The following is a 144,179-nucleotide window of genomic DNA, read 5'->3' as shown; positions in this document are numbered from 1 at the left end:
GCAAAATATTCAATGTTTTAGAGATGCATTTTGCACTGTTAGATCTTTCAAATCTATGGCTAGTGTTTTATTGCAATGTGTTAAGAAGGAACTACGATTAGAGTTGCGATCAAGTGATTTCCTTTGTTTCGCTTGGTCACAAGGTTAAGAGGTGAGCCTCGAGTCATAGCAGCAACAATGCAAGTGCAGTTAGGATCTCAATTTCGTAAGGTCACGACAATCAGTGGGAAATTTTGAAGATAAGTTGTGAAGTAGTGATAGATAGTTGGTCATGGTTTTGTAAGTAATAACTATTAATAAAGAAAGGTGGTGGCTAGGTTGCAATCACGGGTGGTCAGACATGAAACATAAGGTTGAATGTTGACAAAGTGGAAAAATGGTAAAATATGATTGATCCACGTGGCAAGGCCTAAAGGTTGACTCCGAATTGACTAATTACATAGCTGATTTGGCATAATTATGATAGAGGAAACAACTTTTTGATGATAAGATCCAATCTTTTTGATCTCCTACAACCACATTCATCATTCCCCAGATTTGATAAATGCAAAAGAACACTCCATCGCTACTTGTTGATCCATCTACTCAGTCAGAAGTAGGGATTACTTTAAGAAACCCCTCCCAAAAAAAAACATAAAATGCTGGCGAATCCAACATTTTGTGGGTAGGAAAATTTTAATGTCAAGCATGATTTTTTTGTTCCATATAGGGAAATAAAATATTATATGTTTGCAATTTTTGTCGTGCCCTAGCAAAAATCATTTAAAATGTGGTAAATTAATATTTTTTTTGACCGATGGATAAATAAATGATGGCTATTTTTTCCCTTGCCAAAAATGAATTAATAATGTCAGAGGCGAATTACTTGTTTTGTAAAAAAATGAATAATAATGGTCTTGGCTAATCTTTAGTGGTAAACTAAAAAATTGTTTAATCTGAAAGCAAAATTTGCACATGTATTGGCTAGTGACTGTATTGACTGCTGAGTAGTCACTTCAAGTATCAACTCGTGTACTGTCTTAGGTGTTTTATTAATAATGTTGTAGAATCATTATGTCAGTGTCACTATTACCAAGTTGGCTACCATCACTTTTGTATTGTTAATAGTAAATACAATAGTTTTATTGACCATTGATTACTTGGAAATCAACGATAGAAAATGCATCTCGAGGCCACTCACTTGAAAAGACCTGCAGTCGCACATAATTCTTTAGAATGGAGACACATGGAAAGGTTTGCATGCAAATCATTACTCAATGTTAGGCACTATCAGCTATTTGACATTAATGCCAGTAAATTTCGGCATTTCACACACTTAAAATTAATAGGAATACAAAAAATCAAGATATGAAAGATTGTGAATGCCAAAGAATTAAATGCAACTGCCATAATGGAATTGGAAATGCCATTACATAGCCTCTTCAATTCTTTTTTCATTATCATTTCTCATATTCTTTAGACTTCAATCTAAATTCGGTTTGCAGTTGCATTTGCAGAGTTTCTTGAATCTTAGTCATGGATATGCCAATTTGCTTTAAATGCACTACAATGGCTCTACAAAAGCCCTTTCTGGGCAGGATTCCTGATGATTTCCTTGCTATGGTTTGCAAAGTAGATGCCCAAAGTCCTTTTATCCACCATGCTATATTCATGGTACTTGGCCATGAATTCTTGTGAAACCATAAGAGGTACTGTGTTTCCATGGATATTACCTCTCATTTCCTCACATCTCTTCTCGACCTTGGAGGTAGTCAAATAAACAAGCTGATGCTTCTATGTAATGGTTTTTAAGAAAACATTTTTAGAAGATGATATCAAAATTCTTGTATTGGCCGAGCAGATACTGGGGCCAGGCATTGGCATCCCTTTTGCAGATGTAGCAGACAAGTGCTAGGAGGAAGGCATAAGGTGCATTATACATAAGCATCATTTCTTGCTTGGCATGAACGAATGACAATTGACTGGCCATTGGAAGTAGGTGTAGCTCGAAAGGGATTTCTTGCAGAAATGGTTGTTGTTGGACGACGTCTGCGAGATCGACTTGACATGGCTAGAAAAGTTTAGCGACATCATCTTCTCCAACAGATTCCTTGTGGATGGACTTGAAGATGTTTCTGATTAAAGGCTTCAAATGCTCAGCCCCTCAGCTCGCTCATGCTTCCAGCCTCCTTGGTTCCCTGGTTCCCTATTCCCTTAGCCCTATTTTTGAACATTGTGACTTGTTTCCTTACCTATTGCCCTTAGGGAAAAATAATTTTTTAAAGATATCTATATTTTTAATTTTTTCTTTGGATCGGGCCTTGCCCTTTTTTGTAAATTACAAAATAGTAAAACCAGGCTGATTTAATTAGCTATTTTGAATATCTATGCTGTGAAATAAGAATCAGTACTATGTACATTATACAGTCTAAAATATTATAAATGAAAACAATAGTTTTTTACTTCTCAAATCAATGTTCTTGTTAGTCTACGACTTTATAAGTTTGTTTTTGGCACATTGATTCTCAATGCACTGTTGAAATGTTACTGTTAGTTTGCGACTTTGTTAAAAATAGTTAACTGTTAATAATTAACTATTTTTGTTTAATCTGATTGGTTAAAAGAAATGGAGCTTCAAGAAAAATTAAAGATTAATAGATTATAACCTTAACAAAGTTAAATATAATTTTGATAATTTGTGTCAAATTTTTATTTCACACCTATCTTGTCACCTATTGCTAACCTTTTTTTTATAAACAATTATCACAATTTTCAATATATGTTAAATTCTAATAATTTATAGATATTTTAACTATATTATATTATTATTTCATGATATCTTGCACCGATTTTATTTTATAAAATTTAATATATCTTCATTGAATTTTTCATATCATCTAAATCTTTACAATAAAAAGCTTATAGTTATGATAGAAAAGAAAATCAATTCTCTAATAGAAAAGAAAATCCTGTATTTATATATTAAAACTATTATAATTATTTTTTTTATCAATAATATGTTCTACCCGAAATCTTGACCGTTGCATAAAAGAAGGATCGACGGTCCAAGATGAATTTTGGGCCGATTTGGGGAATACTTTCCCATGTTCCTAGATTCATCTAGAATCTTGACATGTGTCTGGTCATTGCCAATTGGAAGACTCGGTTAATATTTTTATTTTTTTAATGTAAGTGCATTGGTTTATATTTCATATTGTAATAATGTATTTTTTTATAAATTATAATATGTTTTTTTTGTAATTCAATCAAAAATAATATTACTTATATTATATAATCATTTAAGATTTATTATTATTATAAAAATATTATTATTTTAATTTATAATTATTTATAATATAATATAATTATAACCATATGATATATATGTACTATTATAATACATTTATGAATTTAATTTAAATTTAAATTAACATCATTATAAAAAAAAAATTATATTACATTTTTATCAATTGAAATATTTTAATCAATAATTAAATTAACCCAAAATCGGGACACGTGTACTACAAGATTCTACTTGAAAATTGAAATCCTGACCGTTGACTAAAAGAAAGATCAACGGCCCAAGATGAATTTCAAGCTGACTTGGGGAATGCTTTCTCATGTGCCTAGATTCATCCGAAATCCTGACACGTGTTCGGTCATTGCCAATTGGAAGACTCGATTAATATTTTTATTTTTTTAATTTAAGTGCATTAATTTATATTTCATATTATAATAATGTATTTTTTTATAAATTATCATATGTTTTTTTTGTCATTCAATTAAAAATAATATTACTTATTTTATATAATCATTTAAGATTTATTATTATTATTATAAAAATATTATTATTTTTATTTATAATTATTTATTATATAATAGAACATATAATATAATTATTTATAATATAATATAATTATAACCATATGATATATGTACTATTATAATATATTTATGAATAAAATTTAAATTTAAATTAGCATGATTACAAAAAAAAAAATTATATTACATTTTTATCAATTGAAATATTTTAATCAATAATTAAATTAACCCAAAATCGGGACACGTGTACTACAAGATTCTACACAAAAATTGAGATCTCGATCGTTGACTAAAAGAAAGATCAATGGCCCAAGATGAATTTTGGGCTGATTTTGGGAATGCTTTTTCATATGCCTAGATTCATCCGAAATCCTGACACGTGTCCAATCATTGCCAATCAGAAGACTCAATTAATATTATTCATAATAATTATGTTTATAAACAATTATCACAATTATCAATATATGTTAATAATTTATAGATAATTAAACTATATTACATTTTTATTTTGAAACTAAATAATAAATATGAATAAAAATATAACATTTGTAAATTTTATTTAAATTAAACCATTGTTATTATAATTTATTAATAATTATTAGTACTTGCCGGTAGGTACTAGGCTTAGGGCTAAGAGCTAAATATTTCATTTTCAATGTGATTCATTAACGTTAATTTTTATTTTTTTAATGTAAGTACATTGGTTTAATATTTTATATTGTAACAAGTGGCCACATAGTGGCTAAGTACTCGCCTATTAGCATTAGTATTATAGTTAAACTATATATATATATATATATATATATATATATATATATATATATATATATATATATATATATATATATAATGGTATTTGTGAAAGTCAAGTATAAGTTATATAATTTATTTTAAAATTTTAAAATATTTTTATATTAGAAATAAATAGACTTATTGTAATATCATTCAATTGTGTATAATATCATTTTCTAAAATATTTTCTTTTTTCTTTTTATTATTTTATTATTAAAATTATATACTACTAAATTGAATGATTATAGTTAGAACCTAATAAAAATAATATTTAATATCAATCCTTATAATAAATTAGAAGTCCAATTAATAAAAATCACAAATAAAATTAAATAATAAATAATGCACAAAATTAGCTTTTTATATCCAAAACAATAATTTGATAAATAAATCAATAAAATATAATAAATATTAAAAAATATAATAGTTATAGATATAATATTCTTCACATCTAAAAATACAATTTAATAAATTAATTTTAAATAAACATTCACTATTTGATTATAATAGTTTGCATAAACCTTGATGCTTTCTAGCATTAATTCTTTATATTTTATAAAGTTTAATATATCTTCATTGAATATCAATAGTTAAATTAACCCAAAATTGGGACACGTGTGCTACAAGATTCTACCTAAAAATTAAAATCCTGACAATTGACTAAAAGAAAGATCGTCGGCCCGAGATGAATTTCAAGCTTATTTGGAGAATGCTCTCTGGAGTGCCTAGATTCATCCAGAATTATGACATGTGTCCTCAACAAGTGTCACGATGTCACGATTGATGGACATGTGATGATATCACTCCACAAATTCATTCGAAAATCATATCGAATCATCGATAATTAAGTTCTATTTTTATTAACTTATTTATTTAAAATGAACAAATTTATTCAAATGTATATCAATGTAATAATTTTTTTTTACATTTTATTATTATTATTGTTATGTACATTACTAAATTATTGAATCTTGACTCTTTATGTCGTTTACATGTACATTGTACATACTATTAATAAAGTACCTAAAACCATTAATTACTTAATACTTTCTTTTTAAATATTAACCCTACCCTGTATGTTCATTATTTTTTAGAGTCCAATACATCAATAGGATTTTTTAATTTCAAATTTTCTCAGATTGGCAAAATTCTATTTTGTGTTGTGAAGACTGAAAGTGTGAAACTTGAGTATCAGACGACAACACCAATTATCCAATCTCAATTTTGGGTATTTAATTTAAAAAAAAACTTCTTTCATTGCAATTTGCAACAATAGAAATCTTGATTTTAATTGTCTTAGGTTTACACTTTACAATTATTTTAAATAGGGCCCAAAGAAGAATTTTGTGTAATAACCAGTAGCAGGCATGGGCAAAACAAAGTCAAAAACCTCCCGTATGAGTGCAAGCATAAAAGAAAAGAAACATATTATAGAACTCAAGCAAATGCTACAAACCCTAAGTTTCACTGATGAATGTCATGATATTTTTTATACTGTTATCCATGAGATTTAGGAATCATGGGAATTGGACATTCATTGTTTAAGGTGGAAAGATCCACAGAAGGGGATAATTTATTACAAATATAACAACAGTATTGGTGCACATACAAATAAACTAGCTACTCTAGTTACTGGATTAGCAAACCTCATTGTACCTGAAGTATTCCCTTGCCTTAAAATTTTAATGCTATGTGCTTATAATTATGATGAAAATAGAAAGGCAATTGTAAACCAAAACACTCAGAAGGAAATTTTATCCATAACTGAGAGTGAATTTTTCACTCTGTTAGACCTAGGGCTAGGGTTTAAACTAGAAAGCTCTAACGAGTGAATTGACTTGGATAAACTAGCACAGGCTTATGAAAAATTAGAAAGAGTTTTTCAAGATTAATTTATTAAGGGTTTAATAAACTTAGAGTCCTCTAGTTCTACTAGTGTTACACTGGACATAGAACATAAGCCTCCTTATCAGTACGATATTTTTGTGCCATGGGTTCAGAATACAATTTCTTTGTTATCATTTTGTTTGGGATTGGATAGTAACAAGGAAGTGGGGGTTAGTGTTCTTTAAATGATTTATAATATCCATTGTCAAGGTGAGTTAGTTAAGCAGGTAGATGAAAGATATAATTTTGTTTAGCACATTGTTGAATCTATGCAACAACAATTACTAATGATTAAACAAAGTACAACTGTAGGCAAGACCAAAATATTTAGGTTCACAAGTTACTTGTGCTACCTTCTTTTAGCATTGCCCAATATTTGAGACAAAGAACAACAAGCTTGATATTGAGGTCTATAAGTTTGATGAGAGAACCCCAAAGAAATCAAAGACTCCAAGTCCAATATATTAGTGGACACATAAGATGAGGATGAATGCTGCAAATAAAAAATACAACCATTTTGTAGACTTCTTCTTGGTACCTATTTACCAAAAAATCATAGGCACTTCGATACCTAGATTGCCTGTGTCTTGTAAAGATTGCATTCAACTAGGAAGTCAGATTCAATTGGCTAACTAGTTCTTCATGGAAGAGTACATTGTCTTAAGTTTTTACAATTCAGCGGTTGAACCCTGCAAACTTCCAATGCATGTTATAGAAAGAGTTTTTGCACTGGAATATGTACGGCAAAGGGAGAGTGCATATGAACTTTTTAGTGGACAACAAAAGAAAATGATGTTTCCTTCCTTGCCTTTTGTAATTGGAGGCCTCACATTTGAGAGAAATGCTTTCAAACTGGCAAATGAATTAATTGGTAACTTTTTTTGGCTTTGATTTTGTTAGTCACTAGAATTATGATCCACTAAACATAATAAAAATGAGACTTATTGCTAATGGGAACTCTGTGAGCAAATATCAACATCAGGAGATGCTATTGATAGAAAAGTTTAAAAATAAAGATTCATGGGATGAGGTTAAGAAAGAGATGGAGAAACATGCAATAGAGAATAATATTTCAATGCAAGAATTGTCATCCCAAATTACGACATTGCACAGTTCAGAGCCACATACTTAAATTTCTACAAGAAAGCATCTCAACCTTCTAAGAGGTCTATGCCTAAAGAAATTAAAGAGGCATGCGCAGCTGAAATGTGGTGTCAAACCAAGATGACTAATTTTTGGAAAATAAGGAAAAATGTGGGTGAACCAATGACATCAGCTGATTTTGATGAAATTGAGGAGAATGAAATTTTCAACAATTATTGGAATAAAGAGCATCCAACTATACTATATGATTTTGGCAGTGACAGTGATAATGAAAGGTAGAAGGACCTCTAGTCTGATATTGACATTCAAGGTATTCAGGATTCTATGTCTACCAGGGGCAGAGATATTGTTACACTTCAAATGAGTGATTCTGTTAAACAAACGTATAGTAGAGGGGAAACTATGATACAAAAAAAGGGTTATGCAGGTATAGGGCCCATTGGTGCAAGTGGTGAAGGGATTTGGAATCCAGTTCTAGTACCAGACCCACCCAAAAGAGGATGTAAACCAATCACTAGATTCTCTGAGAATGAAAATGATTCATCTAGAAAGGGAAAAAAATATTATGCCTCTACTTCTGAAGGTCATCCCAAAACATTATTTGTTAAATCTTTGAATCTAGTTGTAGTTGATCCCACTGGCACTGGCACTAGCACTAGCATGGATGAACCTTGTGCAAAAAAGAAAAAAGTAATGACAATTACACCACCAGTAATGTCAGAGGTTACTTCACCAATGTATGCACCAATAGCTTCTATACAAAACCCAGAAAACAATCCTAAAATGCTAGGATTTGGAATGGGCCATCTTTAGTTTTTTTGGCAATCCTCAAAGTACAATTGTAGGTGGAGTAAGTTTGACTAGAGTTGGAGGAGCACACAAGGATACAACTGATAATTCACCTTTCAAACACTCAATTGTGTCAGCAAACCTAGATTTTAGTTTGAATGAGTTTACATCAAAGTTTGAATAGACAAGTGAAAGAAATAGGCAAATTATGAAGATTTTGAAAAGTGATGCAGTTGTTGAATGTTAGGCATCTACTAATAGAATATTTCCAACATATGATCCAAAAAATGAAATGATGAACTTCATGGCCATTATGCCCCTGGGTAGAGATAATAATCCACCACAAAATGTAATAAATCCTAACGATATACAAGTTAATAGTCTTCAAATAGATTTATAAAAAGTGAAAAATATTGACAAAATCAATATATCAAAAGAGAGAAACAAAATGGTCTACTCTACACTTCTGAAAGTAGAGAGGGAAAACAAAAGGCTTACAAAGCAAATAGAAAAGTTACAGGCAGACCTTGATAATGTGAAGGCGAAGGAGAAAGTAGCAGACAATAGGTTCAAAGAATTGCAAAATAGGATAAAGAAATCTTCTCCTATAGAGGTAATTGTCTAGAAAAAAAGATGAATGAACAAGTGCAAAAATTCACTAAAGAATTGGATGAGTGTCAAAAAAGACTTCAACATGAACAAGCCTCTACTACACAGTTGTTCAAATCTGTAGAGAGTAGTGCACAGGTCAATAATAAATTGAAAACTAACCTAGACTATGCTGTCAAGGAAAATAATATTTTGAAGACTGAATTGGAAAATGAAAAGAAACATTCGGTGTCTAGGGAAAATATGGTTTTTAATTTGCAATAGGAATTGAGGAATGAGAAGAAAAAAGAGGAGTCTAGTGCAAAAACAATAAACAATTTGAATAAGAAATTGGAGAATATGAAACAAAAAGAGGAGTCAACTGCAAAAACTATCAGTAATTTGGAGAAGGAATTAGAGAATGCGAAGAAAATAGAGTCTAATGCTACTGCAAGCACTAACACAATCCACCACATGAGGAGGGAATTGGAGAATGCAAAGAAAAAAGAGGAGTTAGCTACAAAGAAAATCTTTGATTTGAGAAAGGAATTGGAGAATACGAAGAAAGAGGAGTTTACTGAATCTACTTGACCCCATGATTTGAAGAAGGAATTGGACAATGTGAAGAAAAAGGAAGAGTCCACTATAAAGACAATCCATCATTTGAAAAAGGAACTCAAGGATGACAAGAAAAAAGAGGTAACTACTGCAAAGACAATCCAAGACTTGAAGAAGAAATTGGAGGATGAGAGGAAGAGAGCAACTAATTGGCAAGGGCAACTAGAAGAAATACAGAAAAAGACTAAAAAAGAGATGTCTCAAATGAAGAAAAAGATGGAGAATGTAATGGCAAAAAATAGAGCAACCTCTTCCAAAGACCATCATGTGAAGGATACTATAATAAACATGGTACAAGAAAATTGGCACAAAATAATGAAGAATAATGATAGTTTGTTTGAATGGCTTGATTTAAATAGCAATATCAAACTTGTCTATGAAAATGTAAAAAGTGATATTTTTGGTAAAAGAAAAATCTTCACCAACTCCTTAAAAAATCTTTCTAACCAAATTTTGAATAAAGTAAAGATATCTAGTGATAGGGATTTGGTAAACAATGGAATAAAAAACCACTTGGATGCCTCTGTAATGACCATTGAAGTCAGTCACCATTGTCAACAAGTAATAGAAATAGGTGAAGCTCTCAAATCTGCTTCCAAAGAAATGAAGAAGATGAATAACATCATACTGAACTTGCTGATTGCTGGATTACCAAATCCAGCTTACTCAGATGACAGATTCATTAGAAAAGAAAATTACATGAAAAGGTTGCAGGACAACATGAATAATGATTTAGGCAACTTGCCTGAGGAAACCACTCCAGAAAGAATTGCAAGTTGCATCAAACAACTATCAACAATGAATGAAGTTGTAGATAAATTCTTGGATTCATGTAAAAATATCTCTCAGAAGTATTTATTGTTGATGAGGTTACAACTATTTAGCTACAACCTCAAAAAAATGGAGCTTCCAAATGATGTAGAATGGAGTGCCCTAAAAAAATTCTTAGAAGCTGGGTCATCTTCTCAAACTAAAGTTGTTACTGTTGCTATCATTGGCGATCATGACTCATAGTTGATAGCACTAAGAAGTAACAACCTAGTAAGTGATAGTGCTATAATCATTTTATTACTTGTTGCTCTTTAATTTCAAATTTTGGATTTAATTTCAACTTTTTTTAATTTTAATTGTTACAGCCTACAGGAATCAAGAGCCAGCATATGAGGATAGTTGGGCAGCTAGGAACTGGCATACAATTACTACATAGAGCAAATGGAAACTTTTTTTCCTAGTCCTACTACTTGAAAAAATTGTACAATTGGCAATGTGGAAAATTAGCAATGTGATTGTATAGTACCAAAGTAACAAGAATTGGAATCATATTAGAATCGGAAAGCTCGAACCAAATCATGAATCAAATTGTCAAATCATGTGAATCGTCGTGATTCTTGGAACTATATTGTATACACATAATGTATTATGTAATAATAATCTAATTATATATACAATTACAAACCAACCTATAGCTATTGTTGCTCCCTTATATATGCAAAAAGGAATTCAAGGTCATTTGAATTTGACATTGAGTCATTTGCAAAAGGTTGTAATTGTTTGTAATTGACAATTGTTAAATGTATTATGTTGTAGTCTAATTTATAATTAGAAATTATAATATAATTTATTTTTAAAATAGAGCTTATTCTATTAAATGCATTATGTTAAAATTTCTTAAAGAAACTAGAATTAATGAAAATCTCAACATGCTAAAAAAATACAATCAATGAAAATCTCAACATGTAAGTTTGTAACATCAACATGTTCAAAAAATTAATTATTTAAGCATCTATAAAGGACAGTGAATGAACGCTATAAATTAACTTCTACAAACATGTTACATAATTAATTAGTAGGTAGACTCTTAGATTAGAGATACTAGCCTACTAATTGACTCACACAGAAGTTAGAACTTAAGGTTGAGACGCTGCTATAGTTGCCATTCTGCCTGGACCAGCTTAACATCACTATCATCAGAGTCCTTCTCATTTATTGCATAAAATATTTCATTATCCATTCTATTTTTTTTAGATTCACTATCAGTGTCAGACTCACTATGCATGCTAAAATCAATATCATCTTCATTGCTTACAATATCAGGATATGAACCACTACCACTGCCACTGCCACTACCACTGCCACTTGGGTTTGAAATGTTGGCAATCCCTCTTCTTTGACATTGGTTTCTCCAAATGTTGACAGCCCTATCATAAGGAAAATTTTCTAACTCATACCTAGAATTATAGAGCCTTAGACAATTATCCAAATTTTTATCTAATTTGTTTCTAACCTTTGACTTCAGGATGCCCAAAGTACTAAAAACTTTCTCATCCTCCAGTGAACCCAATATCATTTTGAAACATAAATTGGTAAGCTTGAAATATTTTGGTATTTCCTCTCTCAACTGATTGCTCTCACAAAAGTTTTTCCAAAGCTTTATTACCACTCCCTCTTCATTTGGGTTCTCGATAAGAGCATATTGTTCCCTCATTATGTGTGCAAAAGAATATGATTGATCTCTCAATTGGGAATCATCTAAAATTTTAGTTATAGTGACTCCATTGATTACTTTAGGTTTGCAAAAAATCTGAATCAAAGTTGTCATCCTTCTTTGAAAATCAGTTAGATAGTTTAGAGGCCAATATTGTGGAAAAACAATTAACATTGCTTCGAGCAGTTCCTTTGGAGGGAAACTGAATCTGATTTTTGATGAAAGATTGTAGCAAACTCACTTGATAGAGTCAAGCACAGATTCTTTGATCTTCTTGAAGTCTTCACTTATAACACATGAAAGTACCTTCTCTGGTACTAATTCAACTTCATTTCCTGCTTCGTTGGGGTTGGAGTCAGGGTTGACGTGGCCATAGTACTGCATTGGTATGTCAACTCCACATATCCTAGCATATACCTCATCAATTGCACCAATATGTAAAAAGTTCTTAGGATTGTTCAAATCTGAGATTTCTAACCACTTTGCAAACTTTGTTTTATCTAATGGTATTAATCGGTACAGAGTATCCAAGCTACTACATGTCATTTTATGCAACTTATTATATTTTGCAATGTACATAGCTCTTTGTTGAACCTTTTTTATAATATTTTTCATATCCTGTAGCATGGGGAGAATAGTTGCTAAAGTTAAGAGTACCTTAGCATTAGTTAGGCTTGAATAAAGTCGAGGGAGTCTGTCTCGCACAGAGTGGATTAGTCCAAGCAATGACAGGGATTTAGACATTACTCGATGCACTAGTGCATCCAAAGAGATCCATCTAGTATCATTGTCTTTAAGAAGCTTCTTCCCATCAGTAAGTCCTTTAGAAAAGTGTTGAAATTCCCAAACCCATTTTGGACTTTGACAGAAGTATTGGTAAATCTTTTTTATTAGAGATTTCACTTTACTTACACAATCAAAATTGCTGACAATTCCAAAATCTAGATTCATTCGATGGGCCATGCAATGAATGGGAATAGCGTAGGGTGCCAAATCATTCGTCCATCTGCTCCAACACACACCAACTTTTTGGCAATCTCCATGCTATCCAAACCTCCAGATTCAATTAGAGTAGTCTTTAATAATTCATATAAACTTTCAGCTATCACACTATGATTCAATTTAGCAATAGATAGTAGAAATGGTTGATGACAAAGATTGTTTATAGTATAAACATGCATGCACACCTGGGAAGTATTATCAATTGTTTTAAATTTATCTAGAGACAATGCAATGAAATTAGAGTCTTTAATTTTGTCCTTCATATCTTCTTTTTCAACCTGTGCAAGACATCTAGCCCATTCCCACCTGCTGTTTCCTGACCAATGATTGTTTGGATAGTTTTGAGTTTTCAAAAAGTGTAATAAGGTAGGAATTGAAGAGTAGTCCATCATAGGATGTCCTCTTTTCAATATATAAAACACCTCACTTAACTAAACTACTTTTCCCATATTTTGTACTTCTGTTACTTTCCCAATGAAATCTTCAATGGAACCTTTTACTACAGAATGCTTCTCCCATAATTGCTAATGTAACTCATATATTTTGGCATTCTTGATATGTAGATAGTTCACCTTTGTTTTCCAAGTTAGCATATATTTTTCAACTCCATCTATAGTTTCCTTCTTATAAACTTTACCGACATGCTTTTCTATGGTATCAATTTTAAGCTGTAACTTCTTCTCCTTCTTTGTTATCTCTGTGCAAATCTTACATCTAAATTCTATAGGAGGCTCACCATCAATTGGATTGGGCACTGGTTCAATGAACCAGTACTTTTCCACCCATTCTAACTAAAAATTTCTTTTGAACAAATCCTAGTGAGATCAATCTTTCGTCGATTCCAATTTTCTTTTCCCCTTTTGTGCATGAACACGATTTATGGAATTAGTTTTGGTTTTCTCACCCGACTGGTCTGAGACCAACTCTAACTCTATAATCTCAATTTGTGTCTCCTTTCTCAGGGGAAGTGCCTCCAAATCTTGTTCAAGTTCATCCTCAACTGAGATATTAGGTTCACCAACTTGAACTTCAATATGGTTTGAGGGTCCAACTTGTGATGAATCTCCTTTTTCAATAACCACTAGAGATCTAACTTGTGAATCTTGTAGGTTGCCAACATTTCCACCACCAAAATATGCCACTATGGTTCTGCATTTTGGTAATGGTGGCCTCTCTTGGCTTTCAAGGATCCTACTGGAACCCCTGCTATCCCTCTTATTGGACATGGCAAACCGATAAAGGCTGTAAAAAAATATCAACTTAGTTGTTGAACAAAAGACTCAACTACTTAGACTACATATAATAACAATAATATGATTCATTCTCAAAAAAAGGGTACTTCTCCTATGGTACTATAGTCTATGGTACTACCCAATATAATTTGCAAACCTCTAGCCTATCCTAGCATGTGAGATCATAGATGTCCAGTCACCAGCGGACATTGGATAGTAAAACTAAAAAAATAACCAGTACCATTGTACCAGTGGTCTAGTACCACTGTTCACATAAAAAATAAATTAAAAATTCCTTGCCTTTTACAAAAACTAGGGTCCATGAGTCAATGGAAATTGCACTCAGCACTCTGAAAGTTTAGCAGCAATAAGAAATGCCAGTCTCCAAACATGAAAATTGCAAATTATGTAGAATAATAATATCTTATATTCTAATCTAGGTTGATGAATTAGGTAGGATTAACAAGTAAGAATGTCAAATGTAGATGAAATGCACCTTCCAATGCAAGCCCACAGTAGGAAATAGTTGGCTAAATGGGGTGGTGATAGACACATATCAGTAAAATGGTAGGTGACACCCAACCCAAGGGAAAATTATTTGGTTGTAGTAATGGTGAAAGAATGTGGGCCAATAAGAAATAACATGCAAAGGCTGGTGATATGCTTAAAGTAAATGTATCCAAAATTTATATTGCATTGGCGATTGGACCGATATTTTTGACCAATCATGTGATAACTAATGGGTGACTACCTCAGGCATTGGACCCAAATCTGATAAATATTCAGTGATGTATTTGACCTACGTTGCATGTGCTATTCACCAAATGATGATTGACTCATCAGATGGGATCACCAAAAGGTGAATATTCACCACTAAAGTAATCATTGGTCAAAAGTTAATGGTCACCATTCCTAACCTCTCAAATCTTCATTTGGTAGACAAGTAAATTTCTAGCATCTAGATTTGTAACATGATTAAATATTTTTCAAATTTGCAGTAGTGGTTGGATGCAGTGGTTGTGAAGTAACTCTCAGTCAAAAACACCTGAGTTATGATTAAGCTATAAAAGCACATTTTGTAACCCCTCTAGGGCTTGGTCAATTTTTCTCTATTTTTGTTGGCATTTTTTGGCATGCACATTGGAAATTCCTATTGCCTCTAAGCTATTCATGATATTTTTTCTTATCTCTTTTAGCCATTGATGTATTGTGCAAGATCTATTTGCCTCTCTTTAATGTTTCTTGGCTATCTATAATGTGCATGATTGTATCTCTTTTGACCTATGAATGATATATAAGTGAACTCTCTTCTTCCTTGTGTTATTCATGTTGGTTTTCTAATCTACATGTGATTGTTAGACTTAAACAAGTCTAGATTTGTATATATTTGATGTCATAATAGTTTAAGTGTTCATATATGAACAGAGGTAGGATTCAACACTCTATTTTGGTGCATTGCCTCCTTAGAATAGATTACGTAGTTGCTCTCATGCATTCCTTCTCCCTTTTCCTCTCTAAGTGTATTTTAAGTGCATCCTGAGAGCAAAGGAAGCTAGCTTTCTCTAGAGACTCAATCTCATCATTCGAATCCCATAGCTTGGAGGTTGTTTCCATGTTTCACAAGGTTGTCCTTAGGTAAAAAAATTGGACAAGGGTGCAAGATTTTATGACAATAGATCCCTATCATTCAAAACACATATTGAAATAGATGCATAAAGGAGTATGTGGATGTCATTTCTCTACTAAAACTACTACACATAAAATTGTAAGGGCTAGTTATTTTTGGCCAATAGTTTTTAAGGACAATTATGACTTTGTTAGATAATATGAGGAGTGTCACAAATTCTCTAAAAATTCAAATTTAATGGTGTTTTACCGATGAGACCTATGCAATCAGAATAACTATTTAAAATGTGAGGAATTGACTTCATAGGTGAAATTATAAAGAAATCAAGTGGAGGACATAGATGGATTCCAGTTACAGCAGACTATTTTTCAAAATGGATTGAAGCCATTATGGTAAGACAGTCCAATCATAAGGTAGTTATGATATTTTTTATGGAGAATATTATCGATAGATTTGGAGTACCTCACAAGAGTATTCTTGACAAGGACATGTGTTTTAGAGTGAAGAAACTTGTTGAATTCTATAATTCTTATGGTATCACTATATCTTACTTTGCCCCTTACCATCCACAAGGGAATGGGCAAGCATAATCCAGCAATAAATATTCTTAAGATCATCAAGAAACTTTTAGATAAGAATAAAAAGGTATGGGATTCTAAGTTGAATACGGCTATATGGGTGGACAAAATAACAATTAAAAGTTCTATTGGTTTTTCTCCTTTCGAGTTAGTATATGAAAAACAAGCAAGAATGCCAATACATAATTAATTACCTATTTGCAATTTCATAAATGAAGATGGTTCATAAGAGTTAGATATATTGGATAATAGATTAAATGTATTAGTTGAGCTTGAAGAGAATAGGACATCAGCTCATGAGATAAACATAAGGCAGTAGTAGAAAGTAAATATATTACATGATAAAAGAGTAGAATGCAAAAAAGTTTCAAGAAGGAGATTGGTTCTTAAAGTGGAATGCAAAAGACCGAGACAAGGAGAAACATGGAAAATTTTAAGCTTTGTGGCTTGGGCCATATCTTATCACTAATAAGAATGGTGAAGATTATTATTACTTGTAGGATATTGATGGGTGTGATCAAGAGTTATCTACTCATGGCTAGTACTTAAAAGGTGTCTTCTTTCAAAACTAAAGATCAAGTGTACTCATAAACTTTCTTCCCTTTTATTTTTGATTTATTTATTTTTGTTATTATTTTTCCTTTTTTAGATCTAATCATTTGTCTTCTTTTTCTAGAGATGTTTAAATCCTCACTATACCCACGAGGGGTGCCGGCGGAACTCAATTTTTTATAAATATTTTCCACCTATTATTTCTTTGATTATAGTTGATCTCATTGACTTATTTTCATATTGGTAATTATTTATCATTTCAACAATATTCTTCTAAGCATAGGTTGATTATATGGTTCTAATGAAATCAAAGAATACCTTATTGCATTTCTTTTTGTTTGTAGGAAAGTATGATTTTTCATCTAAAACTAGGGTGCCTATATCATAATGCATTCCCAGGGTTTTCTCATCACATGGCAGTCCCTATCTATGGATCTTGGTTATGATTTTCTTGAAATTCTATGAGATATATGATTTTTTCATGTATCATTATAGCTACAGTGATGAAGCACCAAGTATCAATGTATACTATGGTGATATCAGTAAGGTTATCTTAAAAATTGGGTGAGATATCACTATAACCTTTAGTAATTATCGGCATGTGGGGAGATAAGGTTTTGGTTTTAGCGATCAACAATAAATTGGGTTATATCGCTATATGATATGGCAATAAGCTCTTTTGGTGATCGAAGAAAGGAGTTTGTGCTGCAACGATTAGCAATAAGTTGGTTGATCACCATGTGTTATAGCAATAGATTGGAGTTGATCATGCATCACATGTGGAGAATAATGAACATAATGATAAGTGATGGGCATTTGTGTATCGCTATGTATTATAGTGATAAGATAAAAGATCACAATCATGATCGAAACTTATGATTGCACTACTCTATAGTGAAAACATCTATTAGAGGTCATAGAAGAGGGATTTCCTATATAGTGATGAATTATAAGGTTATCACCATTGCTATAGTGATAAGTGTGGAAAAGAAAATAGATTGCTATTTAGGGGCTGAGACATAGCGATCAAAGATGCATAGGTATTTTTTGTAGGAGATGCAGTGATTAGATATTTTAATATATTTTATAAGGTGGGGAAGTGATGATGTGGAGATGAAATGGTCCAACGAGCAGATTGAATAGATGATCAAGATGGAGATCAAGGCTTGTGAAGTGATTGTTGATGCAAACTTGCTTGAGGATGACCAATACTAGGAGCACATCAAATAGTGTGATGATTTTATTAAGGAATCAACATCAAATTCATCCAAATAAATATTTTTTCTCTTATAAATTTGTTTTGATTAATCAACATATAATAGTTGGTTAAGATCAATTTTGTATACAAAGGGTCATACCCTTTCATTTTGTAACCAATTTTTTGTTTATAATTATAAGGACCAAATTTGGATATCATAACAATTACCATATATTATATAGGGAGTTGATTCTTTGGTCTACTTCAGACTATGTTATTTGTATGCACTAGAAACACATGCATTTGTGGTCAAAGATTTTAAATTCAATACAAGGGTTTAATGTGCTTGATTGGTCTTTTGGTGATATCATTTCTATCTCATACATTTTGTTTCCTTGGATCAAATTTCAAGTTTTCTTTAATTGAATGGTCAATTGATTCAATGCAACAAGTTGTTTCAATATTTTTAAAATAGTAATATTGTATTGATTCATTGATCAATATTTCTATCTTATTGGGCTCTTTAGGAGAATTAAAATCAATAAGACTTAGTATTGAAATTTACTTAAGTATTTAACAATTCATACATCATTAAAGTGATAGCAATCTATCTTGAAGGGATTTATTGTCTGACTCTAAGGGTTACTTTAAACACTTTGAGTGATTGATAGAATAATGATAAAGACTCCATTAGTTAAGGCATTGGTCTTTAATTATTGTTTTGAGTTTCATGCTAATTGTAGAAAGCACACATATCCAAGTGACGAAGGTCATCAATCCATCATACATTCATATATCACACCAACAAATATTTATCAAATTTTCAATTAAGTTACTAAAACACCCAAGTTTCACAAATTATATACTCTAAAAATCCTCTAGGGTGTGAGGTATAGGTCTACCAGCCTTGGTTCTATAGAGCCAAAATTACAAAGGTTAGCATTCTTTTGGGATGGAACCTGTCAATTGGAAAAATACTATTAGGATTTCCCATAATTGGATCATTATTCCATAGGAAACCTAATCTTCTAATTTGGGCACCAACACATTCACAAACTGTAACTTTTGTTTTCACTCATCAATCACTAAGTTCTTATGTTTGGTCATCACTATGTAGGTCGGCATACATTGTTTTGTCTTGCTCAACATCTTCTTTCTCATTCAATCATTACTATGCACGATCACTACTACATCTTAAATTTTGATTCTACTAGAGATCCTTAATCTTCTATTTTAGCTCCTTCATTGACTAACCAACACTGATACTTGGTCATGCTTAGAGTTGTTGTGGTATTCACAACACACGCCCCATTCCTCACCATGAATGGGGACCCCCTACCTTTTTTTGACTCTTAGACTCATAGTGTGGGAGTCAAAAAAGAGAAAATTATCTTATAAGTTGCGTCAAAATCTTTGAAAAAACACAAAAAAATAAAAAAGGTTTAAAAAAAATCACAAAAAAAGAAGAAAAGTCAAAAAATCAAAAACTTTAGAAAAATGACAAAAAATACTATGCATCACTACTACATCTTAAATTTTGATTCTATTTAAGATCCTTAATCTTCTATTTTAGTTCCTTCATTGACTGGCCAATACTGATACTTGGTCATGCTTAGAGTTGTTGTGGTATTCACAACACACACCCCATTCCTAACTAGGAATGGGGATCCCCTACCTTTTTTTGACTCCCAAACTCATAGTTTGAGAGTCAGAAAAGAGAAAATTAGTCTATAAGTTGCATCAATTTTTTTGAAAAAACACAAATAAATTAAAAAGGTTGAAAAAAAATCACAAAAAAGAAGAAAAGTCAAAAAATCAAAAACATTAGAAAAATTGAAAAGATAAAATTATATATATATATATATATATATATATATATATATATATGTATTCCTCTCCTCTCCTCACTCGTGCGCATGCACTAAGACACGATGTGCTTTGTGTGAAGGAGGGAGAGGTTAGTTCCTCCTCCCCATTCCACACCGTGCCCTCATGGGTGCGCATAGCAATAGTCACAAATAGTGCCCTTTTGGGTACATGCACATTGTGCCCACATAGTGCCCACAAAGTGCTCTTCATGGTGTGGTAGTGTGGTGCTTGCACAGTGCCCTTCATAGTGCCAACATTGTGCCTGCATGGCACGGTAGTGCGGTGCTAGCGTGGTGCCCTTCGTCATGCCTATGTGACACCTGCCTGACACTGTAGTGAGGTGCCAATGCTTGTGCCCTAGTGGTGCTAGCTACAACACCTACGTGGCACACTCATGCTCACACAGTCACACCCACGGCTGCATGTTGGCGCTAGCGTGTGCTGGCTTCCCCTTCATTTTTATTTTTTTAAGTTTTATTTTTTAAAAAAAATTTTGTAAGGTGTTAGTTCTTAAAAAAAAAATTATAAAAATTATAAAAACCTAAAATTCAAAAAGAAATTTAAAAATAATAAAGAAAATAATAAATAATAAATAAGTTCCCCAAGGGGGGACATTTTTTTTTAACGTTTTTCTAGCTATCCAATGACTGATCATGTTTTCTTTTTCTTGTGAATGAGCAAAGGGAGCAAGGTGAAGATGTTCTCTCCATCCCAAATTTTGATTTCATGCCTGTAGGTACTAAATTAGTTGGAGATAAGATCAAAGACACCCCTATAGGTGAACTTCAACAACAAGATTGGATGTAGATGCTACCAAAGACACAAGGTCCTCATCTCACTCCTCCATATCCATCACAGGTCACGATGGTAGATAAGGGTTTAGTAACTCCTCCACCTCCAAGTTCAGAAGAGGAACATATTCAAAGGGAACCATCATTACAAGAGCAACAAGAGCCAAGGGTTATTGCTAAGCCATAAAAAGAGGTACATATGGTAGAATGTGCACAACAACCTTCTTAGGAAGTTGAGGATCAAACTACATGATCTACAAAGATCGAGACTACAAAAGAAGAGTCCTCACAGTAGGAGACTCCGAGAAAAAGTGATGAAGGGAAGGAGGTAGTTGAACATATCCCTTCATCATCTAGATTCAAGGTTGTGGAGAGACATATCCCAAGATGGTTTTAGAAAGAAATAATAAGAAGTGCCAAGCATTAGTTCTGTGCTTTAGAGGATGACATTTGTGATATTACAGAGATCTTGAACAAGCCCGAGTCTCCATTACATGATGCAATGCCATTTGCATTCATCACTACTACACAAAACTAGGACTTATTTGCACAAGTGGCTCACCCTCCTGAAGGTACAAATGTAGAAGCTATTAGTCTTGAGGACTATGAAGTGAAAGATATTATGTTGGGAAAGCCTACACAGGATACATCTTGACAGATGATGACTATGGGAGTCAAAGAGGTTCTCAGCCACATGGAATAGGATGAGATTGAAATTATAATACTTTGAAGACAAGTTGAGATCCTAAAGGGATATATAGCCGAAGTTATTTTTCCTTTTGATCCTAAATACCCTGAGGAGACTTTGAATACCATTCTTAGAGAAGGGGAAGTTGTATGGCTCAATCCATTTTTGAAAGATTGTTAGGATTGGTGAGAAAGCCTTGAGGATAAAGGTGTCACTATAATCATAGGAAGTTTGAAGTTGTTGCATGCTACACAAGAGAATGTGGATAAGATTGTGGCAATTTTGAGGCAGGACTTCAGCATCATGGTTGAGGTACGGGCATGGAGCAAAGATTTGCAAACTCTACAAGCCATAAAAGGGTAGAGGTACCACATTCTGATTGATGTATATACCAGAGAAGAGTTGGACATGATAGATTATTGGATAGAGAAGATTGAAGATGGAAATAAAGTGATGGAAACATTGCATGATGAGATACATAGGCTCAAGGACCAAACCCGAGAGAAAATTTTGGAAGCAAAAAAGTTGTACAATGATGCATGCTTGGACAATTTTGAAGATGAAGAATGAGAGAAGCTCTTTCCAGTTGAGGTAGTTGTGGAGAATTTCAAGAAGATTTTAGAGGAAGCATCTAGTGATGAAGACATCATACAAGCCTTCAGGATACAGGAAGCACTGTTAGAGTTGGACACCAAACTCAAAGATTTTGCAGAGACTCGAATTGAGGTGAACAACTACAGATAGAAGGTCAAGGACAAGTATGAGGCTTTAGATCTTCCAGATGTAGATAAGATTACTAAGATGATAGAGAAATTCAAGGGCAAATATCCAAACATAGCTTTGGGGTGAAGATGAACAAAACCCAGATGCCAGAATTTCAATTTTGACACTTAGTTAAATTTTGAGATTTTGACCTTGTCGTGGTTCACAGCTCTGCATTTTCATGCAGCTCCATAGGTCCATAGATTTGCAGCTCTGCAAGTCCATATCTCTACAATTCAGAGGTGCACCGATAGTTGACTACCAGTTCCAAAAATAGCACTTTCCATGCATCAGGAGCATGCTTTGATGGAAAGTTAACTCTAACACACACCTAGTGAAGGGCTAGCTTCTATTTTTGGCTCCTCCATGCACTTTCACTTTGACTGATGGCTTCCTCCTACTTTCTCTCTCATTCTTTCATTGTTTTTGACATGTAAAGGGCTCATGCATCCAATTAATGAATAAAAAATGGATGGAGTCCTTCTAAGCACCAGTTAGATTGTTAGTTTGTATATATTTAGTTTGTTTTAATATTTTAAAATCATTTTATTGCATCAAGATATCTCTCGCTCTCAACACAAATTGAGGAGATGATTTCTTATAAATACTCCATTGTAAAATGTAATAAGGGCCACCATTATTATGCAATAAAATTATGCTTTTTGTGCTCGCATTTGGAGTGTAGTTATTCTTGCCTCAATATGTCATATTTTTGTGAATTTTATTCATGAGAATGTGATTGAGCCAAAGGTTTATTGTGTTGTTTCTGGTTTTGTGATCTTTTAGTTCTAGTGTTTGCTATAGATATACGAATTCCACTGACGTAATGAGCTTGAGAAGAGATAACCTAATTTTGTCTACATAGCTTTTTGTCTCACATGAGTGCACTTTCTGTGGCCTTGTGATTTGATGAAGAGTGAAACATCATTTGATTTGTTAAAGATTCTCACCGATGATTGCATCAGTGGATTCTAGGAAGTGCTGCTCCTATTTTCATTGGTTTCCTTTTGACTTCTTCGAAGGTTTAACTCACAACGTATTATGTTCTGTAGCTTATGTCTATTTAGAAATTTTAATTTCAAGTCATTTGATTTCATGTTATTTTCTTTTAGTTTCATTATTTTCTTTACTAACCCCTTGTTAGAATAGGAACTCGTAGTAGCTGCATTGTTAGAGTTGCATTCATCGAAAAAAAAATACAAAAATATTGTTCTCTTTTGGTGTGATATTTTGAGATAGTGAACAGATTTACTTCAATTCTGAGATAAAAGAGTGTTTTAGTACCAACAAAGGCCTCCTTGTGATCACTCACATTTATCTTCTACTGACCAGATTTTGGTACATTACAAGACAAATACTGAACCTTGGAGCGGATCCTTAAAAAAGATTTTCTTTTCAAGAGAGGAATTACGCAATGGATTCCTACCATTGACCTCATGCAAAATGAATGCCCAATAGAAGTGGTGCTAGAAGGAGGGCCACAAAATAAAGAACATACTCTTGGAAATGAGGAAAATTTGACAAATTTTTAGAATTTTTTGCACCCTTGCAATAAATTGCATTTTGTACAAGTGCAAGAATTAGTTCAGAAATTTTAAGAAATTCAGGTACGTAGCTCTACAAGTTTGCAAGTCCATAGTTCTACAGGTCTGTAGGTACGTAGGTCCAAAAATTCGCAGGTCCAGAGGTCTACAAAACTCTGTTGTGTGCAAATCCTGAACTATGAGAAAGTGTACTTTTGCAGAGGTGCACTTTTCTCCAAAATTTGATGCAAGCTGGAGGATATTGATCCAAAATCCCCATTTCAGTGAGCATTAAGGTCTACCCAAAGTACACACAAATTTCTCAAGCTTACCCACTTTCGTAAACCACGTAGTGACAAGGGAACATCCTAAGTTCAACTACTCCCTTTCAAACTTTCAACATCTTCTTCAACTCCACCTCCACTCCAACCACTCGGTAAACCACCACATACTTTGATAGGTACTCCCCAAAAACCACCATTAGGTCCACCAAATCCTCTCATGGCCTTTTTTGCAACTGTTGTAGACTCACTAATAAACCTTAGAGCTACACTCCATGACCTCCCAAAGAATCCTGAGAAGTTTTTTCCAAGATTCATCTATGGTGAAACACAAACTGCCAAAGATCATGTCAAAGTTTTCAAAGAAATTTGCAACCCAAAGAAAGTGGCTAATGAGGACATGGTTCTTCATCTATTTCCCTACTCTTTGGGGGAAATTTCCTTCAATTGGTACATCAATTTACCACCCAGATGCATTGGAGATAGGGATACATTCAAAAAATTATTTTTGGAACAATTCAAAACATTCATCAATCCAGTTGTGATACATCAACAATTCATATCAATCAAAAGGGACCCAGCTAAAACAGTGTCACTCTTCAACCATCGCTTTCATATGGCATACCACAAGTTGGAAACACCATACACAATATCAGTTGAAGCTACCATTTAGATTTATTTGAATGCTATGGACCCTCTTACTGTGACCTTTTTGAGAAAACTTCCTACAGTAAATATTGACACATTGGACAAAGTCTTTGTAGAAGTAATCATGTTCATGAAGCAAGCTAATCCTAATGGAGGAGGGATGATGCTTCTTGCATAAGCAGTCCTATGATGCCAATATACCCTATGGGAGCACCCATAGTGCCAAGCTAGTTGATACCTATGAACCTAGTTGCATTATAGTAGGCACTCGCTCCATAAACTCAAGTGATAACGTATCTAGGGTATGAGCCCCCAAAAATAGCTTTCTTTGAATAGAAAGCAATGGTTCCTGTAGAAGCAGATAACAATCTTCTTTTGAAAGTTGGTCAAATGAAGAAGACCATGTCACAAATGAACAATGAGCTAACACGTCTTAGATTGTCACAAGGACAAAATAACAACTTCCAAAGGAATAATGTTGGCCCCTACAACAACAAGTTTGGTCAGAATTACAACAGGAACTTCAACAATAAGAATAACAACAATAATGGTAGAAGAAACTACTTCAATCCTCCAAATTGCAAAAATGGCTTCCAAAGGAAAAATTGAAAATGGAACATTCGACCAAATAATGGAAGCATTCCTACTGATAACAACAAAAAAAAATTTCAATATATTGATATCAATCAGTATGATGATAGCCAAAATTTTCCTAGCAACGATGGTTCATACTACAATGGTAATCACGAGGTGAATTAAAAATCACAAATAAATGACAATCCTCCTCCTATTCAATTCAATGCGATGCTATTGGAATCTTATGATTCCTCATAGAATACACAAGTGGAACAACAAGCAAATGAGGAATTCTCATTCCCATTTAGTCAAGAACCCGAACTTCAACATGATGAGATGTTTGCCTTTTGAAATGACAATCAGAATACATACAATCTCAAAAATAGAAAGGATCCCTTGATAGATGGAATTCCTCCTAGTTTGCAACCAACCCCACCTGATCCAAGAGCAAATAATAATCTACCACTGGTAAGGCTAGCCCAAGGAGGACAACAGTATCAAAATCAAGTGAACATACCAACAATACTAAAGAAACCCACTTGGTCTACTAAAAAGTACAATGTAGTAGAAGATATAAAGAAAACTAAAGCCAATATGTCCATGTTTAACATGTTGTAGAATTGTCCACAACAAAGAGAAGCACTCATGAAGACATTGGATAATACAAAGGTTTCCCACAATACAAATGTTGTCCCTCAAAAGATGGTGCTGCAACAAGTAAATGCTACAGAAGCGATGCCCACTATCTTTAAGGACAAAATTGAGGTACCCCTATTTTTGCTGAGCATAAGGATAAATGGGAAGAATCTTCACAATTGCTTCATTGACTCAGGAGCTTCATGTAATGTAATTCCATTATCAATAGCCCAAAGGCTAGGAGTTAGCCCTCAACCCTCTAACCGAGTGGTGATATAGTTGGATAAAATAGAGGTAAAAGTCATTGGAGTATAAAAATATGTGCGGATATAGTTAACGGTTGATCCTTAGATCTAGGATATTATTCACATATATGTGGTTGATATCTCAGAGACATATGGATCACTTTTGAGTAGAGAATAAACAAAATATCTCAAAGGATAGTTCTCTACGGACTTCACTGAATTGTGGTTGCCATGAAAAGGATTGAACAATCAAATCAAGATAAATGCTAAGCCCAAATTGAAAACAATGATTACAGATTACAATGCCTCAAATGAGATAGCATTCTTACAATTAGATTTAGGTTTGTACAAAGTGAGGGTATTGAATATGGTTCCAAACAATACACCTCAAGATCAAAATGAAGAACCTAAGGTGCCGGTACCCTCAAGTGAAATCATGACACAGTTCATAGATAATATGGTGACTAATTTACAATGTTTAGGAGAAGAAGCTGACTCTAGCATCCTCCTCCTTCTAGGATTTTGTCAATTACATAAAGTTAGTCACTCTAAATTTTAATTTTCATCATGTCAAGTAGCAGTTGCAAAGGTATTGACCCACATGATGGAAAAAAAGGATACAAAGACCTCAACAGATGAAGTCACAAAAAGTTAAGATTCAGTGAATTCATCCAACCTTGTTGAAAAGGCTGAAGAAGAAGGTGAAGATCTAAATGTATCATACATTGATACCTCTTCAGATGGTGGAGGTTTTTCTCCTCCTCCTCAAAGGATGATTAAAGTTCAAAGAAGAAGATGATATGCAAAAGGTAAAGGATGGACTTCAGTAGTCATTCATCCTAAACCTAAAGCTAAGGAAATCAAAGAGCTGATAGGGTAAATTTAGGATAAACAAGAAAAAAACACACTTCTTCTATCTACAGTTTATGAAGGGGACTTGTCAATTCCTACACGAGGAAAGTTATAATGGGTTCCTAAGAAATAATCATTCAAGGCTTAGGAAAAAGAGATGTTAAGGAAAAATAAGCATAAAGTCAGAAAACCCAAGGAAAATGCAATTTGGACACTCTATTTTGATGGTTCTAGGTGCAAGATGGGAGCCGGTGCGGGTATCAAATTAATCAACCCAAAACGTAGATCTTTCTATGTTGCATATCAATTGCAATTCAGATGTACCAACAATGGTGCAAAATATGAGGCATTAATTCGAGGACTCCTCTTTGCACTTGAAAAAGGAGTCATGGCTCTTAAAATCAAGGGGGATTCTCAATTGGTCATATGACAAGTAAAATCCATATATTCTTGCAACAACAAAAGATTACTTGCTTATAGGAAAAGGGTATGGGACATATTGGATGACTTTGAGGCCTTAAACATCAAATCCATTCCAAGGAGAAAGAACATGGTAGCAGATGCTCTTGCCATCTTAGCTAGTGCATTGTAACCAATTGAAAGGACCAAGTTGAAAATATTTTTTGTAGAATTGGTCATTGTTCCATCCATCCCTACTAATATCACAAACTTTTAGGTCTTTCAAGATGATCAACATATACTTGATTTTATCATGTGTAGTCATCATTTTGAGGGATAGGAAATTGATGATACACTAGATGACAGACCTAAAGATGATGGACTTGAAGATGAAGATGGGATTTTGAATTTAAAAACTAACACTATTCTGAAAGGGATGGTCAAACTTGAACTCATCTTTGATCATGATGAATTGGCACTCAATATAAGGGAAACTCAAGAAAAGGGAATTGAAGAATGTGATTTGTACAATTTGGGTACTAACGAAGAACCAAGAATGGTATAAATAGGAAAAGTGTGTACCCAACAAGAAAGGGAGGACATGCTCAAATTACTCACTGAGTATAAGGATGTCATTTCCTAGAGCTATGAAGAGTTGAAGACTTATGATCCTATGATTATCACACATGACATCCTGCTAAAACCTGATGCAAAGCCATTTCGACAAAGACAAAGATCAGTAAATCCTCTCACTTAACTTTTAATCACGAAAGAAGTAAAAATGTTATTGGATGCTAAGATCATATTCCCTATCTGTCGTTCTACATGGGTGGCCAATTTGGTTCCTATGTGGAAGAAGACAGGAGAGATTTGTCTTTGTGTTGACTTTCATAACTTGAATCTAGCATCTCAGAAGGATAACTATCCTCTACCCTCACTAGATGAGGTATTGCAAATTGTTAATGGTTCAAAAATGATGTCATTCTTGGATGGTTATTTGGGATATAATAGGTGATGATTAATGAAGAAGATAGGCTGAAGATTGCTTTCACAACCAAGTGGGGAACATTTTCTTACCAAAGGATGCCTTTTAGATTAATTAATGTAGGAGCTACATTTCAATGAGCAATAGTAAAGCTTTTAAAGGATTGATAAATAGGTGTATAGTCATCTATATGGATGACTTGACTATCTTTTCAAAAGATCAAAGTACCCATATTGCTGATCTAAGGAAGGTATTCAATAGATGTCAAAAATATGGCATATCCCTTAGTCCCAAGAAATGTTCATTCATGGTTACTAAAGGAAAACTCCTGGGATATGTCACTTCTAAAGTCAAAATCTCCATTGATCCAGATAGATTTGAGTCTATTTTGAAGTTAGCACGTCCACATAGTTGAAAGAAATTGAAGTCTTTCTTTGGAAAGATAAACTTTCTGCAAAAATTCATAAGTACCAAAAACGGGGGCTAAGACAGAATGGGTACCAAAAATTAAGAAATCATTTGAAGATATAAAGGTTGCTATCTCCACAGCCCCAGTTTTGGTAAGTCTAGATTATGAGTTACCTTTCAAGATCTATTCCTTTGCTTTTGAACGCTCTTGTGCAGGGATCCTAACACAAAAAAGAGGGACGAAAGATGAGTGACCAATTGTTTTTATGAGTTTTCCTTTGAAGAATATAGAGTTGAAATATTCAAACCTTGATAAACAATCCTTTTTGTTAATCAAGGCAGTAAAGTAGTTCTATCACTACATACTCAGAAGTAAGGTCTATGCAATTGTACTTGAGCTAGCAATAAAAAAACTTTTGATGTAGAATAAACTTGATGAAAGGAGAGGAAAGTGGATGGCCATACTTTAAGAATTCAATCTTGAGATTCAATCTATGAGATTAGTCAAAGGTCAAGGGTTGTCAAAAATGATAGTTGATATCCAAGATGTAAATGAAAAGGAATTGAAGTTTGACAATGAAACAGATGAAGATGATCAAAAGAAGATGGTTATATCACAAGTTGATAGCAACCAAGGTGTGGTGACAGATGTGTCATACCAAAAATTGTTTACTATCTCTTACAAAACCAATGCCCCAAATGGATGAATAGTTCACAACATAGGGGACTTAAGATGAAATGTGAGTCTTACATGTTACTTGATAACAAGTTGTATAAAAGGAACTATGAAGGGATCTATCTGAAATGCTTAGGACATGAAGAAGCTAAGGATATCTTGGAACATTTCCATGACAAATATAATATAGGACATGGTTCAGCAGAAACAACAACTCACATGATTCTAAGATCGGGTTATTTTTGGCCATCAATATTCAAGGATACTTTTGAGCACATGTGTTCTTGTCATATATGCCAAACCAGTGCTAACAAAGAGAGGCACCCAGTGATGCCATAATAACTAGTGTATGAGGTGCGCCCCTTCATAAAGTGGGGACTGGATTTCATAGGTCCAATCAATCCACCATCATCAACTGGACATGCATTGATCCTTACAACTACGGATTATTGTACACGATGGACGGAGGTAGACACATTAAAAAATTGCACTTCTAAGGTAGCGATTGACTTTTTGGAAGAACACATTGTTACCAAGTTTGGAATGCCTTTCATCCTTGTGTGTGATAATGGATCTACTTTTACATCTGCATTCTTGACTCAATGGGCATTTTAAAATAAGATCATTATCAAGTTCTCTTCAAATTACTACCCGCAAGGAAATGGGGTAGCAAAATCTACAAACAAGAACTTGATCACAGTAATAAAACAACTATTGAAGGAGAATCCTAAGGATTGGCATACACAACTAAAATATGTCCTATGGACAGATCGAGTGAGAGTCAAAAATTCCTTGGGGACTTCTTGATACTTGCTCATTTACAGACAAGAACTAGTGTTCCCACTCAATCTAAGAATTTTAGTTTTAAAATTTAGGAGTGAGTATGCTGAGGATGTTAATAAAGTACAAATCTGATTAATGAATCTTTTGGAAATGTATGAGAAATGAACAACTACATTGGAGCACATGGAAAAAAATAAAGCAGTTGTAAAAAGATGGTTTGACAAGAGGGCCATGATCAAATCATTTAGGATTTTAGACCTTGTTCTACTATGCGATAAGGTAAAAGAAAAGCTGGGAAGTCATACCAAGTTTCAACACTTGTGGATGGGCCCTTATCAAATCGTGAAGATCTTAGGAGAAAACACTTTTAGGCTCAATTCCTTATAGGAGGAATTTCTTCCCTTGCCCATAAATGCATAGTTTTTGAAGCATTATCTTGAAGCCTAAAAAAACCAAAACAAAAAAAAAAATTAGTTAGATTTCATTGCATTTAGCTTAGATTTTCATTCTTGCAAGTGTGTTTTCTTTCATGTTGCATGTTTTCTTCCAGTCGTGTGTTTCTTTTTAAAGTTGCATTAGTCCTGGGGGGGGTAAGGTGTACTTGAGATTTTCTCTTAAGATATCACTAACCACTTCTTGGTCCCGATTTTAGGAAGAGGTATTTCTTTTTCAAAACATTTAGATGATTGTGTGTCTTATACCAACCAAGCAGTGGATATTTCTTATGGAAATAGAGGACTCTCAATTTGGAAATTAGAGGCCTAGACCACCAGGTTCTCAAAACTTTACAAATTTAAAGATTTGATTGTTTTAGGTGTTGTTGATTTGAAGTTAAAAATGGTGAGGGATGATCCATATTCCAAATAGTTCAAACAAGAGGGGTCTCCTCACGAGGTTACTAAGATCATTGATTTGGTGTCAGAGTTTTCCTAAAAGTTCTTAAAGAGGAGAGCAAAGGGATAGTCAGAAGAGATCAAATTCAAGAAATGACATCGATGTTCTGACTATACAGTCTAAGCATAGTCAAGATATAAAAGAAGAAGAAGAAGAAGAGAATAATACGATGTTAAGTCTGAAGGATTCCAAAGATCGAAAATGGCAAAAGATATGCTCTCAAAATGGAGTATCTTGTATTGTTCTATCAAATATAACATTTTGAATGACATGGAGTGATTATTCAAAAAGCTAAAAATTCAAAAGAATGTGGCATCTCATTAAGAGCCCTCGAAATGATTCTCTCATCTGGTCAAGTAATTAATTGATAAAAAAGACTTCATGGAGATCCCCAATGAATGATCTGGGATGAGTGGAAGATTGTTTCAAGTTATTGGAAAACTTTGATTGACTGCATCCTAGCACATCAAAAGGAAATGAATACACAATGTACACACTAAGTTGGAAGGTTTTGAGCTCTGAGATTTTGATTGAAGAGTCATCCAAAAAATGCTCGAGATGTTCAAAGTTTGGTTGATGTTTGACACACGTCAGAAAGATGTTTGTTGATGAAGAAATGCCTTTGTCACTTCTTCCTTTTTTTGGGGCTATTTGTTGTGGTATTCACAACACATGCCCCATTCCTCACTAGGAATAGGGATGCCCTACTTTTTTTGATTCCTAGACTCAAAGTTTGAGAGTCGAAAAAGAGAAAATTAGTTTATAAGTTGCATTAAAATTTTTGAAAAAACACAAAAAAATAAAAAAAGTTGAAAAAAAATCACAAAAAAAGAAGAAAAGTCAAAAAATCAAAAACATTAGAAAAATTGAAAAGGTTATATATATATATATATATATATATTTCTTGTCCTCTCCTCACCTGTGTGCACACACTAAGACATGGCACGCTTTGCGCATAGGAGGGAGAGGCTATAAAACCTCCCCCCCCCCCCCTCTTTTTTGTTTGTTTCATTTCACTTTTTGGAGCTCAAAAAGGGAGAGGTGAGTTCCCCCTCCCCCCTTCCACACCACGCCCTCATGAGCGCACATGGCAACAATCATGCACAGTGCCCTTTTGGGTGTGCACACTAGCACTCGTGCCCTAACGACGTCGTGCTCACGGCCACATGTCGATGTTAGTGCTCGCCTCCCTTTCATTTTTTTTTTCTTAAGTTTTATTTTATTTTATTTTATTTGTAAGGTGTTAGTTCTTTAAAAAAAATTATAAAAATAAAATTATAAAAACCCAAAATTCAAAAAAATAAAAAATAAAAAATAATAATAAAAATAAAATAAAATAAAATAAATAAAAGTAAATAAATAAGTTCCCCAAGGGGGGACTTTTTTTAAAGATTTTTATCGCTATCCAATGACTAATCATGTTTTCTTTTTCTTATGGTGCATAGGTAACATAATCAGATGGCATCCACATCTGGATCAGTAGTGAAACCAGTTGTTTACAAATTTCAAGGCATAACCCCAAAGGCAAGATTACATGATGTGTACACTGAGATCAAAGATACTGACCTCAGACACACAAACCTAGGAGAATTCCTAAGAGTATGCAACAATCCAACACAAAGGTCAACCTTTGTTTCCACATTGATCCAATCTGGATTAGTGAATGCAGTATCACATCCTGTGTCGATATAGTCAGCTGAGTTGATCATGACCTTATCTCGACATTTTGTTCCTGATGAGAGGGTAGTTAAGAGCATCACCAGAGAAGTGGTCTTAGACTTGCAACTGAACAACATTGAGAGAGTTTTTCATTTTCCCAAAGCCAATTAGTTCATCTAACTCTCCTATGAAGCAACTGAAAGATGGTATAAGGATCATCACCAAGAGGCCATCAACATCATACATTCCTTCTACTTTATTGAGAAGCCACCTTGGGGAAAGACAATCAGCAAATTGGATATAACTTGAGGATACATGAAGGATGACATCATATAATCCATCATTCTTTTGAGCAGAGTCATGGGCTTACTTGCAGTAGGTCATCTCGCTCTATCCATGGTCAACTTCATTGAGACTATCAAGCATGCAAAGATACCATTGGATTGGGCCACAGTACTAAGGGAAAACTTGTGTGATCAGTTGAGGATAGTAAATGATAAGAAGAAGTTCTATATGACTTCTTATGTGGTGTACCTACTCGTAGCAAGGGCAACAAGCTATCCCAGGTTATACAAGAAAGGTAGTATGTAGGACCCCAATGCATGGCCATACATAGTCTATCCTCAGTTGGTGAAGAAGAAGTTCTCACCATAGAGAAAAGAGTACATGATTGTAAACAATGCCTTCATCTTTGCCATCATTTGATTCATAGAGGGGGACTATGGGAAGAGATTTTCTAAGGAAGCCAAGGCATAGATCATAGCTCTCAGAGCATATTTCATCCAGTTCCAAACATTTACATACATTCAGGTAGGCGATGCATCTGTCAATCTGAAGAAACTCCCAAGGTACCCAAGTGACAAGTTGGTCCTAATGGAAATATCCTAGCAAATTGAGTCATCTTATGAGAGGATCAAAAGACAACAAAGATCTTGTTGGGATTAGCCTTTTGTAGTAGGAGCATATCAGGTGAAGAGAAAGCAAGATATCCCAATTTTCAAGTGGGAATGGGAGAAATACCCTCTTGAAGAGTATAACTTTCCTCAGCCATTCTTTGATAATGTTGATAAAGTGGAAAACCTGGCAAGAAAGGAGTTCTATCATGAGAATACCATTGAAGATCATTGGATAAATGCCACAACTTACTATGATGTCTGCATCAGAGACTATTGTTGGATGACTTTGTATCTAGCAGAAAAGGCTCTCCATTTGACCATCCCTAATGAGATAAGGCTACATGACTCCAAGGAACTATTGGATCCCCTATTCAATATAGATAAAGTTGGTGAGAGACCCATTCTAAATGTAGAATTTGATAGAGAGGAAGTATATGATATTAATTATCGAGCGAGACATGTCATTCAAATGACAAGGAGTTGGATTAAGAAACCCTTTCCACTTGATCCAATTTTGGATACAGTGGTCTTCCATGCACATGCTCGCCCAAAAAGGGGTAAGGGAAGGAAAGTCACAATTCCTATCTTGGTGATCCAGTCTCCTATTAGTTCAAAGACAATCTACCAGCTTGATCACCTAGTAGGATACTACCACCCTTTGGAGAGGAAGAGAGCCTCTCCTCAGAGGATTTGGATGGAGCATGTTTAAGAATAGGTCTCCTCCTAGCAATAAGAATCGAGTTTGCAAGAGCCCCAGGATGGTGGAGCTTCTCATACCCATGTTGAATTTCCATTATCTCCTATTTTTTCAAGTCAACAAGAAGAAGGAGAAATTCTAGAGACCTCTATTCCTCCTATGCATGAAGAGCCTGCTTCTCCTATTGTTCTACAGAAACAAAAGAGGACCAACGCTAGAATGAACAAGAGGAAAGTAGTCCATAAGAGATTAGTGCCTAATCCATTAGTTCCCAAAACCATTCCAAAGGAAGAAAATGATGAGGAAGAAATAGAATCAGATGAGGAGGAGGAACAAGTGTCTCTACAAAGGAGAACCCAGTTGGCAAAAGCCATAGAATTGGAGAGAAGGAAGAGTGCCATGAGTACCCTACCACCCACCCAAGCAAAACTTGTAGAACTCTCTTCTTTAGAGGATGAAGTGTAGCAATGAATGAATGAGAAAAGGGAGCAAGGTGAAGATGTTCTCTCCATCCCAAATTTTTATTTCATGCCTATGGGTACTGAGTTAGTTGGGGATAAGATTAGAGATACCCCTACAAGTGAACTTCAATAGCAAGATTGGATGCAGATACCACCATAGACACAAGGTCCTCATCTCACTCGTCCATCTCCACCATAGTTTACAATGGTAAATAAGGATTCAGTAACTCCTCCATCTCCAAGTTTAGAAGAGGAACATGTTCAAAGGGAACCATCATTACAAGAGAAACTAGAGCCAAGGGTTACTGATGAGCCATCAAAAGAGGCATATATAGAAAAATGTGTGCAACAACCTTCTCAAGAAGTTGAGGATCAAACTATAGGATCTACAGAGACCGAGCCTACAAAAGAAGAGTCCTCATAGTAGGAGACTCTGATAAATAGAGATAAAGGGAAGGAGGTAGTTGAACACATGCCTTCATCATCTAGAGCCAAGGTTGTGGAGAGACATATCCCAAGATGGTTTCAGAAAGAAATAATGAGAAGTGCCAAGCATTAGTTCTGTGCTCTAGAGGATGACATTTGTGATATTGCAAAGATCTTGAACAAACTCGAGTCTCCATTACATGATGCAATGCCATTTGCATTCATCACTACTACATAGAACTTGAACTTATTTGCATAAGTGGCTCACCCTCCTGAAGGTATAGATGTAGAAGCTATTAGTCTTGAGGACTATGAAGTGAAAGATATTATGTTGGGAAAGCCTACACATGATACATCTCGACAGATGATGACTATGGGAGTCAAAGAGGTTCTCAGCCACATGGAATAGGATGAGATTGAAATTATAACACTTCAAAGACAAGTTGAGATCCTAAAGGGATATATAGCCGAAGTTATTGGTCCTCTTAATCTTGAACACCCTAAGGAGACTTTGAATACCATTCTTAGAGAAGGGAAAGCTATACAACTCAATCCATTTTTTAAAGCTTGTCAGGATTGGCGAGACAAACTTGAGGATAAAGGTGTCACTATAATCATAGGAAGTTTGAAGTTTTTGCATGCAATGCAAGAGAATGTGGATAAGATCATGGTAATTTTGAGGTAGGACTTCAGCATCGTGGATGAGGTACAGGCATGGGGCAAAGATTTGCAAACTCTACAAACCATAAAAGGGCAGAGGTACTACATTCTGATTCATGTATATACAAGAGAAGAGTTAGACATGATAGATGATTGGATAAAGAAGATTGTGGATAGAAATAAAGTGATGGAAACATTGCATGATGAGATACATAGGCTCAAGGACCAAGCCTGAGAGCGAATTTTGGAAGCAGAAAAGTTGTACAGTGATGCATGCTTGGACATTTTTGAAGATGAAGAATGAGAGAAGTTGTTGCTATTTGAGGTAGATATGGATAATTTCAAGAAGACTTTAGAGGAAGAATCCAATGATGAAGACATCAGACAAGCCTTCAGGATAGAGGGAGCACTATTAGAGTTGGACACCAAACTCAAAGATTTTGCAGAGACTCAAATTGAGGTGGACAACTATAGATAGAAAGTCAAGGACAAGTATGAGGCTTTAGATCTTCCAAATATAGCTAAGAATACTAAGATGATAGAGAAATTCAAGGGAAAATATCCAAACATAGCTTTGGGGTGAAGATGAACAAAACCCAGATGCTAGAAATTCAATTTTGGAACTTAATAAAATTTTGAGATTTTGACCTTGTCAAGGTCTACAGCTCCACAGGTCCACAGCTCTACATTTTCATGTAGATTCATAGGTCCATAGATCCACAACTCCACAATTTAGAGGTGTGCTGATAGTTGACTGCCAGTTCAAAAAATAGCACTTTTAATGCATCAGGAGTGCGCTTTGATGGCAAGTTAACTTAAACACACACCTAGTGAAGGGCTAGCTTCTCTTTTTGGCCCCTTCATGCACTTCCACTTCAACTGATGGCCTCCTCCTACTTTCTCTCTCATGCTTTCATTTTTTTTGACATGTAAAGGGCTCATGCATCCAATTAATGAATAAAAAATGGATGGAATCCTTCTAAGCAACCGTTAGATTGTTAGTTTGTATATATTTAGTTTTTTTTAATGTTTTAAAAGAATTTTATTGCATCAAGATATCTCTCACTCTCAACACAAATTAAGGAGACAATTTCCTATAAATACCCCATTGTAAAATGTAACAAGGGCTACCATTATTATACAATAAAATTATTCTTTTGGCGCTCACATTTGGAGTGTAGTTATTCTTGCCTCAATGTGTCATATTTTTGTGAATTTTATTCATGAGATTGTGATTGAGCCAAAGGTTTATTGTGTTATTTTTGGTTGTGCAATCTTTTAGTTCTAGTGTTCTCTACAAATATACGAATTCCACTGAGTTAATGAGCTTGAGAAGAGATCACCCAATTGTGTCTACATAGATTTTATTCTTGCATGAGCGCACTTTCCATGGCCTTGCAATTTGATGAAGAGTGAAACATCATTCAATTTGTTAAAGATTCTCATCGACAATTGCATTAGTGGATTCTAGGAAGCACTGCTCCTATTTTCATTAGTTTCCTACTAACTTCTTCGAAGGTTTAACTCACATCGTGTTGTGTTCTATAGCTTATGTTTGTTTAGGAATTTCAATTTCAAGTCATTTGATTTGATGTTATTTTCTTTTAGTTTCATTATTTTCTTTACTAACCCCCTATTAGAATAGGACCTCATAGTGGCTGCATTATTAGTGTTGCATTCATCGAGAAAAAAAAAAACAAAAAAAAAAAAAATATTGTTCTCTTTTGGTGTGATATTTTAGACAGTGAACAGATTTACTTCGATTCTAAGATAAAAGAGTCTTTTAGTACCAAAAAAGGCCTCCTTGTGAACACTCACATTTATCTTCTACTAAGAAAATTTTGATATGTCGCAAGACAAATACTGAACCTTGGATTAGATCCTTAAAAAATATTTTCTTTTCAAGAGAGGAAATACGCAATGGATTCCTATCGTTGAACTCATGCAAACTGAATGCCCAACAAGAGTTATACTCAACTTAATGTCATTTCTCCCATACATCAATTCAACTTGGCTTTGTTACTTCCTGTGATGATTAAACAACATATTATCTTGTCAATGATGAAATTATTAAGTGCTCATTGTAATTCCATGATACTTAACTTCTCTTCTCAACAATATCACTAGCTCACCTTGTTATCTCATCTTTTCAAATCCTATTCATCAATCAAATGTTATGGCACTCTATACTATTAGTAAATGTCATTCCAATAGGTTTTAAAATATCTTACTAGTAAGGTTTGACATCAATGACAACATAACAATTGCTCCAACTGTAGTTTCCAACATTACTTTTCTTTGATAATCCTATGTCTAAAATTGGTGATCATAATGATAGGATTCATGTATTGGATTATATTATGATAAACATAGATGAAGAAGATACTCTTGATGATAATATTGATACTAAAAGTGATGTGCATGCTAGTGATATTGATCATAATTTACCATAATTTCTTTCTTAAAAAATATTAATCACTTATAGAATCAAACACATTGACCTAGTTGCTAAATAGGTCCTTGTTTAGAGCTAGCTATTGTTCCTTCCACCATGCTTGATGTTGATCACCTTGTGAGTTGCCCACCTTCCCAAAATATTATAGATTGAGATGGGGGTATGTAATATGTTTGGTTAGATGCTCTTTTACAATGGTCTTTATGTTTTTGCATGTCATATTTTATTTACCCCATATTGTTCTATATGTTTTGTCTAGATTTCATTAAATGGTCATTGTTTCTCTATTTGCACAAGGTAACAAAGTAATCAAAAATGTTTTTCTCATTCTTATATTTTTACCTTTCTAGTAAGTCTAGTTAGCTTGAGATGTTGCAACATGGTACTACCAAATTCTTTTAGGTATCTATGATGTCAACCCAAAAAGACTCTTCTTCATAACTCTTGAATGCCTTTCCTCCATTTTGTTTGAGTTCTACTTCATTTGAGTAATGAACATTTCATATTCTATGTAATATTTTATATATTATCATATGTTCCCTTATATGTTCTCTTCAAATGTCATGTTTTCATTTCCCTTGATGTGTCTTTTGGATTTTTCTTTTGGATCTTTGTGTCATATCATATTGTTAACATTTCCAATGGATGTATGTATACTTTTGTTAAAGAAATTTATCTAATTGAGGTGTTAGCAATTACTTTAACATGGGGGCATACACATTGCTCACATTTTTCACACACATACTATAATATCTCATTTGGATCCCTTATTATCCACTAGTAACTAGTTGTAAGGCTTAATCTTTTATCTATCTAGATCCCTTATTGGACTACTAATATTTTGTAAGGCTCGAACCTTTGGACTACTAATAGTTTGTAAGGCCTAACCATTTGGACTTATAACAATTTGTAAGGCCTAATCCTTTCTCTTTCTAGACCCCTCCATAGATTACTAACAATCTAGATGCAAAATCAATGTATATGCATTTTCTAGCCCCTTAAGGATACATGCATCCTTATGCCTATATCATCTTTTGGATTTCACTTTTGGTGACAAGAGTCCTTGAGGAAGTATCCTTGATAGGTTGAATAGTGTTACATGCACACTATATTATCAATTCAATTTTTTTTTGAAGCATGCCTCTAGTGTGATTCATAGAAAGATACACCAATTCTACTAGGCAAGTTAATTAGACTATTTTTGTTTTTTGTATTTGTTAGTGGTATATCTCCTATCTTGATTTTGAACTTGACAAGGATGCAAGTCCATTGGGTGATTTTTTGCCTTATCTCCTTAGTCTTGATAAGATAATCTTATTATTTTGATCTACTTTACCATGAGTTTGAGTTTCACTTATACTCCTACTTAAGTGGGGGCTAAATGTTCTTAGAAATTAAATTCCACCTAGACAACTGAGAGGGTAGGGGATGAATTAGTTATCAAAATATTAAAATATTTATGAACCTTTTTAATCCCTAAACATGTGAATAATATAATTAAAAACCATAACAAGAAACTCATATGCAATAACTCCAGATATGTTAACTAGGGAAACCCTTGATCAAAGAGAAAACCTTGGTGGGATGGTACCTACAAAATGATGTACTAATATAAATGTTCCTTGTTAGAGGATGGATTTTTTTAGGAGCCAATGAAATATATTTAGTACATGTCAGTCCCTATTAGGAGACTTTGAATCCCTTTTAGGAGATTGCAACCCTGTTAGGAGTTGTGGAAGGCAAATGAACCCACTATCCAAACAGCTTTAGAGGCAAGATCACTGAACTCTTTGGCCAAATAATCTATCCATTATTCCTTTCAGAATAATAGTAATATATAGCTCCTTCTCTAGCCTTTGAGTGGACAAAACCTCTTCTGATCTTGATACCAGGTCACCAACTTTGCATCCAATAATCCCTTGGATTGCTCACTTGCATTTACCAAATAATTTTCATATCACACTTTAATTCACACTTCATCAAAAGGAATATAACCTTCCTTTAAACCTTATCCTCAAAATAATTCCTTGAGTCAACCTTGAGGCTTTCCCAATTAATTATAATTAAGATAAACAAATGTTTACCAATTACACAACATTATCAGCTCACAATCTTTACAACTTCTCAAATGTATGACCTCAGACCTTGCACATTCACTGACATCATCATTAGGTTGTCTATTGTCACTTTCTAACTTCACATATCAAGATTTTACCACAGTAAAGAGATACAAGTCAATCATTAGAAACCACTTATCAACTACTCTATCTACTTACTGTCTTCTATAAGTCAAGCATATCTTTTGCATGTCTTCGACTCTCTATATGCACACTTATCTGCATCATCAAGATATAGTGTAGAACATATCTTTAACTACACTTGACCTAATCATCAATATTCAGTCCATAGGACCTTGTTCTCTATCTATTTCTCTTCCAGTCTACACAGAAATAATGCTATGTTGACATCAATGACAAACACAATCATGAATGCAACATGTCAATCATGCTAAAAATCTCCTCAAGTCTTCTAGAAATTCTTAGGATACTTCCCCAAAGGAATACCATTAGCATTCCAACTAAAAATCTCCCCATTTGGTATTGATGGCAACATAGATGAAAAACATCTATGTTCCAAGAATACCAAATCAAAGTCTTATGCTATTATTTTTCTCTTCTTTTCAAATCCTCTTCATCAATCAAATCTAAAATTCACTAGAACATTGCCCTATTTGTGGTTTCTCATTCTTAGGATCAACATTAGTTTTACACACTCTGACTCTTAATAATAACTCTCATTATTCAATGGATGGTCATGAATTTTTACACTTCTCACTTATGTGAAAAACTTCTTCATCTTAGTCTTGCATGGATGGAAATCAATTGTCCACAAGTTCTCCATATTTAATGTTTCTCCCCATTGACATTAATCACTATCACCCATTCTAGAACTTCTCCCCCATACCTACATCTCTCACATGTTATCAGAAGATGTACTCATGTAATCTCTCCCCCATTGTGCTAGAGGATTTTTTTCATGCAATCTCTCCCCCATACATAGCAAAAACTTCTCCCTCATTCATGAGAGATGTTTTTCATGTATACTTCTCCACCATTGGCATCAATGACAAAGGCTTAATTATGCCAATCATCTACTCCAAGTCCTTGACAAGCTCAAGTGTACAAAGACATTGTTCTATAGAAACTATCAAGAGTCATTGATGACTCTTCTTATCTCAGATACTAACCCATACAAGAAGCATTAGCATTCAGTCCAGATAAATAATAGTACTTTGTACCACTGGACTTATGTAATGTCTACATCATCTACTCATAAGTAGGCATGGCCATAACACCAAGCATACCTTGTTGTAGAGATATGGAAGTTAGCATGCAAAGAACATTAAACAAAACATTATAACATTCACAAAACAAATGACTAAACTCACATATAGATTAGACAAAAGCAAGTGTAAAAAAGGGAATGTAAACTGATGGGAGAGCACTCAACAAGCCTCCTTGATTATGTAGATGTGTGTAATGATAGGGATGTATGATCATACATTCTTTAAGCCTTCAATGGATAAGAGCCTTTGAAGGGTGAAATGTGGTGTAGGAAATGAGTGAGGATTCCTACATGGTAACAGTGTGATTCAATGATTTGTTCTGCAAAGGGGCATTATGAGTTTGAATGAAAATTGATCCTTAATTGTGAAGGGAGAAAGTTTCATTTATAGGCCAAGGATGCAAGGATGGAGGAACAGGATGTAAGGATGAAGGAAGGAAGATGGAGGGCTAGGATGCAAGGAACGAATAGCACATGGATTGTCATTCTTCAAATCCACAGCCTTATGACAAGTGTCACAAGGGGATTGGATAAGCGAAGAGGGTCAAGATGGGTGGTCAAAGGGAGTTATGAGGGAGAAAGAGTGTGGAAGTAGAATATAGGAGGCTTTAAAGAGCCTTCAAGTCATGTAAGAGCCTTTAAGGCTCTTGGATAGGAATGTAAGAGGGATAGGATAGAAGTTTGACTTTGGTTTAGTCTAAGACTTTCTTAACCCTTGGTTAAAGTTGTGCACATGCTTAAGGAAGAGATTAGGCTTCGCTTAGGGGGGAATTATGGTGCAAGTGGCATATTAGAGGGATGCAAGTGGGCTAGCATTTATGAGGTAGGTTAATTAGCTGGCTAAGCAAGATTAGCATGGGTGAATAGTTTGGATTCAGCTAATGGTAGGGGTTTAGGGATAGTTAGGGTTTGAGAATTTATTTTAAATTATTTATTAAATCAAAGTATATTTTAGGATTAAATTAAATATATTTATGTATTTATTTAATTTAATAGGATAATAGGGATTTAGTTGATATTTAGACTTTGGATTTGTCTTTTGAATTTATCGATTGGGCTATAGTTGATAATTTAAATTATTTAACTAGGGGATGGCAATGAATTAATTAAAGATTTAATATTTAAATAATGATAGCTTAGGAGATGACTAATTAGGATTACTAAAATGATGCAATCAAATTTAGGTGTCTTAATTTTGTCCCTCTTTGAGATAGTGTTGGAACAATACTATTTCAAAGATGTTTGAAGATAGACAACTCGAAGAAGATTTTAAAAGAAACAATGTTGGCCCACTCTTGAGCAAAAAGAGGAGAGACTAGATTGTGTGATGCCCCCTCAAGAAGGTGACAAGGAGAGGAGATGAGGCCCAATGATTTCTTGAAAAGTACAAGGATTTGGGGCAAGAGGGAGGACTTAGATTGGCTAAGAGGATTAAAAAGGACTCAAACTCTCATTATGGGAGAATGAGACAAAGGAAAACCATGTACACAAGAATAACCGTGGGTTAAGAACTCAGGTGGGGAATGGTGGGGGGGGGAGTGGGAGAGGAAATGGAGATGGGTAACTGTGGATACTATTGGGATATATAGAGTGGTTGGATCATGATTGTAGAATTGATTTAATGGGATGTCTGGATAGGATGTTAGAAAATGGTTATTGATTTTGTAAAATGGAGGGGTGAAGGAATCCATTGAAGCTTGAGCAGAGGCTGTTCCAAAGGGGAGCACCACCATGTAGTTGAGAATTTATTTTGATATAGGAATATTGGGTATATGCCAAGGTTACAAAGAATATCAAGGCTTTTAAACCAATATTACATAGGACTGACTCAAAACAAACACACAATTATTGCCCCAACATCACACATGATCCCGAAGGAAGAAGAGTGGAAACGATACTGGGTAACCCAAAAGAAAATGATATTTCCCAAGTGCACCATGTAACCACAAGTGATCACATGTTTGAACTATGCAAGGGTCTTATTACACTGACTCACAAGTAGAAAAAGAAGATGAAAGCCCTAATCAAAACCTTGCTCTTGAATTGCCCCATTCACTACACACCATGATATAAAAGATCATGGTGACCTTGAGGAGAAAACAACCAAATTCCTTGGAAAAGATAATCAAGAACCAAATTTGAAAGCCAATATCAAAAGAAAGAGTAGGTAAATAGAAAATGACCTTTTGCCTAAGAGAATGGTAGGACAAGAGACACACGGACCAAGATTAGACAAGAGGAAAGTTGTATCCTACAAGGATCTGTCGGTAGTATCCAGAGTGGTGATGTTACTTAGGCAAACTGAAAATTTTAGGACAACACTTTGATGATAAAGGATTTCACATGAGGACTTACTAAAATGCATAGCTACGATAACTATAGATTTGGATTAGGCACAAACTGACAGAAGGAGGTGAGAGATATACAATGATACTAAGCTAGAGACTAACTTTGGGGGATGTACAACTAACTGACCATGGGATGTAAAAGGGTCATTATATGGAAGTTCAATGTGATAGGATAGTAGAATTGATATAGTACAATGGGAAAAGCTTAGGATGAGGAGATAGCATGGTACAAAGATATGGTATACTTATTTTTACAAAGGGTATGATACATGGATATGACACAAGAGATAAGGTACATATGATATGATACATACGAGGTATGATACATGAGTTAGGATACAAGTGATAGCATACATGGATATGATACACATGTTGTTGTTTACAAAGGATATGGCGTGTTAAAATACACTGCTTTGATATGGTGTCCAAGCTTAGGAATGAGGATAGTGATAGTGATAGTGATAGTGTGGTGATAGGATCATTGGAACACCTTGAAAATATGGGAGGATGGTTGATAATGAATGAAGATCAATGATAGATAATGGGAAGGTCAAGTACACAAGGCACCTATTTGCTAGGTTTTCACCAACGTACCTACCCAAGGTGCTTGAATTGCCAAGTTTTCACCATTGGACATTTATTTTTCTTTATGATTTTCTCTTTTTTATTTTTTAAGACCTTTTTTGATTTTTTTTTGTCTTTTCCATAGGATTAGTGGGATACAATGAGGATCTTAGGCATAGATTTTCTTAAGGTGAATGATGTTGCTGGGATCATTTAGTGTTTCTCTCTCAAGTGTTGATAGTTGATATGCTCAAGAGCCAAAATATGTTGTGACAACATATAGACCAAGCCATGTGGGCTCAAACTTTTCCTTCTTTTCTTGGTCTGCTTGGACCTTCATATTTTCCTTGAGGACCATGTCACCTACTTGAAATTTCTATGGATGAACATTTCTATTGAAGTTGTGCTTTAGGTGATTTTGATAGACCATGAGATGGTTATAGGCATGTTTCCTTTTTTAATCAAGTAGATCTAGTTGGGTGAGTATAGAAACTCTGTAATCCTCATCTGATATTTTCCCTCACAAAGAAATATGCAAGGATGGGAGTTCAACCACAATAGGTAGTACCACTTTGGCACCATAGACTAGGGAGTATGGAATTGTGCAGATGTATGGAATGAAGTGCAGTTTGCCCATAGGGTAGGGTTGATTTGTAAATAAAAATCGCGGCCAGAATCATTGACAACTTTCTTTAGGATTTTGAGTAATGTTTTGTTAGTTTCCTCAACCTAACCATTACCTTGTGGGAAGTAGGGGCTAGAAAAATGGCGATGGATGTGGAGGGAGGTGCACAACTATTCCATATTGAGGTTTTCAAAGTTAGCTCCATGGTCGATGAAAATGGTAGCTAGGATACTAAAGTGACATATGAAATGATAGAGGATAAACTTGGAGGCTTGAACTCCTATGTCAGTGATAAGTGGGATTGCTTCTACCCACTTAGTGAAATAATCAATTGCAGTGATTTTCCACTTGTGTCCTTCAAAAGAGAGGGGTGCTATAACACCAACAAGGTCAAACCCCCAACATGCTAATAACCATGGCAGTGCAATAGGTTGAAGATTTTGAGTTGGGGCTCAGATCAAAGTTGCATGTTGCTGATAGGGTAGACACCTTTTGACAAAGTCATAGGCATCATGCTCTAGAGTAGGCCAATTATATCTAGCTCACAATACTTTCTTAGCTAGGACTATATTGCTCTTATGAGCACCAAAAAGTCTAGAGTGTATCTCTTTTAGAGCCATTGTAGCCTCATTTTGGTCTAAAAATGGAGAGAGATTTTCATGATAACCATGATTATATAGGTTGTAAGCTATAATAGTGTAGTAGGATGCTCTACAAATAAGATTCTAGCATTGGGTTCTTGTGAGATGAGGAGATATGTTAGCATTTAGTATGTAAGCATGAATTTTGTGGTACCATGGGGATTGGGGACCGACCAAGACACATACTTGTGTCAATTCATTATTCTTTTATGTGAACTCATGTAATTGCTTGACTAAGAATTCATACTGTATAGCCTCCTGAGGGATCTTCAAAAGTGAACCAATAGTAGCCATGCCATCTGCCACCCTTTTTTGTAATCTAGGTACTTGAGTAAATTGGATCTGAGTAAAGTGTTTCTTCAACTGATCTACCAATTCTTTGTAAGGCTAAAAATTATCATCCTTAGTTTGATATTCATCAAGGCTTTCTTGATAATAAACTATGAATCTCCAAAGACCTATAGCTCTATGATGTTCCACTCAACTACTATTTTGAGCCCTGTAATAAGAGCTTCATACTATGAGATGTTGTCAGTGCACTAGAACTAGAGTTTGAAGGATTTAGGAATGTAGTCACCTTGAGGGGTGACCAAGAGTATGTCGGCTTTGGAACCATGGGATGTGTAAGATCCATCAAAGTATAATTTCCAGGATGGTTGTTCCTCTATCAAGTAGAGATGTTCATCTAGAAACTCCATAATGAGAGGTTGATCAAACAACCAAGGGTGCATCTTCCAAGTGATCTACTATAGCTTGACCTTTGATAGCTTTCCTATTGACATACTAGATGTCAAACTCACTAAGAAGCATGACCCATTTGTCTTGGTGCCCTATGAGTACTATACGTGACAACATATATTTCAATGGATCAATTTTGGATATTAGTTGCACAGTGTGACTCAACATGTAATGACGAAGCTTCTAAGTGGTGAAGACCACAACCAAGCATGATTTTTCCATGTGTGTATAATTGAGCTCATACCCGACTAGATTGTGACTGATGTAGTAAATAGCCTACTCTTTACCTATATCATCAATTTGTGTTAGAAGAGCACCTAGTGCTATTGGGGTAGTTGTGATGTATAATATGTGTCGTCTTCCTACAATTGGTGGAACCAAGATAGGTGGATTAGCCAAGTATTGCTTGATTAGTTCAAATTTACATTGTCAAATAGGATCCCACCTAAAATTTTGATCCTTTTTGAGCAAGTGTGTAAATGGTAGACACTTATTAGCTAGTTGGGAGATGAACCTTCTGACTGATTGTAGTTTTCCCTCAAGAGAGTGAAGTTGTCTGAGTGTCTTAGGTGGATCCATTTCCATGATACCATTGACCTTTTTAGGGTCAATCTCAATACTACATCATGAGACAATGAATCCTAGGAGTTTTCCAGATGTGACCCCAAAGACACATTTCATGGGGTTGAGCATGAGATGGTACTTAGCTAGCCAATCAAACACTTCCTCAAGATGAGACAAGTGATCAAGAGCATTAAGAGACATGACTAGAATATCATCCACATAATCTTCAAGAGTTTTTTAGATAAGATCATGGAAGATGACCGTCATTGCTCACTAATAGGTTGCCCTAGTTTTTTTCAACCCGAAATGCATCATGTTATAATAGAAGGTCCCCCAAGGGGTTGTAAATGTTGTCTTATTATGATATGCTTGTGCTATTTGAATCTAATTGTACCCAGAAAAAGCATCCATGAGTGATATGAGCTCGTGGCTTGCAGTGAGATCAACAATCATATCTATATTTGGCAATGGGAAATCATCCTTCAGACAAGCTTTGTTGAGATCCCTGAAACTTGTGCAAATCCTTATATCACTAGAAGGATTTGTGGTAGGTACTATGTTTGAGATCTAATCTAGTAGTCAATCGAGTGAAAGATCTTTGCATCTAGTAGTCTAGAGATCTAATATAAGTAGTCAATCGAGTGAAAGATCTTTGCATCTATTAGTTTTTCTAACTCTGCTTTGACCAGTAAGGAAACTTTAGGATGTATTTTACAAAGTTTTTTCTTGACTAGTTTAGCCATTGAATTTATGACTAAATGATGTACCACTAAGTTGGGGTCCAACCCTGACATGTCTTGGTAGGACCATGCAAAGTAGCCAATATTTTCATGAAGGATGTTGATGAGTATTTTTTCCTATTTAGGTTGCAAAGATGAAACAATGTATGTGATTTTTGGTATCTCTATTAAACTAACATTAATCGACCTGGTTTCCTCTGTTAGGACTAATGATATTGTAGGTCTATGATCTTGCAAAGGAAGGATAAAATCTCCATCTACAGATGCCTCAAAAAGGTTTTCACTATCATATGCGTCCTTTGTTTTCTTTTCATTTTTTGAGTGATTCAATGGTGCTCTAGAAGAGTTGTCACCAAGGAATAATTTTCTTTTTCTTTTTTTTTCTTTTCCTTTTCTTTTCTTTTTCTTTTTTTGCGATTGGATATTTCCTCCTCCCTAAAGTAACCTTTTGGATCCAACTTGTAAACATAAGCTAACTGTGGAGGTTATTTCTTGTGTGGTGTTTTAGCACCCATAAATTTGAGGAGTGCATGCTCCATGGAGAATTTGTTGACATAGATAACATGTGGTTGTTCGCAATCAATGAGTTCAGGATGCACAAGTGGTAAGTCTATGAGGTTAATGGAAAGTTCATAGAGCACAAAGGATCCTAAGATAAGTTTGTTAAGGAAAATATCATCATAGGCTTTCTTTTCAACTTCCTCAAGAATGTCTTCAACCTCGATGAGATTGTTTTGGATATTTATGAAGGCATGCCAGTCCTTTGTGGTGCCCCCAGTTGTGGGGAGTTCATAACCTAGGACTTTCTTTTTTCTTCTATATATGCTTCTACATGTTGTCTAATGCCTGACTCTTCACAACCTAGACCACCTCCTTGATAATCATATTGCTTGGTAGCAAGGCGATGCAACTCTAGATATTTCATTTTGAAATAGTTAAGGAGTTCTTCACTTTTGGGAGGTGGATCTTTGTATAACCATGTGCTAATATTGGGAGTTTTTTCCTCTCCATCTAGGATCTATTTAGCCAAAAATGTGGTGTTCCCAAGTTTTGTGAGTTGGGGGGTTGTATCTAGCTTTGGGCCCTAGTAGATCAGGTGCCCTCTAATATGCGAATCAATTGATTAAAGCACCCATAGAAAAAGCATGTGAAAGACTATATTCTCCACAACCTTGGTAGTTGATCTTAATTGTAGAAAGAGTGGAGGCTAAAATGGTTTCTAGATCATGGCAAGTACCAGAGGAGCTAGCCATGGTATTTTTAATCTCAATTCTAGGACAATAGTTGGTGTATGAAGATTCTACCGCATTGCAATAGGCAAAGGGTTCAAGATCAACATGGATAGTTATCTCAGTGGCATTATGCAAAAAATTATACACTAATGATATGTGGATGGAGTGTCCTTCATGGTGTGAATCCATGGTCAACTGAGGAGGATGTTGTATGGAAGGTTAAGATCAAATACATGACAAATTATTTATTGAGTGGCCAGGTCAACTCTGATAGGTAGAAGGATAATTCCTTTAGTGGTCTGTTCCAGATTTTCATATGTGTTAATAGTGATGACCTCATTTAGGATATCTGTCTCAATGTATCCTACTTTTTTGAAGAATTTTAAAGTACATAGATTTAAGGCCGATCCATTATTTATCATGACCCATTTGACAACAAAGTTAAAAATCATGACAACTATGTGAAGTGGAAGTATATGATCAAACTCAACAATTGGAATGTTAGAAGTTTTGAAAGATAATGCACATGATGTAGATAGATGGCCTAAAAAGTTGCAAAATTTAGTGGTTTTGATGTCAGTAGGGACACGTGACTCATGAAGAGTATTGTCAAGGATCTCTTGATAAAGTGGACTTGTGCACAAGAGATCAAAAATGGAGATTTGGGCTAGCATATTTCCAAGTGTTCCAAGATGTTATATTGTGGTCCTAATGGGGGTGGTCTTGATGGAGGTGGTCTTGATGGGGTAGATATAGATGGTCAAGCTATGTTGAGTCAATCTCTTCTAGTGGTGACTATGTAATGGGTATCTAGGCCTTTGATATTTATCACATTTATAGAATGTTCAATTGAGATCTGCATCTGATTAAGTTTCCACAATCCAAGTAGGCTAACGTATAATTCAGATACTTGTCTTGGTTATCACCCTTTTTGTATTGAGCATTGTTTGGTTGGTTGGTGATAGGATTGTGTGCAGGGGCTTTGCCTATGTTTTTGTTGTGTGGAGGAAGAGTGTTTTGATAGATCAATAATCTTGCATTTGGTGAGGCTTGTGCCCCCACTATGATCTCTTTTTGGTCAATAAGATCTTGGACATTGTCCTTGAGCTACATGATTTTAACTGTGGTATGCCCCTTAACACGATGGAATTTACAGAACTCATTTTCTTTATACAAGGATGTCCTTGACTGATTGTGTTCTAATGGTTGTGTCTTTGGGTGGTGAATAAGGATTCCTTAGCTAATTTCTTGAAAATAACATCAAGGGGTTTACCTAAAGGGTTGTATATTCAAGGTTTTCTTTTAACATATAGTTTTGGTTTAGCTGAGAGTGTGATAGTGTTGGTCTGATTTTGAGGATTTTGACTATTTTGTATAGGTGGATGTTGATAAATTGGTTTCTATTGTTGATAAGATTTTTTTTGATAAAATATATCAGGTGTGTCAGATGCTGACTTGACAACATGAACATGTTGAGTTTCATGGCTCTATCAGTAACTATGTTTTTATTTTTGTTCCAATACCATGATTTGTCATTGTATTGATCAACCTTGGGTGTTTTCCTTGTATATCTTAATGACACCATCTTTAATAAGTCCTTGGTCAAGGCCCATACCCTTTTCCTTGATTTCTTTGTATGTTTGGAGACAATTCATCACCATGTGATGTGCAAGACTAGGATGGGCATTGTTGATGAACATTTTAATGAGGTTACACTTTGGGATAGTGCAAGAAATATGTGTTTTCAGGATTTTCTATCTTTACAAGTAATCTACAAGGATTTATCCTCCCTTTTGTTTGGCATGAGCTAAATCAACTATGAATAATTCAATTTCAACTAGGTGAGCATACTAGGATACAGAGGCTTCTAAAAGATCAGCAAAAGTTTTAATTGTACCCTGTGGTATGTGACATAACCATTCAAGGGCAGGGCCTCCTAGATTCTTTGGAAAAAGGCACATGAGGAAAATGCCATTATAAGCCACTTCCTGGTATTTCATATAAAACTATTTGACATGCCTGACTAGGTCACCTTTCCCCCTAAATTTATCAAATTTTGGGATTTCAAAGTGTTTAGGGAAAGGCGTCATTTTCATAGTCTTTCAAATGGGTATGGACAATCATTTTCAAACTTGAAAGTTTTAGATTATTTTCCATCCTTGATTGCCTCAAGATCATTTTTCATCTCTTCAAATTTAGAGTTTATAGGTGGCATAACTGATGCCCCCAATCTTGGTGCCAACGATGCGAGATATGTAGTGGATGTTGTAGGTTGATATGGAAAACCTTGGCTTCCATATGGTGATGGTTGGAATATGGGATGCAAGACTATTGGGATGGAAATTATGGGTTGTTGGAAAGAAGGTTGGGCATATTGATGCATCTGCTGGTTAGACTATTAGTATGGGAGTTGCAACCGGGATATATAGGTATGGAATTGATGTCTAGATAAATAAATTTACATTGGTATGGTAATGTAGGTAGTGCATGGGCAATGCTCTAAAATTTTATACCCTACCTAATATATGTTTTTTGTGCTCCTACTTGAGAAAGCAACTAGGTGTTAACTGGTGCTAAATAGTTGGTATAGGTAGGGGTGTTTATGATCGATTGTTGTGGCTATGGGATGGTTTGGCTACTTCCTAAGGGTGGCATAGAAAAGTAGTTGGTGATGGGTGGTAATGAATAGACTAGAGGTGGAAGGGATGGATGTGGTTAGAACACATGTATGGATGTAGTACTAAAGGGAAGACTTGCGATAGACCCTCGTGCTTGCCCAAAACTCCAAGGTTCAAGTAAAAATGAAGCAGTGGTACTTTAGCTAGTGATAAACAAGTTGATAGTGATGTTGGGAAATGTGGAAGATGAAGTGCTTGACCCTAATGAAGGCATTCCTTTAGTGTATTGGGATGTGGATTGGATGTTAGTTGCACTAGTGAATGGATTAGAGATGGCATGTGGAGAAAGTGAAGATGCAGTACTACTGGGGGGAAGGAATGCATTGTGAAATTGGGATGGGGATGGTAGAAGTAGGTGCAGATGGTATAGTCATGGTTGGTTGGGATCCGGTGTGGATTAAGGATTGAGTGATGATGGGTTGATTATTTTGTGGGATAGGAGCACTAATTTGGGTTGAAGGGATATTTGAATCCGCAGGCTCTGTTTATGTCGATTGATATCCTTCACTTGGGAAAAAGAGAGTCATGAGCTTTAGATGGCCCTAAAGGTGGTGGTTTTCAACCAAACAAAGGATATGCAAGATTTGTAATGTAAACAGGTGGGGGTCTCCCAAAATCAAAGGCACCAACATTATCCCTTAAGAAATTTTCCATGATGGTCTCTCTGTTTTGATCTATAATGGCATTAACAATGGTTGTGTGACTAGGTTGATTCATGAAGGTGTCTATGTCTAGTGTAGAACTTGATTCTTCCAAAATTTGTGGTGATGGAGCATGTGGTGTTGTGGAGACTGTGGGGTATGGTTGTGCACTAGTTGCACTACTGCTAAGACTAGGACCCATGTCCTTCTTCTTATATTTGTTCTTATTTAGATGTGTGGTAGGTGGCATGAAATGATAGTTTTACTAAGGGAGGAGTGCAATGTGTAAGGATAAATGGATAGAGGTTTTTATTAAAAGGTTCTAAAGGATGGAACAACTATGATGCAAGTATACCCTAGGATGCTCAAAGATGTATGATAGATGTGCAAGGAGGATCCTATGTCTAATGATATGATATCTAAAGATGATTGATGTGATGCCAAAGTTATAGAGAGGATGTTTTTCCCTATGAATAAGTTTGAGATAGGATGATGATGTCAACTCTAAGATAGGCTAATGACCTTTGGGAAGACAAATGATGGTCAATTGTGGAGCCCAACCTTTTGTTCAAGGTGATGAGGGACACATGTGATGAAGATAGATTAACCCAAACAATGCTTAGTTAAGGGGTAACTGAGATAGTGTGATGGATGTAGGATATAGGGTATACAATTCTCAACAATGGGACATCAAGTTCTTTTAGGGCCTGTTTGGCAGCGGACATAGGAATTGGGAATAGGCATCTGTTATTCCGAATTCACTATTCATGCATTTGTTATTCCGAATTTGCTATTCTTGGTCTGTTTGGTTCACCTGGAATTCGATAGGGAATATGTCTATCCTCTGTTTGGTTGTGCAAACCTGGAATTGGAATAGGATTATTTATAAAGTTATTTTTTTGTTTTAATATAATATTTATTCCTTTTTTCATTTTATTGAGTTGGTTAATTTTTTTAATTATTTTATAAAATGTAAATTATTTTATTTTACATTTTATGGAGCTTAGTTAAAGAATCATGAATAGTTAGACACAATAAAATAATCATGAAACTAGTACAATTTCTTCATTGTTTAGTCATGAAACTAGTAATTTACATAATTATGAGCCCACAATTAGTTTCCTCAATAAAAAATAAGTTCAAAACAACAAAATAGTATAGATCATACATTCTACAAAAGTTTGTTTAACTTTAACACACTTCTTCCCAAGTAGATTAGTGCGAGTGAAACAATTATAATGCACAACATGTGTCGCAAAAACATGTTTTGACTCGCTCTAATCTTGCACAACTTGTAATCATTTGTTTTAATATAATATTTATTCCCTTTTTCATTTTATTTAGTCGGTTAATTTTTTAAATTATTTTATTTTACATTTTATGGATTTTAGTTAAAGATTCACGAATAGTTAGACACAATAAAATAATCATGATACTAGTACAATTTCTTCATCGTTTAGTCATGAAACTAGTAATATACATAATTATGAGCCCACAAAAATAATGTAGTTTCCTCGATCAAAAATAAGTTCAAAACAAAATCATGCATTCCACAATAGTTTGTCTAACTTTTACGTACTTCTTCCCAGTAGATTAGTGCGAGTGAAACAATTATAATGCATAACATGCGTCGCAAAAACATGTTTTCACTCTCTCTAATCTTGCACAACTTGCAATCATTACTTTCATGTGTTGTAGATTTGGCTATGGATGTTGCTGGGACATCATCGACCCACTGGAAGAAGTTGCAGCCACCACCACCCTACAATACCAAACCTAAATTAGTGGTTGACACAATTTATTTCCTCCATAAAATATAAACATACATCAAAAAAATAGTAACAACCTTTTGACTATTTGGACAGCACAAGAATTTACGTTCCAAATTATTCATTGTGTGCGAAGTCTTCATTGCTACAGGGCCAGTGCGACACTCACACATTGGCAAATTTAGGTCCATCAATGCTATATAAATAATGAACATACCAAACACAAAAAACCCATTCAATTAGACATTCATTAAACTAACTGATCAACACAAAGATCAAAAATAGTATTGATTATGGGTGTTTCTTAACAAGCTATAAATAGATAAATCAATGCATTTATCCAACAAAACTGAACTTAACCAAACAAAACTTCAGTTCAGCCCCATTTTTATATTTATTTGGGATAAAAATCCACTTCACCCAATTAATAAATCAACACACTACCAGAAACAATACCAATATTAAATAGTTTGACACAACAATTACATATCATGCATAAAGAGTTTGATGTGCAGCAATTACAATATATTAATAGGAGGAGAAAAATCAGTGGTAGAGTAAATAGTCAGGAATGTCAAATGAAGATGAATGGTGGCCAAGAACAATGGGAAGAAGACTGTGCAATACAACACACAATAGCATGTGATAAAGAATTTGGAAATATTTAATAATAATAAGTTACAGTTATTAATAATAAGTGACTATTAGCATACTCAGTAAACAACAAATTTATTAAAAAGATGCCAATACCAAAAGAAATACTATAGGTGCTCCTTCAGAAATGATGAGTTCAAGCAACAGTAAGAATCTGTAACCAACCTTGGCTGTAGATTTCACACTCATATGGATCGACCATGCATTGAACAATGTTTGGAATAATCATAATTGAATAAATATCTTTTTAAAGAGTTTGACACAGCAGTAACAATATCAAGAAGGCTGTAATATCAAAAATAAATTACAATATATCATATCTAGAACATCATTTCAATAAAAATGTTTGACACTGTAAAAATTGAAATAGATAATAATAATAAGTGACAGCTACCATAAATGTTGGTTTCTAGCAAAACATTATAGACTCATTAAGAACTTCAATCTAACAAGGTTTAACATGACTCTCTAGCATAATCCAACACATTTATATTCCTCCAAACTTATATCGAACATAATCCTCCCTTGCCTCTACATCCATCTCTAAGAACCAAATAGCTCTCGTAGGTTCATTCATAAAAGTGTCACATGCCACATTCATAGTGTCGCACCCAAGTCCGGGGATGGCTTTTAAGGCAGCTAACACATTTGCAACATCTTTCTTAGTATCCTCTTTATCAACCCGGATAGTGTGAGGCTTACTTATTCCCTCATGTATCATATGGATGCTTTCAGATATCACATCCAAAGAAGCAGCCATGCTTGCCTTCTTCCTCTTTTGCCTCCTCGTCGATGGTATGGAAGGATTGTTTCTAGTGGATGTAGTGGATTGATTTGACTGAAGGAAATCTTCATCTAAATCAATAGCAACATGCACAGGGGTATTGAAACCCTCATCATCATCTAGATCAGTGGCCTCAGCAAAAAGATTACCATCTTTAGTATCTTGTTCTGTTACTGTTGCATTTCCTTCCGCCATGTCATTCCCCACTATGGTTGCTAGATCGTTAAAATAGCTGAATGGCTGCCTCTTATACACTTTTGCAGTCTTGAACTCCTTTCTCTACACATTGGCATATTTAAATTATTAGATATTTTTCTAACATTAGAATTCAAAAATACCTTGAAGAATATGTTACCTTCAACAACTCATCCCATACACTTTCCTCAGCATCCATGCATTGCGTTGTCTCATACCAAGCAAACCTGCTTGTATTTCGCAATTCTTTCATTACTCTATACCCCGCTTTCCATGTTTTTAACTTATTTTTGAAGTTTTCTTTTCCAAGGTTTAACTTCAACTCTTCATTAAATTTCTTCTCTATGGCAGTCCATGCTTCTTTGCGAAAACCACCTTCACCTTTTCTTCCTAGTTGAACTTGCTCTAGGAGCAAATCCAAGAGTTTTCTTTCCATCTCCCTAGTCCATATCACTTTTGGAATTTTAGAAGAACCAACAATAGGGGTAGATACGGGTGCAGCAATAGGTGCACAAACAGGTGTAGCAGTAGGGTGCATACAAACCTCCTCATGTATGTTTGTCATTGGATTTGTGAATGACATTTTTATGTCTGGTATAAGCAATTGATATATTGCTGAAAAAGTTACAATAAATAATGAGCAGTTAGTAAAACTGTACACTAAATATTGCTAGCAAAAGAAAACTTGTTAAAGACACGATCATATGGGGTGGTTGATGCTACATGCCAAAAACATGGTGCTGGCCTTGGCAAACAACGCATTTAATAGTGTCAAACAAGCACAAACATTTAATAGCGGCTGGAGTTTACTTCTTGAATATTGATGGTAGAGTTCTAATGTAACTATATGTAAATATTTGTAGTAGCACAAGTAGTTTTCTTTTCGCTGTTAGCCAATTGTTTTTGGTTGAACTTTGAAATATATGAGTAAACACAAACAACAATATATGTGAAAATACAAACAACAATATATGAGTAAACACAAACAACAATATATGTGAAAATACAAACAACAATATATGAGTAAACACAAACAACAATATCTGTGAAAATACAAACGACAATATATGAGTAAACACAAACAACAATATACAACTAAACACAAGCAGCAATATATGTGAAAATACAAATAGCAAAATATGAGTAAACACAAACAACAATATATGTGATAATACAGACAACAATATATGAGTAAACAGAAATAGCAATATATGTGAAAATACAAACATCAATTTGAATTTAGCAATCCCATAATACAAACAACAATCTAAATTTGGTATATGTGTAAATACGAACAGCAATCTAATAATACAAACAACAATCTACTATAACAAGATAGATATGGTAAACTAGATAATAGTGACAAATTGAATATCACAATATTTCTGAATATCACAATATTACTGCAAAGAAAAAATTAATATATTGAAAAAAAAACTTCAAGTTTAAACATTTTCTGTACAATTTACTAATGCTTTTTATAGAACATGCATCTTCCATGGTTTTGAACATCATTAGCATTGGGTATGAGACCATAAATCAATGGTTTATTGGCAGATTTGTAGTGGCCATGTTGGGTCTGCTAAACACAATAGAGAGAAAGTACAAGCTCCATTTGGATACTACAGTTTGGTTGTTGTAGTGGATGAGTTGCTGGGATATAAGTATAATAGTTATAATCAATCACCTCTAACCAATGACCTATACACTTATCTAAGCACTGTAGTCAATTTAGGAGAATAATAAACCAGTCACAATAAGTTCACCCTAAAAAATCAAAAGACTTGCACAATTTTAATTATTAGACTTACACATCTGATATCTATATAGAGAGATAATAATAAGAATTCAAAGACATCAAATATAAACAAATAGATAATAGTAGACTGAAACAAGACTTACATAGTTGAATGAAATTAACATTAATATTCCATTTAGAGCTTGATGCAAGCGATGACATGAATATATTTGATAAATACAATACAATACAATGTAGCATCATATTTGAGTCAAATTTAAGTCATATTAAGAGTATTCTAGCAATTCAAATTTGAAGTGTCTATGCAAGTAAAAATATCAACTAATGGTGAGATCTATAGTCCTCCCACATCCTTCGTGCTATTTCATCTCAAAATTTTCCCCAATCATCTCTATCACGCTGAGTCATCCCATAAGTCTCAAGATTTGGCACATTTATCCCATCACAATCATTGTCCTCTTCAATACCCACATCGGGTGGAACACCGTCCTCTATAGTAATGTAATTGTGTAGTATGCAACATGCTAACACAATGTTTGTTTGAGTCATGATACTATAGGATGTCGCATGCCTTAGGATAGGAAAACGTTGCTTCAAAATACCAAATGTGCACTCAATCACATTCCTAAGTGAGGAGTGTCGATGGTTAAATAACTCATGTGCATTACTGATTGGATTTGCTCTAGAAAACTCTTTTAGATGGTACCGCGTACATCGATAAGGGGCAAGAAATCCAGGAACATTTGGATATCCAGCATCAACTAAATAGAATTTTCCTATATAAAGGAAAAAGAAGTTAATAGATTGGAAATAGCATACAAACTACAATTTACAATAGTGAATATATAATCATTAAAAATAGATTTTAATATACCAGGGGGAACTAGTAGTGGATCTGCTCTTGATAGAGCTGAAGCAAGAACACGACTATCTGCAGCTGACCCTTCCCAACCAGCAAGGACATATTGAAACTTGTAGTCAAATGAACATACACCCATTACATTTTGTGATAGGTTGCCCTTTCTATCATGATATTTTTCTTGGTTGTCCACATCAATGGTAACTGGTATATGGGTTCCATCAATAGCTCCAATACAATCCTAGCATAGGAATCAATATTGTCAAATATGTAACAATATGCTAAAGAGTCAAGCAGCAAAATTGATTTCAATTTAGGAGATTTACCTTAAAGTATGGATCAAAATGATCCTTCCCAACTATTTCTAAAGGAGTAGTTGGAGAAGGGGGCAAAAAGTAATTGCTATGGAGTGATATGATAGCCTTCAAGACCTTGTGGAAGTGGCGACTCACTGTCTCTCCTGAGTGACCAAAGTTATGGCCAATCTTACGATTCCTTAGATTGTGGTCGAGGGTATGAAGGAACATGACTAATTGTTCTTCCAATTTCAATTTTATCGTATCTTTAACGCTCCCTTTCTCCCTTAGAATATTGGTGAGTTTGAAGAAAGCTCCTCTACTCATGCATATTTGGTCATGGAAATTTGTGTCATTAGAATATATAATACGTTTATAGAAAGGACAAGAAGCTCTTCTTCTCTTACGCCTATGTATTCTAGCCTCTTCAGAAGACGCTACTATGAATACTGCTTGGGTGGCAAGTAGAACAACAAGTACACGCAAGAGGGTGATCTTCCTAACAATGCTTCCCTGAACTTCTATATCATTAGCAGGATCCATTGAACGACCTGTAACCACAAATTGGAGTTATTGTTTGACATTCTCAGACAAGTTTAAAAGGTGGACATTATCTAGGTTTGACATTTTCCTATCTAACAATGACATCATACATTGAGCCCATAAAAAATGTTGCTAGTATAGGTAATTAATTGAGTCCTGAATTCTGAGCATGTGTGTTTGTTTTATCTATTTTTTGCATGAAATAAACTATTTAAAAAACTTCAGCATCAATGATGCCTAGGTTGACAAATAATCCATTGAAATTTAAAGCAATTGCAGACAATATTAACATGTTTCTGCCTATAAGAAGTAAGCTATTAAGCTATAAAAAGTAGATAGTAACTTCAATTTTTAAACTACACAAGTAAACCATCTAGCAAGAAGCAAATACAATAATCAACTTAGTTCACACCTTTTGTAGCAAGGCCAAGCAAATTCCATGTTCTGCATAGCTTAGCAATTTTGTGAGAACTCAATGTGCATATTGGCAGAATTTTTTAGAAGCATAAGTAATTCCTTATTATCCTCATAGACACAACTCTTCATAATGGCCCTTGACTTTTGATGATATTAAATTTTAATTTAATTTTAGTTTATTAGAGCTTAGTCAGTCCTTAATCAAAATGCAAGTACCTTGCTTTTTAGAATTTTATTACAGAATGAGAAATATTACAGAAACACTATAATGTAGACAAAGATCTGAAAGTGACAGTGTTCCTCATCCTCAAATTTTACTGCTTATGCCTTACAAATTGAATATATTGCTGCCTGGAGCTTTATCTAGAATTTTGTGGATAGCCATGCCTTGGATATGTTGAATTTGGTAATTATGATTTGCTTCTTTATAGCTAGAATTGAAGCAAGTCCTATACAAATCTTATGGTATAGAATTGCCACATAAAACCTTTTACCTACTAAAAATTCAACTTCAATGTACTACAAACCACCTAAAGCTTATTCGAGTTTCCTAAGTCCATCACTATTCCTCATTTAAATTCCTTTCTATGCTGGTTTTAAGTAGTTATTCATTGACCACCGAGCCAAGCAGTATTTGCAAGGGACCAATTTATCTACACATGAGGAACGATACGGTATACATACTCAAGAAAGTTTTATATAGTTTTGAAAAAAATAGTGACTCCAAGCTTGTGTTTGGGCATACTGCTTGGAGTGCTTAAATATTGGCATTATAATAACAGAATAAAAAATAGGTATTCTAATCCATTATTATAAACTAGTATAAATGAGAACGCTTTTATTATAACCAATAAAATTAATTGTCCAGCAAACTACTGGATTTATAGCTTCTGCTTTCTAATGGTTTAACTACTTGTTTTTGTTGATCTTGTTTTGATCCCTTTGTTTAAGGATGCATTTCCACCCTTCTTCTGTTTGAATGTATTGCAAATAAGACTTGTAAGTATTATGTAAGACCCTTATTCATAGAAATAAAAATAAATTTTTATTTTGTTAATGACTTCATTTTCCCTTTATCAAGGGCACAGTTTGCAAACCAATTTTAGTCTCACCTAATGTTTAATCCTACAATTTGTACAAGGCTTCTGAAAGCTATATGAAATATGAAGCAATCTAATGAGATACAACAGTACACAATTACATTCTAATCTGAAACATGTTTTCTGATGCTCTCTTGTGAATTGTGGGTATTTTGTGTAGTTTTGGGAATTCTAGGGATGTGATTTAGCAGCAAATTTATCTATAGTGGGTATGATTTTACCATTCAGTGTCATTTTGGGGCAGTGAAACTACCAGTAAGTTTAAGCACTTTCCATTATGGCAGAGATTTGGTATTAAGTTGAGGCATTGAATTCCTATACATCAGTCTCTTATTCAGGGCTACAACAACGACATTGCTCCAAGATAAGTAAATGGGATTCGAAGATACTAAAATAATAGAGATAATAGAAAGAGGGAATTCAAAAAAGGCTCCAAAGGAGCTACAATCTTGAAGATAACTATAAGTAAATCAAATACAAAAAACCATTCTTCTTAACAAAAAAGAGAGATTAACAATTCATCACAATAAATTCATATCCCCACTCAATATTACTCAAGTCTTGTCTTTGCTCAATGCACAGTACAGTTCATTTGGAGCTCTGAAATATTCAAAATTGGATCTTTGCAAAGATTAGAAGTGAAAAATGGATTCTTCATCTTCAGCCCCTGCTCATCATGTATTATTCTTGGTAGGCATAGTAGTTTTATTTGTGATGTTTTCATGGTACATGACTTATGAAGCAGCTTATGAAAGTGTTATGGATCAGCTTAGTCTTGTAGTAATGGTGTCTCTTGTTGTAACACTGCTAATGGTTCATTGGTTATCTGCAAAGGAAAAACATGACCCATTTTCTTCATTAATGCCCCATGTAGAGCACCACAGCATACATAAAGCAGGGGGATCCCCATGGGGAGTGGGTTTTCTTTTGCTGTCTCTCATGTTCATGATTTCTTACTAGTCTAACTTACAGGACCGTACCTAGTTTCCCATATGGAAAAGAAGTAGGAGCTATTATTGAAACACCACATTTTCCCACCACATGTATCTTTATAATCAAGCTAGGTAGCATTTTAGAGAACATTTTAGAGAACATTTCTATATTTTCTTGACTTCTTTATGCTAGATTTACAGTGGAGGCTGATAACTTCATGACCATAATCACTGAATATGTGGGTGAAGTGGATTATTTTAGAAACAGAGAGGAGGATGGAGGAGATGGTATGATGACCTTGCTTTATACAAAGGACCAGTTTGAAACCCTGGTTATTTGTCTTGATAAGCGTAGCAATATAGCAATAGAGGAGGAATGCCTAAGTCGTTCATTGGACGCAAATGACAGCATTCACTAGGTCTATGGAGATTTAACCTTTGTTGAGGACTTTGAACCAATGCTCTACCACCAAGCTATCTACCCACCTCGATGACCTAGTGTTTTCTCAGTCCCAGTACTATTAGAGCAAGCAGTTGAAGCTGTGGCAAACAAAAAATAGAGCATGCTGCAAACAATGCTTAACAAATGCAGCTAATTTAAAAACATGGATAGATTAAGAAAAGCCCTTCCTGGGTTATGAACACAAAAATCTAAGATCGGAAAAAAAAATTGTGTTGTGCAGAAACAAAACAACATCGCACAAGAAAAAGGATGTAGTTCTTACCTTGTTAAATAAGCTCCACTGCAAACCTGCAATCACCAATCTTCGTTGTTCGACAATGGAAAAAATGCAGAGAAACCCCTTCATGTGATAAAAAATGCCCAAATAAAATGAGCGCCAGATAGCCAAAAATTGAGCGCCATACTTTTTACGGACCCGAAATATTATGTTTTTAAGCAAAGTAAATATGGAATAGGAATGGACATTTGCTATTCCACCTATTTGGGTGGAATGGCAAATGCCCATTTTTTGGACAAAAGTGGCATATATATCCTTATTCCGAATTCCCATTAGACACACCCAAATGAGGAATTGATATTTTTCAGAATTTGCCAATGCCTATTCCACTCGAATTCCGGGTGCCAAACGGGCCCTTAAGTTTGATGGGGGTGATGTAGGACTTTGATCTATGATGTGTGATTTTGGTTTTCTAAAACATGATCAAAAGATGATGGATCTAAAATGCCTAAGTAGGATAGAGACCTATATGAATACCTAAATATATGATGAACACCTAAACTATGATGTGGTAAGTTTAAAAGTATGTGTGGAAGAAGGAGATCCTAGTCAAAGTGGGTGTAGCTAGTGTACTCGATAAGGCTTTTTTTAACTCCACATTTTAGGGTTAAGTTCTAAATTTTTTGATCCCACTTAGTTTGTAGAGTAACATCAACACCTTCCTTCTTAATTTTATCTAACTTGGTGAGACTTGGGCTAGGTGTATACGTTCTGTGTTCTACTTCTATCTCTCTAGAAACTATTGTTTGTGGAAGATTAACCTTTTTGAACCTAGGTTTTGGTGGATCTGACATGAGATATCTCTACTAGGTTTATCACAATCGTGGGTTGAGGTAGTGACTATGCTAAGTATACCTTTTACTTTAGGTTGGACAACATAGTTTTTTTTTTTGGGTAACCAATAGGTCTAAGAAATGGTATTTTATCAAAAGGAAAAAGTGGCTTGAGTTAGCTATAAGGAGTAAAGTGGGATAAAATAGGCCTAAGATTGTTGTGAATGGAATTTCTAACAATATTTTTGAGATAGTAAGGATAAATCTAGTTTGAAGATTGATGTTCTTGAGTGTACATAAAGATATTTTTACCAAAGGATGGTGTAACAACATTGTCTTTGAAATAGGTTAAGTAAAACTAACTACCCTAAAGTTGTTGCAAATAGACTTGGTAATAACTATTTTGAAATAACAAGGGTAAGACTCTTTTAGATATGACATTGTGAGAAAACAGTCTCTCAAAGGACAAATCAAATTTGAGAGAGATAAACAAATGATCTCTTTAGCAAAAGGATTTGATAGTAACCATAAGAATGTGTATGTTAAATAAATTTTTTTCAGAGGTCTTTTGCACAAATAAGATAATTCAAACACACTTTTTATCCCTAAGGTCACTTTGGTTTAAATGTATTACTCATTAGGCCTAGTGGGAGGAGCTCATCTTGATGTTTTCTAGATCTAGTGTGATATTTCCCTCTAATCAAAGAGGTGATTTGATACAAGAGTCGATCGAAAAAATTATGTGTTGGAGATCCTTCAAGATATGAAAAATAGAAGCCCCCATTCTGCCAAGACAACAACTCTTGGAGATGAAACCCAAGTAGCCTTATACCTCTACCAGGGAAAGCACATAGATCAATTAACTTCAGAGAAGTCTTATATTCTCTTGCACCATAAGTAATAGACCAAGGATAAAAGAGTAGCTACTAAATTGGCTCATAATTAGGTCTATGGAGTTAGAGAATCAATTATTACATATGTGATCCACTTAAGGATCTATTTCAGACATGCTGAAATCATGGGAAATTTTTCCCACCTTGGGGTACCCCCAGAAACACACCGCCCAAACTTGCTTGATGAAATGAGAAATTTTAATCTTCCCCTCATTTATATATCGGCCAGATTTTTTATCGGTTTGAGCTTCTCACCAAAGGGGACATGCTTCCCAGAGGTGGATGAAGTTGCTAGAAGCACTCCTATGTTGTTGTGAATGATATTGCTAACAACTTTTGGTATGTATGCATCATGTATTTAAATGGTCTTAGTTTGCATAAAATAGAGAAGGAAAAGATGAGCTAAAAGGCACAATCTCAAGACACACGAAGCACTTGGTTCATTCTAATTTTGAAGCATTTAGTTTTTTCCTATCTATGATTTGAAGACACTCATTTTTAACATAAAATGTTCTTTCCAACTTGATAGTAGTGTTCAACAAAATAACTCGAGTTAACAAAAATAAATCATGTGTGAAAGCATTGAAAAGGATGGGAATAAGAGCTTTTTACTTTAAGGCATTCAAGATTTTATGAATTTTTTTAAATCCCTAAATCAAAGTGTTTGAAATATTATTTTTAAGCCCAAACGAGATGTGTGGTTCTTTTATCCTTTTAGGCATTCAAGAATTGTTTGATTTGCATCCATTCATTCCAACGAAGTGCTTGTTGATTTCTTTAAGGCATTCAAGATTGAATTTTGATTAAGTTCTATCTTTTGCATTCAAGATTGATTGATAATAGAAAATTTTAGGCCCAAATTGAAGTGTGATTACACCAATGAAAAAATATGCAATTGAATTCTTTTAACACAACTTTTAAAACAAACCTAACCAAAACCTACAAGCTTAATGTTAGTAAAATATTAGTTTCCTAAGCTGCTTCACCTACACAAAGACAAAATGCATAGTTAGATCTATAAGGTTTTGTATTTTTGTTAATTCACTATAGAAAACATCATATGTGCTACAAAAATGGTCAAATGCACTGTAGAAATAGTCAAATGCACTAAAAGACTAGGAAAATGCACTACAAAAATAGTCAAATGCGTTGTAGAAATAGTCAAATGTGCTGCAAAAATTGTGAAATGCACTACAAAAATTGTCAAATGTGCTATAGAAATAGTAAAATGTGCTAAAACACTAGGTAGATGTGCTAAAACAATGATTTGGCCTCTGGTGCAAATAGAAACTAATACTTGATAGACTAATCAGATGTGTTATAATAACTATCAGATGTGTTACAGTATTAAGTATATGCACTATCAAAATGATCAAATGCATTATTAAAACTTGTAAATGCACTACTTAAAGAAAAAAATGCATTATTTTATCAGGTAAATGTGTTATTCTAATAAATAAATGTGTTATTTAAGCCAGTATATGTGCTATGAAATTGTTTACTAGGTGCTATAGGAAACTATAAATGTGATAAAAGAGCCACAGATGCATCACAAAAAGTGGTATATTTGTTGAAATGGAAAAAAAGGAAATATGTTTGAGTGTTTTGAAGGGTTTTGAATTGGTTTTTGAAATTTTGAACATGGGTATCAGTCATTGAGGTACATTTCCAAGCCTGCAATTACAACAAAATTCTCACAAAGCACTAAAAACCATCAAACATTGGATTGTTAACTTGCAAGCCAAAAAAAGGATAAATTGGATACAAGAATGACCCATTTGTGGGCTCCCACTAGGTGTGCCAAAATGTAGACCTATGAAAGTTAGTATGCAAAGAACATTAAACAAAACATTATAACATTCATAAAACAAATGACTAAACTCACATATAGATTAGATGAAAGGAAGTGTAAAAAGGGGAATGCAAACTGAAGGGAGAGCACTCAATAAGCCTCCTTGATTGTGTAGATGTGTCCAATGATAGGGATGTATGCTCAAACGTACTTCAAGTATTCAATGGATAAGATCCTTCAAAGGGTAAATTGTGGTGTAGGAAATGAGCGAGGATTCCTACATGGTAAGGGTGTGATTCAATGATCTATTCTTTGAAGGGGCATTATGAGCTTGCATGAAAGTTGATCCTTAATTGTGAAGGGAGAGGGTTTCATTTATAGGCCAAGGGTGTGAGTATGGAGGGTGAGGATGTAAGGATGAAGAAAGGATGTGGGAGGGCTAGGATGCAAGGAAATGAGAGCACATGGATTATGCTTCTTCAAATCCATAGCCTTACGACAAGTGTCATGGGAGGATTACATAAGGGAAGAGGGTCAAGATAGGTGGTCAAAGGGAGTTATGAGGGAGGAGTGTGGAAGGAGAATGTAAAAGGCTTTAAAGAGCCTTCAAGTCATGTAAGAGCCTTTAAGGCTCTTGGATAGGAATGTAAGAGGGATAGGATAGAAGTTTGACTTTGGTTTAGTCTAAGACTTTCTTAACCCTTGGTTAAAGTTGTGCACATGCTTAAGGAAGAGATTAGGCTTCGCTTAGGGGGGAATTATGGTGCAAGTGGCATATTAGAGGGATGCAAGTGGGCTAGCATTTATGAGGTAGGTTAATTAGCTGGCTAAGCAAGATTAGCATGGGTGAATGGTTTGGATTCAGCTAATGGTAGGGGTTTAGGGATAGTTAGGGTTTGAGAATTTATTTTAAATTATTTATTAAATCAAAGTATATTTTAGGATTAAATTAAATATATTTATGTATTTATTTAATTTAATAGGAGATAGGGATTTAATTGATATTTAGACTTTGGATTTGTCATTTGATTTTATCAATTGGGCTATAGTTGATTAATTGAATTAATTAACTATGGGATGGCAATGAATTATTTAAATATTTAATAATTAATTAATGATATCTTAGGATATTACTAAATAAGACTACTTAAATGATGTAATCTGATTTAGGTGTCTACCCTTACAAGTACTCAAATGTACCTTTAGGCAAAGGCTTCGTAAAGATATCTGCAATCTACTCATTTGTACTTACATACTCCAATCGGATCTCTATCTCTATAACTTTCTCTCTCATAACATTTTAATTGAGATATGCTTAGTCTTAGAATGCAACACAATATTCTTAGACATAATCATTGTACTTCGGTTATCACCATGTATGCTAATAGGGTCTAAAAATTATATCTCAATATTCTTCGTTTGCTTGATCCACATGATCTAATTACAATTGTTTCTTGCTATTACATACTTTCCTTGTGTTTTACTCTATGAAATACAATCATGTTTCTTTATTAGCCAAGAAAACAATCTTCCTCCAAGTAAAAATGCTCCACCACTAGTGCTCTTTCTATCATCCATACTACCTATCCAATCTGCATTAGTATATGCACACAAAGTGAAATCACTTAATCTAACATATTGTAATCCAAAATTAGGTGTACCCTTTAGATATTTAAATATCCTCTTTATTACTACATAATGTGATTCCTTAGGATCAGCTTGAAATCTTACTACTATCCCAACTAGATTTTATATATCTAGTTTAGTGTGAGTTAGATATTGCAAACCTCCAATCATAACTCTATACTTCTTCTACTCAACTCCAGGTGTCTCATCTTTTTTAGATAACTTGTGACCAATTATCATAGGTGTACCGACATGCTTACAATTTTCTAAGCCAAATATTTTCAACAAGTATCTTAGATACTTAGCTTGTGATATGAAAATACCATCATTATTTTGCACAATCTATAAACCCAAGAAAAATTCATCTCACCAATCATACTCATTTCAAATTCATTCTTCATCTCATCAGCAAACTTATCACTTGCTTCATCATTACCTCCAAATATTATGTCATAAAAAAATATTATAATGATCAATAATCCATTCTCAATTTATTTCAAATATAAGTTATTGTTTGTCATAACTTTAGTAAATCCCAATTTTGCCAAATATTTGTCTAATCTTACATTCCAGGTTCTAGGTGCTTTCTTTAGAGCATACAATCCTTTCTTCAATATGCATACCATGCCCTTTTCTTCTATCAAAGGAAATCCTTTAGGTTTCTTAATGTAAACATTTTCTTCAAGTTCTCCACTCAAAAATGCCGACTTAACATCCATTTGATACACTTTAAACTTCTTATTTATTGCATAAGCCAAGAACATTCTCACTGCTTCCATTCTAGCAATAGGGGAAAATGTCTCTTCATAATCTATACATTCCTATTGTGAATAACCTTTGCATACTAACCTTTCTTTATTCCTCACAACTTCACCTTTCTCATTCATTTTATTTATGAATACCCATTTAGTTCCTATAACATTCTTGTCTTTAGGCCTAGGGACCAATTCCCATGTCTTATTCTTCACAATCTGATCTATTTATTCCTTCATTGCTTGAATTCAATGATCATCCTTGCTTGCCTCATTTGAATTTTTTGGTTCAACTTTTGAAATCAAACATAATTTCTTATGTAATTTTTTTCTTATCATCACTCCTTTATCTTTACTTCCAATAATCTGATTCTAAGAGTGGTTCTTTACCAAATTAAGATTTGGTTTAGGAGTTGCTAGTTCAATTCTTACCTCTTCTCTAGGTTTTTGTCTATGTTCAACAATTTGAACATCATTTTGAAAATCATTGTTAGTCTCAAAGAAAACTTCAATATTTTCTTTAACAGATTTAGGATTATCTTCTTCTTCATCAAAAATATAATCCAACATTTTTTGTTTAACTCCAAACTTTTCACCCACTTTCACATTTTCACACTCAACAATTGTCTTAGTTCTATGACTAAAACATCCATAAGCTTTTATTTTCAATGAATAACTAGGGAACATACATTCATCACTTCTTGTGTCAAACTTACCAATATAATCATCTATCTTTATGTAACACTTACTTCCAAACATTTTGAAATACTTTACTGCTGGTGCTTGTCCAAACCATAATTCATAAGGAGTCTTGTTTGTACATTTTCTAATCCATACTTTGTTCATGGTGTATACTAATGTGTTGATTGCTTCCCCCCAAAATGTCTTGGAAACATCATTCTCAAACACCATTGTTCTTGTTGCTTTAGTTATAGACCTATTCCTTCTTTCTAAAATCCTATTTTTACTAGGAGTTTTGGGTGTTGATAGTTGTCTTTTAATGCCATTTTCTTCATAAAAGATGTTAAACTCTCTAGAAGTAAACTCTCCACCTCTATCTGATATTAAACATTTAATCTTTACACTAGGCTTATTCTCAACTCTATTTTTGAATAACTTGAACTTTTCAAATGCCTTCAAATTTTCTTCAAGAAATACTACCCACATCATTCTAGTGAAATCATCAACAAAAATTATAAAGTACCTTTCACTATAGAATCCTTTTGTTCTAGTAGGATCACTCAAATATCTATGAAAAATCTCCAATTTTGTTGTGGTAGTGAACTTCTTGTTGGGAAAAGAAACCTTCTTCTACTTAGCCATAATGAATTCTTTGCAAACAACATTACTAGGCTTCATGATTCTAGGTAAATCTCTAACCAAAAATGTATGAATAACCTTTACAATATTGTCAAAGTTTATGTAACAGAACCTTATATGCCATAGCAAACTGTTATACACTTTTACAACCAAACAAGTCATCTCTATAGGGTTCAATTAAAACACATTACCTATGGATCTTGTACCTATTCCAATCAACTTACCAGCCTTATCTTTTATAATACATGTCTTCTCTATGAATTGTAATAGATAACCTTTATCAACCAACTTTCCAACACTCAACAAGCTATTCTTTAGCCCATCAACAAAATGCACATATCAATGTTAGTCATTTGATCAAGATTAATAGATCCTATTCCCATGGTGTAAGAAGATGCATTATTACCAACTCTAACAATTCCTCCATCATAATTTCAAAACTTAACAAACTTATTCATATCTCTAGTCATATGATGTGAACACCCATTGTCTATAATCTAAGTAGATTTCTTTTCAACTTGTGAAACTAGGGATTTTTCTTCTCTAATTTTATTTTTAGAATTCTCTTCTTTTATAGCCACAGATCCTAATTCATCATCACTTTCACTCTAAACTCTTTCCTCAAAATCATCATCTTCATTTGCATAAAAACAATCTCTAGGTATTCTAGGCTTGAAATTCTTGTTATACTTTTTTTCTATTTTGAGACACTTAGAAGCACTGTGATCAAATTCATTACAAGTCCAACATTAAAAATTTTTCTTACCATCTGGGTCTCTACTTACAAGTAGAGAAATTCCTTCTTCAATTCTTATATCCTCCTTAGATTTGGATTAGCCACTGCTAGCATAGTCTCCACTAGTGCTTGCACTTCTTGATATAGAAGGATGAACACTTAATTTGCTAGAGGATGTTTCCACTATGTAAAATTCTCCAGATTGATTCAATCTTATTTCTATTGCTTCCAATCTTCCAATTAAAGTCTCTCTGGTAAACTTCTCAGTGCAAGGTATCACTTGCTCAATCATCTGCACTATTTGTCTAAATGGTGGTGTCAATGTCTTCAAGATCTTCAATATAATCTCATCTTCATCTTTAGATCCTTCACTTGACTTAATTCTTTCAAAAATATCATATATTACATCAACATAGCTTTTCATAGATTCATCTTCCATCATTTTAGTATCTTGAAAAAAACATATCCAAGTCTAGTAGTTTGACTCTTTTTGCATGCTTATCACCTTGAAAAGTAGATTCTAATGATTTCCAAATTTCATCAAATGTTTCTAAGCACTATATTCATTCTCAAGAAGAGGTGAAAATAATGCTTCTCTAGCAAGCATATTACACATAAATAGATCTCTTTTAGCTTCACTACATTCGTCAAGTTTACTTTCTTCCACAATCTTTTTTTTGTCTTTGTCATCAGCCAATATCCTGGACCCATACATAGAAAATGAGGTTTCATCTTCTTCTTCCATCTGTCATAGTTAAATCCATCAAATTTAGGACTTTCTTTCCTAAAGTCACCTACCATTGATCTCCCAATGTTATCAAGCTTTTTCTTCAAGGAATTGATGCTTTGATACCAATTCATAGAAATTAAAGTCAACTAAGATAACTGAGAGGGGTTAGGAGGGGGTGAATTAGTTATTCAACTATTAAAACATTTATCAACCTTATTAATCCTTAAATGTGTGAATGATATAATCAACAACAATACCAAGATACCCATACACAATAACTTTAGATATGTTAACTAGGGAAACCCTTGATCAGAGGGAAAACTCTGGTGGTGATGGTACCCACAAAATGATGTACTAATATAAATGTTCCTTGTTAGAGGATGGACTCTATTTGGATCCAATGAAATACATGCACTACATATCATTCCCTATTAGGAAACTTTGAATCCCTGTTAAGAGATTCCAACCCTGTTAGGACTTGTGTCAACCTTGTTATGAGTTGTAGAAGGAAGATGGACCCACTGTCCAAACAACTTCAAGGGAAAGACCACTAAACTCACTTTCCAATTGATATTTGTATTTTTCCTTGTAGAATAATAGAAATGTATAGCTCCTTATTTTTTCTCTGACTAGAAGAAACCTCTTTTGATCTTGATACCAGATCACCAACTTTGCATCCAATAACCCCTTCGATCTCTTACTCACATTTACCAAATACTTTGCATGTCACACTTCAATTCATACTTCATGAAAAGGAAAATATGCTATCTTTTTACCTTATCCTCAAAATAATTCCTTGAGTCATCCTTGAGGCTTTCCTAATTAATTATAATAGTACCTCTATAAGATAAATAATTATTTTAGAATTACACAACATTGGTAGCTCATAGTCTTTACAACTTCTCACATGTACGACCTCAGACCTTGTACACTAGCTGATGTAATCATCATGTTGTATACTATCATTTTCTAACTTTGCATATCAAGATTCTATCTCAGTAAAGAGATACAAATCAATCATCAAAAACAACTTATTAGGTATTTTGTCTGGTTACTGTTGGAAATCTTTAGAATAATTGGTGTGGGGGTGGGGGGGAGTGAATTAGTTATTCAAGGTCCAAATGTACAAATAAAACTTTTCACAATTTAGTGAACCCATAAAACTTTCTTAACCATGCATGCATTCATTGTGTGTTAACCAAAAATAATATGTTACTTATAACATTAACATGTAGAAGTACAAAAGCATAAAACATAACGCATCCATCAGCACACTTCAGACAATTATTTAATGTGGAAACCCAATTTGGAAAAAACAACTAGTAACATGCTACTCCTTTCTCACTCTTCTGAAGTGATTCCTTGTTAAAGGCCAACCTTGTTAAAGGCCAACCTTGTTAAAGGTTACATCACACACTATTAAATGTGACTCGGTTAAGGGATTTCAATCACCTTGTTAAAAGTGAGCCTTGTTAGAGGACTTTAGGCCTTTCACTTGGAATACCACCCTGTTAAAGGATTTTTCAATGACTGTTAAGTCAACCTTTCTCCAAAAGATTTACCCTAATCTGATACAATTGTTAGAAAGTAATAGTAGAGCTTTGATCTAATACAACTTACAACCTTACTTGGAAATTACTGATCACTATTCAGTCCTCAACTCTACTTGTCTTTTAATCTTTGTAGCTCTGATAGCTTGTTCACCCTTCAAGCATTCATCCTCATTAAGCCTTCTTTCTTAGTTCACCATTGCAAACTTCTCCTCTTGGGTCACTTGATGAAGCAAACCCTTCTTCCTTCTCCTTGTCAAATTTTCACATCAAAACTCTCTAAGTTCCATCCAACATCCAACTTAGCTTCATGACCAGACATCCCTAGATATCAGGAATTAAAACTCTTTTTCCTGCTCATTATCCATCTCAAAAAATAGAGTTTTTGATGGATTAGGTAGGATACAATGTATCTACCCCATATCTTGTCTTCTCTAGAAAATTCTTTAGAATCCATTTTAATTCACCTTCAAAATGGTTTACATAAGATTTTGTGCCTCCAAATCATCAATCTTATATTCCTACTGATTTACAATTTCCAAGAAAAAAACTTGTCATCTTTTAATTGGTGAATCTTTGATCTTTTCATAATGCAGTAGCTTGGCATTATCAATCTACTAATGCTCGACACATACTATGTCACTCGGCATCTATTATAAAATCACTCAGCATCAACTGGATTTTACTAGTGCTCAGCATCTATAGAAAATCACTCGGCTTCTACTATCTTTCTTGGCACCTACTAACTTGCTCGACATTCACTAGTTCACTTGGCATTTACTAGAAATTTATTTCACTTGGCTCCAGCTAAATTTTTGCTTGGCTTGCACTAACTTTTCTTGGCACCTTCCATCAACTCAATCAAGCTTAGTAGATGAACTTTGTTCAACCTTATTCTTCTAAACTTTCTTGGTGTAGCTAGTCATTTTGTAACCCCAAGTAGATTATCAATACATTATGTTATTGCTATCTTAACTAATTCTTTCACTTCAATACATAATCGTAACTCAACCTTTCCTCTAGGTACTTTTGTTACATCTTGTTGATCAAATCCTCTTCATCAATCAAGTGATAGTGCTTGAAACATATAAGCGATTGTCTTACCAACATATAGCAGGTTTGAAATTAGTGACAAAATAATGATTGAAAATACACAATCTTATTTTCAACATTCTTTCTACTCAAATGATCTTTTCAATCATATATCAACGTTGTCCCTCTTTGGCATTGATGGCAAACCAAACAGATCAACTAGTCAAACAAATAATGAACACCTTGTTCTATCAAAATAACTAGGTTAAAATAGTAAGGCAATACCAAAAAGAAAGCTTGTGAATAAAACTTCTCCCTCTATCAACAACTCCCTCTTAGGTTACAAAATATAACATTATCTTCTGTCATAGATTAGTAGAATATCTGAATATCTCCCTCTCTTGTTTTATGCTATCTCCCTCCTTATTTCTTTTAGTCTTTTGATCTTTTGATCTTTTAATGATGTACTCTCACTTCATTACTCCTCTTGTGCATTGTACTTTCTCCCTCTTGATTAGTTTACTATACATTCTCCCTCTTTGACAACAATGCCAAAGACATATACACAACACTTGGCATCTTTGACATGTGCAGATATAAGCTTTTGCAAGCTCTTCAATTTTTTCCCTTTGTCTCCTTGCTTGTGACTGATTTGAAATTTCAATTTATGATTACTTTAGGCAGTTTTCTAAAGTAAGATCTACTACATCAATGTGTATGAAATGCATGTCAGCTTGTTTGATGTAGGGTACTTCCTTTTTCTTTTACATAGCCTTTGATAGGGGCATCATCCCTAATTTACCTCTTAGATACTCATAAGCATCCTTAGGTAATGCTTTGGTGAAGATATCAGTAATTTTCTCCTTTGTGTTTATATATTCCATCTTCACCTCTTTGTCTTGTACCAATTCCCTTACATAATGATACTTTATTGCAATGTGCTTTGTCTTTGTATGCATAATAGGATTCTTTGATATATTTATAGCACTTGTATAATCACAATAAAGTGTCATTGGTTTAGTGATCTCTTCCTTCATTTCCTTTAGTAGTTGTTTGATCCATACAATGTTTGTGCAATTGATAGTAGTAGCAACATACTCTGCTTCAGTAATAGAATTTGAAGTACAACTCTGCTTCTTGCTTTTCCATGCAACAAGTCTTCTACCTAAGAAGAATGCTTCTCCACTAGTGCTCTTTTTGTCATCAATATTTCTAGCCCAATCAGCATCAATGTAGGCTTTCAATTCAAACTTTTCATTCTTCTTATAGTATAAGCTATACTCTTCTATTCCTTTCAAGTATCTCATTATCCTTTTCACAGCCATCAATTGATTCTCTCTAGGATTAGCAGATAATCTAGAAACTATCCCCACATCTAATGCAATATCAAGTCTATTGTGTACTACATATTGTAATTTGCCAATTATGGATCTGTATAATGTTTGACTGACCTCAGTTGATTCATTATTCTTTGATAGCTTGAGTGTTGTTACCATAAGTGTACTTACTGGTTTTGAATCCTCAAGTCCAAATATCTTCAATATCTCCTTGACATATTTTGACTAAGTGATATATACACCATACTTCATTTGATAGACTTGTAATCCCATAAAGAATTTTATCTCACCAAACATTGACATTTCAAACTCTTGCTTCATCTTATTTGCAAAATCTTTACACAAAGAATCTTTTCCTCCAAATATTATGTCATCAAAAAATATTTTAGATAATAGTATACCTTTTTCTTTATCATTCCTCATGTACAAATTGGTGTTACCATCTATCCTTTCAAATCCAATCTTAACAAGATAAGTATGAAGTCTCTTATACCATGCTCTTGGTGCTTGTTTCAATCAATACAGGGCTTTGTGCAGTCTACATACCATTTTCCTATTGTTCTTATCCACAAATCATTTTGGTTGTTCTATGTAGACCTCTTCTTCTAATATTCCATTCAGAAATTCAAACTTGAAATACATCTGATAAACTTTGAAACCTTTGTAAGGAGCATAAGCAAGTAGAATTCTTACTCCTTCCATTCTTGCAACAGGAGCAAATGTTTAACCATAGTCAATTCCTTCTTCTTGAGCATATCCTTTGCAAACTAGTCTTGCTTTGTTCCTTATCACTTCACCATTCTCATCTAGCTTGTTCCTGAATACCCATTTTGTGCCAATCACATTCTTGTCTTTTGGTCTAGGAACTAAGCTCCAAGTCTTATTCTTTTCTATCTACTAAATTTTTTCTTCCATAACCTTGTACCAATCATCATCTTCCAATGCATATTTCACTATCTTAGGTTCGTTCATGCTTAACAAACATGATTCACTTCTCAACTTATTCCTTGTCATTGCCTTGCATCTTCGTCTCTAATGATTTGATCTATAAGATGGTGTCTTTTGATATATTTGGATAGTCTAGGCTCAATTCTCGTGGCTGCATTCTGTCTCTCACCTTCAGTATCACTATGTGCATCTCTATCAATTATTTTAGCATCTCTTTCATGTGTTCCAATCTTAGAGTCAGATTGTGCATTTTCCTCATTTTGTAACTCAGCATCTAAACACAACTCAACATTCATAGGATGTGACTCAATAGTTGTTGAAACTTGCTACTAGTTTGCTAGATAATTTTTAGCATCTTCTTTAGTAGGCATTCCTTCATAGTAATATACAAATGTCTTGTAGTCTTTTGGTTCTTTTGTAGGTTCAGCTTCATGTGCTTCTATAAACTCATCAAAATTCACATTTGCACTTTCCAAAATTTTGTTAGTGTTAGTAATTAAACACTTATAAGATTTACTTCTTGTGGAGTAACCAAGGAATATACCTTCTTCACTCTTTGCATCAAACTTTCCACTCCAAACATCTTTAAGAATATAGCATTTGCTTCCAAATACCTTAAAATATTTCACATTAGGTGGATGACCATACAATAGTTCAAAAGGTGTTGAGTGAGTGCCTTTCTTTACTTGCACATGATTCAAAGTGTATATTGTAGTACTTAATATTTTTCTCCATTATGAGTGTTCTAGTATACCCCATTATAGATCTATTTCTTGTTTTAGTAATTCTATTTTTTGGAGGGGTCCTAGGTGCTAATGTTTGTCTCTTGATTCATCTGTCATTGCAGAGCCTCTCAAAATCATGTGAAGTGAATTCACCACCTTTGTTTGATCTCAAGCATTTCAATCTCTTACCTATTTCTTTCTCAACTCTTCCAAGTACCATTTAAACATTTGAAAAGCATCTAATTTTTGTTTTAGAAACATGATTGTCATCATTCTAGAGTAATTATCAACAAGCAACATTATATACCTATCTCCTTTGTAGCTTAGCACTTCAATAGGTCCACACAAGTCAGTATGAACAATTTCAAGTATTTCGTTAGAGATATAAGCTTTACTTTTAAAGCTTGACTTTGTCATCTTGCCTAGCTAGCATTGTTTGCACATTATGTTTTATGGTTTCTTCAACTTAGGAAAAATTCTAACTCTTTTCATGTTGCTAATACTAATCACATTATCAAAGTTAACATGAAATAATCTCTTGTGCCAAATCCATACATCATCAAATTTTGCAACAAGACAAGTAGCATCTTCTATATCTAAATAGAATAGATTACTCCTAGTTTGATCACCTTTTCCAATCAAGTTTCCATTTGTATCATATATCTTGGATGACTTATTTTCAAACTCAACTTTGCATCCCAAATTATTCAATTATGACACACTTAACATGTTATAGTTCAATCCTTCAACATAATAAGCATTATCACATGAAATCTTGTATGTAAGCTTGATAGATCCTTTTCCTTTATTAAACATGGTGCATCATTACCAAATCTTACACTATTTCCATCATAACAGGTTAAGATAATGAACTTAATTTTGTCTCCAGTCATGTGATGTGAGCATCCACTATCAATGATCCATTTGCCATTCTTGTTCACACAAGTCATAAGTGCAGTAGCCTCATCTTCATTTGATTCATCCTTCATTGCAACATATACCACTACATCATCATTTTCATCAAAGTTGTTTTCATCAGCAATGTAGCATCACTTCTTACCTTTATCTCTGTAGTCTCTTTCATCATCTTCTCTTCTTTTTCGTGCTTGTTCCCTTCTCTGAAGTTCTTCTTCTATGTACATCTTGTTGCAATATGACCAACTTCATTTCAATTGAAACAAATGATAGGAAGCTTACCTTTGAATTTGCCTTTTCCTCTATGAAATCTTCTTACCAGCAATGCTTCCAATTGTTCAATGTCTTCCTCATCTATACTGTTGTCACTGGATGCATACTTTATCTTTCTTTTCTTCTTCTTGGGCTTCACCTCCTTGGAATCCTTCAGTAAAAATTTGGCTTTGAAAGCTTATTCAATACTCTCTGGTCTGTAGTTATCAAAATTAGATAGCTCAAAAGAAATAAGTCTACTCACTATACCTTCAAGGGTTAGATCATTTCCTAGTAAACATCTTAACTCTTGAATTGTGGATACTCTAATGGAATACATAGGAAACAATGTTCTCAAGACTTTACTTATCACAATATCATCATCTATTTTACCAGTTACGTCCTTATTTGCACTAACAACTTCTTTTATTCTACCAACATATTGAGCAATGTTTTCACCTTTTTCCATTCTCATGTCATATAACTTACCTCTAAGGCTCTCTAAATTGGCTCTTTGAACATTTTTGTCTCCTCCATAGATTGTGTTTAGGGAATCCCACATCTACTTTGCACTTTTGAGATCATTGATATCATCAAATTCAGCATAGCTCAGGGCAAAAGCAATCTCTAACATAGTCTGATTGTGCTCCTTTTTCTTAAAATCTTTAGTAGTGAGGGCTCCTACTAGATCAACATGTTCTATTGTAATGCAATTTTTTGCATCATCTCCAAGTCCTCCAAGATGTAGCTTCATCAAACTTTTCTATGCAAGAAAGTTATCTCTGTTCAGCTTGGGTACCTCTCTTTTTGAAATCTTGATCTTTATGCTTTTACTACCTTGAAACTAATCCTCTTAAGAAACTACACTCTAAGACCAATTTTTGGAATTCTTTAGAATAACTGAGGGGGGGGGTGTGTTATTCAAGGTTCAGATGTACAAATAAAACTTTTCACAATTCAATGAACCCATAAAACTTTCTTAACCATGCATGTGTTCATTATGTGTTAACCAAAACTAATATGTTACTTATAACTTTAACATGCAGAAGTATAAAGCATAAAACATAACACATCCATCAACACACTTGACACAATGATTTAACGTGGAAACCTGATTTGGGAAAAACCACCAATAACATGCTACTTCTTTCTCACTCTTCTGAAGTGATGCCTTGTTAAAGGTTACAACACACACTGTTAAATGTGACCTAGTTTAGAAATTTCAATTACCTTGTTAAAAGTGAGCCTTGTTAGAGGACTTAAGGCCATTTACTTGGAATGCCACCCTATTAAAGGATTTCTCAATGACTATTAAGTTAAACTTTCTCCAAAGGATTTACCCTAATCTAATACAATTGTTAGAAAGTAATAGTAGAGCTTTGATATGATACAACTTACAACCTTACTTGCAAATTATAGATCACTATTCAGTCCTCAACTCAACTTAGCTTTCAATCTTTGCAGCTCTAACAGCTTGTTCACCCTTTAAGTATTCATCCTCATTAAGCCTTCTTTCTTAGTTTTCCATTGTAGACTTTTCCTCTTGTGTCACTTGATGAAGCAAACCCTTCTTCCTTCTCCTTGTCAAATTTTTGCATCAAACCTCTCTATGCTCCATCCAACATCCAACTTAGCTTCATGACCAAACATCCCTAGATATAGGGAATTAGAACCTTTTTTTCTTGCTCATTATCCATCTCAAAAATTAGGGATTTTGATGGATTAGGTAGGATACAATGTATCTACCCCATATCTTGTCTTCTCTAGAAACTTCTCTAGAATCCATTTGAATTCACCTTCAAAATGATTTAAATAAGATTCCATGCCTCCAACTCATCAATCTTATCTTCTTCCTAATTTACAAGTTCCAAGAAAATAAAATTTTTAGCTTTTAATTTGTGAATCTTTGATCTTTTCATAATGCAACAGCTCGACATTATCAATCTACTGATGCTCGGCACATATTGTGTTACTTGGCATCTATTATAAAATCATTCAACATCAACTGAATTTTACTGGTGCTCAGCATCTATTGAAAATCACTTAACTTCTACTGTCTTTCTTGGCACCTACTAACTTGCTCGACATCTACTAGAAATTTCTTTCACTCAGCTCCAATTGACTTTTTTCTCAGCTTGCACTAACTTTTCTTGGCACCTTCTATCAACTTGATCAAGATTAGCAAATGAACTTTGTTCAACTTTATTCTTCTAAACTTTCTAAGTGTAGCCAAACATTTTTTAACCCCAAGTATATTATCAATACATTATTTTATCACTATCTTAACTAATTCTTGCACTTCAATACATAATCATAACTCAACCTTTCATCTAGGTACTTTTATTACATCTTGTTGATCAAATCCTCTTCATCAATCAACTAAGTGATAGTGCTTGATACATATAAGCAATTATATTACCAACATATATTAGGTTCGACATCAATGAAAAAACAATGATTGAAAACACACAGTCTTATTTTCAACATTCTTTCTACTCAAATGATCTTTTCAATCATATATTAACACTTACTATTTTTTTAAAATCAAGTATATCTTTTGCATGTCTTTGACTCTCTATATGTGCACTTATCCATGTCATGAAGAGACAATGTAGAAAACATTTTTTGGAAGCATGAATGCTAATGATATTCCTATGGGGGATTATTCTAGAAACATGATTAGATCATTATCATGATAATATGTTACATTCATGACTATGTTTGTTATTCATGTCAACATAGCAATTTTTTGTGGCATCTGACAGAAGAACAATGGTGAAGATTAAGTTGGCACAGATAGATCATTGAGTACTTTTAGTAGAAAGGTTAAAGAGAGAATATACTACATGTCTAGTATATGTATCTAACCTCAGAAGCATAAGATATTAATTCTGAAAGAAGTTATGCAAGTTTCGGTGAAGACTATTCTAAGATAGAGTCTACAGAGGCATGTTCTCGTAAACTCGTTATATCTCTTAGTAGATTTTTTATTCTAAGAAGCCAAAGTTAAAGATGTGAAGAAGACATATTGGTGATGATGTGGCTTATCTCACTCATCATAATTTTACATGTACAAAAACTTATTCAAGTTGCAAGGCGAAAGATTAATGTTATCACTAAGTTTAACATGTTCTTAATGTGGTCCTAAAATAATTAATTGAGGTGTAACAACTGACTCAAGGATTTCTTTTATGGTTCAATATAAAGGAAGGAAATTTTCCTTTATCATGTATGGAGGAATGTGAATGATTGTAAGCAACACAAGAGTAGAATGTGAAGATAAGAAGAGTAGAGCATAAGTGAAGGAAACTTCATTGTTGAGGTTTTATTTGTGTGATCCAAAGTTTGATACTTGGATTTGAGGTTCATGACCTAGTCTATAAGGTCTGAAAGTGAATTGTCTAGTTGATAGTAGAGAGGAAAGAAGTTCAAGTATAGTAAATTTAATTATTCTACAAGGAATAGTTCAGAGATCAATTGGATAGTAAGTTCAGTGGTCTTACCCCAAAAGCTGTTTGGACAGTGGGTCCTTCTATCTTCTACAAATCCTAACAAGGTTGGCACAACTCCTAATAGGGTTGGAATCTTCTAACAAGGATTCAAAGTCTCCTAATAGTGACTCATATGTACTAAATGTTGTAATATACTCCTAACATGGTCCATCCTCTAACAAGGAATATTATTACTAGTACATCATCTTGTGGGCATCATTCCCACTGGGGTTTTCCCTCTAATCAAGAGTTTCCCTAGTTAACATATCTAGTGTAATTATCTATGTACATTTTGTTATGGTTGTTGTTTACTTTTGTTGAATGGATAAGATTTTTTAAGGTTGATAAATGTTTTAATTATTGGATAACTAATTCCCCCCCCCCCTCCAATTATTTTGGTGGACTATTGTTTCTAACAATTGGTATCAGAGCATCAAGTCCTTAAAGATAAAGTTTAACAAATTTGGGAGATCCATGGAAAAAATGTTCAAGAAAGATAGTCTAAAGTTTGATGGAATAAACTATGATAGCTAGAAGGAAAAGATGAAGACACATCTATTGTGTATGGGTCCAAGATATTGGATCTTGACAAAATCATCAAAGACAATCATTGTTGAAAGTGATTTGGAGACTTGTATCAAGGAAGAAAGAGATCTTTTTATGTGCGACATGGGAGTTAGAAAAGCACCATTGTCTGCACTTTTTGAAATTGAATACAACTAGGTAAAGTCACTTAATACTTCTCATTTGATTTGGAATGCTTTCAAAAATAGTTTTGAAGGAGATGAACATTCTAAGAAATTGAGGCTACAAAGTTGGACTTGTGCATTTCAAGATGTTAAAATGATGGAAGATGAGTCTATAATAATATATGTAGGTAGAATATCAGAAATTACTACAAGCATTAGATCTAAAGGAGGAACCAAAGAAGATGATGAGGTTGTATGGAAGATATTGAAGAGCTTAACACCACCATTTAAGTCAGTAGTTCAAATAATATAGTTGTTGATATCTTGTACCAAAGATTTCACAAAGGAGATATTTCTTGGGAGAATTGAAGCAGTTGAGAATGAGCTTAGATAGTTTAGATAATTGACCAAAATAAAAATAGGTTTTAGTGCCTTGAATATTTGACCTAGTTTATCAAGGAGTACAAGTGCTAGAGGAGATTTTGCTAGCAGCAACAAATTCGATGAGGAAAAAAAGTTGAAGGAGTGGCCCTTAAGGTAAGAAGAGAAAAGAATGGCAACAAAATCTTTAAATGTTGGAGTTGCAATGAATTTTGTCATTATACATGTAAGTATCCTAAAAGAGAGAAAAAGTATAAAGGAAATTTCAAACCTAGAAGAGATAGAGAGTATCTGTATGCAAATGAAGATGATGGTTTTGATGAACAAGTAGTAAGTGCTAGTGATGATGAAATAGGATTTGTAGCAATTAAAGAAGAAATTTCAAAGAAAATGGCTTTGGTATCACAAGTTGAAAATAAATCTGATTGGATAATTGATAGTGTTTGTTCACATCATATGACTGGTGATACGAGAAATTTTGTTGACTTCAAAAGTCATGATGGAGGCATTTTTAGAGTTGGAAGCAATGCAACATGGCATGTTAAAGATATTGGATCTATAACTCTTGATGGTAAAACTAACATTGAGGATGTATATTTTTTTGATGGTTTGAAGCAAAATCTCTTGAGTGTTGGACAACTAGTGGATAAAGGTTATCAGTTGTAGTTCACATAAAAGACATGCATGATCAGAGAAAAAGATGGAAAGGTAATTGGAATAAGAACTAGATCTAGAAGTAATGAATTTTAGTTGAATCCTATTGAAATGATATGTTTGGTTGCAAAGGTAGATGATAGTCGATTATGGCATAAGAGATTTTTTCATATAAACTTTGACAACATTGTGAAGACTAGTAGTCTATTTGCAGTTAGAGATTTGCCTAAGATTATAAAGCCTACTAACACAATTTACAAGGAGTGTGCTTTGGAAAAACATAACAAAACTTCTTTTCCTAGCAAGAAATTTAATACTACAACAAAATTGGAGATTGTACATACAGATCTCACTGGTCCTACAAAGACTAAAGGATTCTATCGTGAAAGGTATTTCATGATTTTAGTTGATGACTTTTGTAGAATGATGTGGGTTGCATTTCATAAAGAGAAATCTGCGGCATTTGATAAGTTCAAGATATTTAAGAATAGAGTTGAGAATGAATCAAGTATGAAGATTAAATGTTTAAGATCAGATAGAGGAGGAGAGTTTACTTCAAATGAATTTAACATCTTTTGTGAAGCTAATGGAATCAAAAGATAGTTATCAACTCTAAGAACCCCTGAATAAAATGGTATAGCAGAGAGAAGAAACAAGTTAGTAACAGAAGCAGCAAAAGCTATGTAGCTAAAAATGATGTATCCAAGGTGTTTTGGAGAGAAGCTATGAATACAACAGTCTACACTATGAATAGAGTGCAAGTAAGGAAAGACACAAACAAGACCCCTTATGAACTATGGTTTGATCACTCACCTACAATTAAGTATTTCAAAATTTTTGGTAGTAAGTGTTATATCAAAAGAGATTATGGCATTGGTAAGTTTGATACTAGAACTGATGAAGGTATATTTCTTGGTTATTCGTTGAAAAGAAAGGCTTGTAGATGTTATAATCTAGGAACTAAGACTATAATGGAAAGTAAAAATGTAAGAGTTGATGATAAATTTAGGATGCAAGAAAGAGTAGTTGATTACAATTCAAATGATGAGAATGTTGCTACTAAACCAAGGAATGATGAGGTATTCCTTGAGACTAACAATGACTTGTAGAATGAAGGAGAGATAAGACAAGAACAAAGCTTGGAACCTTGAATAGAGCCAAGAGTTGAGATAGCAACTCCAACTTTAGGTAAGAATATGACAAAGAATCATCCACCTGAGTAGATCATTAGAAGCAGAGATAAAGGTGTCATAACAAGAAGAAAAATCAACAAAGAACTATGTTTGATATCTCAAGTTGAACAAAAGAATGCAGATGAAGCATGTAAAGATGACTATTGGAAGCAAGCTATGAAAGAGGAATTGGATCAAATAGTAAAGAATGATACATGGGAACTGGTCCCCAAATTATCAAATATGAATATGATAGGAATTGAATGGGTATTCAGGAACAAAATGAATGAACAAGGTGAAGTTGTAAGAAACAAGGAAAGATTAGTATGTAAAGGTTACTCACAACAAGAAGGAATAAAATATGATTAAACCTATGTTCCTATGGAAAGCATAGAAGCAATGAGGTTAATCTTAGCATATGTAGCATATAAGAAATTCAAAATATATCAGATGGATGTCAAGTTAGCATTTCTAAATGGAGAACTTGAAGAAGAGGTATACATAGAACAACCTGAAGGTTGTCCTTTAATAGATGACAAGGACATAGTATGCAGATTGAAGAAAGCATTGTATGGCTTGAAGAAAGCACCTAGAACCTAGTATGCAAGGTTAGACAAGCATTTGACAAAGCTTGGATATAGCAAAGGTATGGTAGATAGTAATCTCTATTGGAAAGAAATTGATGATGGATTAATGATTTTGGTAATATTTGTTGACGATATCATATTTGGAGGAAATGATGATGAAACTACCAAGTTTGCAGAAGAAATGAAGAAGGAATTTGAAATGAGCATGACAGGAGAAATGAAATATTTTCTAGGATTACAAAATATGCAGGACAAAGAAGGAATCTTTACTTCTCAGGCTAAGTATTTGAAATATTTACTAAAAAGTTTTGGTTTGGAAATATGTAAACTCATTGGAACACCTATGGTAACTAGACACAAGTTATCTACAAAGGATGAGACACCTACATTTGGGAAAAAGAAGTACATATCTATGATCAGAGGATTTCAATATTTGACTCACACAAGGTTAGATATAGCAAATATAGTTGGAATTGTTGCAAGATTCCAAGCTGATCCTAAAGAAGCACATTATGTAGTAGTTAAAAGGATATTTAGATACCTGAAAGGAACACCAGAGTTTGTATTATGGCATGATAGACCTAATGATTTCACTCTATATGCTTATACTAATGTTTATTGGACACATAGTATGGATGACAGAAAGAGCACCAATGGTGGAGCCTTTTTTCTTGGAGGAAGATTGGTTTGCTAAGCAAAAAGAAAGATTGTACCTCACAAAGTATGATAGAAGCAGAATTTGTTACAATAGCAAACAATTGTAATCAAGTTATTTGGATGAAGAAGATGTTGAAGGATGTAAGGATAGAATTCAATGAACCTATTCTCATACATTGTGACAACACAAGCACAGTAAACATGTCTAAGAATCTAGTGTTGCATTCTAAGGCTAAGCACATTTCTATCAAGTATCACATGTTGAGATAGAAAGTTGTAGAAAAGGAATTAGATTGGATTATGTGAGTAGTAAAGAGAAGATTGCAAATGTTTTCACTAAGCCTCTTCCCAAAGATACTTTTGAGTATTTGCGAGGTATGCTTGGGGTTATGCCCCTTCCTACATCAGAGTAGAAGATGCAAGAGTGCATCAGTCCAGTGTAACAGAGCACTATTGTTTGTCTAGACTGAATGTTGATGCTTACTATATGGGGGAGTATCTATGATGGATAGAGTCATCTAGGACTCTTATTGGATGTTTTTTTTGAACAATGTCTTTGGACACTTGATCTAGTTAGAAATAATTGTTGCAAAATTTGATGGTTGCTAAAACCTTTGACATTGATGTCAATGGTAGAGAAGTACAACATGAAAAAAATGTAAAACAAGTACAACATGGAAAAATATTTTAGAAAACATGGAAAAAAAGTACATCATGTTTAGAAAATTAGTTGGAAAGAAGTATAGAAGGAGAAGTACAGCATGGAAAAATAGTTTGATGTAAAGAACATTGAGGTATATGAATGGGGGAGAATGATTCATGAAGGGGATTTGAAAAGAAAGGTTAACAATCTTTTGCAGTTGGTATTCTTGGAACTAGATGTTTTTCATCTATGTTGTCATCAATGTCAAAGAGGGAGATTGATGGAAGCATGAATGTTGATGATATTCCTATTGGGAGTATTGTAGAAACATGAATAGATCATTATCATAATGATATGTTACATTCATGACTGTGTTTGTCATTGATGTCAACATAGCAATTTTTTGTGGTATCTGATAGAAGAACAATGGTAAAGATCAAGTTGGTATGGATAGATCATTGAGTACTTTTAGTAGTGAGTTTAAAGGGATATTATACTATGTGTCTAGTATACGCAACTAACCTTAGAAGCATAAGATATTAAGTCTAGAAGAAGTTATGCAAGTTTTGGTGAAGACTATTTTGAGATAGAGTTTACAACTTGTTATATCTCTTAGCAGATTTGTTATTCTAAGAATCCAAAGTTAAAGATGAGAAGAAGACACATTGGTGATGACATGGCTAATATCACTATCATAATATTATGTGTAGGAAAAGTTATTCAAGCTGCAAGCTGAAAGATTAATGTTATCACTAAGTGTAACGTGTTCTTAATGTGGTCCTATACTAATTAATTGAGAAGGCATAATAGCCGACTCAGGGAATTTTTTTATGGATTTGGTATAAAGGAAGGACATTTTCCTTTATCATGTATGGAGGAATGCAAATGATTGTAAGCAACACAAGAGTGGAATGCAAACATAAGAAAAGCTGATCAAAAGTGAAGGAAACTTCATTGCTAAGGTTTTATTGTGTGATCCAAAGTTTGATACTTGGATTCAAGGTTTGTGACCTGGTCTACAAGGTCTAACAATGATTGGTCTAGTTGACAAGATAGAGGAAAGAAGTTAAAGTATAGTACATATAATTATTCTACAAGGAATAACTGAGAGATTAGTTGGACAGTGAGTTCAGTGGTCTTTCCCTAGAAGCTATTTGGATAGTGGGTCCTTCTGTCTTCTACAACTCCTAATAGGGTTTGAATCTTCTAACAAGGATTCAAAATCTCCTAACATGGACTCATATGTACTAAACATTGTAATAGACTCCTAATAGGGTTCATCCTCTAACAAGGAATATTTATATTAGTACATCATCTTGTGGGCACCATTTTCATCAGGGTTTTCCCTTTGATCAATGGTTTCCCTAGTTAACATAACTAGTGTAATTGTTTATGTGCATTTTGTTATGGTTGTTGTTTACTTTAGTTTAATGGATAATATTGTTTAATGTTGATAAATTTTTTAATTATTGGATAACTGATTCAATGCCACCCCCCCACCCCACCTCTTAGTTATCTTGGTGGACTATTGTTTCTAACAACATCCTTAACTACACTTGACCTAATCATCAATATTCAATTTGTATGACTTTCTTCTCAATCTACTACTCTACTAGTCTACACAAAAACAATGGTATGTTGACATCAATGAAAAACACAATCATGAATGCAACATGTTAATCATGCTAACAATCTCCCCAAGTGTTCTAGCAATGCTTAGGATGCTCCCCCAAAGGAATAGCATTAACATTCATGCTAACATATGTACCATCTAAGAATGAAAGAGATTCCTTTATAAGACCTTTAACCCTCCCCTTTGTGATGTCACGGGCCCATGAGTAAACTTATTATCTATTTTCTCTTAATCTCAAGTTTCTGCTCTATTTCTAGCCATTATCCTTCCCTCTTTGAGATCCCACTACTTATCTCGAGTCTAAAATTTCTTGGGGTAAGGCTCAAGGTCATCACAAACTCTAGTTAAGGAATATCCTTATTCATTAACCCTAGTAAGGGATAAGATATTTCCTTACCCGAGGTGTTTTTCCTTAGAGGATGGGTATAATTCTGGTTTTTTAATTGTTTCTCACCTTCATGAGTTACCTATTCCCAATTTATGTTCTAAAATCACTGTAGAAGGATGCCTCCTCCCCTAGTTTAGGATATCCATTCTATGTGAAAGTTATCCATGATTTATATAATCTATTATATGCGATCATAAAATATCTATTATTATTTTTTAGCATTCATTTGAGAGAAAGATTCATCCAAGAAGTCATCCATTCAAGGAGCATTCAAGATTTTAACCATCTAAGTATTCAAGAGAATATCTTCATTTATGGATCTATGATTTGGTATTAGTGGATCTATTTTCATTGGTGGCCACATCCTACATCATCATCTGCATACAAGCATTGATACATGTTTGTGGAGTATATATTTGAATCCTTCCATGGTGATGTAGTGCAAGGCAAGAGAATCCTCAAAGGAGATGTCCGAGCCCCCAAAAAATAACCACACAATGAAAGATAAACAATAATGTAAGATTTCAAGCCAAGTCATGATAATTTATTCATAGATATAACTAATTACATGTAATGTGTCAAGTTGTAAGGCCTTCCTAGTTATGGCCAAATACAAAGAAAGTAATAGTTCTACAAGATCCCTCAAGATCAAATCCAAACCCTAGCTAGTCCAGATTCACACTCTAGTAGAAACTTTGAAGGAAGATCCAACTGATACTTGCAAGCCCACCAAAAAATCTCCTTGTTTCCCAAGCCTCAGCTACTAGCCTTTCTCAAAATTTTCTCCTCTACCACGTCCTCTTCTCTAAGATGGATGAATAATGACTAAAGACTTCACCACAACCCCTACTTATACCATTCTAAGCCACAAGTCAGCCCCCAACAAAAATTAAATACCAAATGTCTTTAAAGGCTTACAACACTTATTAAATACATTTCAAACAATTAACCAAGATCCAAATAGGTCCACTAAACTCCACTAAGCTCCCTTAATCATGCAAGATAGCCAACTACCCTGGGATTCTCTTGCATCACATGGAGATTTGAAAAACAAGGTGATTATTTGAATTTGTATTGCTTGTTTATGCTTTATCATTTTATGGTTGATACCTTAATTTATGCTTGACTAAAGAAATCCCCTCCCCACCAAAAAAAATCCCTTATTCTTACTTGTAGATACAAATCTAAAGATGTTTAAAGAAGAGAACTCAACATTCAGATATAGAGTTACAGGTTGTAGACTCAATTTTAGATCTCATACATTTGTGCATAATAAGTAAGGGACAACATCATCCCTCACTCAAGTCATCTCAAACCTCCAATTCATCCCATTCTAGAGACCCCTAGATTCACATAATTTGGAAATATCAATTCACAAGTTCCAAATCTAAAATAACTTTTTGATTTTGATAGTTTTTTATAGCAATTATGTGAATCTAAGTTTCTCCCTTCATTGGCTTGCAAGGTGAGTTTTGTAATTCATTTTATCATTTCATGATATCTATATATATTTTTAGATCTAACTATTGCACATTTTCTAGCTATTATACAAGTGTATTCATCATTTACATTGCATTTAGGCAATTTACTTGCATTCAGTGATCTCTTAATAAAATCAATAAATAACATAATAATAAAGGGAAGGAACATTGATAGATAGTTGTCCTTGCAGTAAAGATTTTGATGAGGGGATTAGATTTAAAATTGAAACCTCTTGCATCCTCCTAAGGTTGTATCAATCTAGTCTAAGCCTCTTTGAAGGGTTATTCTTCTTAAACCTTTTTCAAATTTTCCTAGTGTGACACTTAAAATTAGGGGTTTATTCAATCTACATTCCCACTTACCTATCCATACAAAAACATCAATGTGTTTGTAATGGTATTACTTGATGCATTCATATTAGGATTAATTAAATAATACTTATTAGACTTCAATTATACTTGTAAACCTTGATTTGGGACCTAGGAAGCTACATCAACATCTTTTCCTACCCCTAATGCCCCAGCCTCATTGAATTATGGCTAGTTGGATCCTAATTATTTTATTAGGATTGGTGTTTTTTCTTTCAAATATAATTTAAGCTCTTTAAAATCTTTACATTGGCATTTAAGATTTTCAATGCCTCCTCTTTGAATTAACATGTGTTGGTGTCTCTACTTTCAATTGGTGTTTAAGCTCTTTGGCATCTCTTCATTGGCATTTAAGATTTCTAGTGCAGCCTCTACTCTCAATTGGAATCCTTGTCTCTCTAGAATTAGTCTCCTCAATCTTTCCAAGGAATTTAGAAGTAACCAATGTCTAGGTGTTGGGGATTTGTGTTTGTTTCAATCATTGTCTTCTATCTACTTGATGCATCTACTAGATTCATTTTGTGATCTATTTAGTGGATTCCAAAATGTTTTGCATTTGCATATTTGGTATTTTCTAGTTGAATCTTACCCTAAGAAATGGTTTATATATGACCTTTAATTATGACACAACCTTGTGACTTGTCATTCACTTGGTTTCGTCTATGAGTTGCCATTGAAACCTTGGATATTCTAATTCAATTTTCTTCTCTTCAGTATGTGGTAATGGTATGCATGTTACATGTTTTGGTTCTATTAAATCAAAGTTCATGATGTGTGTTTAATGTATTTGATGTGAAAAAAAGAAATTATTGCCTTCTTAATATTACACATTTGTGTTTGGTCCAACTTGGCTCCTTGGTAGGACATTTTTTTTAAAGCCAAAGTAGGCTAGCCACCATAAATATATTAATAATAGAAACTAATTCAAAGACTCATCTGGGAAAGAATCACAAAGAAAACCCAGAATCCTTGTCATATACATGCATATAATTGAAAATTACATTTGATTTTCAACATAAAGATCTTGCATTCCCTAAAGATAAAGCATTGTTCTTAATGTCCTTCAATATCAGCCTGTTGAATTCCCTATTGGACTTAATAAATGCCCCTACATTTAGATCCTCAAAATCCATCCCATCACATCCTATGTTAGCCAAAAAATTTGCTAGCATATTCCCTTCTCTCAGAGGATGGGAAATATGAATAACCTTAAATGAATTCAAAAGCAACCAAATTTATTGAAGGATATATGAGAGTTTCCAATTATGAGATTCCTATTTAATGCATGCATTAATGATCACCATGGAATCACCTTCAATTTGAATTGATTGATAACCCCCTTTTTTTGCCAAAATTAATCCTTCAAATAGGACATAATCCTCAACCATGTTGTTGGTTCCTAATAGAATAGGGGACACTTTGATGGCAAGAACCTCTCCATTATGATCTCTAATTCAAATGCCAATCCTAAATTTTCCCAGATTGTCATGGGAAGAACCACTAATGTTAACTTTAACTGAACCACGTGTGGGGGAGAACCATTAAACTAAATCCCTAGGTGATGGGAAGGCAAGCTATTTGTGATGAAGCCATCCAAAAGGAACATGGATGCCTTTCCATTCCTTAATGATAGTGTTGTCCCAACTGGACAAAACTAAATTACATTTAACTTTTTGATGACTAGCATTCACCATTTCCGAGATGGACTTTTCAATACTAAGAAGAACAAATTTGATTTGTGAAGAGATCTTACAGAAGATTCTCTTGTTTTGTTCCCACAAAATTTCCCAAACAACTAATGTAGGGATGCATTTCCACAAGCAAGAAAAAATGAGGAAGAATATAATACTAGCCAGGCTTGAAAGCTATCCCAAAGTTTGTTTGGAAAAGGAGAAGGAAACTAGAGTTTTCTAAGAATGAATAGCCAACATTTTTGGTAAAATGAGCAATTCAGAAAGACATGATCTACATATTCTAATTGAAGATCACACAAATAGTAGTTGAAAGGTTCAACAATGTTAAGTTTGGCAAGACAGTCACCTCATTCCATTTTTAAATTTATTCCTTAATGAATTTGAGTTTTTGAGCAAATTGGTGTATTTCAGATCCATCACATCTTGGAGAAATCACCCACCTTTGTTGCATGAGTGATAGAAATTGAGGGTGTTGCAGCCACATCATCTCAAATTTAAACAAAGGTTGATGTTGAAACCCTTTGTTAGGAGGTCGAAAAACAAGCTGCAAGGTAATAGGGAAGTGATCAAAACTTGGACATCCCAATATCTCTGCATGGAGTGTGATGCCAGTTAATTTCTAGTCCAAAGTAACCAAAAACCTATCCAACCTAACTACAATCTAAGAGAAGTCTGCCCTTTTACTTGTCTATGTGAAAAAACCCTTAATAGGCTCAATATCCAGAAGATTATTATCTACCACAAAGTTTGAGAAATTTGTAATAACTTTGAATGGAGGAGATATTCCCCCAATCTTTTCTAGAGCTTTTTAAATGGCATTAAAGTCTCCTTCTATGATTATATACTAGATAGACTATGATTGAATAATTCTAGTTAAATTCAGTGAAAGGGTTTGCTTGTCATTTGTAGCCATAGGTCCATAAACATTAATCAAGATAAAATTTAAGTCATAAACAATAACTTTCAAAATTTGGTAATTATTAGACTGATATAAAGCTTGATCTTAAACTGATTTGGAATCCCATAATATTGCAAAACCCTTGAGGCTCCATTACCCTGGTGATGGACTAATTTCCATTTTCTCCATTTTCCTATTGTCTTATCAAATGTATCTTGGGGAATCTTTGTTTCGTATAATAAGATGATATTTTCCCTCATAGAATCTAGCTCTTGCCTGAATAAACATCTCTTGTTAGAGGTGTTTAGGCCTCTGACATTCCATGAGGTGATCTTCATTTTGGACAAAGAGAACACTTGGTTCTCCTTGTCTCTTGTTTTGTTGGTGTAAATTTTCCATCCAAGGTAGACTGAATACCAGCATCTATTTCTACCTTAGTTTGAACATTCTTAGGTTTTCTTCCCCTCTTCTTAAGGGTCGGGGAACTCTCAATCTTTTGATTGGGAATTTTCTCAATCGATAAAGTTAGTTGTTGATCAAGATCCCTTTCCAAAAAGTCTATAAGTTGGTTATTATACTTGAGAATATCTGGATTCAATTGATCTTCCCTAATGGCATCACTTATCGATACACCACTTGTCAGCTATGGGAGGTGTGGGTCAATGGTGCAATAATTTATTTCCAATGGACATTCTAGATGTGGAGCTCCTACCTCTTCCGGTTCCATTGAGAATGAAGGATTATTTATTGGAGGTGAGACCATATCAGAATATTGTCTAGGGTCCAAATCAAAAAATTGTGTAAAATTTTCATGAAAATATACACCCTCCTCTTTTGCTATTTCATATATAATTTTCGTGGCCAATTCTATAAGTAACTTATTTGATAGTTTCTTGTCTTGAAGGTTAACTATTGTCTCTTTGTTAAGCACATCTTGTGAAATTGGAAACTTATTAGGAGAATATTGAAACATGAGATGATGAACTAAGCTATCAATATCCTAATTAGGAGAGACTAATGGTTCCTAGCCTATTAATTGGACCATACTAAAATTATTCTGAAGCATAAGTACATATCTCAATGCAAAAGAGAAGAAGATAGATGCCTTGTATGATTGGAAGAAATCTTGTAAAGGTATAACTTAGGTAGTCTCAGGAATTTTTATTAAAGTAATTTGTTGCCCCCTATGTTGAGATCATTGAGATGAATGTGAAAATGAGGAATCAAGGGAGATTGTATGGTGGTCCTCACACACCACCATCATTGAATGAGACAGTGTAGAACAATAAGATGTGAAATGGCCTAACTGATGTTGGGAAGAAAGGATTGATTCCTCATTCTAAAGAACAATATTTTGAACCCAAGAGCCCCACTTTGATTTTAAGGTAATGTGACTAGGAAACCCCTTAGCCAGATCAAGGAGAATACACACACTAACATCTTGATGAGGAAGCTCAAAAGGGATGAGGTCATCCTTAACAAAAATTTCAATTCTGTTGGCTATGATCTCTATTATTTCCAGATCTTTGTATTCCAAAGGAAAATGTGGCAATGTGATCCAAATGAGAAAAATACAGGAGCTCTACTATCTAATGTTACATTAGGAGTCCATAATGAAGTAAAGAGACTCAACCCTTTATAAAATCAACTTTATACTTGTGAATATCATCCCTATTATCAGCTAAGTCAAACTTAGCCAGAAAATAGCCCAGCTCAACATTAAAACAAAAAACATCTGACAAACCCAGCTAGTTCTAAAAGGCCCATGCCTTGATATCATCAAATGAAATATTATTCTTTGAAAACTTACCTATTATAGACAAACTTGGTGTTGAGTTTTTGATGCCCAAGGGTATGGGGTTGAGTGAGAAAGAGTGCATAAAAAGGGGTATGTGACTACTCCAAAGGTGGATTTAGTGTTTTCTCCAAACAAGAGTTGCATTTTATGTTGGAAGTCATCTAATATAACCAAAGTGAAGGTTTTTGAACCATTTTGGGGTTCTAGAGACATTGCAAAGTAAGATTTCTAGAAAGCTCTAGGGTAAAGGGGCTAGAAAGGAGGGTTTTGTAAAAACCATTGTAAAGTTGATCATTAGACCAAAAAAATAGAAGAATTCTTGAATTTGAGTCATGTCTTAAGACTTTTTTGTGTCATGGGAGTTCCAAGAGTCAAGGGATTGTGAGTTGCTTTGTAAATGGCCTCAAACTAGGCCTAGTTAGCAAACTGAAATAACCAGTTTTGAGTTATATTTTACAAAAAATGTGTAGTTGGTTATGGAGTATATTTTAGAGTGAGAAAAAGGGTATTTTAATTGCCCAATATTTTAGGAAGTTCTGTGGGAAAGTTTGGAGAAAACAATAGATTAGTGACTAGCAAGGGCTAGTTGGAACAAGGCTAGAAGAGGCAAATTTGAGAAAGTGTAAGAGATGAGTTGCTGAGAGTGTGCAAGGAGTTGGAACATGTTAGACGAGATGTTTTGAGATGATCCAAGATCTTGGGTGTCATGGTATGGAGCCAAGGATGAGTTTTGGTATGTTGGAGGCACTAGGGTACACTAGGTGCATGGTGAACAATGTGAATGTTTAGAAGACAAACTGAAGATTTGGACTATAACCTCTTAGAAATGGTTGTAGGAAGATGTTAACAAGTCAAAGACCTCCTCTTGAACCCTAGTAGAGTCTAATTCCTTGGGTAGATTCCAAGAATACAAGAGAATCCAAGAGTTGAGTTGTGGTTCCTAGGGGAATATAGGAGGGCTCTACATCAAGTGGTACCAAAGCTTAGTATAATCCTTTGAGGAGAGCCTTGAGATTTAGTTTCTGAATGGTTTGGGGTGAAGATCTGAGATTTTGAAGACTAGGAGTCATTTTCTGATGCTTGGAGTTGAATCATCCTCTAGGAGTGTTCCAAAGTGGTGATTCCAAGTCGAATAAATCTTGGATTGAAGGTGGATTTTGAGGTTTCTATTTGAAGAAGGTTGATAGAATTTCATCATGGTAGGGAATGAAGATGAAAATTACATTCATAGGTCATCCATATTTAGGATAGAATGCAAATGCAAGGGTAAGGTATACAAGGTTTTTGTTTCTAGTGGTACTCTCACTAATCTTGTTTCAGATGAAATGATTTCTAAGTTGAATATTGAAAAGATAGCACATGGTAAACCTTATAAAGTACAAGGAATGAATGATGATTAGTGGGTTGATGTCAAGGAATAAGCATATATTTCTTTCAATATTGGTTTATATATTGATACTATCCTATATGATGTTATGCCTTTGGGTGATTGTCATGTAATTTTGGGTAGAGTGTGGCAAAGGGATGTTAGATCCTTGTATTATGGCAGCAAGAATACTTATATTATTAATATGAATGGAAATGAGTTTTTTATGAGTTCTTTGTAGGATGATAAGGTTACATGGGGAATGTCAAGGACATGGTTGATGGGAAGAAGGGAGTTCCTAATGTGTAAGGAACATGAAGGCAAAGAGAAAATGTTGAAGAGGAGTGATGGTGCTTTGGAGCAAGTAACCATCAAGGATGAAATCAAGGTATGTGGTCCATCTGAGGGACAAGAAGAAAGGTTGTAGCAGATCCATTGCAAGGAGATGAATTAATCTCATGGTAGAGAAGTTCAAATATGAAAAATAGAGGTAAAGAATGAATTTGTTGATAAAGAAAAAGAGGAAGAAGCAAAGTTTCATAAAGAAGAAATGATATTAGTAGGTACTATTCTATGTCCATTGAAGATTGGGAAAAAAAATTTACAAGGACACCCATGAAGGAGAATGGGAAGATAGACACCAAGAGGAAGGTGAAAGAACAAGGAAAATGGCTAAATGATGATGATAAGTTTTTGACAGGGGCAGAGGTGTGTAAACATGGTGAAACTAAAGATAAAGATAGCATAAGGATGATGGGTCATGTGAAGACTAGTTCAAGCATGTGTATAGGGGCAGCCTATACTAGTCTGAAGATATTACTATGTTTTTTAGTACTAAGTTTGTTTGTGTTGTAGGTATATCCTACTATGGTGTATATTTCTAGCATGATGGAGTTGACAAGGATGTGTCAAAGTCACATAGTGACAAGGCTACGTTATGGCCTTTTCTTTCTAATGATTTGGTCTTTAGATTTGAAGCACAAGAAGAAGAGAAAAACATGTAGAAGGAAATTATAGAGAACACACCTCCAAAAGGTGTATGAGCACATGGATAATCAGTGTGGACAGAAAATGGCAAGCATGGATGGGCATGGAAAGGATAAAGATACTGTTACAAGGCATTTAACAAGGCAAGCAAGCATAGAGCAACATGAGGCCGAGTAAAAATGTGCAAGAGGCATGAGAAGACATGGAGATTTAGTTGGAAAATTTTGTTTTTCAAACTATTCCAAGAGGACTTGGAACAATTTCAAAGTCAGGGAGTATGATGCAGGAGCACCAAGGTCACAAGTAGGAGGCAAGATGAGCAATTGGAACATTGATGGATCCTTAGGTGGATTGGAAGACAAATGACCTTCTAAGGTCACTAAAATGTGTAATGAGATTAATCATGGACATGTGATCTTGTTTTGATCATAGATTGATCATATTGTAATCAAAGCTTTAATGTAAGCCTTAATGGCATTATTGAGCCTACAAGGTACCTAGGGGTCACTAGGAATGGATTTGGATTGATCCTAGGTTAGGGGTTGATATAAATGACCTATAAAGTTCTTGAATAATGTAATTAGGCTATCAAAGCCTCTAAAAGATGTAAAAGGCACTAAAAGTGCAATATTTTGTAAGGCTTAATGGAGTCATGTAGGGGGTTCAAAGGGTAGATATGAATTTTGTTTAATTTTTTGTGTTTAATAAGGTCTCAAATGACCATATTAATTTAATGGTATAGTCATGTAGCAAGGAAGATCAAAAACTTGTCAATTGACAACTAAAAGTGTCAATTTGACAACAAAATAAGGTGATTAATGCACAAAGGTGGTTAGAGGGGTAGTTAGAGAGGTTTCATTTTGTTTTGAGAGTCTAAGTGAGTTTAAAACATTATTCCCATGTGTGGGAGACAATTTGGGATGGTCAAAATTGATTGGTAATGTAAGAGTTTGGAAGTTTGAGCAATGAATGGATAGTTTTCCCTAAAATTTTGATAAAAAATCCAGACTTGTAACTGTTGTAATTTCATTTTCATAGTACATTTTGATCTATTTATTTTTGGAGGTGATAGGTAAATGTTTTAAATTTCATTTGACATTGGTTTGAAGGTTTAATCAATCATTTTGTATTTTTTTTAATTGATTGTCCTAAAATTTGCTATAGGTGACAATTTAAGAGGGGTTTGAGAGTCATTTTCTGAATCTGACCCATTCTACTCTATGTGGTTATTGGGGCTTTTATAATGGGTTAGGAATATTGTAAAATATTTTATTTAATCATTTATGTGTATGGAAGAACCTAGTGTTGAGTTTTTGATGCCCAAGGGTATGGGGTTGAGTGAAAAAAAGTGCATTAAAAGGGGTATGTGACTACTCCAAAGGTGGATTTAGTGTTTTCTCTAAACAAGAGTTTCATTTTATGTTTTAATTCATCTAATATAACCAAATTTAAGGTGTTTGAAGCATTTTGGGGTTCCAGAGATGTTGTGAACTAAGATTTCTAGAAAGCCCTAGGGTAAAGGGGCTAGAAAGGAGGGTTTTGTAAAAACCATTGTAAAGTTGATCATGAGACCAAAAAAATAGAATAATTCTTGAATTTGATTCATTTATTAAGAATATTTTTTTTCATGGGAGTTCTAGGAGTCAAGGGATTGTGAGTTGCTTTGTAAATGGCCTCAAACTAGGCCTAGTTGGCAGACTGAAATAACCAATTTTGAGTGATATTTTACAAAACAAGTGTAGTTGGTTTTGGAGTATATTTTATAGTGAGGAAAATGGTATTTTAATCACCCAATAGTTTAGGAATTTCTATGGGAAATTTTGGAGAAAATAGCAAATTAGTGACTGGCAAGTGCTAGTTGGAACAAGCCTAGAAGAGGCAAAATTGAGAGAGTGTAAGAGATGAGTTGCTAAGAGTGTGCAAGGAGTTGGAACATTTCAGATGGGATTCATTAAGATGATCCAAGATCTTGGGGGTCATGGTATGAAGCCAAGGACAAGTTTTGGTATGTTGGAGGCACCAAGGTACACTAGGTGCATGGTGAACAATGTGAGTGTTTAGAAGACAAACTGAAGATTTGGGTTATACCCTCTTAGACATGGTTGTAGGAAGATGTTACCAATTCAAAGACCTCCTCTTGAACCCTAGTAGAGTCTAGAAAACTTCATGCCTAGAAAACTTTTGGTGAAAAGGGCACGCCTAGAAACCCTGATGAAGCTAATTGGATTGAAGGGGTCTAGTAGGTTGGACAACAAGAGGACCATGGAACAAATTGGAAAACTCCTTCAAGATAGAAGGATCCTACATCTAATACTATCTTGGACTATTCTGTCTAGTTTGCTACTTACTGCCATTTTCTTGGCACTCCTGCACCATTCCTAACACTGGAACCCTTCTTGCTTCACTGTCTATACTCTCTCTCTCTCTCACTCACCATTTCATTCTTACACTCATCCCCAAAGTAGTACCAAACCAATATTCATTCAATAATTCTTGTTAACTTCCTCCAAGGAGTTTTAAAATTAGTTCAAACTAAATAAAAAATTATTTAATATATAAAACCATCATATTATAACACTTGTAAAAACAAAAAAGAGAATCACAAGGGTTATCCTATAGGGGTGTGACATAAAGACAAATTAGCATCTCTTGGCATCTACATATCTCTTCACAAATCTAGTTTTAGGCTTTAATCCATTTTCATGAACCATTTCATTATATTTTTCTTGTATTTATTTCTTGTTTTCTAACTCATTTTTTCTACTGGGCCTTTCACTATCTCTAATCTTGTGTTTGAAGTTTGATCTTTTTCCTTGGTAGGACATTACATAGATACATGCATATAGTTATATATTCTTAACCTTATCTTGACCCTATTTATATTAATTACGTTCATTTAATTATCATCCCACACTTCAACATATCCATCTTTTATTCTAAGATGTCATATTATTTATTCTTTGTCAATCTCATAGCATGCACAAGTGGTCTTGCATGATGTCATTCTAACTCAAAATCCAAATTTTCAAACTTTAAATTATTGACTCTCATATTGTCAATGTAGTAAATATTTTTGTAACTTTTTTATTTCTTGATATTTGAAGATATTAATTCATCTAGAAATAACTAAGTTGTCCATTTTTCAAGGACCATTCTTTAAAATACTCTTATTACAAAGAGTAAAAATAATCAATGATCATTTTAGAATTTGCATTGTTACATATGATTGGAAAACTAATATTTCAAAGAAATTAATCGAAAACTTGAAATTGTGATTGAACAATTTCTCTAAACTATAAAATGCCACCCATCCTTAATTATTACTATAAAAAAAAAAACAATAAACAAAAATAACATAAATGCATTTCAATAAAAAATATACCTCAAATACTAAAAAGAGAAAATCAAAACTTATGTTAGCAGTTGCATCTAACACTTGCATAAGACCTAAATTACAATCACTGAAAAAAAAAAAAATTATTGAAAAGAAAATATTTTAAAATCACACTAATCCCAAAAGAACTACGTTTAGTCCAATCAAAATAATCAAACGTAAGATCCATATATAGCGACACAAAAAGAAATCTGTAAACATAAATCTCTCTTTCCCACTCTCTCCTCCATATATACATTGACAACTTGATGTAGAGTACACAAAAAAAGTGCTCTTTATGGGCCTTCCACAAAATTTCAAACTTATAAAGAACCAACTCTACTCCAACACTCCTTAACCCTTACTATGTTCATAGACTAATAGGCCTAACTAGGCTTGGATTACAAAGAAAGTACCAAGGAATGGGAACATAGAATCAATAAAAAACTTCAAATATATTATTCCATTCAATACTTATGTAGGGATTCACATTTATAATATTTTCCAACCATTTAAATGAATGCAAGAATGTTGCATCTTTTAAGAACAATTTCTCACCTAGGGTAGAATTTAAAACCCCTAATCAGTCATTAATAACTTTCATAAATGAAAGAATGAAATCAATCATTTTTTTGAGATTTAGTAACACTGAGTTACCAACATTTTCTCCAAGTTATAGCCAAATCCAAGCAAGGAAATAAAAGTTATTACAATTTCCTCAAAACTATTCATATTATGACAGAATCTGACCAGTCTTCACCAAAAAATAGCCATAACTTCTTCTAAACATAATGAAAATAATCAAAACCAACACCAAATAAAAGATAACTTGAATACCTTTCTGAAAATATAAGTTTCAAGTTTTTATCATTCTAAATTCATTCACATCAACCAAAACATTAGAGAAATTACAAGAAAAATAACTAGAAAACTGAAATATACAACATCAAAAGAAGTTTTTTTCCACTCCAAATTCTTCCTCCAACTTCTCCAAATTACAATTTCATATTTTGGAGAAAAAATATATATAATTTAGAATCACATTAAACTCTCCAACCAACCTACAACTACCCATTAATATATTTAAACAAACTTTTAAAAAGTTGTCACCAAGTTGTAAAAGTTGTCATTACAATTTTGGCAACTTTTGAACAACTTTTACAATTATTATCCAAATGACTTCAAACTTTCCATAAACCCTTGAAATATGATTAAAATTACTTTAAGAGTTAAACTATATCAATTCCACTCTATTTTTATACATTTGAGCGGTTTTACCATGCTTGAATAGGTGCCCCTGCAACATACTCCCCAACTTTTAAAATTTTCTAAGTCCTCTTGGAAATGGGGTTTCAAAAGATCTCTTCATATTCACTTTTGGTCTTTCAATAATTTTTCTTGAGAATATGAATATATTAAGAATATATATATTTCCTCTCCAGTCTAATTTCTTCATCACCTACATTGAAATGATAATAACAACAAAATCATGGGCAAAAATCAATTGATTAGTATTAAAATTAATCACAAAATTTGTATCCTTCTTCTCAAATATTCTTGGAAACTCTTCAGTTTTACCATCATTCTCATTATAAATATGATCACTCTCTACTATTTTTTCATTATTATCCTTTATCTTTGAAAATACTTCAGCATAATCATTTTTAGCAATGTCTATCTTCATGGAGTCTTCGATTGATTCAACTTCCATATTAGATTCAATCAAATCTTCCTCTTTCGTTTCTTCTATACTTGTTTGTCTTTGTTCTTCCTCAAGTTCATTCTCTTTTTCCAAATATTTTTCAACTTCTTGAACCTCTAAAAAATTAAATTCTTCATCTCCCTCACCATTTGCAATTCTTTGATCTAAGATTTTAAGAAGTGCCTCCAACTTTTTTGTATTCTCATTTTCTTCTTTTTCCAATCTATATATCTTCCCTTGTCGTTTCTTTTTCTCTTCCTTATTCTTCATTTGTGAATCCTTACCCTAAAAATTACCATGCATCAATTTCATCAATAAATCCATTTTCAATAAAGTCTCTTTTACCTTTCTTCTTCTTATCTTTGATACCTCTCCTTAGGCCTTTCTCCTCTTTTCTCTCTTGGCCTAGCCTCTCGATATCCAGGTTCTCTCTTCAACCTATAAAAGATAAACACACAACCAAAAAATACATTTTACCTATATTTTTTGGGCTTTGATACCACTTGATTTAGAGTACACAACAAATGTGTTTTTTATGGGCCTTCCACAAAATTTCAAACTTATAAAGAACCAACTCTACTCCAACACTCCTTAACCCTTACTATGTTCATAGACCTAATAGGCCTAATTAGGCTTGGATTACAAAGAAAGTACCAAGGAATGGGTACATAGAATCAATAAAAAACTGAAAATATATTATTCCGCTCAATACTTATGTAGGGATTCACATTTATAATCTTTTCCAAAAATTCAAATGAATGCAAGAATGTTGTATCTTTTAAGAACAATTTCTCAACTAGGGCAGAATTTAAAATCCATAATCAGTCATTAATAACTTTCATAAATGAAAGAATGAAACCAATAATTTTTATGAGATTCAATAACAGTGAGTTACCAACATTTTCTCCAAATTATAGCCAAATCCAAGCAAGGAAATAAAAGTTATTACAATTTCCTCAAAATTGTTCATACTATGACAAAATCTGACTAGTCTTCACCAAAACGGCCATAACTTCTAAATGTAATGAAAATAATCCAAACCAACACCAAATAAAAGATAACTCATATACCTTTTTTAAAATATAATTTTCAGGTCTGTATCATTCCAAATGTGTTTGCATCAACCAAAACATCAGAGAAATTGCAGGAAAAATAACTAGAAAACTAAAATATACAACATCAAAATAAGTTTTCTTCCATTCCAAATCCTTCCTCCAACTTCTCCAACTTAAAATTTCATATTTTGGAGACAAAATATATATAATTTGGAATCACATTAAACTCTCCAACCAACCTACAACTACCCACTAACATATTTAAACCAACTTTTAAAAAGTTCTCACCAAGTTGTAATAGTTGTCATTACAATTTTAGCAACTTTTGAACAACTTTTACAATTATTATCTAAATGACTTCAAGCTTTCCATAAACCCTTGAAATATGATTAAAATGACTTTAAGACTTAAATTATATCAATTCCACCATATTTTTATACATTTTAGTGGTTTTACCATGCTTGAATAGGTACCTCTGCACCATATTCCCCAACTTTGAAATTTTTCCAAGTCCTCTTGGAAATGGGGTTTCAAAAGATCTCTTCATCTTTACTTTTGGTCTTTCAATAATTTTTCTTGAGAATACGAATCTATTAAGAATAAATATATGTCCTCTCCAATCTGATTTTTTCATCACCTACATTGAAATGATAATAACAACAAAATCATGGGCAAAAATCTATTGATTAGTATCAAAATCAATCACAAAGTTTGCATCCTTCTCAAATCTTCTTGGCAACTCTTCCCTTTTACCATCATTCTGATTATAAATCTGATCACTCTCTACTATTTTTTGATTATTATCCTTTATCTTTGAAAATACTTCAGCATAATCATTTTTAACAATGTCTATCTTCATGGAGTCTTCGATTGGTTCAACTTCCATATTAGATTCAATCAACTCTTCCTCTTTTGTTTCTTCTATACTTGTTTCTCTTTGTTTTTCCTCAAGTTCATTCTCTTTTTCCAAATCTTTTTTTAATTTCTTAAACCTCTAAAAAATTAAATTCTTCATCTTCCTCACCATTTGCAATTCACTGATCTTAGATTTTAAGAAGTGCCTCCAACTTCTTTGTATTCTCATTTTCTTCTTTTTCCAATCTATCTATCTTCTCTTGTCTTTTCTTTTTCTCTTCCTTCTTCTTCATTTGTGAATCCTTACCCTGAAAATTATCATGCATTAATTTCATAAATAAGTCCATTTTCAATCAAGTCTCTTTTACCTTTCTTCTTCTTGTCTTTGATACCTCTCCTTAAGCCTTTCTCCTCTTTTCCCTCTTGGCCTAGTCTCTCGGTCTACAGGTTCCCTCTTCAGCTTGTAAAAGACAAATAGACAACCACAAAATACTTTTTACCCAGGCCTTTTTGGGTTTAATACCACTTGATGTAGAGTACTAAAAAAAAGTGTTCTTTATGGGCCTTCCACAAAATTTCAAACTTATAAAGAAGCAACTCTACTCTAGCACTCCTTAACCCTTACTATGTTCACAAACCTAATAGGCCTAATTAGGCTTGGATTAAAAAGCAAGTACCAAGGAATGGGTACATAGAATCAATAAAAAACATCAAATATATTATTCTACTCAATAGTTACTTAGCGATTCACATTTATAACCTTTTCCAACCATTCAAATGAATGCAAGACTGTTGCATCTTTTAAGAACAATTTCTCAACTAGGGCATAATTTAAAACCCTTAATCAGTCATTAATAACTTTCATTAATGAAAGAATGAAACCAATAGTTTTTGAGATATTTAATAGAAGTGAGTTACAAACATTTTTTCCAAGTTATAGCCAAATCTAAGCAAGGAAATAAAAGCTATTACAATTTCCTCAAAACTATTCATATTATGACAGAATCTGACTAGTCTTCACCAAAATAGCCATAACTTCTTCTAAACATAATGAAAATAATCAAGACCAGCACCAAATCAAATATAACTCATATAAATTTCTGAAAATATAAGTTTCAGGTCTATATCATTCCAAATGCATTCGCATCAACCAAAATATCAAAGAAATTATAGGAAAAATAACTAGAAAATCGAAATATACAACATCAAAATAAGTTTTCTTCCATTCCAAATCCTTCCTCCAACTTCTCCAACATAAAATTTTGCATTTTGGATATAAAATATATATAATTTAGAATCACATTAAACTCTCCAACCAACCTAAAACTACCCATTAACATATTTAAACCAACTTCTAAAAAGATGTCACCAATTTGTAAAAGTTGTCATTACAATTATTATCCAAATGACTTCAAACTTTCCATAAACCATTGAAATATGATTAAAATTACTTTAAGACTTAAATTATGTCAATTCTACTCTATTTTTATTCATTTGCATGGTTTTAACATGCTTGAATAGGTGCCCTTGCACCATAGCTACCTTCAACCGAAAACTTCTCTCAAATTCAAAAACCAAGAGAAAACTCAAATCATCTCTCTTACTGGTATCAAAAATATTCCCACTTCTTGTCTAATAGGTCCACAAATTTGGCCTCATCGAATGGTTTTTTTTAAAGCAATGCAGAATTTAAAAATTGTGATAAAGTGGAAGATCAACACTTCTTTCCAACTCTCTTTATAGATAGGCAATTCAATTTTCTTATGGCATAAACACCCATTTTAAGTTGGGTGAATGCAATTATTTCATTTGATCAACAATGGAGAGAGGCAATTCAATTTATAACTATGAAGATCAAATAGAACTTCTTGCCAAGGATGAAATGAAGTCCATGGGAGTTTTAATATGGAAGGAAGTGAAGAAATAGTGGTGCATAGCATGGCCCATGGTGTCAGTTAGTTTGTTAGAATATAGCTTGCAGATAATATCAGTTATGGTGGTAGGCTATTGTTGTTTTTCTTTTATTTGAAAAGCTTATAGTTTGGATATTTTACTAAGATCATTTACCTTATATGCTTAGTTATGATGAGTCTTATACCCACATATTTGAATAGATCTTAAAGTAGATAGATGGGCATTGTAATGTAAAATCAAGAGACATAAAATTGCTCTATTTTTATAGATAAATTCATCCTTTATATATTTGTTGATTGATTCTTTGTCCTATAATAGATAGATATTTCACAATGATGGACAGTTCAAGTGGGCAACTATGATAATAAATGGTTTGTCACTTGCTTAAAGCTTTTAAGATGGGGTAAGTTAAATTGAGATTTTAAGTCAAGTAGACTTGGGAAAATGAGTGATTGAACATTTTATTGAAACAAATTATTATCCATGAGAATGGGTTATTTTAAATGACTAAACATTATAGGTGCATAGATTTTTGAAATATAATTTTAGTAAAGATGTGTTATGTAAATTAGTTTCTGGATTAGATTGTGTGGAGATTTTTACCATCAACGTTTCAAATCACACTATGTGATCCATCATCAGGATGAGAGAGCAAGAGATGTCAAACTAATGATGGATCATGTAGTGTGATTCAAAATGTTAATGGTAAAAATCTCCACACAATCTAATCCAAAAATTGATTTACATAACTATGATGGATTGTGGAAATCTGATCGCATTAAAAGATGTGTTATTGAAGTATTTTGTGTTAAGAGTTTAGAAATCTTGTTTTTCCTATTCTTTATAGAAATCTTGTTTTTTCCCATTCTCTATTATATCTTAGTGGCTTATCCATTTATATCAAATGGTATTATAGCCATATCATATCATTTTAAGAGACATTAAATAGCATTAAAGATTTCTATCCCTTCCCTATCTTATTTCTTAAAATTTAGCAAAAGCTATATTGGAACACCATGTCTTCTCATACTACTTATATTTTGCATCTAGTCTCATTTTCACCTTATGATTTGGTCATTTTGGAGAAATTTTAAGTCTATATGATATGAATGATTGTCATTGATATTTATCTACTTGTTTATCAAATGATGCTATCTGTGAGACTTATTTTGTAGTGCCTCTCTCATTTGATTTGTGTTAGTCATCCTAATAGATGCAACCTTGATGATCTTTCTTCATGAGTGATCATGATTGGAACCTTTGAGTGGTCCACACCCTTGGGATAATTTCATTATTGTTTCATTAGTTGGTTGATTATGCTTATGCCTAATTTATGAGATTATGATGATATCTAGTGGTTTTGTGTTCAATTATAATTTTTGTTTATGGATATATGATGGAATTTCTTGGATTACGATTGATGTATTTGTGCTACAATTTTTATTTTTATTTTTTTGGAAAAAGGTGGAAAGCCACCAAATTTTATATATATATATTAATAAATTTGGTTCAAGGGCTCATGAAGGGAAGAACTCAGCAAGAAACCCTTCAGTCTTTACCCAAATTATAGAAGTTAACTGATATATCATTGTACATTTCCACAAAATTGATATCCTTCACTAAAAAATACATTTGTGAATAATGGTGATTGACATGAAGAACCAAGTTATGAAGATGAAAAATTTAAAGTCTGACAGACATAGCCTCAAAATGGCATACAAAAAGTGATTACAAAACCAACACAATGATACCAGCATCATGTTAAAAATAGTATGATCTACACCAAAAATCCAGTTGAATAAAAGTGGAAACTGTTAGTACAGTTCCCACTCCATTTGAGAGGGTTCGCTATCAACTGAAATGTCCAACCTGTTCAAGGGATGATCAATCTACATGATGTTGAGAGGATGTCAAGTTAAAGACCCCACCAAACCAAATTACACCAATACATTGTGGTCATGGATAATAAGTACATCTTCTGCACTAGCCTTAGCTCTTAGTTGTGCATAAGCCTAAGGTGATAGATTACCTCTATAGCACAAGATTATATGGTAACCTTCACCTGAATTACCCACTCCCAAAGCTTCAGAAAAGGAGATCACAAAATTTCAAAAGTCTGGATTACACATGTCATGCAAAAAACCACTTATCCTTGCTTAGGGTAGCCCTACCATTGTTAGTACATACTCACACAAAGCACAACGAATACCTTCCATTCCAAGTAGCATACCAAAACCAAGTTTGTCTGCAATGTGCTCCACCAAAGTTGAATCTTGGAGGAGGTCAGTGGCATAAATGAAGAAATGAGATAAAATGTGCTACAAATATTTATCTTGTTCATTTTACTAATTTATGCAAAATGGACTATTTAAACAATTATTTAAATGAAATTAATTAGATGTTTTAATTACGTGATTTCAAATAATTGTTGCTTCATCTATTATTTATTATGCATCTACACTTAATTGTGTTCATTTATTGTGTAAGACTTATATTCCCAATGATGGAACATGGAGTTAGTGATCAATCCTTTCGTGTTGAGCCAATATCATCCTTGTATGGGAAATGTATCTTTATTATGTTATTTTAACCCTCCCGTAACTGGTAAATCTAGATTCAAATGTATTATGTGATTAGACCCGTGAGCATGTCTATGCATTTAGGATTCCACAATTGTCACAGAAAAGAATTAGATTAAATGTTATTTTAATAGCATAGAGGTATTTCATTTAGTCTTTATTTTATTGCTGGCTAATTCACCTAAGTCAAATTTCAATAGAACTAGAATTACCTTCTTTATTTTGGGAGATGGGTGAATCAATTATTAATTTTTTTCAATAACCTAATTTATAAGTCACTTTGGAAAAGTGCTTATATTGGAAAAAATGAACATTATTATTCACTTCTCACTTTGAATTTAATGGTTTGAAGAGAAAAATGCGCAAACCCTCTTTGGGATGAAATGATGGTTTGTTCATTGTGAGAGTTCTGGCTTAGTGGATCTTCACGAGATCGATCTTGTTGGATTCATATAGGGATTTCTCCATTTTTTTGAAATTTTCAAATGATTCGACATGGTATTCATTTATTTCTCCCCATTCTTTGTTGTTACCAAATGTGTGAGGCAAGGCTTTCTGGTTTAATTATTTTTAGCTCATTTGAATCCATTCTTTCAATTACTAAATGTTAGGAAGTGGAGAACTAGTGTTCCCCTCTATTTTCAGACAATTCCACCACCTAGTTGAACGAGTGTGAGTGTTTTAAGTTTTTAGCACAAGGGTTTGTAAGTTGTCCTACTATTATGTTGTTGGATTTTCATGAAATGTTTTGGCCCAAGATTTATTTGAAAAGTGTGGTGTTGGGTAGATTTAGATGAATGGGTTTTAAATTTGTGGATTTATTTGATGTTTGAATTTTAGGTGTTTTTGGCATCCTCACATTTTGTGTGTCATCGGGTTTTTGCCCATTTCTTTGATTGGCCTAATTAGAGGTTGGAACTTGTACTCCTTTCCTCAATGATTAGGATTATGGAATCAGAAAGGTTATAGGACATTATAAAGTATTTTCTTTCCTAATCTAAACTTGTTTCTTTTGCTAGATTTGTCAGATTGTGAATTTGAGCATGTTTAGTGAATTTTATTGAACCCTTAATCTTATGGTGTTTAATTGATATTTGAGAAGTTTGAATTTTGGGTCTTTTATTTGTGCCTCATTTTGCATGTTACCCATATTTTGTTGGTGTTTTGGTAGTGTCTTCTTGGAATGTGGAAATGGATTGTATTTCATGTATCCTCACATGTGATGCTACTACTTTATGGACATTAGGATTCGTGTAGGATCTATACTCCCAGATTTGGGTTGATTGAGTGAGTTCATGATACTTGGTATTTTGTTGCCTCTTTGGGATTCATGTTGGATTCGTACTTTTAGATATAGGTTAGTTGAGTGAGTTCTTTATACTTGTTTCCTTTTTTCATTTCTCATATCGAACCCTTGCATTGGTATTATATGATTACATTTGTAAAGTTGGTTGTGTCCACACATGAGTATGTGCATGTGTGTTTAATGGAATCTTGCAACATCTAAACTCTCAGATATAGGTCAATTGAGGGATTGTTCATTTGGGGGGTGGGTTGGGAACATGCATTTCCTACAAGTACTCATCATATGATGACCATGTATATGTAGGGTAGGCATTAGAGTGGCTTCTCTCATGTACCCTGACCTAGAAGTGGCTAACAAGGTCACATGAAGAGGTTTTAAACAAGTGAAAACCAAATTAATAAATGGGAAATAAAACTTAATGATAAGATAAGAGAATACTTATACTATATGTGGCCTCTTGAGGGAGTTTATTTACAATATGAGTTTAGCTTGGGCTTTCCGATGCCAAGTGACTTACACTCCACTTAAGTCCCTACATAGTTATCCTATAGTGGGTCTGACCAGTGACCTGATGTATTGCATTGTCAAGTTATGTATATAGATGTTGGTATCATATTATTCTTGGAATGTATATTAGCCATGGGTACTTGTCTTATGTGATTTTGGTTGGATCATTATCTCCATTAGCATGGAAGGAGTGGGCCTATAGTTACTAGGTGGTTGGGAGGCATAGCTACCTATACCACTATTGGGGACTAGTGTACATAGATGGTCTACATTTTGTTGAGACTAATGCTAGATGTTCACTTGGTACTTCGATGTATTCAAAGTATGTTTCCTTATTATTTATGTTATACTTTGGATGCATTGATATCATGTTTTAGATGATGCTTAGTATGTTTAATTATTGTGTTCCCTTATGATGATGTTAGATATTATTTCTTAGTTGTTTCTTATCATTTTTATGGATTAGTGATGCTATTGGTAGACTAGCATGATAGATGTCTTGATTTATGTGATGTTTATTGATGATTATTAGTAAGATAGATTTATTAAGGTAATGCCAACAATCTTGTTGGCAATTTGAGATTTCATGCTTAGGGGTATGGTTAAGATCTGTGAGATCTCATGATGCCATTGTGGTAGGGAGGAAATGAGCACAATTGATTGGATTTTTTTACATCACATGGTTGCACTTTCCTTCTGGAGATGTTTCTTTTGTACTATTAGAATATATATTCCACCAATATAACTAAGAGGTAGGGGAGGTGAATTAGTTATCCAACTATTATCACAATTATCAACCTTAAACAAACTTAATGATGTGAGAAATATATTCAACAACTACAACAAGATACTCATACACAATAACACTAGATATGTTAACTAGGGAAAACCTTGATCAAAGGGAAAACCCTAGTGGGGATGGTACCCACAAGATGATGTATTAATATAAATGTTCCTTATTAGAGGATGGACCCTATTAGGAGACTATGAATACATTCAGTACATATGAGTCCCTGTTAGGAGACTTTGAATCCCTATTAGGAGGTCCCAACCCTGTTAGGAGTTGTGGAAGACAGCTGAACCCACTACCCAAATAGGTTCAAGGTTAAGACCAATGAACCCACTGTCCAAATGATCTATGAATTATTCACTATAGAATAATAGAATTGCACTATATTTATCCTTCCTCTTTCTCTATCCTGTCAACTAGAATTCTACTCCTTCAAATCTTGTAACGAGATCTCAAAACTTGCATCCAATAATCCCTTGGATTGCTTACACACATTCAGTAAAAACTCTACTCCTCTTTGTAGTTATTTGATCACATTCACATTCTCTAATAGCATTCCATACTTGCAAACAAGGAAAACATCTTTCCTTTATACCTATAACAATTTGGTATAGTTCTAATGCCATGTAAGAATTTGGTATAGCTCTAATACCCTATAAGAATTTGGTATAGCTATGATACCAAATAAGAATTTTCCTTAGGGAAAAATCAAGATCAAAGAACTCAAGCACAAGCACAATAGTAGACAAACAAAGTATGATCAGAATAACAATATCCACAATTGATTTATTGTCATTCAATGTTCTATCATGTACATACACACCAGGAGTGCATGTATATAAAGGCCTCTAGAATGCTTCTAGAATGCCTAGGAATCAGCATACTGATAAGTCTTACAACCAAGCACATGTCCACCAGGAGTGGGTTATCCTCCATTAAGCATAGGATTAAGTGTGATGATGAGAGGATAAGCCTACAGAGGTGTAGCACACAAAATTATTTTGTAGACACCATGTACTAAATTAGAGTTGCTTACTCTTGTGTTGTCAACATGACAACTCATAAGAGTACGCAAACTCTTAGGTGTGAAACTAATAAATAATAAAATATTGAATTAACCTAAGTAAACTTAAGTAAAGTGTAATAATTAAATACTTATTTACACCAACATCCCCCCCTTAAGTGTTACTTAGGGAAATGCACTTAAGCTTAAAAAATCTAGGATGAATATGCCTGATGTGTCCCGGCTACTAGGCCATGTTAGGTTCCCATGTACAAAATGAAATGCAATTTTTCATAAAGTAGAGAAAGAGGGAAAACCACTTGGGAAAAAACCTACCCCAAAAAGAGAGATGAAAAAACAAGATGCATGGATGGATGGAGTAATCAAGACCCCCCCATTACAACATACATCAAGTATATACAATAAAGAAGTAGAAGGAAAAAACTCCATAAGTGGAAAAAGTTACCCCCATAAAAGAGAAGAAGAAGGAGACAAGGTAGTCTCCCCCCCCCCCCAAATGTAGAGTGTCAATCAGTGATAGCTTCTCCAATGTAGAAGTTGATGTACAAGTGAGATGCTTCCCCTATGTGTAGAAAGAATCCTAAAGATGAATGATGTCTTTGAAACATGCTCAACTATCCCTATATCAATACTGGTTGGCACCCCTTGCAATACTACTGAAAAGAAGAAGTGCAGATCTAGCAAGGATGGATGTAGAACATGTTTCAAAGAACCAATTGTCTCCTCAAATGATAAAGAGACCTCCTACAACTGTTGTACATAAGGATCCATAATCATATCAACCTATGAAGGTTGATCATGTAGAGAATGGACAAGAGGGTCAGAGTGAGCCCTCATGACAACTGAAGAAGATTATGCTTCATCAAAGAGAAGATGTAGATCATCAATGATGTCTCCCAAACTTGCTATGTGGGACTCCATGAACAAACCTAAAATATCTGTCAAGAAGTCATCCACTGATGCTAGAGCTAGAAGACAAGGAGTACCCTACTATGTTGTACCTATCACTATGGAAATGGTTGAAGTATTCACCTCAACAAAGAGAATACAAATATCATTGATGATGTCTTCCATGTCTTCAATGTAAGACTCCACAAATAGACCTGCAATGTCTGGAAGGAAATTGTCTCATGAAACTGAAGTAGGAAGACATGGTGTTTCTTGTTACATTGAATTAGAAGCATCTATGGTTGGAACTAGATCAAGTAGCAATAGGAGCATCATGAGGTGTGATCTCATCTAGAGAGGATGCAGCTACAACTAGAGGTAAAAGATCTTTTGGGAATGGAGGAATGTGTGGATCTCCATACAACTCCCAAAGATAGATCCAAATATCATATAAATTAGTTGACTTCATGTCATCAAGTGAATCCATAACCTCCATATCCATATATAGAAAGAGGGTACAACAAATTATGGAACTAGTGTCACCACTCTATGAAAGTCCTTTCGCATATGGTAATACATTATGTTGACTAAGATAAGTGAGAACCAATTGACTCCACTGCTTATAGTTTTGTGTTGTCAAGGTAATTAAATCTTCCTCATCCATGATGTACTAATCAATGTACCCACCAAAATGCAAAAAAAATAATCAATTCCCCTAATGAATGATTTGTGCACTTTATAGATAGTGTGTGTACAATAGGCCACTTGGAAAAATGTACAAAGTGGACTTCTAATTTTTTTTTTTACAACTACCTTTTGAGACTCAAATCTATCACTAAGCATTGTAGCTTAGATGTACAACAATTTTGAAACAATATAATGCAAAGAAAGGACCTATTTTTGAAAGTGGTATTTCTATCCACACAAGCCTATAATCTGGTTGCAGATCTAAAAAATAAACAAAAAAAATTAAGCACTTTCAAAAAAAAATGGAACTTCATTATGTGTCCAGATGAGCCCGTATTAAGCATTTAAGGTTGCAAAAATTGAGATTTACAACTTGCAAAAATAGTCAGGAACAAAGAGCTCAAACATCTTGCACCAATATGTAGATCACAAAATTCTACCCTAAATTTAAAAAAAAATCTAGCAAAAAGGAGTCCACATGAGGGAGATATTGTTGTTTGAAAATCACCTTTGTAATTATTTTTCTTGAATCATCACCACCGCACCTCCAAAAATCAAAATACTCTAGATTTCACCTCAGGTGTTTGATTTTGATGAAAAAAAAGTCAATTTGAGGGTTTTTTGACCTTTTGAATGTGATGCAAATATCTAATTTGCATTAGCAAGCTCCAATCTTCACCTGCGAAAAAATCTCCTACTAGCCTGATGGCCAAATTTTTCCTGGAAAAAATATGCAGATTTGAAAAATAATATAGAGAAATTGCAGAGACTGAAATAATAAAATATGTAGATCTAAAAATTAAATTTAGAGATCTGAAATGATCATACCAAATTTGAAAATCAGGCCTTCCAGTGCTGGTTTGCAAATAAAATTGCCTCAATTTTGACTATTGCCCAACATAGGCAAATTTATAGTCAAATTCAGTGAATCAACACTCCGGATGTAATGGTGAGGTATGCTTTGGCTCTAGATGCTCCCAATGACTATAATACTCTAGATCTAGGTCAAGATGTCCTTAGAGAGATGAAGCAAGAATGGTCTCGAACGGCTATGTGAAGAGAAATTCCCTCAGCTCTAAGACCATGTAAGAATTTGGTATAGCTATGATACCAGATAAGAATTTGCCTTAGAGAAAAATCACCCAAGATCAAGGAACTCAAGCACAAGAAAAATAGTAAACCAACAAGGTATGATTAGAATAACAATATCCATAATTGATTTATTGTCATTCAATGTTCTATCATGGATATACACACTAGGAGTGCCTATATATAAAGGCCTCTAGAATGCTTCTAGAATGCCTAGGAATAAGCATATTGATAAGTCTTACAACCAAGCACATGTCCACTAGGAGTGGGTTATCATCCATTAAGCACAGGAGTAAGTGCAATGATGAGAGGATAAGCCTACAAAGGTGTAGCATGTAAAATTATGTTGTAGACAGCATGTGCTAAATTAGAGTTGCTTACTTCTGTGTTGTCAACATGACAACTCATAAGAGTACGTAAACTCCTAGATGTCAAACTAATAAATAATAAAATAATGCATTAACCTAAGTAAACTTAATTAAAGTGTAATAAGTAAATACAGATTTACATCAACAATACCATATCTTTAAAAAAAAAAATCTTGAGTTGGCCTTGAGGCTTTCCAAATTAATTATAATAAGATAATTAATTAATTACAATTACAATAGAACTATCGGCTCACAATCTATACAACTCTTCACACATGTGACACTAGGACTTGTGTACTTGTTGACATCAGCAATAGACTATCCTCTATTACCAACTAACTATGCATCTCTTCTACATCTCTTCATTGCATCTCAGATGTAAGATAGCAAACAAACTGTAGACACTTAAAATTGTCCTAAACACTATATTAATTTATTTAATATTTTCCTTGACATTATAATTGATTATTTATTAATTAATTATATTTGACATATTCTTCTACTTATTTAATTAAATTTATTTAATTAAATAGGTTCACTTTCCTAATGTATTTAAATTTAATTTAAATACTTCCATCCCTAATGTGTTAAATTTATTTAATGCATGATCCTCCATAAATCCCCTTTTAAATAAATCTTATTTATTTAATTCCCTCCATTCCATTAAATTCTCTAAACCTATGATTAAATTAAATCCTATTTAATTTAGTCTTAAGCCTATCCTAAAACCTAGTCTACACCATCACTTTCATCCTTCTAAGCCTACCCACTTCTTAATCTCAATTATTTATCTTAAGCACCTTGCTAAACCCCCTTTTATTCCTAAATGTTTGCTCACACATGTGTGAGGGACCCTCACACTTCTCACACCTCTCATGCCTTCCACACCTCTTACACCTTTTTCCCCCACTCCTTCCTTCAAGTTTGCTCACACATGTGTGAGAAAACTTTGAATGTTGACCATTTGCATGACTTGTCTACATGTCTCCCTTGTGGAACCTATGTGGATGCCACATAGATGCCACCTCACGAAGGCCTCTCTCAAGCCTACAAATAGAGCCCTTGTCTCAAACATTATACATCTCCCTCATTTGCATTGTTATCATGCTAGTTTGTTATTAGAGCTTTTAGTGATTTCTATAGTTGCATTTGTTACTAACCTTTGGTAGTTGTTAGATTTTCATCTCATTTGCATTGTTAGCTTAGTTTGTTTCTTGCATTTCCATACTCATATCCTTTGAATGCTCTCAAGCATGGTTGATTCCATAGCCATTGTTTGAAGCATTCTCCACTCATTTAGCATAGTATCATTTTCACATTGCATTTCACATCAAGGGATTCACATAGTTGTGTTTTGGGAGAGCACAACACATTCCTCCAATCTAAAGCACACTAATAGTGCCTCTCATGGGTCCCTTTGTTGAGCTGCTTTGAGGTTGCATGAGGACTTTACTTTTTGGTTGCATTGAGTTGCAAAACTCAAGCATAGTATTAATTGTGTTTTATTTTATTTTGAATATTTGATATACCCATGTAACTAACATGTGCTTGTTTATTCTTGCTCCCAATAGGTTAGGTTTTCTTGCATACACAAACATTAGGAATTTCTCTCCCAATACTCTTTTTTTGTACTACTCTCTATAAATCAATAATAACTTATGTATGTCTTTGACTTAGACTGCACAATTAACCATGTCATCAGGACATACTCTAGAACATGTCCATGACTGCGCATCACCAGATAATCAAAACATTGTTTGTACAACTAAGAACTATGTGTGCTACTCTAGAAATCTTTACAAACTTATTGCTATGTTGACATCAATGACAAAAATAGTTAGGAATGCAACATGTCAAAACATTCCAATGCTTAAGATACTTTCCCAATGTAGTATCATCAGCATTCATGCTAACAATCTCCCCCTTTGGCATTGATGGCAACATAGATGAAAAAACATCTAAGTTCCAAGAATACTAAATAGCACTTTGTTTTTGTCATCTTTTGAAATCCTCTTCATCAATCAAATATGAAAACCTCTTGAACACTGCTCAATTCTTCTTCTTCTTTAGGATCAGCAATAGTTGCTCACACTAAACAACTCGATCAGGTGCATATCTCCTAGAGATATTCCTACTTCCTTACATGAATCTTTCTAAATCTCCCAAAAGGGATATCTCTCTCCCATTCCTTTACAACTCTCCCATTCATACTTAGGAGTTATTATCCCCTCTTACTTAGGAGATGTTATTTTATGCATATTCTCCCACATTGACATCAATGTCAAAAGCCTCAATATGACAATATACCAATTTTTAGTTAACTACTCCATGTCTTCAACCAGCTTGAGTGTCCAAAGACACTATTCAAAATCAAATACCAAGAGTCCTCAATGACTCAGCTCATCTCAGATACTCCCCCATACAAGAAGCATCTGCATTCAATCTAGTCTAACAATAGTGCTCTAATACCAATTGTTAGAATATATCATCCACCAATATAACTAAGAGGGGGGATGAATCATTTATCCAGCTATTATCACAATTATCAAACTTCAACAAACTTAACCATATGAGCAATATAATCAAAAACCATAAAAAGATACTCATACATAATAACACCATATATGTTAACTAGGGAAACCCTTGGTCAAAGGGAAAACCCTAGTGGGAATGGTACCCATAAGATGGTGTACTAATATAAATGTTCCTTGTTAGAGGATGGACCCTATTGAGAGTCTATGAATACATTTGGTACATATGAGTCCCTATTTGGAGACTTTGAATCCCTGTTAGGAGATTCCAACCCTATTACACTAGTAAATTTTGACCCATTTTTCGATGAAACTTGGTCAAAATTTTGACCCGTGTTAGTCGAATTTGCAACCAAGTGGTGTGTCATAAATTTTCTTGTCAAAATTTTGACGAAACCTCAAATTGGTCATAATTTCAACCAAATATTTGGTCAAAATGGACCACATTTGGTATGACCATTATTGATGGCCATTGGTCAAAATTTTGACCAATCTTTGGTTGAAATGTACACCACAATGACAAGGATGCCATACTCGTGATCAAAGAATTTGTCAAAAGTTTGACCAATCTTGGTCAAAATGCTAGCTAAGATTGGTCAAAATTTTGACCAATCTTTGGTTGAAATGGACACCACAATGACAAGGATACCATACTCATGACCAAAGAGTTGATCAAAATTTCAACCGATATTGGTTGAAATGCTAGCCAAGATTGGTCAAAATTTTGACCAATCTGATTTTTTATTTTTTTTAAATACAAAAAACAATGCATGATGATGCATGCATATGGATGGAAATAAATTGGTCCACCTTTATTTAGAATAGTAGGGGCCTTTTCCCTACCATTTTACAGGAAGACACACCACCCGCCTATAGAATGGTAGCCCCCCCACCCTATCATAGATTTTTCTTCTACATGCATGCACCACTGTATTGAAATAACTATCCACCCACATGAACTGTAGGGTGGCAATAGGAAGGGTTCACCCCTACAATTCTATGGTGACCAAGGCTAGACCCCCTAGGGTTATGGCTAGAACCCCAATGAATCATAAGGCCCACTTGAGCCCTTACTATTCTAAAGGGGGTGGGATCCAGCAGACCTTCGGATTGATGGTTCAAAATGAGTGATGATTGATTATGTGTTTAAAAAAAATACAACAGAGGTCCCAGGATAGAAAGAAATTGAGGTATGAGAGAACAAAAACTTGGGAAATAAAGCACATACGAAAACCTCCAAAAATAACACAGAATAATTTAAAACATACCATTGCTTTCATCTTCAAAGCAAATGTCTTGGCATCATATGGATTCTCCTTCATATCAGTAATGAGATTTGCAAATTGTATTTGTTATCAAAATTTCATTACCTATGAAATTTTGCTTTAACATTCATTACTGTTTATCAATTGCATTCATTTGCCAATGTTCACAGAAATGGAAAAAGTACATTGCATTGATAAAATGAGAAAAATTCTTTATTTGTATTAAACAATGACAAATTTCAATTTGGAGTTTATACATTGAAGAATTAAAGAACATGTACTAAATGAAAAAATGATCAAAATCTCTCACACAAGGCCATGAGAGTAACCTAGTATTCATTATTCTTGTGCAAACAAGGAACATGTAAAAAATAAAATAAATGATACAAATGAAATGCAAGAGTATGAGTAAGGGAACTAGCCATTGCCTAGAGGTATATGGCTGGTCTAAGTCCGCAGTCCCAAGGATGCCTTGTTGAAATTGAGTGCTCCCTAGTTCCCTAAGCATTCAACTCCTGCAAAAAAGTGAAAAGAAGGTACATGTTAGATCCATATGGATCTAAGCAATGCCTGGTTCCACAAAAATATACACATACACTTGTATCATTTACCCATGATCCTAATTTGAACAAAAAAATTGTGAACTCAATCAATCATGGAGCAGCAATATTAAAATTTGAAAATCAAAACCATGTATACAAGTGATTTTATTGCTAACATTTTTGTGCCATGTGCAGAAAGTAGAGACATTAATATGAACAGTGACAAGCTAAAGTGTTGATGAAGTTGTTTATATGTGTCACGAGCCTGTGCTTGAACCCTATAAGTCAACTCAATCGATAATTTTTATCCAGATGCAGAGAAAGGAAAACAAGAATCAACAGTATTTAAGGGACATATTAATCGAATATGAAACCTTATGCTATAGCTAAAATAGAGAAATTGGGAATAATAATTAAAGGGATGAACTATAAAGTTTGAAACCTTATGGTTGTTTAAATGTCAAATCATCATAGTCTAAGAGACATGATCTTGCTGAATATATTACACAGGAAAAAATGGAAAAAGTTTCCATGATCAAAGTATTCATCTAAATGCTGGAGCGTACAAGATGAGGATGAGTAAGAGTCAATGATAATATTAAAGCATACCTTAAAATCTGCATTCAAAAAGATTGTCTCGGATTGGAACCTGCTAGTCATATTCTATGTTGCTACTCCGAGATTGCTAAGGTATTTGTTTAAATAATGATAAAGCTTCGCTATACGCCAAGTGTCATTGCATACACAATTATTTTATGCATTTACAGCAATGCTAGAAATGGTAAAACATAGGAAACTTTTATTGAGATGATTGAGTCAGGTCGTAAGCCAGATGAAATAGCTGTTGGGACAATGATATGTGCTTATGCTAGATGAAACTATCATGATGATATGTTGTCATTCTAGCATGCAGCAAGGGAATGAGGACTTCTTCCATCTCTCACAGTTCATAATTTCATGGTTTTTTCTTTGCATAAAGCATCCATGTGTGATGCTGCTACCCAGTGGTGGGAAGAAATGTCTATTGCAGGAGTGAAGCCTGATCATTTCACATATACTTTGTTAGTTGTTTTATATAGCAAAAAGGGTCAAATAGAGGAATTTTAAACAATGCTTGAGGCCATGAAATTGTTGGGTTTTGTTCTGAATGAAACAACATATAGTAGTGTCATCAATATACAAAAAAAGGGGAACTGTAAGCAAGAAAACCCGTGTTTGGGTTCTAATGAAAGCAAAAATTCTAGATGTTGTTTGAAAGCACGGCTTCAAATTTGTTTCAGCAAAGCCATGGTGACCAAAAGAAGCTCCATGGAAGTGTTTTATTAAAAACCATCTAAATTCTCTTGCAAGGATTTATACAGTCATAAGGGTTAAAGACTAGTGAGAAGAAAACTCTTTTTGGGTTTTAATGAAATAAAAGGAGACCAACTGTATATAATTCGAGTTTGAAATGATAAGGTATTCCTCATGAAACAGCAGGAAAGAAATCGGTGTGTTGGCAGAACCTAGATAACATTGTGGTACTAAACTTAAAAAAGCAAGCAAAGAAACCCATTTTGGGCTTCGTAATATCAAGTTACAGTAGAGAGTCCAGTCACAGAAAGCAAAGGTAAAAGTAGCTTCATTATGTCATTTTGAGAAGAATATGGTACCCTGCACAAAATATTCTCATAAAAAATGCATAGCATTATGTTATTCAAAGTAAGTTCTAGCAAGAGTTCATGATGATAAATGAGATACACTTCAAAAAAAATCTTCATCCAAAAAGGATTCAAAGCCGTTTCAACCTACAGTATAACCCTATTCGAGTTTTTAGAGCAAAGCCACGAGTTTGAAATGAGATTCATCATTTTTTTTTAAAAGTCAAAAGCCAAAAAAAGCTTACCTCTGAATGTCTCAGCTAACCTCTGTGCAGATTGTGCCAAGGAGCCTCCTTCATACAACCAAAGATCATATGAATGATGAGCAAAATCTCAATGCTTAAGTTCTTGAAACCCTCATTCGAACATTACAGAATGAGCAAAATGAAATGGGATTGTTCTTTTTTCAATGCATTATATCCTTTATCAATTTGGACAAATGTTTGAAGTCTGCGGTGGGATTGAAATGTGATGTATTTTGAGGTCGATGCCTTGAGGTTTGTTATGTAATGTAGCCTTATGTAATTGTGTAATTTTTTGCATATCAATAGCAAAGAAATAATATTTAAATTATTAGTAACAATCATTTAATATTATTTTCTTTCTCAAAATGCAAAAATTAACAAAGATATTATTCCATTTATTTCTTTTGCATAGGTTCTCATTAATAAAGAATAAATATTTTAATGACATAATTATAAGTCATTAGATATTTTTCTTTTTATTTATTAATGCAAAAGAAATCAGATGAGTCATTAGATTCTCGTCATCCTGGTCTTTTACTGTACAAATTAGTTGGGAAACATATGGAAAGAGTATAGGGGGTTGGATTTAACTGTGCCTTGTTAGTTTTTAGACTCTTTATGACTTGTTAGAGTATTTTTAGGGTGGTTTTGATGAGTCATGGGGGATAGTTATGAGTTGAGGGTGTCTTAGGCATTATGGGACTTCATTTTTGGAAGTTTCTAAGCCTTGTTTTGGAGGCTATCTTTCTGCATATGACCAAGAGAGTTGGGCATGGTACTTATGAAGTTTGATAACTCATTGGTAGCTAGTTCTAAGTTATGCAAAGCAGTATTGAGTGGTATTTTTATCCTAAGTATTGTTATGTATTTTTCTATAACTATTGTGAAGAAAAGTTGAATATATGACAAGATTTTATAGGTTCATTGTGGGAAGATCCTCAAGCCTTAATCTTTTTCTGTGGTGTTGTGTAATGTTCTGATTTGATAGATTAGTCTGTGAATTCAAGGGTTCCTTGTTAATCTGTCTCGGCTCTACCCTATCACTGAAGTGTATTTTGTCTGTAGGTCATCTTTTGTGTTTTGTTTCATTTTTATCTTATTAAGTGAAAATTTCTATTTCCTTAATGAGTGAGAATCAAAACCTTAATGTTAACTACAGTTGCAGGCCAATATAAAGTTTGAGTGCTTACTAGTGTTTTCCTATATATTGATAGTAAAAGGTTGTTATTTTTTGAAATCTTTCTTTAAAAATCTTTGGTGCATCACCTTTTAGAAAGTAGTTTTAATTTTCAGTTTGCAAATCTTCCTTACCCCTTTTCCCAACAAAAAAGTAGTGTTAGGAGAGTTAATCAGGTGATTTTCCATAGAGGAGATGGCCTAGAATCCGGAGGTTCAACCATTGATAGGTTACCCACAGCCTTTGGTTGTCCCAATGTTGGCCTAAATTTTCAAGTTTTTCTTGTAATGTGATAGGGTGCAAATTTAGGTGACAATAGTATTATCAAACAATGTTAAGATTGTTATCGATGTACTTTATGTTTATCATTCAAGAGATAAACTTAATTGTTGTGTACCTCATAGAAAGGAGCTTCACTTCCAATGAGACTCTTAGTATTAAAAATCTCTTCAGAGAATTGCCTTTGAATTGATTGGAGACATGTTCTCTCAATTTAACACCTCATTACTTGTGGAAAGAATTTGGCCATTTGTGCAAAGTTTAGATTATTATAGAATCTACGTGTAACATTTGAAGTTCAATCTTTTAATGTTTGGAAAGAATGTGTGTGTGTGTGTGTGTGTGTGTGTGTGTGTGTGTGTGTGTGTGTGTGTTGATTTTCTACGATCATTTATACAAATGCAGTAACATTGCCAATTTTATTGATGTCTTCCAATTGTAGATTTTCTTCTCATATAAATATGAAAAAGAGGAGACATGTCTCATGAAGAGACATGTCTCTATAGTTAATTATTGGTTAGTATATTTAATATAACTAACCATATTATATATATATATATATATATATATATATATATATATATATATATATATATATATTATTATATATATTATTATATATAATATAATGTGTAATATTTATTATATACATATAATAATATGTATGTATAAAGAATATATATCTAATGATGATTTACCATTTATAATAAATCTCATGATCATATCAATCTGACGGAACTACAGTTTAACACTCCCTCTTAGTTAGGAAGGATTGATATAGAACATACTATGTTCTTGAGTATAAGGAGATATCATCTCACTATGATATCCCTAGAATGACATATCAATATGAATTCATTAACACACATATGTAAATTAACATATTGAATTTACTTCAATACACTATGTGGTTAGAATCCTTAACACTCCTTCTTTAGCAAAGGAAATTGAAACAAGTTTAACTTACACAATAAGGTGTAGTCATTATGTTTTAAACTAAGAGAGAGGAAGAAGAAAGAAAACATAATGGATTTTCATGGTGTCTGACTATCACCCAAAGGACCCATGAAGGTTATCAATGTGTTTGGCAAAATCTGGCCCAAAGAACAAAGATAACCCAAACTTTCAAAATAATGGGTTTTCATGGTGTTCGGCTATTGCCCAAAAGACCCATGAAGGTTACAATGTGTTTGAAAAAATCCAGCCCAAAGAACAAAGATAACACCAAATTCAACCATTTTTTGAAGACAGATCAAATCAAATAAAGTTGTCACTTTATAATAGGATCAAAACACATTAAAGGTCATCACCTTTCACAAGAAAAGTCATCACTTTTCACAATACAAGCTTGCAAGAAAAAAACAATTTTATATTCATGAATATATAGTTTAATAAATAAATTTGCAACATGGTCATATCAATTTTACCTCTAAAGTACACAATTTTAACTTTGTAAGAAGCTTGGTAAATTTAACTCATCCTTGTGATAAGTGCACCCATATCACAAGGTCACATGACATTAAGTCATTGAGCATTTTCTACAAAAGTAGATTTATCACTATATGCATATAGTCATCAACCATATGATGTTAGTCAATAAGTGCATAAGAACAATAAACATTAATCATATCAAGTTTACCTTTGGAGTGATATGGTCTACTCCCTCTGAATTAAAAAATGTTCACTTCTAGAGCCTACATAATAATCTTGGTAGCAAACGTACCAACTTTCTTTTTCTACAAGAACATCTTTAGATATAAAGGAAAGGATAAATGTAATTAACTCTTATAGTATGTATAAGTTTATAACCAAGAAGAGAGAGACTTTGGTAAGTGGATAACTGTAATACTCAAGAGTAAGAATTACTTATCTTTCTATGACAATCCATAAACATCAAATCATTAACTCTCCTCTCTAAAGAAGGTTTCAAGTGGGAATTCGAACATTGTTTATTATAATTACCCTCCACAATGTGAAATTCCAACTCTTATATCATTGAACAATTTTACATACTTGGTATCTAGAGTATGATCATGCAAGTTATTTAAAGATCTTTTCATTTTCTTATGGTGTTCACAAGGTGTAGGCCCATTAAAATCATTTTTCTACTCATAAAAACTTTTGAACTCCCTTTGAATATTTTAATCTTTTCAACCTTCAAGTGATAAGTCAATACTTCCTTATTATGTAAATGGAGGTAGGCCCATCAAAAATATGAAGTCACACCCATGTATTTCCAGACTTCCTCTAATTATAAATAATCCAAGCTCCAACGTTGCCTAGAAGAAGTGTCAGACTCCCTCTTAATAAAGAAGAATACTCAAAACCTTGATCATCATTGATATTTGCTTCAAGGTCCTCACATTATTCAACTTGATCCTCATAAGACTAATGAATTCTAGATCACGACTTCTTTGGAGCTACTTCATCAGATTGAGTCTGCACAATATTTGGTAGTATGTCTACACATGAAGATTCAAAAATTGTCTTCTTAGAATATTTGGGAATAGAACATCTCTTCTAATGAAGGTTCAGGTGAGAATGACACATTGAATATTATTCCCCCCACAATGTAAAATTCCCACTCATTCTTATATTGTTTTGTATCAAATATGATAACTTCTATCTAAGTTTGAACTTTCTCTTTTTAGCCAATGAAAATATAAAAATTTATTTAGCTTAATAGTAGAAGCAAACACAAACTCTTCCACAATACACTAATATCTTGATTGAGTATGATTGTGCCACTTGAATGACTATACAACTCGTCTGTCAAGTTTCATTTATCAAAGAGAGACTTGTCAATAGTTTAATTAAAGTCATAACTTTCTTATGATGTACTCAAGGGGTAAGCCTATTGCATGAATTTTAGTATTCTTAACTGTTACAATTTTATTGATCACTGAAGTTTCCATCACAGCATTGGTTTACTCCATCTATCTCTTAATCTCCCTCTCCCTGCAAAAACATTCTCGAAGGAAAAGATCAAGGTATTATACAAATGTAAAAATAAAAAATCTATTATATTAAGAATTCAATACTTGAAAATTATACTCAAAATAGAATATTTATCTCATATAATCAAAGAAAATGCCCTTTATATGACTTCCTTATTCATTTAAATTCATTGAATATATATATACATATATATTACTACCAATCATACTTCAAGCCAACTAATACTATATATTTAATAAAATATCAAATATCATTCGTAAAATAATTTAAATTTTTAATATTAATATCATCAAAATATTAAATACCATTCTTTATAACTTAATATAACCGTTATATTTAATAACATATTGCATGTCTATGTAAAGGAAGAACTTACAAAATAACTTACTTTAAATATACCTTTAGTATGTAGGATTGGTGTGTTTGGCTCAGGACATTTAAAAACACTTAGATTGAATTCTCTTTTCTTACCACCATCTATAATATGAGGTCACTCATATATTTATATAAGTGTCGATGAATATATATTGATTATATTTCTAAATGAATATAGATTAGTTTTCTTATTCCTATTATTTTTATCTTGATATTGATTTTCCATATACGAAACTTGTTCAATTGTAGACTATATCCATCATAGCTGGGACTCTCTATTGCCATTTGTTGGATATTATTCTTTTGTTGCTAATCATCTGTGATATGATTATATGTGCACTTAATATGATCAATGCTAGGTTTTCTTTTCATTCATATTTGATGCCTCATCCTTATCTCATCTCTTCTCTACGTGAGTAGTGCCAATCTTTGTATGGTTACAATGCAAACACTATTACATATCCCCTGCATAGGTAATCTTTGTGTATGATGCATTTGTCCGTCCAACACCTCCACTTATATGTGAGTTTAATGTGAAGATATCTTTTCTGTTGGATTAGTCTATTCTCTTATACATATCCTTTGTTATTCCTTGCCTGGCATGATGGTCATTTTATTGTTTTGCCTGATTCATAATCACCAAATGTGAACTTCTTCCAGATATGTGAACTTCTTCCAAAGCTACAATAGCATTATCTAGATGTGAAATGTCTAAATCTATTTAATGCTTTAGCCATAATATTTGGGCATCTTGCAACTATAATAGTCATGCACAACTTAGGAATATGCTTCCATACAGCAATCTACCCGCAGGAAATGGTTTGGCTCATCTTTGTAGCATTGAACGACAATTATAACTAGCACCAATAGCACCAAAGAGTTTGCATATTCAGCGCCTGATTGTATCCACAAAAAACTCATGACAATGAAGAGTTCATATTTATTTTTAATGTCTTCCACCAACTATTTGTATTATATCAAATCTAGTGTCAATCCTACATATTGATTTTTACATTCACGACATGATGCGATTGTTATTTCTGATATTTTATTGCTACTGTTGCTGAAGATTTCCTTCTCTCCATTCACTTTCAATATGTGTTCCACTCTATTCTTTACAAATGACATATACTTCTTTTATATTTATGCACATGAGAGACATAACTTTTCAATAAATGAGTGCACCCTTTCATTAATAATTCTTTAACTACTATATAAGACACTGCTTCATAAATCGTTGTGTTATTTGAAGTTTGAACCTTTCTAATGTTGCTGCTTGATTTGATTTTATAATAATAATAAAAATTTATTATTCTTTTTGTCACCATGCACAGGTTCTAAAATTGTAATTTAATTTTTCGAATGCCAAATTGACTTTTGATATGTTAACTGGGTATTATAATCGCAGAAAACATTATTGCAGGTTAAAAAATATATCAACTGTATATATGTCATTGTTACCTATTGACTGCTCATAGCCACTGATATTCACTATTGACTGGACATTCTTTAGTCACTAATATACACACTAACTTCAATGATTAACAAATATTAATATCGCTGCTAGATGTGAACTCAGCCTTCAAGACTTATCAATGACATATAGTTATCTAATGTTAGTATTCAATTCTGACTTTGATGACTCCTGACAACATACAATCTTAAATTATCTAGCCTTTAATCACTACATAAAAGGCTCCAAATATCATATCCATAACTGATGGCATATGATTCATATTTCTTACCATATTGCTACCTTGTCATTGCTTGTCATGCCTCCTTCTTGCAAATCAAGTTGGTTCCTTACATTCACAGTTTGGCTCTGATACCATGTTGATTTTCTATGATCATTTCTGCAAATGTAGTAACATTGCCAATTTTATTGATGTGTTCCAATTGCAGATTTTCTTCTCATATAAATATGAGAAAGAGGAGACATGTCTCTATAGTTAATCATCATTGGTTAGTATATTTAATATAACTAACCATATATATAGTATATATAAATTATTATATATATATAATATAATGTGTAATATATATTATATACATATAATAATATGTATGTATAAAGAATATATATCTAATGATGATTTGCCATTTATAATGAATCTCATGATCATGTCAATCTAATGTAACTACAGTTTAACTATATATATATATTAGGAGCAAAAAAATCCTCCTAATAATTAATATTGAATGAATCTGTGTTGATTGTAAATGAGACTTACTCAAAATTTAGATCAAAGCTTTAAAAAATATCAAGTTCATCAAAGATGACTCTATAGTAGGGATTTGCTTCTCTAGAGCCTATTTTTCACAAAGAAGAATGGAGATGTTCTATAAATTTTGTAGTAGGATTGGGTATGATGGTTGTGTCAGTTCATTTTACTTTAGTTTTTACCAATCTGTATATGTAATTTAATGAAGTGTAGTGGTTGTACATAGAATTTGGGAAGAGTTGTCTTGTGATAAGGGGGGCATTCCTTTTGCCTTTCATTACAAAATTTAGTATTTTATCAGATCCTTTCACACTCCTTCCCAAGGTCTCCAACTGAGCTTTGGGTAATCTATGCCTATGTTTGTAGTGTTATTATTACATATATGGGTTTATAGGATCTCATCAATTTCACATGCATGCAAGATAGGTGGAGAAACCTGTGTTTAGTATAGAGCAAATTTTGACTATATTCTTTGATGGGGTTGAAGCTCAAATGGGTAATGGAGCTGGACCATTTTTTGGCAGTCCCACTCTGCATGCAAAGGATCAACTACTTTTGCATCTAGCAACAACTCACTCAAATCTCATGTTGATCTCCCTTTAACTTGACATTTTACCATTTACAGCCCATAGCTATGACTCATTTATCTTAGCAACAACAAGTTATTAGGGGAGATACTTGTTAGTTTGGAGGGATGTTAGAAGTTGGAGCTCCTTGACTTAGCTCACAATAATCTAGAGGGGACGATACCTCCTAAAGTCATTATTAGCCTTGGAAACTTGCAATTCTACCTCAATATTTCTTGGAATTCCCTACAAGGGTCATTGCCATGGGAAGTGAGTAAAATTGTAATGTCTCAAGCAATTAATAAATCAAATGTGTTTCTTTCTATTTTAATGCATACCTATGTAACCAAAGCATAGAAAGTGAGAGTTACATATCTACAAAGTATTTGAATTGTAACACTAATGAAAAATAAATTCATTTTGAGTTAGCAATGTTGTGGATATGGATATAAATGCAATATTGAAAGGAAAATATTTATAAAGAGTGACTAAAATTTTGTAATGTTGTGTGTGTTTCATGATCATGTTTGGTCATTTCTTCTAATGCCAAACATTTCATTTTATTTCCATATTAGGGCACTACCAAACAATCATATTGACTATTTGGGGGAATTTAACACATCAAGTAAACTTACCCACAAGTTATTCCGATTACAATGTCCACCATATGATCATGGAAGTAGGATTTTAGACTATATTGAATATTGCATCAATCATAACAAATAAATGTAAGTTTGTTGATCAGATAGGAAAAATTATACAAATCCAAGCTTTAAAATCAACTGAAATTAGATATATGAGGATATTTAGATAATGATTTTTATTTCTCACCCATGCCCAAAAGAAAAAAGCTAACTAAAATTCACTCTACAAAATGAAGATTCAATGATTACAATTTGTCAAGAAGTGAAAGACAAAACAAATGAATCTTAAGAAGAAAAAAGAAGCTTGTCTAACCTGAAATAGGGTAAAATGAATGAGATAGAGAATCAACTTGGGTGGACCAAACCAAAATAATCTATCATTGGGCTTCACCACTAGAGCTCCATGCATAACAAGACTTATATCTTGAATATCTAATGGCATTCTAGTTATTATAACTTGTACCATTGTTCCCACTATCAAAAGAATCTTCAAAAAAAAAAAGTATTTTTAGTCTTTCTGAATTACTATTTAGAAATTAAAAAGTCGATACTTTCACATTGTATGGTGTTAAAAAAGGATGTGATATCTTTTATAATGAGGCATGCTTAAACATTTTGAATATTCTTATGAGATAACAAGATAATGCTATGGCTATCTTGACTTATTACCATCAAGCCAATTATTTTGTATGGGTAAAGATCTCAAAACTCTTCTACGACATTGGCTATATGGTCCATAAATGTAAAATTCTAGTTGCATTCCTCTCACTAATGAAAAACAAAACACTTTACTCCCCAATGCACACATTCATAAAGTACTATCTATCATGGCCCTTAGCAGGGCACCCAAGTCAACTTCTAGATTTGTGATTTTTCAAATAATGCACACATAATATTCACGAAGTCCCAGATTGCTCCAAGCATGGAAGCACAAAATGGAAGGCCAAGTATGAATGCAACACTGAGAACAAATCATTCATGGAATTCAATCTACCTCCAAGGAGTGGAATTGTAATATCCCTTATATCACTAGCTTTCTATAAATGTTTCCTCAACATGTAGTTCAAATCAAGTGATCAACTTGCACTTTTGCCATTAACAATCCTTGGGAAGGTGCAAGCTAATTGTTACCAATAGCAGTCATTCACTATGTCCATGTCATATTGATTTTATCTACTGTGCCACTTAAAAGGTCTAATCCTTAAAGAAAAACCTTCTTAAATTCAGTAATATATAGGAAGCAAAGGAAAATGCATAACCAATTGTTCATGGAAAGGGCCTCCAATATGTTATATGTGGCATAGGTCAATTGGGATATATAGAATATTAGCCTGGTCCATACCATCTATATTTAGTTCAACAAAAGTGGTTGAAGTGAAGAAATCCATCCTTCCTAGCTCAGTGATATACATTACATGTTTCATTATCAAGTACCTTATGCTTTGAGTTACTACTTGACATGTGTATTCAATGGTTAGAGTGCTTGAACTTTAACATGATCTTTTGTTTCTAAGGATTTCTACTAATAAACCCTTTGGTAACTTTTTGAAGGTAGGGTTACCTTTATATAGTCCTTGAGAATCTTCGCGATCTTTTTATTCCTTTTAGTTTATTTTAGAATGAGTGCAAATTGAATTCAATGGTAATATGATTCACTTAAAGAGATGAGCACATTCTTAAATTTCAAAACTACAAGAAAATTCAAAATTGGGTGAAGAAGAAAATTTTGTTTCGTTGTTATTGTTTCAATCTAGATCTAATGCAAGTTGTAGGAACTTGAGTTGATTTAGATAAATAGACAGGAGATACTTTACTCGATCTTTTTGGGACCAAAAAATTACACTCTACCAGATGTAGAAAATGAGACCTTCACATAAAACTTATTCTTGTTAGGTACAAAGGAATACAACATCGTACCTTATGATTACTATTTGATGATCGTGTTCAACAACTTAATGGTGATTATTTCAAATGCTTATTGTTTAGTGCTATATCCAATAAATTAAATACATGACATAATAATAAAGATGATAGCATGTACCAAATATAGGAGTAAAATATGTCTTTATTCTATCATTAAATTATTATAGAGAAGAACAAAGATGGTTGCTAAAGGAGCACAGTTCATCCCACTACACCATGCTACCTTCCTTGATGATACACGATATATTAAAAGACTTGGCAGTTTCCAAGAGGAACCCAACCTCCAACCAGCTGACACTTGTAAGTACATGGTAGTGACAAACAACTTAACACAAAAAATTAATATGTTGTTGGACAAACAATATTTTTGAATATAACAATAAATAGTGTATGTTGACTAAAATTATCTTTTGAATCTTAGTAGTGTATTTATGGTGTTTTCTAAAGTACCTAAGATGAAACCTATAGCTGCAATAGTTTTAGGCTACCTTATGACTGCTATCACTCTAATTTAGTTTGAGCCTATAGGTACAACAATTTAAGTCTATCTTAATGGATCCTCACACTATCCTCATTATTGACTAATAATGTTAGCTAATGAAATCAATCTCTTCAAACCAAGGAGGTCTAAAAATTATTGACTAATAATGTTGATATAACTCCCCTAATTTAAGTCTATCTTAATGGATCCTCACACTATCCTCATTATTGACTAATAATGTTAGCTAATGAAATCAATCTCTTCAAACCAAGGAGGTCTAAAAATTTTGTAAAGCTATGTAGTTGTTGTTGATTTTATTTGGTTAATTCCTATTTTTTCTTTCCAAAAATCTTCAACTAGAATTAGGAAAGAAAAGCATATGTCAATGATAGTTCTATTATACAAGATTGTTAACAATAATCTCATTTTTCATTACAGATTTTTCAAAGGAATTATTGGTTAACAATAACAAGCTTAGGAAAGACATTAAGCTTCATGTTCTGACCAAAAATGAAAATGTCACTTGTTTGGCAGAGCAGTTAGTAGATCAGTTCAAAGGCCAATTATGTAGTAATTTTATAGGAGAAGATATTGTCCCTAGCATAGAACCTCAATTTTCAAACTATCCACATCTTTTGGAAAATTGCCATCTAAATATATTTGATACCAAAGATTGAGTAGTTATTCCAGATTATGTTCTTGGTTTAGATCCAAAGATAGCATTTCAAAATTATACACATTCACAATATCTTTAGTATGTGAATGACACAAAATTTGTGTCAGCTAGGGTTTCTTCTGAAGGTAATTGGTTTGCGTTGGTTTTGGCTAGCAATACAACTGGTGGCAATTTCCAAACTTATAGTAGAGGCATGATGCATTATGTTAATACATTGATGTCCTTACTGCCAATCTTGGGGGCTTTACTTCTAGTAGTCTAAAACTCCAATTGGTTAATTTAATTATTTAAAACCCATTTAGTTTGATATGGACTAAACATCACATTCCATGTCTTAAGAACAATCTCAATGCCCAAATTCATTGAGCTTGGATTTGACCATGTAGTTTTTGTGTCAAACTTATTGACTCCATTTTGATGAGTAGTGATTCACATGAATCCATCTCTCATGACAATAAATGGAAAACTCAACAATCATTGGATAGGTGATGCTCACAGGGGTGACACACTGGGAGTTCTCAAGAGGTCACCCATCCTAGTACTACTCCAGCCCAAGTATGCTTAACTACAAAATTTCCTCCATGGTTAAACCTACTCTTCTTGCAACCCTATTTACAAAACCTTCACCAAGTGTTATGCCTTATGAACCAATCATTAGAAAGCCCCTTAAGCTCATCAATTGATAAGTAGGAGACATTTTTCCACAAGTCAAATTGTGATATTGATATCAAGATTTAACTATAGGGTAAAAGAACAAACCTGTGTCACCTTTTTATAAAGAAAAGTGATATCAGAATGTGACAGTTCAACATTAATGACAAAAAAAATGGTATTTGCATTTAAAATATGAAGATGATGTAAACTGATGAAATGTGTAGAATTGTATGAATTTTATGCCTATAATTTTTATTATTTTTTTGACTAAGAATTTATTCATTTTATTTTATTTTGAAGTCCCTTTTTTAACTGTAAAAAATATATGATGTAGTTCTCGTCAAACAAGTATGTGCAAATCATCTATTTTTGTTATGATTTGAAAATATTTTATAGATGACATGTATAGCTAGTGCACAAAAAAAGAAATAATTATTTTTGATGTATATTTTCTTTGTTATAAGTACTCAAGTTCGACCTTGTCAGAATCCAACAGTTTTTTCCTCCTGTCAAAACTTCCCTATCAAATCTATACCTTCTTGCAAAAAAATTACATATTCATGAAGAGGATTCTCTCCTCTAGTGATAAATATATTTTTTTTCTTTTTTTGATATGATTTACTATTTTTTTTTATTTTTTGAGAGAGCATCTTCTGAAATGTTGAAATATCGACTTATAATATTTTTAGATTATAGCATATTATAACTAATCAAAACACTCAAAAATTTATATAATGATGATATTGAATCTGAAATCTATAAAAGGGTGTTTTTAGTTTTTTTTTAAAATTGAGTTTTGATAGAGAAATGAGATTTGACCAAAATAGGTTTTTGTATCACAAACGGTGACACAGATCTATGCTTTTACCCTATGTAGTTTTTTAGTCAAACTCATTGACTCATATTTCATGAGTATCACCTAGACCCAATGAGTATCAAATAGAAAGCCCCTTAAGCTCATCAATTGATAAGTAGGAGACATTTTTCCATAGCAAGTCAAATTGTGAGCATCACCTAGATCCAATGAGTGCTAAGTGTTCCATTTATTTTTATGAGAGATGGATTTATATCAGTCACTACTCATGAAACATGAGTTAGTGACTTTGACTCGAAAATTACATAGTTAAATCTTGATGGGAATATCACAATTTGACTTGCTGTGGAAAAATGTCTCCTACTTATAAAAAGGAGTCTTACTGAGCTTAGCTTTCAACTCACCCATTTTTGCATAATGACTTAGGTTTCTATTGTGCTTGATATTCACAAAGATAGATTCATTATTCTTGTTTGATAAGGTGCAATGATAATTAAAAATATAATAAGATGCTGAATCAAGAAGAGTTAGTCACTCTGAAGCAATTTACAAAGGATGATGGGATAGATGTTGCTCAAGAGAACAAAAAGATCCAAGAGGAAAGAGAAAAGAATGTGTTGGAAATATAAGAGGAGTGACTAAGAGGAGAGGAGTGAATCAATTACCACAAAAATATTTCCTAGATCCCTTAGATGTTAGTACAAAATAACTCTATAAAAATTGAACTCTGTTGATGCTCGATAAACATACAGAAAGTGTTGTAACTTGGTAAACACTGAAAAATGCTCAGTAAATACTTAGCATGAAAATATTAAGATGTTAACCATGATTAATATTATTTTAACTTAGTTGCAAACACATAAGAGAAATAGCATGAACACATTTGACACCAAGATTTAACATGGAAACCTAATTTGGGAAAAAACACCAATTGCAACTAGATATTGATTTTCACTCTTCTAAAGTAAGCCCTATTAGGAGCCAACCCTATTAAAGGTTATAAAACACACTATTAGGTGTGACCTTGTTAGAGGATTTAAGCACCCTGTTAAGAGTGGCCTTGTTAGAGGTCTTTGGACAATTCAATAGAAATGCCACCTTATAAGAAGATTTACAAATAAATATTAAGCCAACTCTATTAAGAGATTTAGATCACTGCTACAATGGTTAGAGAGTACTAATGAGATGACCTGATTTCATATGCAACTAAATTGCCACTTACAAATCTCAATTCTAACTTGTATACTTGATCCTTCTTGATCGAATATATCTTTTTAGCTTCACAAGGATATTTGTCTTTATCCTTCTAATTTGCTTCCTCTTAGCATCATTAGATCTTCAATTATCTTCCATGCACTCACATATTCTAAATCTCAACTTGACCTTGTATTTATATTTTTCATATTTTCAAGTCAGCTAGAATCAATAGATAAATCAATTGAACTTAATATGCAAAAACAAGAAAATGCTTTGTTAGCCAACCTTGCTCAATAGACACTAACTCAAAAATGATTTTCCTGTATTAACCAAGTGAACCCAGTTAATACTACATACTCATAAAGTTCCTTTGGTAACCGAGTGAGCTCGGTTAACACTAGTTCCATCCAACATTTCCTTCATTAACTATGTGAGCTCGATTAAAACTCATCTTCCACAACCTTTCCTTTGTCTCTTGAGTGAACTCAGTAGATACTGTCTTCTGAACTAGTAAACTCTTGAATGCTTGGTAGAAATAGAAAACTATCTTAAATGCTCGACTAAGCTCAACATACACTAACTGGTAATAATATGATATTTTATGCAACATCAAAGAGAATACACAATTAATCAATTGTTCCAATAATCTCCCTCTTTGGCATTGATGGCAACACGACATGTCATAATGCAATGAAATTTTTAGAGCAAGAATAAAGTAAGGAATTATCCTTAGTTTCATTCTAATTCTCATCTATGAGAACTCCCTCTATCAATGTGAGCTCTTTCTACCTTCAGTTTCTTCCTTTGTTAGAAAACTTCTATCTTCATTTTCCCTCTCTGACATTTCTTTTCAAAATTTCTATGAGATATGAAAACAAGCTTCTCCCTCTTTGACATCTTATGCCAAAAAAAATAAACAATAAATATTAATGTACCTCAAATATTGATTCATTTTTAATATGCCCTTGTAAACATTGCACCAACTGATTGATCTTCAATATGCTCTAGTTGATGCATCACTAAACTTCATTTAGTGAGCTTCAGATAGGGGAATGACTGCTAGCTTACCTCTTAGATACAAAAATGCATCCCTAGGTAATGACTTGGTGAATATGTCTACAATTTTTTCTTTTATATTCACATATTCCAATCTTACTTCTTTATCTTGCACCAATTCTCTAAAGAAATGATATTTTATAGCAATGTGTTTTGTTTTGGTATACATTATTGGATTCTTTGATATATTTATTGCATTGGTTTTATCATGGTATATGACTACTGGATCCTTGATCTCTATCTTCATACCTACCAATTAATGTTTGAACCAAACAATATTAGAATAATTGACTACTATTGCCACATATTCTGCCTCTACTATGGACTAAGAGATAGAATTTTGTTTCTTACTTGTCCAAGACACTAGTCTTTTACCAAGAAAGAATGCTCCACCACTGGTGCTCTTTCTGTCATTAATACTTCTTGCCCAATCCATATCTGTGAATACTTTTAAATCCAAATTGCCTCCTATTTTGTACCATAAACCATATTCTTCAGTAACTTTTAGATCTCTCATGATTCTTTTGATTTCCATCATGTGATTTCTTTGGGGTTTGCTGAAAATCTTGCTACTATACCAATTGCTAATGCAATATCAAGCCTTGTATGCACTACATACTACAATTCTCCAATCATTGATCTGTATGTGGTTTGATCTACCTCCTTGGAAAGCTTATGTCCAATAGACATAGGGATTCCAACCGGTCTTGAATCTTCCATTCCAAATTTCTTTAGTATTTTCTTGATATATTTAGATTGAGTAATGTAGATGACATCTTTCTTCTATTGGATCTGCAATCCAACAAAGAATTTTAGCTCTCCAAACATAGACATCTCAAATTCTTTACTCATTTCTTCTGAAAATGCCTTGCACAAGTTATCATTTCTTGTCAATAACATATCATCAACAAATATTTTTTCCAACACAATCTTCTTGTTTCATCCTTCTTTGATATACAGACTATCGTTATCATTTGTTCTTTGAAAACCAATCTGTACCAAGTAGTTATGAAGTATTTCATACCAAGCTCTTGAAGCTTGCTTGAGACCATATAATGCCTTATGTAATTTACAAACCACGTATCTTTTTCTAGGATCTACAAAACCTTTAGGTTGTTCAATGTGGACTTCCTCATCAAGAATTTTATTCAAGAATGTAGATTTTACATCCATTTGATAAACTTTAAATCCTATATGGACTGCATATGCTAGTAAAGTTCTAACACCTTCTAATCTTGCAACAGGAGAAATTTTTTTACCATAATCAATACCTTCTTCTTGATAATAGCCTTTACATACTAACCTTTCTTTATTTCTAGAGACCTTTCCATCTTCATTTAGCTTATTTCTAAATATTGACTTTGTGCCAATTACATTTTTATCCTTGGGTCTAGGAACAAGAGTCTAGGTTTTATTCTTCTCTATCTGTTCTATTTCTTCATTCATCGCCTCAATCCAATGTTCATTATTCAAAGCATCTTTAACATTTTTAGGTTTAAATTCAATGAGTAAATTGTACCTTTTAAATTGTTTCTTGTCATCATTCCATCTGATTTGTCTCTAATGATCTGATCAGGTGCATGATTCCTTCTAACATATCTTGCTAATACAGGTTCTTTGGATTTGGAGTGTGTTTCACTGATTTCATCATGAACTTTAGTGTTCAACTTGGGTCCCATTTTCTATGACTTAGGTCCATCAAACTTGGTTTGCTCTAGCTTGGTAGCCTCTAACTGTGACTCGGGTTGCACTATTTGCAACTCAGTAGCTATTGGAGATTTTGGGGACTCAAGAGGTGAATCCTCCTTTCTTCTAGATAGGTTTGGTAGGGTATCAGGTTTATATTAAACAAGTCTTCGATAATCCTTAGGATCTTTGTTATTTTCTTCTTCACTTTTTTCTGCAAACTCATCAATTCTCACATGTGCACTTTCTATGATTTTATGAGTAGATAGATTCAAACACTTATAGGCTTTACTTCTATAGGAGTATCCTAAGAAAAAACCCTCATCACCTTTGACATCATATTTACCTTTCCTAGATTCTTTCAACATATAACATTTGCTACCAAATACTTTCAAAGTTACTTACATTAGCTTTGTAGCCATACCATAGTTCATAAGGAGTTTGGTTTGAGTCTTTCTTCAACTATACTTTATTCAAGGTGTGTACTGATGCAGAGCCACACCTTGGAAAACTCGAGAGGAATCAGTCACTCAACTGAGTTGCTTCAAGGGGCATCTACAACCTTCAGTATCACACACTAAAATCAGATTCAATAAACAAAACTTTGAAAATAAAATCCCCCAAAATATCTTCTTGCTGCCTTCGGATAGACCCGCACTCAGACATGAATAACTTTTGAACCAGAAAAGATTTACTCAATCTAACTATTGATATTTGGCGTAACTAGGTTTCAAACAACATATAAAAATTTGAGAAAAATCCAATGGTTCAAACCCGAGATATTGACCCCACATCAAAGTACATTTTTTCTGAAAATAAATCCCCCAAAATATCTTCTTGCTGCCTTCGGATAGACCCGTACTCAAACATGAATAACTTTTGAACCAAAAAAGATTTACTCAATCAAACCATTGATATTTGGCATAACTATGTTTCAAACAACATATAAAAATTTGAGAGAAATCCAACGGTTCAAACCCAAGATATTGACCCTGTATCAGAGTACATTTTTTTGCAATTGTTATTCCCTAAACTGATTGCCATGAGAAATATATGAAGCATAATAGTAGAAACATAATCTTCAAAAAAAAAAATGCAGGAGACCAAAGGAGACATAAAACTTCCCATTCCTCCCCAAGTTCGAATCATTTTTTACATAAAAGATTGGCTTTTTAATAACCAAAGTCTGACTGGCCTTGCTATCTAGTAGTAATAAAAACATTTTCTTTTCCATCTAAGAATAGGAATCTGAAAGATGTTTTACCATCAATACCATGCAGCAATCATGGATATTCTTGTAACTGCTAAGAATAGGAATCTGAAAGATGTTTTACCATCAATACCATGCAACAATCATGGATATTCTTGTAACTGCTAAGAATAGGAATCTAAAAGATGTTTTACCATCAATACCATGCAGCAATCATGGGTATTCTTGTAACTGCCTATTATCTGTCACCTGTATTTGATGGAATTCTCTTTAATTATTTAGCACAACTACAAATTAAAACAACTATTCTAATTTTAAAATCCACACACCTGGTCCTAGGTGGCTATATCTAGAGAACTCATCGAATTGCTACTCCAGGTATGCCACCACATGTAGGACATTATTGAAAACATTTAAATTTAAAACACACACAAAATGTAAAACATTACTTATCATATTTTCCGCTCTGCTACTGTAGCATACTCCCCTGTAGAAAGAATCTCAAGTCCACTTGAGATGAGATCTTGAACGGATGAACCATACTTGTTGATTTGTTTCTCATCCATCCAAATAGCCTCTATCACTGGTTTGTTCTTCCATTTGACTAAAGACTGAGTGTATTGTCATCTACGAGTCTTCTTTATTTTTGTATCTAGGATTTTCTCCAATTGAGATGGTTCTGGTTTAGGTACTTGTTGTAGATCTTCTGTTATTGAATCTTCATGTACGACTTTTGTTTCAGAACCTTTGTATCATGTGAGATCACAAACATTGAATATGGGTGAAATACCAATGTCTGTAGGTAACTAAATTTTGTATGCATTATGTCCATATTTTTCCAAAATTTGACAAAGACCAACCTTCTTAGGTAGTAACTTTGTATTCTTCGTTTGGGGTAACCTTTCTTTCTTCAAATATGCCCATACTAAATCACCAACTTTGAATTGTACTTCTCTTCTTTTCTTATCAGTAACTTCTTTGTACTTCTGATTTGAATTATGTAGTTGCAACTTGACATGATCTTGGACCTCTTTAATAGCTTCAGCAAATTCTTCAGCATGTGAACTACTTGGAAAAGTATTTGGAAGTTCCCTCAACTCGAGAATTCCTCTTGGATGTGTACCATACACAATCTGAAATGGATATTTCCCTATACTTCTATTCACTGTATCATTGTATGAGAATTCAGCCTGAGCAAGTACGGAATTCCACTTTTCTCCATGTTGTTTTGTAAGGCACCTTAATAAGTTTCCCAAAGATCTGTTGACAACTTCTGTTTGGCCATCGGTTTGTGGGTGATATGCAGATGAAAAAGACAAATGTGTGCCAAGTTTCTTCCAAAGGGTCCTCCAAAAATGACCCACAAATTTGCCATCTCTGTCTGAAACAATATTCAGTGGTAATCCATGAATTCGCACTATCTCCTTGAAGAATAAATCTGCAATGTATGATGCATCTTTGGTGGATTTACATGGTAAGAAATGTGACATTTTACTGAACCTATCCACAACAACAAAAATGCTATAAAACCCCTTCTGAGTTCTTGGTAATCCCATAACAAAATCCATACTAATACTTTCCCATGGTCGTGAAGGAATAGGTAAGGGTTGATACAATCCTACGTTGGTACTTTTACCTTTACTTTTCTGACAAATGGTGCATTCTTCCACAAATTTCCTGACATCCTTTTGTAACTTTGGCCAAAAATAGTTTCTACAAACCAGCTCTAAGGTCTTATCTAGTCCAAAATGACCAGATAATGCTCCACTATGTTTATCCTATATGATATTATCTCTCATTGAACACTTTGGGATGCAAAGTTGTCCTCCCTTGAACAATAATCTTTCTTGAAGCAGAAAATCAGAATATTCACTATTGTACCTCTCATCCAAATTAATACATGCCTGATAGATGTCCTTGAAATCAGCATCATCAACATACATACCTTTCAGATTTGAAATGCCTGTAGTTTCCAACTGAATTTGTGACGTAGTTAAAGTTCTCCTGCTTAATGCATCAGCAACCTTATTTGTTACTCCCTTCTTGTGCTTAATAGAAAACGTGAATTCTTGCAATGTCTCTACCCATTTCATGTGCCTATGATTCAATTTCTCTTGACTGTTTATGAAACTAAGTGCTTGGTTATCTGTGTATACAATGAATTCCTTGGGTAGCAAATAGTGTCTCCATTTCTTCAGGGTTTGAACAAGGGCATACATTTCCAAATCGTATGATGAATATCTCTGTTTGGCTTCATTGAGCTTCTCACTGAAAAAGGCTACAGGTCTATCCTCTTGACTAAGAACACCTCCTATGGCTATGTTGCTTGCATCACATTCTATCTGAAAGACTTTATTAAAATCAAGAAATGCAAGGACTGGTTGTTGGGCCACTTTTTGCTTAAGAAGTTCAAAGACTTTATTGGCTTCAGCTGTCCAAACAAATTTACACTTCTGCCCTCCTTTTATAGTATTCAAAATAGGTGCACAAATCAAACAAAAATTTTTGATAAACTTTCTGTAGAAAGTGGCTAACCCATGAAAACTTCTAACTGCTACAATAGTTCTAGGAGTTGGCCATGAAAGAATTGCGCTTACCTTATCTTGATCCATCTTGAGCGTTCCTTTTGAGATCACAAAGCCAAGGTATGTTAGTTCCTCTTGCATAAAAGTACATTTCTCCATATTGATCATTAACTTTTCCTCTTGTAACCTTCTCAACACCAAATCTATGTGTTTTAGATGCTCCTCTTTTGTTTCGCTGAAAACCAAAATGTCATCTAGATACACTATCACAAACTTTCCTGTAAAATCTTTCAAAACTTCATTCATCAGCCTCATAAATGTACTAGGAGCATTAGACAATCCAAATGGCATTACCTTCCATTCATATAATCCCTCATTTGTCTTAAATGTTGTTTTCCATTCATCTCCTAGCCTAATTCTTATCTGATGATACCCGCTTTTTAAATCAATCTTTGAAAAATATCTTGCTTTCCCTAAACAATCTAGTAAATCTTCTATTCTAGACATTGGAAATCTGTACCTTATAGTGATCTTGTTCAGTGCTCTTGAATCTATGCATAGTCTCCATGTTTCTTCTTTCTTTGGTGCTAGGACTGCAGGTACTGTGCATGGGCTTAAACTTTTACCAATCAAACCAGCCTCAAGCAACTCTTCAATTTGTCTTGCCATTTCTTCATTTTGTTGTGGTGTTAGCTTATATGCCGCCTTGTTGGGTAATGTTGATCCTGGTATGAGATCAATACAATGACTAATTTCGCGCACTGGTGGGAGACTTCTTGGTATTCCATCAGCTATAATTTCTTTGTACTTGTCCAGAATTGGTTCCACTTCTTCAGGCACCTTTTCCTTCTTCTTTTCTGTCACTTCCACCTTCAAGTTTGAAGACTCCATCTCTAAATTTTCTTCCTCAGTCTGATTTTCAGCATCATTCTGTAATTTATTTTTGAGTACAGGAACCAATGCAAAGAGTGGACACTTCTTTCCTTTCACCTCTTTCAGAAATTCTTTCTTACCCATCGCCATAACTTTGACTTCTGCGGCTTTTGATTCTTCTTGACTTGGCTCAACTAAAGGTATCAATTCAATGACCTTTCCATTTTTTGTAATGGTATACATATTCTTCACTCCATCGTGATGTGCCTTGAGATCATATTGCCATGGTCTGCCAAAAAGTAAATGGCATGCATCCATATTAACAATATCAAACAATAATCTATCTTTATAGGCTCCAATCTGAAATTCCACCCAAGCTTGCTCTTCTACTATAGTCTGTTGTCCTTTATTTAACCAAGATACTTTGTAAGGATACGGGTGTTGTATTCTTGGTAGCTTTAACTTTTCCACCATTTCAAGAGACACAAAATTTTCTGTAGAACCAGAGTCTACCAGTACCTTACAAAATTTTCCTCTAGATTTACAAGTAGTTCTGAAAATGGACTTCCTTTGTGGTGGTTCTTCTTTGACAGGCATTTTCAATAGTTTTCTTCTCATCATAAGTGCTTCCCCCTTTTCTAGATAAACATAACTTTCTGAATCTTCTTGTAAATCTGCTTCTTGTGTCAGGTGTATTCTCTTTTCGCCATGAGTACTAGAGCTTGCTTTTGCTGGACATTTGTGTGCCATATGACCTTCCTGATTACAGTTGTAGCATCTTATTGGTCCATTCGTCCTTCCTGGTGATCTTCCTCTGAAATTTGGCCTTCTACCTCTGAAACTTCCTCTGAAATTATCAAACTTGTTAACTTCATTATGTAGCTCTGTTTGTGGTTGAAAATTTGAACTTCTTCCTCTAAATGTACCTCTTCCTCTGAATGGCTGCCTTCCTCTGCCTCTGTTGTTATTTTCTTGTCTCCTTTTGATTTTCTCTTCCACCTTCAAAGCTAGCTAATAGCACTTAGCTACGGTGTTAGGACTCAGCAACTGCAACTCTTCTTGTATGTTCATCCTCAAACCATTTAGGTATCTTGCTACCTTGATACTCTCAAGTTCTGCAAATTTTGACCTTAGACTTAACTTCTGAAATTCTTCTATATAAGTACAGACATCCATATCCCTTTGTCTGAGATTCTGCCTCTTCTGATGCAACTGTACCTCATAGTCTTCAGGGAGATACGTCTCTCTTATCATTGACACCATCTTCTTCCATGAACAAATCTTCCTTTTATCCTCTTTTACCCTTTCTTCTTGCACAAAATTCCACCATGTAAGGGTTGCTCCCTTCATTCTAGATTTAGCTAATTTAATTTGCTGTGATTCTCAAACTTTCTCACATTCAAAATGATTCTCTAGAGCTTCAATCCATTCCAATACTAATTCAGCATCCATCTTTCCTGTAAACATCGGTAACTCAACAGATTTTCCTCCCAAAGCCTTTAAAGCTTTAAAAAATGGCTTCTCGTTCTCAGATATTTCATCTTCTT

The 144,179-nt window shown here is 33.6% G+C and overlaps 1 protein-coding gene and 1 pseudogene across 1 annotated transcript; one reads left to right on the top strand and one right to left on the bottom strand.

The window, feature by feature from the left end:
* Window positions 1-55,549: 55,549 nt before the first annotated feature.
* On the bottom strand, window positions 55,550-59,498 carry LOC149572788 (uncharacterized). Its single transcript, XM_089815882.1, has 5 exons — window positions 58,986-59,498; window positions 58,675-58,900; window positions 58,514-58,576; window positions 56,202-56,656; window positions 55,550-56,125 (listed from the first exon to the last, which is right to left on the bottom strand). The coding sequence occupies exons 1-5, from the start codon at window positions 59,496-59,498 to the stop codon at window positions 55,550-55,552; spliced, it is 1,833 nt and encodes a 610-aa protein (XP_089672008.1).
* A 2,162-nt stretch (window positions 59,499-61,660) lies between these two features.
* Window positions 61,661-132,879, top strand: LOC149572787 (uncharacterized; annotated as a pseudogene).
* Window positions 132,880-144,179: the final 11,300 nt, after the last annotated feature.

The sequence above is a fragment of the Cupressus sempervirens genome, chromosome 2 (genome assembly GCF_028749045.1).
Source record: "Cupressus sempervirens isolate cs-2001-9-10 chromosome 2, ASM2874904v1, whole genome shotgun sequence".
NCBI classification, from domain to species: domain Eukaryota; kingdom Viridiplantae; phylum Streptophyta; class Pinopsida; order Cupressales; family Cupressaceae; genus Cupressus; species Cupressus sempervirens.
The sequence above is the reverse complement of the archived record's forward strand: the minus strand, read 5'-3'. Positions and strand labels throughout refer to the sequence as shown.

What these genes read in the sequence shown, in the direction of transcription:
- LOC149572788 (XM_089815882.1), bottom strand. Translation starts at nt 59,498, where the DNA reads ATGGATCCTGCTAATGATATAGAAGTTCAGGGAAGCATTGTTAGGAAG. An exon ending in TCCACTACTAGTTCCCCCTG is followed by an intron (nt 58,577 to 58,674) that starts GTATATTAAAAT and finishes TCCTTTATATAG; the next exon opens with GAAAATTCTATTTAGTTGAT. An exon ending in ATTTCTTGCCCCTTATCGAT is followed by an intron (nt 56,657 to 58,513) that starts GTACGCGGTACC and finishes TAACTTTTTCAG; the next exon opens with CAATATATCAATTGCTTATA.